A 142901-nucleotide genomic window follows, 5' to 3' on the forward strand; every position below is an offset into this window, starting at 1 on the left:
ACTCCCTCCTGTACCTTCTGTCAGGTACGTGTTCAAATATCACCTTCTCAGCAAGAAGCCCTTCCCGGACACCCTATAATCACAACCTTCCCCACTTCCTACCCCCGCCCTATTTTATTTCCTTTATTCTCTTATGTTTCTCTGTAGCAATTATCACCGCCCAGCAGGCTATATATTTTTCTTATCTGTCTGGTATATTGTCTCTTTACTCCCCTAAAACGGAAGCTTCATTACGGAAGGGATTTGAAACTGATTCATGATGTCTCCCCAGTTCCTAAAATAGGCTTGGCGTATAACAGGTGCACAGTGAATGTGCTTTGAATGAATGGTGGAAAGCCTGTGGGTTTGGGAGCTAGATTGACCTTGAAGTGTCAAGCCCCAGCTCCAGCTGGGGAACCAGAGAAAAACTGCTTAAACTGTATGTGTTTCAGGCTCTCCATTTGTAAAATGGGGACAATAAGTACTTAATCTAAATTGTGTTTGTGTGTGTGTGTGTGTATGATTAAATAATATAATTATATTCTTGATTAATTCCAGCAAACATTTACCATTTCCTTTCTCTGTGTGCTGTTCCAGGTGCCAGAGACACTGTGCTGAGCAAAAGAGGTGCTGTTCCCGCCCTCCTGAAGGGCGGCCTGGAGGGCAAGGGGCATAAAGCGGTTTGCAGCTGGGGTGACAGTCCCCTCAGAGGGACATCTTTGGGAGTGTCTGCCCTGTGCACGATGACCGCCTCCCCCCCAGAGATGAACCCCAGCAACGAGAATCACATTTTGTGACCCATCCCCCTGGCTGTAGCCGGGGGTGAGCCCCGGACTCAAGCAAGGCCCCAAGTAGTTCTCTTTTGGCATCTTGAAGTCAAACTAGAGATTCTGTTTCAGCTTTGGAGCGGGTACTAATGAGACGCCGAGGCACCATTTGCCAGCTGAGCTGGGGGTGGAAACTGGTCTGCAGAGACAGGTGAGGACAAGAGAGGGAGGGGTGGTTTCAGCTAGGCTCTGGTTCACGTTTGTCTTGAGGCCGGGTTGTATCTCTGCCTGGAGATTCCTGAGACCATCCCCACTCTCACCCCCTTGCCCAGCCCAGTGATAAACTTCCCCTTTTGCCTTAAACTGGCTGGAGCTGGGTTTTGTTACTTGGACCTAAAGAAGGGCTTCCATAGTTCTTCTGCTCAGAGCTAGACTCTCATAGTCCCAACTTGAATATACTTACTCCTCCAGAACACAGAGGCGGTGCTAGGTGAGTCCCAGTCGTGAGTCCCAGTCTACACGTGACACCCCTGCCAAATCCCAGTACGTGACACACCCTAGATGAGCAGTAAATGCCAATTCTTGTACAGGATTGGTCATCGTAAGTGATGGCAAGTGTTAGTTCTACCTGCTGCCTGGCACCCCATGGGGTTATGTCCTTGTGAGTTTGCTCTTTCATCCAGTTCATCTCAAAGCCTAAGTAGGCCCTTGAACCTCCAGTGGTCTATGGGAGCTTACCCTAGCAGAGCTCAGGAAGAATGACACAGCAGGGCCTGACACCCTTCTCTGTGACCTCTCACTCCACATCCAGAGCGATGATTGCAAGGGAGTCCTACCTGGACACGTGCATATTCCCAGGGCTCCAGCTGTCAAACCATAAATGAATGAGTCCCCAGAACTTAATAATGGATGGCGACCAGAGGAATGAGAGTGGGGTCTGTATGCCAAATGCCTGGCCACTTGGGGGACCAGTGGGGTCCTGCAGGAGGAGGGGACTGCCAGGCCCGCCCACTCTGTTAATGGGGGTTTCAACTGGCTGAAGGCCACTAGGAGGGAGGTTGTGAAGGCGGAGGTTGGCCAGTGGGTTGAGAAGCTCCCCATGGAGTCAGGATAGGCAAAATGGAGGGAGATCTCCTCTGTGGGAAGCTCAGTCAGTGGCACCCAGCAGCTGGAAGTAGGAACAACAGAGGAAAACGGAGAGGTGAACTGTGTTGCTAAGCCCTGACAGTGACTTTTTTTTTTTGTCACGCAAGTGCCTTACCTCTGTTTCAAAGAGGACTATCTCAGAAAACACATGGCCAGCCACCAAGACTTCTCTGTTTCCGAGATCTTGGTGGATTTCAGCAAATGACCAGCTGATACCCTCTCCTCCCGCTTCCTACCCTTCAAATTCCCATTCTTATATTTTAAATAATGATCCCAGAAACCATAGGCCCCCATGCTTGACCCCAATAGGGCAGAACCCCAGGCCTGTGGGATGGCTGTCTCTCCTCCCTCCCTCTCTCTCCCCCCGACCCTGACCTTGCTGTGTAGCCCAGGTGTTATTTCCACATCCCCTAAACGATAAGCCTTTCTTTCCTGATGGTGGTTGCTGAAGGGAGTCTGGAATCATAATCAGATCCACAAGAGCCAATCTGGCCATGACATTGGTTATGGAGAGGTGGAGGTTGGCACGGAACAACAAGACTGTACTTCGGGCTCCAGATTTGCCTGCAAGAAGAGGTCCCCCGCCCCCCTGGGCAGCTGAGCAAACACCCTGTCCCTTGCTGGCCCAAGTGCCAGGCACGGCTGGGACAGGGCTCTCCCTCTGCCTGAGCATCTGCCTCCACTTCCCTCCCAGCAGCTGCACTGTAGCCAGCCAGCAGCTTAGGTGAGCTGAGCTTGGGAGTCATCATCTCCCTCTACTTCTCGTCTAGACTTTCCTGGCGCCACACTCTTGTCACCTCTGCCACGTGGCCCAGGTTGTATGTGGCACTCCTCCAGGGCAGGCTTAAAGGGCTGGAACATGGAGGCTGCTGGCAGCCCGGGCCCACAATCCTGGCCTTGCCAGGATGAGCCTGGGCCAACAATTTCACCCTTCTCAGTCTGGATTTCCTTACCTGGAAACTGTGGCCCATCTTGTAGGTGAAATGTGAGGTCTTGATTCTCAGGCATTTTTAGGTCAAAAGCCCTGTTGCTTGAATGTCGCTGCACCCTAGTTCCAGTGAATTTCCTTCCGGCCGGCAGAGGAACCACAGGTTTGTTCTGCATGTCCCTTCTTCAAATCCTTCTCCCGCTCCCTGTATTGGGCTAACTCCCTCCATCCTGAAGTCAGAGGAATTCACGTCTCTGCATCTCCACTGCCACCATCCGGGTCGCGGAAGCTGTCTTCTTAGTCATGGTTGGCCACAGCATCCTCCCCACAGTCCCTAGCCTCCCCTGTTGGGTCAATGCTCCACCCGGACACGCAAGGGAACTTTAAAAACAGACCCAGCCCTTGCACCCACGGCACTGAGAGCCTAGTGGGAGAGGCAGCATCACACCATCAGATGGATGTGTTCTAGTGGGGGTTATGAAGGAAAACAATATGGCGCATGTAATCCAGATGGGGGAGGAAGGGATTGGGGACTGTCTTTCTGAGAAAGCAGCATTTCAACTACCATCTGAAGGAGGACGTTCACTGAGTGAGGCGTGAGGACAGAGCATTTCAGGCAGAGACAACAGGATGTGGAATGACCCGGAGGCGGGAAGAACTTGACCTTTTATAGGAACTGAGAGGAAGCCAGTGTGGCAAGAGCCTGGGAATGGAGGGCAGGGATGGCTCAGAGGCTTTGTGCTGGCCTCTGGATAGTGTCATCTCTGGCCTTCAAGACTCTGCAGCATCGGGCTCTGCTGACCTCCCTGACCCCCATTTCAAGCCAGTTATTTCTGCAAAAGTAAAGCCAAGAGACTAGTTCGGAGTGACGTCTGTTCTAGCCCACCTGCCGGGTACGATGATGTCACGGTTTGTTGTCTCTGTGGTTAAATCAGTCAGAGGGTGCCGGAATTTTCTCTTCCTTCCTGAGCCCAATCACCTAGAGGGCAGAGGACATACTGGGTACACACTAGTCTGAGGGGAATGAGCTGGCACCTGTGACAGGGTATAGGCAGCCGCACCCTGGACAGGGATAAGTAGCGATGGCTTTGGACAAGCTGGAGCCGCCCCCACAAGTCCTCAGGATCCCATCTTTCCCTCGCCCCTCCCTGGCTCCCTGGGTAAACAGAGAGTTGGACATGGTTGCTGGCAAATATCTTTATTCTGCCCATGTTTGAAGTTCCCCAGGGCAGGACAAAGAGGTTGGTGTGGCCAGTGCCACAGGGACTGGAGGGACAGCACAGGGTTGGCCTGAGGGCAGGGGCACAGGGGCACCAGCAGATGGCTCACCAGAGGGGATCAGTTAGTTTTTACCTCAATGTCCACTTCTGACTGGACAAGGGAAGGAAGCCGAATTCCAGCAAGGGGATGGAAGCCTGGCACCTGCTCTTGCTCTTGGATCTGGTCTCTGAGGCGCTGGATTTCTAGGCGTTGCATTTCGATGATTCTCCCGGTTTCTTCTTGCTCATTCAGTCTCATGGTGGGTGTGATTCCAGGCATGTCCTCGCTGGACACTGGAAGGCACAGAGCAGGACTGCTGTGGGCCTGTTACTGGACTGCTGTGAAGTCTTTGAAACCAGCTTATCCCTCTTCATCCCTACTGTCCCCTGATTTATTGAGCTCCTAGTAATCCCAGATGCTAGGGGTAGAGATAGGCCCTCTCACTGTCTGGCAGAGATGGAAGAATGAAGAGACACTTTCTCTAGAGTGAGAAAGGTGAGAAAGCTTGTGTCCTGAGCCCCCCAGTCTGCCTGCCCCAGGCCCCTCCAGCGGACTCTGCTCATTCCCCCGTGCCCCACTCCCCAAGCAGGGTGGTGTTCTCCTGCTGACCTAGGTCAGCTTCCAAAGCCCCCAGTCCTCCTCCTCACATAAGACCGCTGCTCCAGGAGGCAGACCCCTCTTTAACCCTCCTGGACTGGCAACTCACTCATGCCTTGAGGACCTTCCCCAGACTCCATTCTCCTGTCTCAGGAGCTGCCATCATCCCACGCAATGCCAGTGTCCACGACGATCCATGGCTCATCCCATTCCCTAGACCCTACAGGCTGAACTCTCACCATTTATGTTCTTGGCCTCCATGCCATGTTGGCACCCGTTCTGTGGGTTCCCCTCCCTCAGCAGGCCTAAGACCCCACACCTTTAAATCTCTACCGTAGTAACCCATCCTCCCATTCCCACCTCTCTCACTGCCTTCAAGATTTCTGTTCTTTGACTGAGCATAGATCTCTTCTTTCTGGACAGTTTCATTTTTTACCCACCAAATGGGTTCCTTTTAGATTCACTACCTTTTCTGTCCGGTTAGGCCCACTGTGGGTCTCTTCTGCCATTTTCTTGACAGCACCCTTGAGATTCTAGATGCCTTGTCCCCCTGCCCCGTGTGCTCCGCACAGCCTGAACCTGAGATCATCCAACCACCCATTCACATCTGGCCTGTTGTGTGCTACCTATGAGATTCAAATTCTCAGTTTCCAGCCCCAGACGGACTTCCTGCCTATAGTCAGCAAATTCTCATTGCCCCACTCTGGCTGTGCTTCTGAACTTTGACCTGTCCTCTAACTCCTCACCCTAACTCTTTAAAGAAAATTATGGTCAAATATAACATAAAATTTACCATCTCACCACTTTTAAGTATAGAGTTTAGTAGCATTGAGTTCATTTACATTGTTGTATAATCATTCTCCAGAACTCTCGCAAGCACTCTCATGCCACTGTTCTGCTTTCTGTGTCTAAGAACACAATGCTCTAGGAACTTCAGACAAGTAGTATCACACAGTGTATGTTTTTTTGTGTGTCTGGCTTATTTCACGTAGCCTGATGTCCTCAGGGTTCATCTGTGTTGCAACATGTGTCAAAATCATTTCTCTTTCAGGCTGAAGAATATTTTATTGCGTGTATATATTACATTTTGTTTATCCCTTCATCCAATGATAGACATTGGGTTGCTTCTGCCTTTTGGCCACTGCGAATAATGTTGCTATCACCATGGGGTTACAAATAACCTGCTGTCAGTTCTTTTGGATATATACCCAGAAGTGGTTTCTAGGTCATATGGTAATTCTGTTTTCAACGTTTTGAGAAACTGCCATGTTGTGTGGCTGCGCCATTTTACGTGCCCACCAACAGTGCGCTAAGGTTCCTGTTTCTCCAGATCCTCACCAATGCTTCTCCATTGGTTTGTTTTGAGAGCAGCTATCCTAAAACATGTGAGGTGGCATCTCATCATGGTTTTTTTTTTCTTTATTTGTAAGTTCAGGTTTTCTCTTCTTTTCTTTTTTTTTTTCCAAAGATTTTACCATTTATTTGACAGAGAGAGGGAGAGAGCATAAGCAGGGGGAGCAGTAGAAGGAGAGGGAGAAGCAGGCTCCCACTAAGCAAGGAGCCCAATGTGGGATTCCATCCCAGGACTCTGGGTTCATGACCTGAGTGGAAGGCAGCTGCTTAACCACCTGAGCCACCCAGGTGCTCATCATGGTTTTGATTTCATTTCCCTGATGATGAGTGATGTTGAGCATCTTTTCATGTGCTTCTTGGCTATTTGTGCATCTTCTGTGGAGAAATGTCTATTCAAGTCCTTTGCCCATGTTTCAACCTGGTTGTTTTGTTATTGCTGTTGAGTTGCAGGAGTTCGTTACATATTCTGGCCATAACCCCTTACCACATATGTGATTTGCAAATATTTTCTCCTATCCCAAGGGTGCCCTTTGACTCTGTTGATTGTGTCCATTGATACATGTGAGTTTAAATTTTTATGTAGTTATTTTTTCTTTTGTGGCTTGTGTTTTTGGAGTCACATCCAAGAAATTATTGCCAAATCCATCTTCTCCCCAACTCTTCACAGATGACATTGACATCTACTTCGCTGACAATCTGTGTCTCCAGCTCCCAGTCAAGCTCCTCTCAGCAGAAGAGTGGTCTCTTTCCTACCCACTGCCAACTCTTCCCTGTACCTCAGAAGTTAACTCTAGAAAAGAATCCATGTTGGAAGACAGTATTGCAAGGAACAAGTTGTCAGCAATGCCCAGAGGCCAGCCTTGCCTTACGCTTCTAACTGGTCTGAAGATGGAGCCAGCATTAAGAGTGCTTGATTCATCCCATTCTTCCTTAGAGAAATCTAGACCATTCTCTTCTTGCCTTTACTCCTCAACTCTTCTTCTTTTTTGGCAATATCTAGGCTCTTGATCTTTTAGTATTTCTTCTTTTTCTAGCTCTTCACGCTTCCTCCTCCTACTGCTACAGGTTGCCCCTGATAACCATCCTTTTGGTCAAGCTGTGGCCTGGCCCTGGGGAGAGCAGCACCCTTGGGGAGGTACAGAATACCCAAACCGACAAGCCCAAGCACCTGTGTCACTTGCCTCTGCCTAGTTTTGGTTTGTCTCTCCACCTGCTCCCTTAGCTACTTCCTCTTTCCTGGTTACCAGCATAGTCGTTGGACTAAACTTTGTGCCCTCCCCACTGGCTTTCATATTTAGTTATTGTCTCGTTGCCCAGGGAGATCCAACCTGCGTTTGTGAAGCCACAGTCCTGGAGATACGTACCAGACTGGGCCTGGAAATATTCCAGCACTTGGAATTTTCCCGACTCTGCCCTGCCACTGGCCATACCATCCTCTCTTTGTCTCAGTGCTTCACCAGGTGCTGTAAGGATCTTGATGCAGATTGTAGCTTTAAGCTCCTCTAGGTTCTGCAATCACTGGGTGATGTCAGTGAACCTCAGAGGTTTGGCAGTGAGAGGTAATGGATAAGGAGTATCCTAATTGGCATGGGGTAAATCAGACACTGCAGCGTTATAAGACAGCTCAGGGTTGACACAGCTGCTGGCTGGTAGCTGGCCTCCAGAAGCAGTTTTCTCCTGAAATATCCCTGGCCTGGGTGACATTGTCCATTAATGTTCCCAGGGGTGCAGCCCTGCCTCCTGAGAGCAGTTCATGTGGGCCCAATGTTTCCCCCTCTGTCTCCTTCCTTGGTCTGTGAGCTTCTTGAGGGCATGGGCTGGGCTTATCCTGTTTCTTCTCTTCACTCCCCAGTTCTCTCTCATTCTTTGATAGTGACCTGCCTGCTCATCAGAGTTTGGTTCAGTCTTACAGAGCCCCCCTTTGATGGTCCTTCTTCATGTGCCGTGGGTGTGTAAACCCTCCTGTCCTTTTCCTCCATGACTGGGCCAAGTCAGTGCTCTCCTCCTGGCCCCGTTCCCCACCTTGCTCCTCATATCCCCCATGTCCTCTTAGTCCATGCTCTGCTCTGATCCTGCCATCTACCAAGACCTGGGCAGTCTCCTCTCTGCACCCTGCCTGCAAGCTTCTTTTGGGAGATTAAGTTCTGATTTTAAATGATGGGAAATAAGAATGTGACTACAATACATTTGCATTTATTTCTACTGTTTTATTTGCATTTATGTTGGTGTCACTTTTTTGCTTTTCTTTCTTGGCCTTTTCAAAATTTAGGGGGTTTTCCCCTTTACTGGTTTATAAGGTATACATACTCTTTCTTTTTTAATAGTTATCCTCAAAAGTTTAAGAAGCACATTTAACTTAGAGTCCAAAACAAATCAATACCTTTACCTTCTTGCAAAACAATACAAGACTTAGAATGCTTTAGCTTTGATCCCCCTGGTTAAATGCTCAGTATTTTAGTTCTGTCTTGGTATTGTGATCCACAATTTAGACATTGTTAGTATTGTTTTATACAGTTGTCAGACTTCCCTCTGGAATAATTTTTCTTCCTGACATACATTCTGTGACAGTTCCTTTAATGAGGTTTTGTTGGTGACAAATTCTGGTTTTGTTTGTAAAAAAATTTTTTTCTTGTGTTTCACCAGTTACATAACTCCAGGGGACAGTTATTACCTCTTAGCACTTTGAAGACTCTATTTCAGAATTTCTACGTGGTTTACACTGCTGCTCTTGGGAAGTCAGATATCTGTTAAATTGTTACTCCTTTAAACGCAGTCTCTCTGTTCTCTGGCTGCTTTTAACATCTCTGTCTTTGGTTTGCTGCAGACTAGGTATAGATTTCTTTTTATTTATCCAGCTTGAGCTCCCCCGGGCTTCCTGGACCTCATGATTGGCATCTTTCATCAATTCAGAAAAACTTTCAGCTATTCTTTATCATAATGTCTCCTCTCCTCATTCTCTCTTTCTCAAATTTCAGTTAGACATAAGCTGGGTTATCCAATCCCATCTTCTTTGTTTCTTATTATAACTTGGTCCCTTTGGGCTACAGCCTGGGTAATTTCTTCATTCCTTCAGTTCACAAAGTCTCCTTTCAGAGACCTCTAACCCATTGTTCAGTCTGTCCATTGAGTCTAATTTGCAACCTATAGTTTTCATTTCTAGGAGTGTTTTTGGCTCTTTTTCCAAATCTACCTAGTCAATTTTGGAAAACTCTTATTTTGTCTTATTTCCAAGTTTCTATTTCTTTAAATATATTAAATATTCTTATTTTAATAATCCTACTATCCACGGTCTTTGTTGATTTTATTCTGTAGATTGATGTTTTTGCCATTTTTCACTCGTGGTGATTTATTTCCTCCTGTATTTAGTGATTTTTTGATTGTGAGTTCATGTTCCTCAAAAAGTTATCTATAGGAATTCTTTGACAACTGGGTTTAAAATGTATTCTTCCTTAGCAAATCTGCATTTGCTTCTGCTTGGGACCTGGACACACTGCCAGTGAAACGAAATCTTCAGGTTGCTTTGAGCCACAAATTAACTGTAAATTCTGGACTTAAACCTGCCCGAGTATGGACTTTTGGTTAGACGTTCTCAGGGAGAGATCTTTTCTCTTGTTTTTTCTTTCCTTCATCCAGAGCCAAGAATGACAGATACTTATCTCACCTATCTCCCTCTGTAAGGTAGGTTTCCTCCTCTAGTTAGCATATAGTTTTCCAATTCATTCTGTATTGATCTGACTCCATTTCTTCCTTCTTCATTCCTTCCCTTCCTTCCTTTTCCTATCTACATATTCACCAATACTTATAGGGTTTGTTGATGTTGTTGTTGTTATTTGATAATAGTGATCATAATGGGCATGAAGTAGTACCTCACTGTGGTTTCATTTTTTTTTTTTATATTTTATTTATTTATTTGACAGAGAGAGATCACAAGTAGGCAGAGAGGCAGACAGAGAGAGAGGAGAAAGCAGGCTCTCTGCTTGGCAGGGAGCCCGATGCGGGACTCGATCCCAGGACCCTGAGATCATGACCTGAGCCGAAGGCAGGGGCTTATTAACCCACTGAGCCACCCAGGAGCCCCCTCACTGTGGTTTCAATCTGCATATTTCTGTGGTGCCTGGGTGGCTCAGTTGGTTAAGCATCTGACTTGATTTCGGCTCCAGGTCATGATCGCAGGGTCATGAGATCGAGCCCTGTTCTGGACTCCGTGCTGGGCATAGAGTCTGCTTAAGATTCTCTCTCTCCCTCTGCTCCCCGCCTTCTGCTTGTGCACATGTGTGCACACGCATGTGCATTCTTTCTCAAAATAAACAAAACCCGCATATTTCTATTGAGTGCCTTTTCATATGCTTATTAGACATTTGTGTATTTTCTTTGGATAAGTGTCTGTGCAAGTCTTCTGTTCATCAAAAATTTCTTTTTGGTTGTTGGCGAGTTGTAGGATTTTTTTATTTATTCTGGATCTCAGTCGCTTATCAGATATATGACTTGCACATATTTTTCTCCCATTGTATGGATTATTTTTTCACTCTTACTGAAAGTGTTCTTTGATACATGAAAGTTTTAAATTTTGATGTAGTCCAGTTTATTTTCCTTTTGTTGCCTGTGCTTTTGATGTCATATCTAAGAAATCATTACCATATCCAAAGTCATAAAAGCTTTTTTCCTATATTTCTTCTATGAGTTTTATAGTTTTAGCTCTGACATTTAGGTCCTTGGTCTATTTTAAGGTAATTTTTGTATATGATGTAAGGTAAGGGTCCAACTTCATTCTTTTATATGTGGGTATAGTTTTCCCAGCACCATTTGCTGAAAATATTGTCCTTTCCCCATTGAATGATATTGGCACCTATGTTGAAAATCATTTGACTATATATGTGAAGGTTTATTTCTGGGCTCTCTACCCAATTCCATCGGTCTGTATGTCTGTCTTTATGCCAGTACCACACTGTTTTGATTACTATAGCTTTGCAGTAAGTTTTGAAATCAGTAAGTGTGTGAAATTAGAATGTGACACCTCTAATCTTGTTCTTCTTTTTCAAGATTGTTTTGGCTATTTGGGATATCTTGAGATTCCATGTGAATTTTGGAATAGATTTTCTATTTCTGTAAAAAAAATAATTGAATTGAGATTTTTGACAGGGATTGTACTGTTAGTACAAACATATTTTCCCATTTATTGATGTCTTAATTTTTTTCAACAACATTTTATAGTTTTCAATGTATGCGTTTTTTTTGCCGGCATAGTTAAGTTTATTCCCGAGTATTTGTTCTTTTTGATTTATTATAAATGCAATTATTTTCTTAATTCCATTTTTGCTCATTGTTAGTGTATAAAAATGCAACTGATTTTCTGTTGATTTTGTATCCTGCAATTGGGATTTTTGATCTTTTGCATGAAACCTCCCCCATGCTCTTTAGAAGTTTGTAGGATTTTTCCTTTGTTCTCTGGTCTTTGGGAATTTCATTCATGATCCATCTAATTTTAGCCATTGTATTGGCTACAACGTAGATTGAACAGCTTCTTAAAGACTTTCCCTTGTCTTTAGCCCCACCTTCACCCCTACCTCCTGATATACGTGCTTCCGCTAATTCCTGAACCTTGAGGGCGTTCTGTGATGTACATTAGGTTTCTTCTAGATTCCCCACTTCTGGCCTAGGAGTCTCTGAAGTCAGTTACCACTTATCTTTCCGTTTTCCAGCTTTCAATATTTTGTGTCTCTTTCTTTGTTTTCTTTGATCTGATGGTTTATTTGTGTCATTTTAGTAGGTTTCTAATTAGCCATCTTTATTTGGAAGTTCTAATTATATGGTTTTAATAAGTGAAAAACATGCAGGTGTGTCTATTAGACCTGTTAGTTAATTGTTTTGTGAATGAAAACTTAATATAAATGCTGCTAAATATAAAATAGTGGTTTGGGGATGGCAACCTGTCCTGTTCAGATGAAGGATTTAAGATTTATTTCTTTATTTTACAGGGCAGTGGGGGGCAGAGGGAGAAAATCTCAGGCTGAGCCTGGAGACCAACACAGGGCTCTATCTCATGACTCTGAGATCATGATCTGAGCTGAATCAAGAGTTGGATGCTTAACTGACTGTGCTACCCAGGCACCCCCAGATAAAAACTTTTTAAAAACCAACTGAATTGGTCAATCTTATACAACTTGAGGATATATATTTTGAGCTAACTTGTCTTGGTGGCCCCATGTTCAAAATTAGAAGTCAGACTTAGGTTCTTCATGATCAAAGCAGACAGTTGGAGTATCTGTCAACTGTTACAAATGAAATCTTCCTTGAGTAAAACTATAGCACACAAATGACCCGATGTTGGGTTTTTATATGTATATTATTTATATGTATATTATATGTATATTGTTTTTAAATAATCCATATTGATGGGAGAGGAAATAACTGGGGCTATGGATACTGATGAAGCAAGAGTGACAGGAACTGATACTCGTTGAAGTCAGGGAATAGATTCATGGGAATTCATTAGACTTTTCTTCCATTTTTTAAATATGCCTGACAGTTTGAACAATAGTAATAAGAAGAACTTGACTATACCATACAGTATCCTGAGGAGGTCTCAGCTGATTACTTGCTAGGACACTTGGGCATATTTGAAACATTTTTGAAAGGGAGGCTTTGCAGTTGTTCACAGGCACATCTACACTTCCCCTGCATCTCCAACAAGTCAGGTATCTCAATCTTTCTAACACTCACCGTGCTCTTTTAAAAAATTTTTTATTTTTATTTTTTTTAAGATTTTATTTATTTATTTGACAGACAGATCACAAGTAGGCAGAGAGAGGGGGGGTGGAAGCAGGCTCCCTGCTGAGCAGAGAGCCCGACATGGGGCTCGATCCCAGGACTCTGAGACCATGACCTGAGCCAAAGGCAGGGGCTTAACCCACTGAGCCACCCAGGCGCCCACACACTGTGCTCTTGTGTCAGTTCTTTAGACCTAATATTGTCACTACTTAGAGTTCCCTCTTGCATCAACTCCTTGACTCTAATGAAAAGGGTAAAATTATACATATAATTGTATTGTGTTGTCACAATTATATGTATAATTTTGTAATAGCTTAAGAGTCCCAACAAATTACAGAGACATCCTGTGTATACTTCAGTCACCTTCTCCCAATGATAACCTGTTAAGTGACCATAGCACATGAGACGACTGATACTGGAAAGACTCAATCCACGGCCAATGGCAGGTTTCCATTCATCGAGGCTTCTAAGCTCTATTCCTGAACGTAAACCACCAGAAAACAATATACTCAAACCACACTGACTTAATTTTCCATGGAAATGCATTATACTCTCCATCTTTATTGACTGTCCAGATAAGAAATGGACACCTGAAGAGTGTTTTTTAATAGTCTGAAGACATACAGTTAAAGGCTATCTACTGTGTTATTTAACAGCCCTTTCATAAGGATCCACGTGTTAAGTTTCTTACAAAATTTAGAACCAGGGAAAGGTTTGTTTCCCTAGGAAAAAAGCCTCCAAACCTTCTTTTTGCCATAAATGAGGACTATGTAAACTATCGTGTTTCTCTGTTTCTTTTTTTGCCTTGGCTGTCAGAAATTCAAAAGAACTGTAGGATATAATTGCAGTAACTAACTCATTTACTATTTCAATGTCATTCTTTCCCCTTTCCATTTGAATATTTCTAATCTTTCTTTTTGTCTTTATTTTAATTGCACGGGTCTACAATCCCTTATCCTCAATCCTAAAGTGCCAAAAGCTCTAAAAATGTAAAGTATTTTAAAATTTATGAAGTTCAGTGTGAATATTCATGTCTCACTACAGAAATACAAATGTGTTTGATTTCAGGACCCTGCCTCAGACTCCTCTAGGGATGTTATGTAATATGCAGTATATAGTACACTCTTTCTAAAATCAGAAAGATTCTGAATTCTAAAACTATAGCTAATGCCAAGGATTTTGGTCCCGCACATGTTTGCATGTGGCAAGTGCCTCATAGATCCTTTGGATAGCAGGTGTACAGCATGGAGAGGTTCCCAGAAGACCATGGGGTAGATGTGACCTGATGCAGGAAGAATCAGGAAAGGCAGCCTTAGAAGACAAAGGGAGACCTCCTTGTGGCTGCCATTGGTTCCTTGATCCTAGTGCTCATCCCCTTTGGCCACTGGTGATATTACCTGTCTCTGGAACGTCTTGTGGTCGAAGTTTCTTGGTCAGTTTCAGAGCTGCTTCAAGGTCATAGACTTGGGAGCGGGTGAACTTGAGCTCCCTGCGGAGCTCATTAATTTCCTTGATCAGGGAGACATTTTCCTGTAGAAAAGAAGAGAGAATGAGTATGGATGGATGCGTGATCAGTGGGCACAGGGCTAGGGCTGAGGGCGTGTGAAACAGACAGGATTGGGCCTGGACCCAGATTCCTCTACTGGGTACGAGTCCTTACCCTAGCTCATGCATCAGCCTCTCGAGGCACCAGCTGATTTGCCTTCAGGTGGACTCTGGCAACATAAGCTACAGATAGAGTGTACCAGTCCCAAGCATCCAGACCCTTTCCAGCATCAACAACAATGCTTTTCTAAGCATTCCATATGAATTGAATGTGTTATGTACTACAATAATCCTATGAGGAAATTCTATTTTAATCACAATTTTATAGTAGAGGAAACTGAGGCATAGAGGGGTTATGTCACTTGTCCAGATTACATAAACAGCAAGTGGCAGAATGACTGTGACAGTCTGGCTCCAGAGCTCCGAGCTCTTAAATACTGTGCTATATTTTATTCACTTTTCCCCATTTATTTGTTGAACCTACCTTTATATGGTATCTGGTATGGCCCTGGGATACAGACAGAAATGAGAAATGGTTTCTGCCCTCAGCAGCATGTTGTTTAGTGAGGAGCGCAGAAAATAAATGAATAAGGAACATTTGCTATACCCATTGACAGTTCACTTCTCTTATTTTTGTTTGACAAATATCCATCCATCCATTCACCCTTCCATCCATCCATCCGTCCATCCATCCATCCATCTATCCATCCATCCATCCAATACTTACTTGAGTACTTACTATGGACCAGGCACTGTGCTAATCCTGAGGAATATAGAAAGTAAGACCTGGCCTCTGCCCTTGAATAGGTGAGGGTTTAGTGGGGGATCTGGGTGTAACTGAGCGTGGTGGTCACCTTGCTGTCATGGAGGAGTGGGGCACAGAGGAAAGGCACTTAGCCCTGCCTGAATGACCAGGGTGGATTCCTAAGAACTGATCCCTGGGCTGAGGCTGCGAGGAGTTACGAAGGAAAGGGGAAACGGGTGTGTGTGGGGGGTCACACACAACTGGAACAGCAAGAGAAAGACACAGAAATAAGACATGGCTGGCTTGGGCAGGACTTGCAGCCGTTCTATATCGTCGGACACAAAGTGCAGGGGGCCCATGGTGGGGGCTCTGCACCTGGAACCAAGCAGTCACTTCTGTCTTCCCTTCCCACACCTCAAATCTCTGCCTTTCTTCTCACACTCAGCCTGAGGGCACTGAGGGTGCCTCCGTGGAAGTGTCCCTGTCACCATGGGTCCAGAGAGGGACTGGTTAGTGTATTTTGTGCTTGGCTTGTCCCCAAGCACATGAGACTGCTTCTCATGTGACAGTGCAAAGGAATCACCTAAGGATCCTGTTCAATGTGGCTTCTGACTCAGTCAGCCTGGGGCTGGTCCTGGGATTCTGCATTTTGAACTGGCTCCTCAGAGATGCTGCCGCCAGCATGAGGGCCAGACCTTCCATGGGGAGCAAAGTCCTTGAGGGTCAGAGTACCAAAGAAAGGGCAAATGCAGGCCGAATCTCCATAAAACAGATCTGTGCCAGGGACTGCCACCACTTGGGACACTTCCCATAGTGGAACAGAGAACAGGGTGACCCCAAGCACTATAGTCTGTGAGGCATGACAACCACTTCTCTGTTGGGGGGATATGCCCGCAGAGCCCAAGTGCCTGGAGACATCCTGACATATTCTTTCCCTCCGGAGCCTCTTTATCTGAGCCTGTCAGACATACTTTCAGGTTTTTAGTATATCACCTAATTTCAGCATTCATTAAAAAAAATTCTCTCGGACGCCATGCCCAATTATTGCTGATCCCTTGTTTTCAGGCTGGGCTTTGTGCTTTTTTCCCTACAAAGTCAGCAGATTTCTCCGGCTGATCTTTTACTCTTGCAAGCCACCCAGGCCTTAGTGATGAATCTCCCACATTTCCTTTCCAGATGCTCTCCAACAAAACTCGCTACCAGTTTCCTCCCCTGGAACCTTTCTCCACTGCTGACTTTCTATTGTGATGTGCTCAATTAAATATGTATGTGTTTGGTTCTAAGACCTTGGACTCTGCCTTGCGTGTAAGAGGCGCTCAATAAATATTTGTGGGATGGGTAGCAAAAGAATAACGAATGCAGCAGATATCAAGGTGAAGTCGAGATTCTTCCTAACAAGGAAATTACAAACTAGGGGGTAAAGGTTGGACCGGGGAGACCAGACAGAAGAGAGATTTAGGGGAGATTCAGGGAACTGGGGCCAACCTGCTCTGGCTCAGGGGCTCGTTCCACTCCCCTCTTCATGGGCGTCACTTAGCATCCCTTCGCTTGCCTCCTTCAATAAAGTAACAATAACCAGAATGAAGATTAGAGACTGCCGAAGGTACCATTTGGCCTGCCTTCTCCAGCTGTATCTTAAGGTACTCCTTGCTCATCTCCATCCATTCTGTCACTAAGTCCTATCAATTTTGTGCCTCCCCTGGATCTCGTGTTCACCTTCCTGCTGTGATTCGCAACCAGCTCTCAGCCTCTCTCCGCTTTACTACCGCGATGACCCCAGGCGGAGTACTTGCCCTGGTGTCTCCCCATCCCTCCGCCCTTGAAAACCCTGCTACCATGGTTGGGGCTTCTGGCTCCTGGTACTTTTTGATGTGATTGCCTGTTTCTAACCCCACTGCCTGCTTCAGACACCTCCATGACACCTGCCACCTAAATGGGCCTCCAGATGTGACCCAGTCCCTATTAGAGTGTGATCAAGACCCATGACTTGATGCGACCCAGTTCCCGGTTCTGTTCATTCATTTGTTCCTTCATTCATTCACTTACTCATGCATAAAAATCACCTAAGAACCAGTTCCTGGAAGCCTACTATGCACTGGTCATTGTGGCAATCACGGGAGGTCCAGCTTGGATCCAGTGCTTAGAGATGCCATGGGAGTCTGAAGAGCGACACTCACCCAGTGTGAGAAAGGCTCCCTGGGGAGGTGGGGGGCAGGGAAGAGTGTTTCAGGCCTGCAGGATTTGAGGCACGAAATGATGATGACGATGACGACAATAAGAGTAATCATAACTTCAGGCGACAATAAGAGTAATCATAACTTCAGGCGCTGCTTGGATCCCTGCAGCACATCAAACATTTTGTATACAGTAACTCATTTAAACCCCACAACCACCTTATGACATAAGAAGTTATTATTAGACTCATTTCCATTTGAGCAAACTGAGGCCATGGCAGCACACAGTGGTAGAGCTGGGATTTGAATCTAGCTGCATCGGCCTCTAGGACCACTGCCTCCCAGAGTCTACTTTCCATCTCTCATTGACGTCACCCCATTCTAACACCTCACATAGTATGTGGTCAGCCATGGAAGTCCCCTAAATGTACAAGTTTGGTTCCTTAAACAGTGCTTTCTGGTGTGGTCTGTGTTCTCAGGAGTCCAGAGGTCACACTGAGGTCAGCTGTATATGCTTTTGGATAGCTGTGTGAGCTTAACACGTGGACGCGACAGGTTTGCTGATCTTCCCTTCCTGGTCCCTCCTCAGTCAGCAGCAAGCACCACCTTCAAAAGCCCCTCCAGTCCTCCAGTACCCCCCACCCCCCCACCCCCCAGCTCCTCTGCTGCAGGAAAAAATGTGGCCTGGGGTCCATCAAGTGTCAGGTCTTGGGGTATGTATGACCGGCTGGGAGAATGCTAAAGTCCATTTCTATAGAAAACCTTCTAAACAAAGGGGCTACACTCAGCTGTCCAGGACTGCCTTTGGTGGAGGAGCGGGGACTGACCCATACAGAGCCTTCAGCCCAGAAGCGAGAAGGAAGGGAAGGCCTATAGCACCCCCTACCGGTCTTCCCTATGTTGACACCTTAAAGAATATGGCCGCGCCTGGCAGTGTGGGAAGTGCAGGCAGCATGCTGGGAGCCCTCCGTCCTTGGCGTCTCTCCAGAACCCACCATCGCTGGTGGGATCGCCATCGCCTAACTGCATGGACGAGGCATCTCTCAGCTCCTCTCTTAACCCTTCTCTCACATCCGACCTGACGTTTCATCATTTCTATGCTGAATTGTATTTTGATGTCACAACTTAGCCCCTTCCAAGGCCTTCTCCTCTCCCCTTAATAGGCAGCCATCTTCTCATGGGGGTTTCCGCCACCCGCCTTTCCCCCTCTGCCAACTGAGGTGATCGTTTCAACAGAAAACACCCCTCCCTGCTTCAACCTCGGGTGGCACCTGCTTCTAAGAGGAACATTATGCTTCTTGGTGTGGCCAGGAAAGCTCTGGCAAGGGACCCTAAGCTACTTGCTTTCCAGCGGGCTTTGTTCTCCTTGTCCCTGGAGCTCTCTGATGAAGGTCTGTGGACTCCTGGGCCCCCAAATACCACAGACACCTCGCTCTTCTCTGCGGGCCCGTTCTCAGGTGTTCTCTCTGCCCGAAAGTCTCTTCCTCCACTTGCTCCCTGACCACCTCTACTCCCTTTCTAGAGGCCCAGCTCGAGGGCCTCTTCCGGGCCCTGAAGGCCGCCCCTCCGACAGGCCCACGGCACTGGATACACTGTCCTGAGCAGGGATTGTCTGTATCTGGTTTAAGTTTCCTACCAGGAACTGTGGAGGGTAGGCATACTATCACATTCATCTCGGAATCTTCCACGGCCTGGCAAGGAGCTTGGCTTGCAAGAAGCCCTCAGAATTGTGTCCTGAATGAATAAAATGGGTGTCCTAGTTGTTTGTATTCAAAGCGGCTCTTACCTTCCTCTCTGCAAGCATGCCAGAGAGCCAGTGCAGAGGCCCTGAGCTCCTGTCTCAACATATAAATGAGACAGTGACCTCATTTTCTGGGGTTCTGCCCTGACCTTCCTTGCTTTTTTGGACTGAAGTGCCTGGGCCTTGGCACCCAAGGACGCAGAGCAAGGTGGCTGGCGGGGCAGGGGCGGGGGCCGGGGGGTGGTGGTGGTGGGAGGAGGGAGAAGGTCTGGCCACCTGCTGGGGAGTCTGGGACATGTCTGGTTACCTTCCCCCCCCCACCTCAATCACGTCCACAGTCCACAGGCAGCCCTAGTCCTTGCTGGGATGGCCTTCCGAGCTCTCCTATTGACTTTTGCCTTGGTTGCTGAGTAGGTCTTTTGGTGAGAGGACCAGAAGGGAGACGGCATTTGGGAGCACCTGTCCTGGTCCAGCCATGGCCTCGTGCTTTATGGTGCTTAATCTCATTCAGTTTCCATGGTAACTCGCTGAGGTAGATACTTTCTTCCCCATCTTACAGAAAGAGAAGAAGTCCCCTGGAGAAGAGAAGGAATTTCCCCCAGTTCTCCCAGGAAACGTGGCTGGGGCAGGATAACCCAGGTTTAGACAGACTCTCATTTCTGCTGCCCTGACACCTTGCCAGGTCCTAGCCTGTTCCCTCTCCTTCAGCTGAATAGCAAAGAAGGAAACCACTTTTATAACTGAAAACAGTGGCTTTAAAAGTTTTTCTTCCTTTTTCTCTCACTTCCTTTCTTTTCTCTTCTTTCCCTCTCCCTCCCTCCTTTCCTTTCTTCCAAACGAAATCTGATACCTGAGCCTACTGTAAGCAAGGCATTTCCCAGGTGAAGGGGTAGGGCCCCAGAACCCTGCCTCTCGGCTCCACTCTGAGGAAACATCTATGGATCCACTGGGTGCCCCAGCACACAGATTTACAAAGCTGCTCGAGAAAGCACTGTTCCAGGGATTTCCCCTGGATGACATCTCCCTCTGCCAGCCATCAGGCAGGGGCAGGGCAGGGCTGGGCAGGAGCCCTGCTTGTGTCTCCTTGCTCCCTCCACCCTCTCACCCTGCCCAGCAGACGTGGCCAGGAGCCCTCTGGGGTCCCAGGGAGCAAAAGAAGACTTGTGCCTGTCCTGAGTGGCCTCATGCTGATGCTTGTACCATCGGGCTAACCTGTGGTCTTTCCGTTCCCTTTCCTTCTTCTCCTAGGACTGACATTTGCTTTCGCCAAATCCATTTGGCATGGAGAGGGGCACCCCAACCCTGGAGGATCCTTCAGACCTGTGCACTGGTGGCAGGACACAGGTGAAGGCTCAGCAACATCCCCAGCCGCCAACTGCTCCTATAGTGGTCCTGGTCCCACCGCCCAGCCCACTGTATTCCAGAACCCAGTGGGGGCTCGGTGTCTGGGGGCCTTGAGATCTTAGCGGGGCTCTGTGTCTCTGCTGCTGATACCTAAACAGTCCCATCAATGGAATGCACTCCTCTCTCTGGGCTTCGACTGCTTTGGTGGCCCAGGAGAAAGGCAGTGGTTTGACAGGGTGGGGTGCTTTGAGGCAGGGGCCCTGCTGTAGGATGGTGCGAGAGACCCGCCACGCCTGGCTCTGTCCTGAATCGGGATGCGCTCTGCTCACCCAGGCAGAGACTGGCTGAGCTGGGAACTGGTTTGTTTCAATCCAGCTGCAGCCCCTCCCCATCCTAGTATTTCAATTATGGCGTTAAAGAAATATAAATATAAAAAGGTATGCACCTTATAAATATGATGTTCTCTTTTGATATTAAATCATGTTAATTGCCTCAGACGATACTGATACTCAGGCAGAAATCTGGCAGCAGAATCCTGCCTAGCAGTCCTGATAATGTGTGTAAGTGGAGGCGTCGGGAATGGGGTCAGCACTTTCTGCACAGCCGGGTGAGGGATCGGGAGGTGGGTGTGGACAGCTCATTAAATCTGAGTAGGGCCAGCACTATCGTGGGTGTGGTTGGCTCTGGACCCGAGAGATAAGGGAAGGGACCTGAGGCACCAGAAAAGGCAGATGAAGCGGGTGGAGAAGGGGTGTGTTCAGAGGGAACCTGCTACTGGGTATCACGTGATTCAGGTAGCAGAATGAAAAGCAGCAAAACGAATTAAGGTGAAATAAGAGTGGGAAACCAGAGAAAAGAGGAGAGCGTGACGTGGGGGAGCTAAAATCCTGTGGCTGCAGGGCCAGAGGCGGGCGAGGAGACGGGGAGGCGGGACCCTGGAGGGCCTTGGATAAAGAAGGGCAGAAACAGGGAAGGCTGCCTGTGGAGTAGGGCTGGGGGTAGAAAGGAATGGGCGCGGACGGGGCCAGAGTGGTCAAGGGAACACCTACAAAAACCTGGAGGGGCTCTGGGCCTCGGCCTCAGCCAGGTCAAGCTTGGGGAAGGTAGAGGAGAGGAGTCAAAGAGAAAGCGGTAGAGAGAGATGGTGGCCCCCGGCCATTTGAGAAGCGGCCGTACCTGCATGATGCGGACGTAATCTGTGCGGTGCAGCTCGCTCTCCTTGACCACCTTCTTCTTGAGAGTGGCCAGGTTTCTCTCCAGGTGCTCCCGCTGACGGGCATACTCCTGCTGCAGGTCTGTGTTCAGCCCCGCGATCTCCACCTGTTGGGGTGGGGGGCAGAAGGGCTTCTCAGGGAGGCAGCGGGGAGCCGGGAGAGCAGGTGAGCATGGGAAAGGGGAGCAGGGCTCACCATGTCCGCCCGCTGCACGTACTTCTCAAAGAGAGCTCGGACCTTCTCCTTCAGGAGCCGGGGTTCCTGGATGTACGCCACGCAGTTGTGAAGGTCTGTCTTAAACCTTCTGACCAGCGCCTCCAAGTCACGCTCCTGCAACCATAGGCATGTACTTCTGGCACCCCCAGGGGCTCTCCAGGGGAAAGGCAGATGGCAGCCGGAGGACGAGACACACCGCCTCTGGGGCTCATGGTTGGCTGCCGGGACACAGAGACCTAGCGGGGCTCACAGCCCAGAGGCAGAGAGAGGTACTAACACTCATGGGCACCTGCCCGAAGAGCTTCAGCTTTAAAAGTCCACCCAGAAGATTCCTTCATTGGCTCTAGACTCCCTTCAGGACCACACACCTTAAAAGATGAAAGGAAGCCCGAGTGGTCCCACTACTCCTTTCTGAGCCAAAATGGATAGTATCGCTTCTCCCTTGCAGGTCTCTGGACCATTGCTTCCCTGTCCCCTCCTCTGAGCTCGCCCAGGGAGCATCCTTCTGACAGGAGCACTGTTGTGAGAGGGTAGCAAAAACATGACCAAACTGGGCAGATTGGTTGCGTCTGCACACTTGGGCCAGAGGCTTGCTCTTCCATCCTGCCTTCTCTGATACCCAGCCTCCCGTTCCCCTGACCTGGAGGGTCTCTCCTGCCTCCTGCTCCTGTAGCCCTTTGTTCATCTATCAGAACCTTTCACCTTGCATCAGGATTGCTCTGCACACATCACAGATCACCTAGCCACCTGGCGGGATCTGCGTCCTTTCACGGTGGTGGCTCGCAGCTTCTCTTCTGACCCAGTACAGAGTCAGTGCTTAATGTGGGGAATGGAAAAAGTCAGTCCAATGAACCAAACATGGGGGGCCCTGTGCTAGGGGGTGGGGGTGCAGCCAAGTCCTGGCCCAGGAGCAGAAGACGTGGTTCCCAGTGCTGGCTCTGGGTACATTGCCTGGTTATGGGTGCCTTAACCTTCTAATCCCTCTGGCCTTACGTAATTACCTAAAGAGACCGGAATAAACAATTTCTGAGGCTCTCTTTGCTTCAGGATGTTTTCGTTTTGTTTTTGATAGTCAAAACCTTTTCCCACTGCCTACAGATGACCTCTCTGAGCATATTCCTTCCCAGGCCAAACAAGCCAATGCCGCAAGTGCCCTTATGATGCTTGGCTTCCCATCCCTTTGAGCACTTTACCCAAAGTCCTCCTAGTCTCAGATGGATGCAGTCACGTGCATTTGCATGGGCATGAAACCAGGCAGGGCTGTGAGCAAGGGGAGAGCGAGTTAAAATGGGAATGTATCTTAGCAATGGGCTGGCACTGTCTCTTGGAAGCCAGCTGCCCGCTGCAGACAGGTGCCAGATTCTAAAGCCCAGATCTGCCAGACTCTGAAATCCTCACACCTTCTGTCTCTCTCTGTGCATCTCCTGATCGGTGGCTCTTAGTTTCTGCCACAGTTCTGCGATGTTCAGCTCCAGCTGCGTGTTCTGCTTATGGAAACGCTCCAGTTCTGCTTCCATCTACAGAGAACAAGGAGGGAAAGTCAAGAAATAAGAAAGGCTACCAGGGCATCTCTTTTCTAGCTCCCACCTTTGTCCTCTGCAATGAAACCTTTCTTCTCCACTGCCCGCACCCCGACTTTTTTTTTTTTTTAAGAGAGAGAGAGAGACAGAGCAGGCACACACAGGACAGTGTTGGTGGGAGGGGAAGAGGGAGAGGGAGAGAGAGAGAGAGAGAGAATCTCAAGGGGGTTCCATGCCTGGTGCAGAGCCTGATGAGGGACTGGATCCCAAGACCTTGAGATCAAGACCTGAGTTGAAATCTAGAGTCAGATGCTTAACTAACTGAACCACCCAGGCACCCCCAAAACCTTTCTTCTTAACTCCTTGCCACCCCCAAAGCCCCCGCCCCTTGGCGGATATGTTGAGGCAGACCATGTGTTTTTATAACCAGGCTCTGAATTTTTCTGTCTTCATTTCCCCGTTCCTTCAGCCATGCTAATTAACCTTCTTTTCTTGAATTCTCTATTACTTGGTGGCTTTCAAGTGCTGGAACTTGGAACCTGAGGCAGGGTTCTGCAGAGAAGCACTCTCCTTGCCTACTTTGTGAAATCGTGTGAGTGGATCCTGACGCTTTGTGGCCCCAAGACATCAGAGTCGATCCCAAAGCAGAAAGTTGTAAGGGACCAGCAGGTAGGTATTCCCCAGTTGAAGGAACCTCCACCTGTCAATCTGTTAAAAAGTACAACTGAGGGCGCCTGGGTGGCTCAGTGGGTTAAGCCTCTGCCTTCGGCTCAGGTCATGATCTCAGGGTCCCGGGATCGAGTCCCACATCGGGCTCTCTGCTCAGCGGGGAGCCTGCTTCCTCCTCTCTCTCTGTGCTTGCCTCTCTGTCTACTTGTGATCTCTCTCTGTCAAATAAATAAATAAAATCTTTTAAAAAAAAAAGTACAACTGAGGAGAATGTCTCGTCTTTGAAAGAAAAGGAGGAAACTACTAATGAGCTTCTGCAAGATTTTTTTTTTTTTACTCATTATTGCGTTTGTATTAACCAGGGACATGAGAATGACAATTGGAACTTGTTTAGGATGAGACCAGGTGTATGCAAGCTCTCATTTGATCTAATCTCTGCCAAAAGCAAAGGGGTGATGTTTGATTGATGCCCCAAATCTGGTGGACACTAGTATTCCTATTAATAGAGAGGTTCGCTATTTTGGGGAGATGGGTTGGTTCACTGGGTCTTTTTTTTATGGCTGGATGGAGTAGCTCTTCTAGTCTATCCCAGGGCCTTTGGTCAGATTTGAAAGCTCCTGACCATATTCTGGGGTACCAGGAAGCCCGAGTGAGCCACATCTGTGTTCTGGACACAAAGGGGCAGCTTGTAGAACATTCTCGTCAGGACTGGAAGCAGTCTGTATAGACAGAAGAGCCCTCTGACCCAGTGTCTGGCAGGAAGGCAGCACTCAGTAGACACGCATCTGAATGAATGAGTGCATGGCAAATGTCCAAGGCAAAGGGGACCCCCCCGTGAGGGAGGAGAGGGGTGCTTGAAGCAACCTGCCTTCCAGGAGAGGAGTGGAAAGATAAACGTGCGGTGTTGGCGGGGCTCTGTCCGCCTATCTGTGGAGGACACAGCAGGTGTGGGGCTGTGCGCAGCTCAAGAAAGGATGTGTCCACCAGAGAGCGGTGGCCAGTCATGCCAGGCCTGGGGAGACAGAACCGATGAAGAGGGAGTTTTCAAGAGGCTGCAGGTCTAGAGGGCTAGAAGGGCAGGTCCAGGGAGAAAGCGCCCTCTGCATGAACAGGGAGGCTCAATCAGGGTTTGTGAGACAAATAGGTATGGGAGGTCAGAGTGGAGAAGAAGAACTCCAGGCAGAGAGGGAGGACCGGAGGCGTGCATCTCTGCAGGCTACAGGTGTTGGGGTGTGGTGTGGAGGTGAGGGGGCCGCAGGAGGGGTGCAGGTGAGGAAGGGCTATGGGGCCGGAGAGGTCAGCTGAGCTGGGTCACATGGGCCCCATGTAGAAGTCCTACTGGAGAGAGCAAGACTGGAGCCAGGTGGACCAGTCAGGAGGCAACACGAGGGTGCCCAGACCAAGGGAACAGTGGCTGGAAGAGAGAACGGGGCTTCCCCAAGGTCATGTCGGTGTGCCTACAGCGGGCTCTGCCTCTTTCTCTGTAGTCTTGAAGCCAGTAATGACAGATTAGGTTAGAGAGGAAGTAATAAAGGCAAAGCATCAAAACCTGCTGAGAACAGAAATAACCTATTTCATAGAGAAATTGTGAAATATGCTGAATTTGAATCGCTGGCTGGACAGCTAGGATACTAGCCAGTATGTGGGAACAAGCACCCTCTTCCTGGGGAGGAAATCCCATCTACTTTTCCATGTGTTACTCCTCACATTCAGTGACTCTCAGTTGGGGGGAAGGGGCAGGAAAGAGGCATTTTACCCCCTGGGGGACATCTGGCAACATCTGGAGACATTTTTGGTTGTCCCATCTGGGGGTAGGGGAGGGTGGCCACTGGCATCTAGTAGGTAGGCCCCAGGGATGTTGCTAAGTGCCTTAGTGTGGGGCAGCTCCCCATAACAAAAGATTAGCTACCCTAAAACATGAAAATGCTGAGGTTTAGAAACCCCCACAGTCGCACTCGATGGGTGAACAAGAGTGTGAAGTACAACCACAAGGGTCTGGACACTCTCTCCCTAGGATCGTCAAAGAGAAGCTGGAGAAGTCTCTATGCCAGGAGAGACCTCCATCAAGGAAGTATGAGGTTTTCATTCACAGAGGTCTCAGCTCCACAAACAAGCCTGAGTTGCTTACAGCGTCCTTCTCGTAGGAAAAGGAACTTCACCGGAGACGCGCAGTGGATGGGCCCAAGAGGTCTGTGGCCCCCCAGAGGGAGGCCCCCAAATCAGAGTCCCCACCCCCCTGTCTCCAGGTGGCGGAATCGGGCCCAAACATCAGTCCTGGTGGCAGCTGGCACTGGGGGTCGGGGTAGGAGGGGCCCTGCTGGGATCACCCTCAGGGTGCAGAGATACCGTGCTGGGAATCAATGCGTGGGTAGCCCAGTTACCAAAGGCAAAGGGAATAATCCTTCCAGTGTGCTGGGGTGGAAAGTAAGTGACCCCGCTGTAAGTCTCCCTGAGAATGAGAAGAGGAAACGGGACAGTGATTTTGGGGGGTTGCAGTACACTCACTTTCCAGGCAAGTGGGGCATCCGCTCTTTTTCGGACTGCCATTTCTGCACCTGGAAGTCACTCAAGAATGGCAGGAGGCCCAGATGAGGCAGCTCTGTGGTCAGCTGGGGACATCCTCCCCTTTCCCAGAGGCCAGGGAGAAAGTCCCTGCCACGAGGACATACCCTCTCCAAACACTCTAGCCCTGGACTGATCCCACCACCCGACTTCTTTCCTGGGTCTCCTGCAGACCCACCATAGCTCTTGGATCCAGTTCCACTGAGGCTATGGACACTCTCTGACACACTCGCATCCTTGCTCAGCACAATCCTCGAAAATGGGTGGGGAGCAGAACTGTCAGAGACTTTGGGCTGGCGATGGAGAGGGGTGGCACCTGGATCGCGCAGGGCCCCACTGGAGAGTATGGGTTCTATTCTAGGTGGAAGGGGACACCACTGGGGGTTTGCTGTGGCCTCTGTGTGGAGACCAGACTGGAGGCTGGAGTCAAGTCCAGATGAGAGATGACAGAGGCCTGAACCCACGTGAGGCAGCAGAGAGGAAGGAGGCGTGGGTTGGAGCTGTCTCTGGTGACTGTTTGGATACAGCAGTTAGGGGAAGGGAAGAATCGACAAGACTCTATGCTTATACCTTAAGCACCTGGGGGGATTGTGGTACCATTTACTAAGAGGAAACAGGAGGAAGGCCAAGTCAGGAATTCAGGCTTTTAAAAAAAATTTTTTTTAAGATTTTATTTATTTAGTTGAGAGAGACAGACACAGGGAGAGAGGGAACACAAGCAGGGGGAGTGGGAAAGGGAGAAGCAGGCTTCCCACTGAGCAGGGAGCCTGATGTGGGGCTCGATCCCAGGACCCTGAGATCACAAACCGAGCCAAAGGCAGATACCTAACGACTGAACCACCCAGGTACCCCTCAGGGTCGGTTTTTTTTTTTAAAGATTTATTTATTTAGGGGTGCCTGGGTGGCTCAGTAGATTAAGTCTCTGCCTTCAGCTCAGGTCATGATCTCAGGGTCCTGGGACCAAGCCCTGCAGGCTCCCTGTTCAGCAGGGAGCCTGCTTCCTCCTTTCTCTCTCTGACTGCCTACTTGTAATCTCTGTCTGTCTCTGTCAAATAAATAAAATCTTTAAGAAAAGAAAGATTTATTTATTTATTTGAGAGAGAGGGGGGGAGAGAAAGCGCACACATGAGTGGGGGAGGGTCATGGGGGACGGAGAGAGAGACAGAAAGAGAGAGAAAAGAGAGAATCCCTCCTCCCCAGTAGATTCCCTGCTGAGCACAGAGCCTGACCCTGAGATCATGACCCTGAGATCATGACCTCAGCCAAAATCAGAAATCAAGAGGTGGATGCTTAACCAACTGGGCCACCCAGGCGCCACAGGAATTCGATTTGAGATCAACCGTGGACCCTACTGTCAGCCACAATCTGTTTAAGGAGATGCTATGTCCGGGGGCGGAGGGGTGGAAAGGGGACACTGGTCCCTCACTGGACTCTCGGGAGCCCTTGTCCTGTTGATCTTGCTTTTAATCTCTCCTCTCTACCTTCATCCTGTCTGCTTCCCAGAACACACACTTGAAGCTGCTACTCTCCTCTCAAGAGCCTTCATGACTTCCCGTTTCTCCTCAGACGAAGTCCAAACACAGCAGTGCTCCTGCCCCCACCAACATTTCCAGATGGGAAAAAGATGTCGAAGGGGAGGGGTGCGCTTTCCCTGGCGACAGGTTGGTGGCTGAGTACGCACCGCCCCCTGGTGGCCGAAGACCCCACAGAGTGAGCGCACTGCGGCTCCGGCAGGTCCCAGGCCCACCCCAGCCTCCGGCCACAAGCCAAATCGGAAAGTCTTTCACTTCTGCACCACTGACCTCCCAGCGGGACCTTTTCTGGAGCTTCCCCTGCAGTGTGGGGACACACACCCTTGGGGAGTGGGCAGGGCTTGTGACGAGAGCTTTGTCTCCTTGCCCCTGGGCAGTGTCGGGAAGAGTAGGGGAGGAGAGAGGGGCCCACCGCCCAAACGGCCAGAGTGTCGCAGATGGCTCTCACCTCCTGAATCTGTTCCTTCATCACCTTGATCTCATTCTCTCGCGGTTCTATTTGCTTCTTTAGCTCCTTGATTTTGTAGTCAAGTACAAACTTGAATTTCTCTAGTTCTTGGTTTTTCTTTTTCAGATCATAGATGCGCTTCTCCTGTGGTGGGATGAGAGAGAAGTGAGAGAAAGAGTAGGAGAGAGAGAGAGAGAGAGAGAGAGAGAGAGAGAGAGAGAGAGAGATGGCACCTCCTTCAGGCAAAGGCCATCAGTCCTGTGCCCTGACTGAGGAGGCCACAGACCGCTCTCCCAGCCGGGGATACGAAGGCTGGCTTCTCTGCTAGGCTGCAGCCCTGACTCTGTGGCTTCTGTGCTAGGACTGCCTTCATTTGTTCATTCATTCACTCATTCAAATACAGCTTGGAGAGGACTGTATTTTCCAGAATCTCTCATCCCACATGCTCTTCTATCTCCAATGGGACTGTACGATCTTCTGTCAGGAGCTAAGATCTAATTCTGTTGTCTTGCATCTGGCTTGACCTATGGTTTGCTTGCAACCCAAAGAACACAGCTCGAGTGATGCTGTGTGGCTTCCCACGCTGGCTCAGAAAAGGCCAAGCAACTCCCACCTGGTTCTCTGGGGACTTGTGCTCTGAGGGAGGTCATCTGCTCTGGAAAAAGTCCTACTACACCAAGCCCATCAGACTGAGGAGCATGATGGTACTCTGGTGGCCAGTCCCAGCTGAGCCCAGCCTCCTAGTGCCCCCCGGCCAAGGGACTGGACAGGTGCATGAAGAAGCCACGTTGAATACTGGTCTTCCAGCCCCCAGCTGTTTGCGTCACCCCTGGTTGAGGCTCAGGAAGGTCCCTGCCACTGGGGACAAAGACAGGCCATTGTGTTGTAGCCTGTCCAAATGCCAGACCCACAGAACCGGAGAGCATAATCAAGCAGTGGCTGTTTGGCACCACCAGGTGTTGGGATAATTTGTTTCACAGCAATAGTAACTGCAAAGCAGATCTGTCCATCCATCGAACAGTTACTGAATGAGGACCTTGTGCTGAGATGCCAGAAATAGGACACCGTCCCTGTCCTTACGGGAGAAGGCACTGGCTGGGAAAGCAGATGTGTCAACAAGAGCAGCCCTGCCCTGTCATGGGTGTAAAAGAGGACGGCTCAGAAGGTGCAGTATATACAGAGGCCATCGAGAATAACCAGGGGACATATAAAGCAGTGCTTCATGGGACCAGAGGGGAGGAGGTGAGGGGACTGTGGGACGGCCTGCTGGGTTAAAGGGGGTTCAGAAGGTGTCCAGGAGGCTAGAGTTGGCCAACTATGGCCCTTGGGTCAAATCTGACCTGTTTACAATAAAGTTTTATTGGAACGCGGCCAAGCCCACTCATTTATGTGTGGTCTGTGGCTGATTTTACAATACAGCGGCAGAATTGAGTAGTGTGACAGAGGCGACACTGTATGCAAAGACGAAATATTTACTACCTAGCCCTTTAAAGAAAAATCCTGCTGCCCAAGCTGCAGTGAGGAGCTACGGCAGAATTTTAGGTGGCAGAGTGACATAGTTACAGAGGATGGTGGCAGGAGCCGGGGTAGGAGGTGGGAAGGAAGGCTGTTGAGCTGGATAGGAGACTGTTGCAATTCCAGGTCAGGAGGCCTTACCCTCTTTATTCCCCTTTGAGAATCTGAAGAGAGCTTTGGACCTTCCCTACCCCAAGGCCCAGACACATACACAAACACTCATGTGCAGAAATTTCATGCAGGCACCATCCCATTCCCCTTAACAGACCCCCTGAGGGACTCTACTTTACAGGTGAGGCTCAGAGACACTGCACAAGGTCCTGTGGCCAGTAAATGACAAAACCTGTGCCAGAACCCAATTAACCAGGGCTGAAGCCCAGGGTCTCAACCACCAGAGAATTCTGCCTGCCTGAGGCAGGAATGGTGAGGGGGTGGGCAAGAGGGCCCACAGCCTGGATTTGCTGGGGAGGAGGAGCCAAAACTTTGGTAAGCCTCACAAAATGTGATGTGTCTGTCTTCTAAGTGTTTTGTAAGAAAGGCATCCTAAAAAGGGATACCGGCTTTTTGGGGCACACAGTGGTTGTAGGCCAACTACAGGGAGAGGGCAGCAGGGTGGGTGAGCTGCCCCCCATCCATGGGCACGGTCACCCGAGGATGCCTGGAGCAGTGGAGAGCAGGGGTGCTGCTGTCGGCTGACTTAGGTTCTTAGCCCAAATCTGTCGCCTATAGACTATATGACCTTGGGCAAGATACCAAACGCCTGGAACTCAGTTTCCTGAGCTCTACAGTTGGGTCCCTCGCGGCCCTTGGGGTCGCTGGGAGAATAGAGTGTGGTGTGTTTACAGTAATCAGTCCAGTGCCAAGGGCACTACAGGTACTTTGCAGACCACTCATCCCCCATCAGGTTCCACAAATGTGTTTAAAGCATCCAGGGGCCCTCTCTCCTGAGCTCTGTCCTCATCCCCTGGGTCCATCCAGCTGGCGGTTAAGGGAGGACAGAGAGGAGCCTTCACCTTGTCTTGAATTGTCTCATCTCTTTCCTGGATTTCCCGCTTGAGGCCCAGGATGTCCTTCTCCAGGGACTTGATGACCCCCTGTAGCTTCACTTGCTCCCCCTTCAGGACCTCAATGTCATTGGTTCGCTCCTCGATCTCCTTCTGCAGGCTGCTGAACTGCAGGTACAAGTGGCAACAACAGAGACCACCAAAGTCTTTGCACTCCCCTCTCTGCCTCCCCAATGCCTGCCCGCACACAGAGCTCCCCCTCACCAACCTGTGACCCGAACTCCCCACCTTTGTGAGCTGAAAATCACATCTAACGCTCAACATTCCTGGGCCTTTAGGAGTGAATTTTTGGAGATTTTGGACAGGTCAGGGATGTCTTGGGCCCCATAAGTGATGTAGCATTCTGTCTGGGAAGATCTAGTCCCAGTCCCCTCTGCGAGGATGGACTGTTGGGGCAAGAAGCTCGGAGACCAGCTCTCCAGGTGGACCCAGAGTTTTCCATGACCACACTAACCTTGGTAGGTGGGGAACTGTGCCCCATCAAGGTCATAGATATTGTAATGGATGAGCCACCTTGGCCATGTCTAAGAAGGGAAGGCGACATCGTCCCTGGATTGACATGCCATGGAATTTCTAACGGGAAGGAACATGAGTTTGCTTTGAAGTTGATTTCTCTAAGGCTAAACATTCTACAAGGATCTCTGAACTCTTTGCCCTGCCTTGTAGACTAAGCATCAGTCCTTCTCCTGCCCAGAGCTCCCCACACCGAGTACCTAAGGACACCTCCAGGACTTGACCTCACCTCCAGAAGGTCTCATCTCCATTTCTACCAGAGGTTTAACTCTGAAAACTGACTAAATCCTACTGGACCATAAATGAAAGCTGGGGATGTCCATCAGTGTCAGGGCAAACATCACTAAGTCACTAACCCTGTGAAAAGGACGGAGAAGAGAGAGCCCCAAGGAGGGGTGGGAAGGATGTGCCTGCCTGGTGGGTTGGAATTATTCTGGGCAATGCAGCCCAGGTCTGTCTAGAACAGCATCATACCTTTTTCCTCATGATGCCCGTTTCTCCTTTGAGCCGCAGGTTTGATTCCTTCTCATCCCGAAGCTTTTTCTCGTACTTGGTTTTGATATCTTGGATTTCTCGGTCCTCATCTTCTTCAATCTGTTTCTTGGTCTCTTCGAACTCCCGCAGCTGTTGCCTGACATCCTCCTGTGCCTGGGTCAGAGAAGGGAGAGTGTACTCTCAGGGAGAAGGGACACACGACCCTTTTGCCCTGACAGTGCCCGGGATGAGAGGAGCATATGGTGCCTCTCATGGGGAACGGGAAGGTGGGTGTTATTACAGACATGGGAACAAAGGCCTTGGGTCCCCGGACCTTCCACTGTCCTCCTGTCTGTCCCGTCTTCTCTTCTCTACCTCCAGATGAGGCCGCCACTTCCATCACTTCAACAACCACCTTCCCGACATCCTCGCGCCTGCCCCAATGCTGGTCTTCACCCTGACACTCACGTTTCCTCTATCTTTTCCTCAATGAATTTGTGACAGTTGGAACTATATTTGTAAAACAACTTGACTGCCTTTCCCATTAGATGGGAGCTCCTCGAGGGCAGAAACCCGGTCTATCGTGCCCACCACTGCATTCCCAGAGTACAGCCCCCACGGGCACACAGTAGGTCCTTAATCACCACCTGAAGGAGTGCATCTTGAACTCTGCCCTCCAGCTCCTTAATCTAGTCCCAACCATCCCCCAGCACTTTACATTACATTGTCATTGTCTGTTTGTCTGGATCCTCCCCTAGCAAGGAAGCTCCTCACTGGCTGGTGGGGTCACATCCCTTTGCTCCCCATGGGGGACCCCCTGCCCTGCTCCTGGTACACAGAGAGTGAAATCGTGGAGCCTGGATGCTGGAAAAGTTAACTCCGCCCACCTGGTGGAGTCTGAGAGGTGACTGGGGCGTGCCTCCTCTTTGCTTACTGCCCCCGGGGGGGGGGGCTGCGGCTGCGAGTTCTAGAAGAAGTCAAAGGCCACCTGTTTCCCTTCCCAAGGCCCCTGGCATGCTCCGAGCAATACGATCCCTGCAGTGAGTGCTTTGGGGGCTCAGAGAGACAAGATGGTTTTAAGACTGGGCTCCAGAGGAAGGCTGCTCTCTTTCCCCATCACATGTCACCAGACTCTTGCTAGACAGAAGCCTGGCCCCGAGCACTCCATCTGCAGCCCAGAGTCGCCCGCCAGCCACCGCTCCAGCTCTGGTAGGTGTCGTTAAGAAGGAAAGTAAGCCAGCCAGGTTGTCAAGGCCTGCCAGGTGGGAGCTCCCTAGGGAAGTTCTGAGTGGAAATCTTGGACTCAAAAGAAGAAATGGGTTGTCATCCCTGTGGGGGTCCTGGCAGGAAGGCCAGCCTCTCTCCCCTCAGGGCAGATTCATCCCTGGCCCAACCCTGGAGCCCCCAAAGGCAAAGCTCAGACCAGTTTACTGGAGGTGGACTAACGTTTCTGGGGCTTCTAGGACACCCTCCTCCCCCCATTCCTTGAAGGTTTTGAAAATCACTGATGGGTGAGACACAGTCCCTGCCCTTGAGAAGCACTTCCCCCGCGACAGGGGGAAAGAGAAGTAAAGGCAGGATGCTACTGGATAGGCCAGTAAGAGCAAGGGGTCTGGGGGCCCTGAGGATGCAGAGGAAGACTGCTTGGCCCCATGGGAGGGGAGATGGGGGTAGCGAAGAACCCTTTAGGAGCTGGTTCTCCTCCCGAGTCTGTGTGGGGATGGACCAGTGGCCAGGGCAAGAGGGATCATCCAGAGCAGAGGCTCAGAGGCTGTGTGGGGATCTTGGCTACTCCAAGTAGTGGGGTGGGAGGGAGCTGGACAGCGGCAGTGAGGACCCGGCAGGGAACATTCCCAGTGCGGCTGTCAGAGCTCAACCTGCTCTGTGAAGAGACCTCTACCCTCCACCTCTCACCTCCTTTATCCCCCACTGCCTGCTCCCTTCCCCGCTCACTGAAGACTTTTGGGTGCCCACTCAGTTCTTGTGCTGGAACTGGGGGTGGTGACAGAGGGCCCTGTCATGTCCCAGGGTGCTTTGACCTTCGTCTCACCTCAGCCTCAGCCACCCACACTCAGGTCCACCGCCGGAATGGGGTCATGCCTGCAGCCTGAAAACGCAGGCCCTGCTCTCGGCACTGGTGATCTCCCTGGGGGACCCCGGGTACCTGGCACAGTTCTCCAGCTCACCACGTCCCTCCCCACACCAACAACCCTGTCCGGATTCCTCCACTGTCTTCCAGGCTCTCTGGCCCGGACCTGCTGGCTGCTCACCAGAGGACCAGGCAGGCAGCAGCATGGCTCCCCGTCTTCCTCACTCCCATTCCTGCTCTCTGAGCCCTGCTGTGGGTGAATGCCGCCCGAATTCAGCTGGAATTCAGGTAAACACCTCAGCTGCATGCTCAGCTACACACAGTCCTCTTCTCCGTCCCTCCCTCCCTCCTTCCCTTCAAAACTCCTTTCACACCTTTCTGACTCCCTTGCCCCCTCACTTACACGGTGCCATCTGCTGCAATTTCATGAGGAAAAGGCGGCCATCTGGCTCTTCTCCGTTTTCTCTCCATCTTGGGAAACTAGATATTTTGGCAAACCAAACTGCTTGAACATTCTCTGACTTGGCTCTGCCTGTGTGCCTTTGCCTCCTGCATTTCCCTGTCTCCTGTTCATTCTAGCTTCCACTCCCCCAGGTGCCACCTTAGCTCCTGCAAGTCTCCTCTGATCCCTCCAGAAGGTCTGCGTCCCCCTGCTCTCTCCTGGGCACACCTCTCCGAGGATCCTTCTGTGGGACTGACTCTTTTACTTGTCTGAAAAACAGGCCCGGGTCTTTATTTCTCTTGGTCACCCAGCACTCAAGCTGGTAAACCAGTAAGATACCATCTGGGTTTGTGAAATCAGTGAAGGAATGATTTCATCTCGAAAGACACAGAAGCGGCTAAAGGGATTCAGGCAACCGCCCGTCCCATTGTTCAGAGCCCTGTTCCTCTCTTTCTCCTACCGGCGTCTCCTAAAAAGGTCTTGCTGGTCCTTAGGGCTTGAAGGTACAATTAGGATAGAACAGCAGACATGAACTTAGTCTGTCCACAGAATTTCAGTCGCTAAAGCTGGGCACGTCCCAGGTCCTTAGGTCCCCTGGTCTAGAGGGCAAGAAATGGTAAAAGAGCAGAACCCAACGTCAAACGCATGTGTGCTGAAAGTGGGGGACAGAAGGGAAAGGGGGTGAGGCCAGCCCTCCCATGGCTATCTGGGCTGGTCACAGGCCAGGCCTGCAGGATGCACTGTGAAAGGGAGACGCAGGTCAGCTTCTGGTGAGTACCTCTTCTAGAAGGGTGGTCTTTTCCTGCAGTTTGGCCTCATAAAACTCAGTCAGCTCCTCTAGGGCCTGGCTCTTGGTCTCATCGTTATCCCGAAGCTGTTTTTCATACTCTTCCTGCATCCTCTGGGACTTGAGCTGCAATTCCTGGTACTTCTCATATTCTAGAAGCAACTTTTGGTTGTTGCAACATTCTGGAGGGAAGCAAGGATGGTTATTTCACGTGGGACAGGAGCACGACCTCAGGGTCCCCTGGGAGCCTCTGAGATCTCCCACCTGCTGGCATTAGCAGCTAAGGGCAGGTACCACCAAAGCCGTGATGCCAGTGCTGGCCCAGCTGCCTCACCTGCCCACACCCCATCAGCTCGTCGGGCAACCAAACTCCGCTGCCATGTCGGCTAGGCAGAAGGTTTCCAGGAAGGGGTAGAGGGCTGTTTGGGGACTCAGGGCCAAGAAGAATGTCTTGAATATGCAAAAGAGTTATCAGCACCCCTGTTATACAGAAGAGTAAACTGAGGCTCAGTGAGGTTAGGTGACTCCCCAGAGCACCCAATGTGTTTGGTGAGTCTGGGACCCATGGCAGCCTCTCAGGCTCCAGACCTGCACTCTTCTGTATCTCCTGCAGGCATGCAGTAAGTGCTTAATACATGTTTAACGAATGAGCAAATACACGGGAGTAAAAACCACCGTGAGGTCCAGGGCATAAATGCAGCCTGTGGACAGATAAAGCCAGATTACCTGGGACTTCTCTGGGGCTCCGGGGGACTCTCAGACTTTTGTCCCCACCAGAGCCCATGGCCTCTACCTGGGGACTCACCCAGGTCCTGCAACTCTCGGCTCTGTTTGTCTAGCAGGTCCTCAATGCGTTCCCGATGGGACACATCCTGCTTTTCTTTTTCTGTTCTTAAAACCTAAAACACAGAGTCCACTGTTCTCATTCCCACACATCTGCTGAAAGCAGCCCTAAGGCAAGAACACATTTTATAAGCGTTCGCTCACAAACATTCCTCAAGCCCTTATTTTTGCACCAGGCTTTCTTCCATGAGCAACAAACAAGCTATCCCTTTTTATTTATATTATATTCTGCTCTGAAAGTTCTAGACTTTCTCTATTTATATCCTGTCTACTAAATGGGTCTTGTCAATGATGAGTTCAGTTTTGGACATGTAGCAGATGGATTTTGGGGTGGAAGAAAGTAAAGATTCATTTGAATTCCCTGTTGTCTGCACGTTGCTGTCAACTAAATTCTTGGATGTGCTAATGTGTCAGTTTCTAAGGAGTGTTTTCTTTAATAGGGCAGGAAAGCTCCTTGCAGGCAGAGGGGCCGCCCCCAGGAATACCTTTGTGCTTAGCTTATGGAGGGCCCCACAGCAATGTCTGTCGACTAAAGGAACAAAATAATAAAACTAACAGCCAGGGGCTTTTATTTATTCATTTTTTTCCTGGTTGGTCAAATTCTCTGACCCGTGGAAATAACATAAAAGCACAAATACCCTCTGAGCCAAAATTTGGGGGTTTTGGATAAAGGGCAAGACCAATTTATGGAGAATAAGGGAATTATTCTGGAGAGTCCTGGATCAAATCTTACTACAGGAGGACCATTTAGACTAATTTTGTTCAATCTACCAACAATCCTGAAATCAGTGTTCTGGTAGCTCTTCTCTTCCTATCCTCTGTTTTTCTTATGACCTTATCATTCTGTTTTTAAGTAAGTTTCTCTTGATCATAACGATGATATAGTCTCATTGTAGGGAATTTGCAAAAATACAAAAAAGCATAGAGAACAAAATTTAAATGATCCATAATCCCAACTTCCAGAGGAAATCCCGTTGCTAGCTGTTTTCTTACTAACTGATCTATGTGTATTTATTTTACTTGATTAATACCGGTTTGCTATAGAGAGTTATAAATTCTGCTTTATTCCATCTGGCACTTTGCTGGAAGCATTTCTGATGTTAGCGGCTCTGCTGAAAAACCACACATTATCAGATGGTTCACCTTCCGAGCGTAGCTTGGATAGCCTATGCCAGTTCCATCTTGAGTAAATTGAAAACGTCTTGTTATTTGTGGTTGTTGGCTGAGTCTCTCAAACACACCTGGTTTTTCGTTTTCAAGGACTCCATTTCCTGGAGGAACTTATCGGTTAGCTCCTTAATCTTCTCAGAGTAGTTCATGTCTTTCAGTCGAAGCTGATACTCGTTCTCCATTTTTAATTCTTCCACACGAGTCTTCAGCTCCAACATAATCTGAGCCTTTGGGGGAAGGACACCAGAATCAAGAACATTCACAGTGGGGGGCGAATCAGAAGAGTTAACCTGGTGGCCTTGAGCTCTCTTGAGATCTGCAGCTCTGCCCAACCTCAAACTCATGAGTCTCTACTGCACCTTGTCATCTTTTCCCCGCAAGACACCAGGGCTAAAAACTAGAAGACATAGGAGTTTCTTCCTCTGCCTTCACAACATCCATACGGTGAGCCCCACTGGGCACCAGTCATGACACTAACAACTCTCTCATCTTCAGATATGCGTAAATGCCACCTGCTCGGTGAGGTCTACTGGGACCACACTGGGTAATCTTGTGGCCCTTCCCTTCCCATTCCTGGCACTCATGACCCTCTGCTCTACGTTACTATTTTCTTAGATCTAGGCACTTTCCAATGCAATTTAGGTTTGATTTTGTCTATTGTCTTTTGTCTTCTTCCCCCATTAGAATTTAAGCTTGAGGAAGGCTCAGCTCCTTGCTGGCTTGGCATACTGATATACACAAGTATGCCTAACACACAGTAGGGACCTAAAGAACATGTGTTGAACTCGGATGACTGCCCCATGGAACTTACTACTGAGGAAGCCAAATAACATCATTACAAATTCCGATAGGTGCCCAGAGCCGGGTGGTTCCCCAGGACTGTCAGTGTGCCCCTCTCAACATCTATCATGCCTCTTCTGGCCTCACTATCCTTACTTTAACTGAGGTCCTAACTCTTCCTGCCTTGCTGGTTCCTATGTCTAGTGACTTCTTCTTTCAATCTGTTGTATTCACTGATGCCAAAGTTTTCTAAAAATACTGAGACAGACACCCTTCATTTCCTGAAAAAGGTAACGCTAACGACAGAGAGAGTGAGAACACAGGTGTTTTCCTCTCACTCATCCATGATCACCCCCCACTCCCACCCGTGCGTCTCTATCTCATCTATTTTGGTTCATCTCCCCTCCACCCCCCCCACGGCAGACCACTAGAGAAGAAGGAATGTGTTATGCGCATTTACGCAATCCCTGCCAGTGGACAAGTGTGGACCTGGCACACAGGAGAGACTGACTGAGATGAGGGGTGGAAACAAATTGCTTGGGCAAAGTTGGGGATGAGAGTGTGGATGTCTGGTCAGGGCACTGCATGTGATGTGGGATGGGTGGGAGGCAGAGGGACAGGAGGCCTAGACCGGGTCAGACCATCAAGGTCCTTGCCAGCCATGATAAGCATTTAGGATTTTCTCCTATAGGGCCTCTGAAGGTCCTGCCCAACCTGATTAAGTTGATTAGGTCTCAGAAAGGTCTCTCTGGTGGCAGTGTGTAGCTCGGGCTAGATTCAAACATGAAGTCAGAGGGATTAGGTGTGTGTGTGTGTGGGGGGTATTTCACAGTCTAGTGGAATAAAGAGATTCAAGAGCAAGATTTTAGCGGCCTCTGGGTGGCTCAGTTGGCTAAGTGGCTGCCTTTGGCTCAGGTCATGATCCCAGGGTCCTGGGATTGAGTCCCACATTGGGCTCCCTGCTCTTTGGGGAGCCTGCTTCTCCCTCTCCAACACCCCTTCCCCCCCGCCGCCACTTGTTCTCTCTCTCTCTCTCTCTCATTATCTCTCTCTCTCAGATAAAGAAATAAAATCTTTTAAAAAAAGAGCAAGATTTTAGGGAATGTGGTGTCTGACTGGGTGTGGGGTGGAGGGGACAGGGCTGTGGATGAAGACCAACTCCTTGGAAGAGCGCCCCCTGCAGGTTGCACTTGGACTCTCTTGCTTCACGGCTTTATCCTGGGTGCCTAGCCCAGGACCAGCAACATACCGCTAAATGAATGTTTATCAGATGAGGCGGTCTCCCTGGGGTCTGCCTTGGACTGGTGGGATACATTTGTTGATGGGAGTGCTGGCTTTGGGCTCACGCTCATCGCCCTTCCTCAGTCTGTTCTCCCCCTGGCTGCAGAGGCGGCTTTCTTTGATGCAAATCTCATCAAGTCATTCCCTAACTTAGATCTCTCAGTGGGTCCTTAGGAACAATGTCCAAAGTCTAAACTATGGTGTAAAAGGCCCCCACTATCCTCTTCCAGCTCCAGCTCCACACACCCTCTCTTCTCTGGCCCCACCTAGCCAGGAGCGTCTTCCCCAGAGCACCTCTCTCATCCTCCTGCACACACATCCCTTGGTGTGGAGGACCCTTTTCCATCTGTTCCTGAAGGCTCCATCCAAGGCTCACTTCCTCTGGCACCACCTGGCCTGGGTCAGGGTCCCTTCCCCTGTAACCCCAGAGCATCGTTCCTTCATAACACCTGTAACACACTTAATTTTCCTTTTTCATTTTACCTGTACCTCTTCCCAGGCTACAAGCTAAAGGCCCCTGCGTATCTTTCACTTCTGGCACCCCAGACCTTAGTACAGTGTCTGCTATGTAACAGACCCCTCTGTGAGTACTAGTTGGATGGTTGGATGAATGAATGAATGACAGAATGAGTAGGTAAATCATGTCCTGAGAGACAGTTACATAGAAAATCATAGAATATAAAGAGAAAAAGAGAGCTGGGAATTCTGGAAAATGTGACTTTTAATTTTAATTTTAATTTTATTTTATCTTATTTTTTAAAAAAGATTTTATTTATTTATTTGACAGAGAGAGACACAGCGAGAGAGGGAACACAAGAAGGGGGAGTGGGAGAGGGAGAAGCAGGCTCCCCATGGAACAGGGACCCTAGGGTCATGACCTGAACTGAAGGCAGACGCTTAACGACTGAGCCACCCAGGTGTCCCTAATTTTTACTTCTTAAACAAGAGTTATTTATTTGAGAGAGAGAAAGAGTAAGCATACGCAAGTGTGGGGGAGGGGCAGGGGGAGAGAACATCTAAGCAGACTCCCACTGAGTGTGCCCGGCATGGGGCTCGATCTCACAACACTGAGATCATGACCTGAGCCCAAATCAAGAGTTGGATGCTTAACTGACCAAACCATGCAGGCACCCCCAGAAATCTGAGAGGGAGTTGGGAGGGAGCTAGGAAGGACAGAGAGGCTCACAGGGAATAAGAGTGCAGTCTCACAGATACAGAGAGAAAAGGGGCTCCAGGAAGTGAGCAGAACATACACTAGTCACTTCCGGCTTGGCAGCAGCTCGGCCAGACCCAGCTGGGGGTTGGGTCCGGAGTCAGCCCAGACACCTCAGGCTTTTGGCTCAGCCTAGAGTCTCCCAGTTGCTCTTTTCCTCTACTCTCTGGGAGGAATGGGGGAGAAAACAGAGAAGAAGGAAGAGGAGGAGACACACTTCCCTGCCTGCCGTAGGTCAGACCCTGACTCTCATAGGCTCTCCCTCGTCCTTTCCTCCCACTTTGCCTTTCCTGCAGAAAGTTCTAGGGAGCTCTAGCAGGGATCTCTGGAAATGTCTGGGTCTTATCATCTCCTGTTTTGGGGCCATTTCTGCATGGTTGTTCTGATGGTTTTACTCATCTCTACTTGACTGAGTTTCCTGATCACAGGGCCCAGGCCTGTCTTTTACACATGCATCCCCAGTACCTAGCAAACAGCAGGTATTCAATAAATGTCCTTGAGATTCTGGATGAACAGCAATGAATGCATAGCTCTGCATTCTCTGTAAGCCTTGTGAGTTTCCCATCCCTTTGGTGTCTCCCTTAGGGAGCATGGTGCAGAGCTAGCTGTCCACTCAAGACTCTCAAAACATGGGGCGCTTGGGTGGCTCAGTGGGTTAAGCCGCTGCCTTCAGCTCAGGTCATGATCTCAGGGTCCTGGGATCGAGTCCCGCATCGGGCTCTCTGCTCAGCAGGGAGCCTGCTTCCCTCTCTCTCTCTCTCTCTGCCTGTCTCTCCGTCTAATTGTGATCTCTCTCTGTCAAATAAATAAATAAAATCTTAAAAAAAAAAAAAAGACTCTCAAAACACGTCTTCCCAGAGTGTTTAATGCATTCCCAGCAGGGAAGGGACTTTGGGGTAGGGATTAAGAGAGTAGGCTTGAAATTAAATATGGAGCAGAACTCTAATCCTTCTATATGTCACTTAATTTCTCCAAAGTCACCTCTTGAAACATGGGGAGAATAGGATCTTTCTCACAGAGATGATGTAACATTTAAACAAGAAAACACTTGTAATTAGTACAGTGCCTGGTTCATGGAAAATCTAAAAAAAAAAATGCTGGTTATCATTACTTTTATTGTTTTATTATTAAGAAGCCTGGGTTTCAGGGCTGTTTTATAAATACTTCATTTTTTTTTAAATAAAGAAGGCTCCCCTAAGGAGTTATTAAGTTTCACAGATACAACTGGCACATTTAGCATGTCAGTTCAATTCTGCAAATATTTACGACCCTCTTCCACATGTCTAGCAAGGGCCAGAAACTAATGGTCACACAAGAGAACGGCTTGTCATGGTTCCCGCTCTCCAAGAGTGGGAGGAGGAAAGCTAGTTCACAGGCTTAAAGTAGAGCAGAGTGGAGTCAGGATGACCAGGGGGCAGGATGGCACGCAGGGGTGAGGGTGGAAAGAGATCCAGCCACAGGGAGGAGAGAGGCATGGCTCTCGGTGTGGGCTGGAAATACGCAGGGAGCAGGGAGTGTGGGACTCAGCACGGGGCACTGGGTGCAGCCAAGTGTGCGGGGCCTTGAATGCCGATCCCAGGGGTTTGGACACAGACTGCTAAGGAACTTCCACATCCCTCTTCATTCGATCTGGTTCTTACCTTCTCTTCCATGTCTGTTTTAGTAACAAGCACCTCTTCGGCAAAGCCTACTTCCCTCTCACGCTTGATTCCCCGACCATCCTTATCAAAGACCTTCCAGGTAAACAGGCAGCCATCCTCGGCAACGGTCAGCAGGAATTGGTCATCAAACGTGAGTGACATCTGAGGAGAAAAAGAACTTAGAGAAGAAGCTTTCAGAGGCCATGGATGACCAGAACTGACCTGGTTATTTGCATGGTAACTGTTCAGGCAACCCTGAGTGGGCACAGCTTCACGGGCAGGAAGACTGGATCCTGGGTAAGAAGAAGACACGGAGCTCTCACAAGCTTCTGTTAACAAAGAGAGGAAGCAAGACTGTGTTTATGTCCTCTGTGGATTTGGAATCTTAAGAGTTAACTATTACCTGGATTATAAAAAGAACCCTCAAAACAGTAAAAAACCCAAACAACCCAACTAGAAGGTGGGCCAAAAATATGGGGACATTTTACCAAAGAGGGTATACAGACGGCAAAGAAGCACATGAAAAGATGTTCAACATTATTAGCCACTAGAGAAATGCATATTAAAACTAGGGGGAGATATGACTACACGCCTGTTAGAACAGCTGAAATAAAAAATAGTGACAACGCTAAATGCTGGCATTGATGCGGAGAAACTGGATCTTGCATGCATTGCTGGTGGGAGTGGAAGAAACTTGGCAGTTTCTTAAAAAATGAAACATAAACATATCCTATGATCCAGCAATCGTTCCCCCAGGCATTTATCTCCGAGAAATGACGGTTCACCCAAAAGCTTGTTTATGATGGGTCATAGCAGCTTTATTTGTAATAGCCCAAAACTAGGAAAAAATGAACTATCCTACAACAGGTAGATGGTTAAACAAATTATGGTGCATCCAGGCCATGGAATGCTACTCAGGAGTAAGGAGAAATGAAATAGTGATACATGAAATAACTCAATGGAGCTCGGGGGTATTGCGCTGGGCGAGAAAAGCCACTGTCAAAAGGTCACATACTGTATGATCCCATTTATATAAAATTCTCAAAATGACAAATGATGGAAATGGAGAACCAATGAGTATTTGCGAAGGACTGGGGGGGGCACCTGAGGGGGGTGGGGGTCACTTGCAAGGGCAGCACGAGGGGTTTCTCTGTGGCCACGGAAAGTACTTGTGTATCCTGACTGCAGTGCTGGAGACAGGAATCTAGGCACGTGATAAAATGACATGGAAACACACACGCATATTGTACCGATGTCAGTGGTATGATACCATTCTTCTTCTGTCGTGTGATACACTTCCACCATATCGCACCAATAGGTATGACAGATGCACTTACTTGGGGGAAACTGGGAGGGGGTGCCCAGGACCTCTATGCTCTCTTTAAATTTCCTGTGACTCCATAATTATCCCCAAATAAAAAGTGAAGGCCAAAGAATCAACAATGAAAAAGGCCTTTTCAACAATCAGCGAATGTGTTGAGAACCTTACAAATGGCAATGCTCTTCTACTCATCACCTCTGTCTACCAGCTCAGCCTTTGGGATGATCAGAGACACCCACAGGACCCTGTGGAGCAGGATAGTGGGTAGAGTTCATAAGATCATTAAATGCCCAGTTGTAAGAAAAGAATTAAATAAGTTATATCCATCATTTGACAGGATATATGTGTAGTTACTAACATCATGTCTTTCAGGAACATTTAATTATATGAAAAAATGCTTATAATAGCATTAAGTAAAAAAAAAAAGCAGGCTACAAAAGTGTATAAACAGTATAGCCTCAATGTATGTAAAATACACAGAAATGTAACAAAAGAGTAAGAGAAAATGCATCAAAATATTAATGATGATATTATTAAGAGGATTTTTCTTTTTTTAGAGAGAAAAAGAGCATGTGAACATGTGAGAGAGGGTGAGGGACTGGCAGAGGGAAAGAAAGAATCTCAAGCAGGCTCCACACCCAGCATGGAGCCCCTCGGGGGCCTGACATCATGATCTGAGCTGACATCCAGAGTCAGATGTCCAACCACCTGAGCCATGCAGGCGCCTCAGGAGGAATTTTATTTCTAAAATAAACATGCATTATTTTTATAACAGCAAAATAAATACCTTACCCACAAAACTTCATACTTATGAAGAGAAGAGGGGGATTTTTAAATTTACTTTGAGTGCAAGACTCAAGCTCAGTACAAGAATGTTCCAGTTGATAATGAAAAATCCTTTCTTTAAGTCAATCAGAGAAAGATGATTATCATATGATCTCATTGATATGAGGAATTTGAGAAACAGGACAGAGGATCATAAGGGAAGGGAGGGAAAAATGAAACAGGATGAAACTGGAGAGGGAGACAAACCAAGAGACTCTTAATCTCAGGAAACAAACTGAGGGCTGCTGGAGTGGAGGGGGGTGGGAGGGATGGAGTGGCTGGGTGATGGACACTGGGGAGGGTATGTGCTATGGTGAGTGCTGTGAATTGTGTAAGACTGATGAATCATAGACCTGTACCCCTGAAGCAAATAATACATTATATGTTAATTTTTAAAAATCCTTTCTTAATAAGGACATTATCTGCAGGCAAGCCAGTATAGAGTTTGGGACAAACTTCAAAGCCTTGGGTGTTGGAGTTGTTGGAGCGACAATTTACAAATATGTGCTCACAGTATTGCCCCAGGAAAGGTCTTTTGTACCTTCAGGCAGTGGCAGGGGCTCATCTCCTGGGCTTTGGCTCTTTTTAAGTCCAAGGCACTTCCTTGGAGGAGGAAAGCTGTGTGCCACGACCAGCACTCAGCAGATGGGAGATCTGGGTGGCATGCCTACAGCATCTCTTAAATGGCCCATTATCAGGCATAATATTATGAGGAGCAACGTTGTATAAGATTCTTTAGGTCTCTTTCTGATTATTTCCTAGAATATATTCCTGGGAGTAGTTTAAATAAAGAATATTAGTAGCCAATCAATGTTCACGGAATGGGTGGTTGGATGAATAAAGAGGGAGAGAGGAATAAGGGGAGAAAAGCCACCGGGGAGGTGGAAGGGATGAAGAAGGTATGTGGAGGGCAGGATCAGATGGATCCAGCAAGGGCTAGTTCTGGGCATGGGCCCCTGAGCAGAGGAACCCTTCTTACCTTGGTGATGGGACCGGCATGGGCCTGGTACTCATTGAATTCTTTCTGCAGAGGCAGTGGGTACTTCATTGCGCGAATAGTCCCCACCGAGGTGCCCACAAAAATCATCCGCCCGGAGTGTGAGATGACAATGGCCGTGTAGATGACGTCAATTGCTGAAATCTCTCGAAGGACCTGCGGGGACACAGACGGCTCTGCTCAGGGTGAGGGGCTGAGCCATACCCTCAGGGTGTCCCTCCCTCCTCACCTCCTCACTAGCACCATTTGATGGTTTTCACATTTTGTAAATCATTCAATCCTCCCCCAAACCCTTTGAGGTAGTTACTGTAGCCTGAGCCCCAGGGCCCACGAGTAATTTGCCTCAACTTACCCACCGAGCCTGTGGTAGTCAGGCCCCAGGACAGTCCGGCCCCAGCGTCTCTGCTCTTGACTGCTGGGCCACCTTGCATCTCAAATTCAGAACGGGGTGTGGGTCCTACAGTTACTCAGCAATTATCAGTGTCCCTTACATAAAGGAAACCCTACCAGCAGGGAACTCATTCAATTCTTCACTTGCTCATTCACTCACCTCCCCATCTAGCCACCCAACTGCCCATCCCCCCTCCCACCAAACACTTGTTGAATGTTTGCATGGATCAAACAGCTAGCAGGGATCCCAAGAGGCGGGAACAGTGGGCCTGCCCTGCAGGGGCTTTGCTCTGGTTCAGCATTGGAAAAGCCACCACACAATTAGGACTAAGCTACCCAGGGGCACAATGGAGAGAACCCCTCCTCTCAGCTGTGTTCTAGTCATGGGGGAACCCATTTCAGGTCAGTTTGCTGCCATGGTATCTGTGCACTTGCCCAGGCACTAGCACCGGGATGGGGACAAGCATTGGAGAGAAGCTGGAGAAGCCAACAAAGGTCAGCTGTCGCTGGACGCCCAGAGAAGTACACAGCCACACTTGTAGGCAGAAGTGTTCTTGTTGAGCTCCTCTCTCCCCCCTCAACTCTTTGGAGCCAAATGAGGTAGTTCCTAAAATTCAGAGTTTGAGGGTTTCAAACAAATAGGGTGGCAAGCTGAGGTGACAGCAGGAACTATAGTTCTGTTTCTACCCCAGGGTAAGCATGTAGTTTAGAGATGCTGCTGACCTGTAGGCTTGGATGGTGGAAGATACCTTAATGGCCAGGCAGCAAAACAGAAGTGGAAAGAGGCCCCACAGTTTCACCCAGTCGGGTAGGGCGCTGGACAGGAAATGCCAGGAGTAACAGTGACTGAGCTGACCCAAAAGGCATGAGGGGCTGGGCATTATAAGGAGAAGGGGCCCTGTTCTCATGAGCCCTCTTCCCATCACTCTTCCTGCAGCCCACACAGAGGCTACCTTCTGCAGACCAAGCCAGCAGCCGGGAGGGAGGCCCAGGCCAACTCACCGAAGAGTCTGCAATCTCCTTGAGGGTCTGGTCTGATCCAACCGCAAAGATAATTTTGGAATCAGGGGAGACAGTAACACAGTTGTAGCTGCAGGACTTCAGCACACATTCTGTCTCTCTCTTTCCAGAGGACAGATTCCATTCATATACGGCACCATCTGTGCCGCAGGAAATCAGTTTGCTGTCATCCGCATTCCACACAATTGAACGAACCTACAGGGATGAAGACAAACCCAGTTAAAAATCTGCATGCACGCGCACACGCACGCGAGCACACACACAGACACACACACCCCTCCTTTGGGAAAGGAGGATGCATGCCTCACGTGTTCCACTAGACTGAGGCAGCGTGTCCTTTCCTGGTGCGTGCCCTTCAGCAAGCACAAAACTGACTTTATTTGGAACACAGCAGAAAGAAGTCCACCCTCTTGGCATTGTCTAAAATCATGGAGATATTGGTGGAGAGCAATTAAGAGAAGGCTGGTCAGTCCACGATATAAGCAAAATAGCAGAGCATAAGAATTATTTTATAGAACAAGGGAAAGAGACGGAGAGGAAGAGCCCTTCTGCAATCACAGAGACAACTCTGGGGGTCAGGAGGGCTGTGTGCATGGGCTAAGCCACACCAGCTCAAGAGTTGTCAGGGCAGGATGTGGGGAAAACCGGAAAGCATCTTCTAAGCTGCACGGGGACCCATTAACACAGGGCAGAAGCCTCACTGGCACAAGGGGTTTAAACATAACATTTGACCTAACGCTAACTGAATAATAATCTCCTCTGGTCCACGGGCATCTCCCAGGAAGCCAGGCTTAGAGATAAAAATCACACTTATTCCTTGCAGCCTGGAAGACTGTATGCATGACTAAGGCTGCACTCTCTTGGGTGCAATCACAGAGAGAACCTCCAAACAACTAGCCAGTCTCTGGCTGACCAAGGAACAAAAAATGTGAACTCCGTGCACTGTGACAGCAGCTCCTGGTCACACAAATCCAACAGTAAAGGGTAAAAAGCTAACTGGCTCAGGGGGCTAAGCCTAGTCTGCGACTCGTAAGTGGCTCAGGTCAACCCAGGAGCAGTCCCTAGGTAGCCAGAAGGAATGATAAAGAAGGAAAAAATCTGAGCAGAGACATCAAGGCTGCACACTGCAGAGGAAAGAAAGACTTTTCAGAATTAGTTCAGCCAGGTCACTAAACAAAGACACATCTTTCTAGGCTTTCCCTGTTGTCATATTTGTAACTCCCTTCTCCAGTAGTGAGAGACGTGCCTCCCATTATCTTCAGTATGTTTGCTTATTTTCTCAATCTCCTCCTAAGTAACCTACATCATGACCCACTGGCCACTTCTTTTGGTATTTCCAGGACTCCTACCCTGTCAGGCACATCCTTGACCACTTCTTCAGCTCCCTCTCCACCTTTGAAATTGCATTCTGTTTGTTACTATTATGTAAAAATACACTTGAAAAAATATAGTGACATGATTTCCAACAGTATTCCTAGATTCACTAATTTTAATAGTTTATCTGAAAATTCTTTGAGCTTCCTACATACTCAATCATGTCATCTGTGATGATTTATTTATTTCTTTCCAATTTTTACGCCTTTTATTTTGCTATGGTCTGGATATTTGTGTCTCTTACCTCCCATCCCACCTCCCCCATGGTTCATATGTTGATGAGTGCACTTATGAAAGAGGCCCGAAAGGGCTAGGTCACCCCTTCCACCCTGTGAGGACATGAGAAATCTATAGCCAGGAAGCGAGCCCTCACCTACCCATGCTGGCACCTGGATTTTGGACTTCCCACCCTCCAAACAGTGAGAGAAATTTTCTGTTGTTTATGAGATACCAGTCTGTGCTATTTTGTTATAGCAGCCTCATGGACTAACACATATTTCCTTTTCTTGCCTTATTGCATTGGTTAGGACTCAGTACAAGGCTAACTGAAGGCATCATGTTTTGTTCTCTATCTCAGAAGGAATGCTTTCATAATTTTATAATTAAGTGGGCTGTTTGTTGTAGGTTTTCTTAAATATCTTGCATAAAATTTTTAAGGATTTAAAAAAAGATTTTATTTATTTCTTTGACAGAGAGAGAGAGCGAGAGCGTGCATAAGCAGGGGGAATAGCAGAGGGAGAGCGAAAAGCAGGGTTCCTGCTGAGCAGGGAGCCCGATGAAAGGCTCGATCCCAGGACCCTGGAATCACGACCTGAACCAAAGGCAGACGTTTAACTGACTGAGCCACCCAGGTGCCCCTTGTATAAGATTTTTAATAAGTAAAATGAGACGTTCCATTATTTTTTATTTTTTAAGTGTTGTTTTTAAAAATCATAAATGGATATTAAATGTTATCAATTTTTATTGTATCTGGACTTATGGAGATAATAAGGATGAAAAATCATGTTTATGTCAATGTGGTATAGTATATTAATTGATTTCAAATTGTAAAACAACCTTGTATTCCTGGAATAAATCCAACTTGGTCATTCTATATTATCCTTTTTATATGTTGATGGATTGGTTTGATAATATTTTGTTTAGGATGTTTTTATGTTCATGAAAAAGACTGGCTGATCATTCTCCTTTCTTGTGATGTCTTTGGCAGGTTTTGGTATCGTGATTATGCAGGCCTCATAAAACAATATTGGGAAGTATTTGCTCTTTTTTCTGTTCTTGATAAGAGTTTCTTCAATATTAGCATCATTCTTCATGAACAGACATTTCACTAAAGAAGACATACAAATGGCTAACAGACACATGAAAAAATGTTCATATATCATTAGCCATCAAGGAGATTCAAATCAAAACCATATTGAGATACCAGTTAGAATGGCCAAAATTAACAAGATAGTAAATAACAAGCGTTGTTTCCACTGTTGGTGGGAATGCAAGTTGGTGCAGCCACTTTGGAAAACAGTGTGGAGATTCCTTAAGAAATTAAAAACAGAGCCACCCTATGACCCTGCAATTGCACTACTGGGTATTACCCCAAAGATACAAATGTAGTGAAAAGAAGGACCGTCTGTACCCCAGTGTTCATAGCAGCAATGGCCACAGTCGCCAACTGTGGAAAGAACCAAGATGCCGTTTAACAGACGAATGGATAAAAAAGATATGGTCCATATATACAATGGAATATTACTCAGCCATCAGAAAGGATGAACACCCAACTTTTGTATCAACATGGATGGGACCAGAGGAGATTATGCTGAGTGAAATAAGTCAAACAGAGACAGTCAATTATCATGTGGTTTCACTTATTTGTGGAGCATGAGAATAACGCGGAGGACATTGGGAGGAGGACAGGAAAGGGAGTTGGGGGAAATTGGAGGGGGAGACAAACCATGAGAGACTGTGGACTCTGAGAAACAAACTGAGGATCTTGGGGGGGAGGGTGGTTGGGGGTTAGGATGAATCTGGTGGGTATTAAGGAGGGCACATATTGCATGGAGCACTGGGTGTGATGCATAAACAATGAATCTTAGAACACTGAAAAAATAAAGTTAAGAAAAAAAGATTAGGGTCATTCTTTTCCTAACAAGTTGATATAATTCTCTAATGATATGCTCTGGGCCTAGTTTTCCTTATAAATTCTCTACAGACTCAATTTTTCTTGGAATTTGTTGGTTTCATCTATATATTCAATTTATATAAAGTTGTTCAAAATAGCCTCTTTTGATCTTTTTTATTATATATAGGATTTGTAATGATATCCCCTTTTCATTTCTCATACTGGTTATTTACCTTTCCTCTTTTTTTTCCTCCCTTGATCAGTCATGTCAAGGGCTTGTCCATTTTACATTTTCAAAAAACTAAGTTTTGGTTGCACCTGGCTGGCTCAGTTGGTACAGCATGCAACTCTTGATCTCACGACTGTGAGTTCAAGCCCCATGTTGAGGGTAAAGATTACTTAAAAAAAAAAAAAAATCCAAAGCAGGTTTTGGCTTTGATTGTCTTTTATTGTGTTTGTTTTTTATTTCGTTAACTTTTGCTCTTAGCCTTATTATTTCTTTCCTCTTATCTTCTTTGAATTTACTTTCTGTTCATTTCCTAATTTCTTGAGGTGGATGATTATATCACTGACTTTTAATCTTTTTTTATATTTCTAATATATACATTCAAGGTTATAAATTTTCCTTTAAGTATGGCTTTATTGCATCCTCCATCTGTTTTTTTTTTTTTTTTTTATTGCAGATGTAAGTCCAACATATATCCCTGGTTAGACACCGGTGTTATAAATATTTGCAAAGTTGTGAAACTAATGGCTGCTTTCCTGGACTGGTGAGGGAGGGCCTCCCGTGGAGGACGCATAGTTCTAGAAAGAGCATCAGAATTACCTGGTGTGATTTCATCTGCATCTCCATAGTCGCTTGAAGACCAATCACACTGTTGAAACTGAAGAAGGTCAGTAACTCAATAATACTTGTGTTTTCATAGCACCTGCACCGATGCACCTGTGACTTGCTAAACTTAATGGTCAGTTTACAGGATTTCTCTCTGACCTTTATTTTTAATTTTTTTTAAAGTTTTTTTTTTTGAGAGAGAGAGAGAGAGAGAGAAAGAGCACATGTGTGCATGTGTGCAAGTGGAGAACATGGCAGAGAGAGAAAATCTCAAGCAAACTCCCCTCTGAGCATGGAGCCCAACATGGGGCTTGATCTCACAACCCATGAGATCATGACGTGAGCCAAAACCAAGAGTCAGATGTTTGACCAACTGAGCCCCCCAGGGCCCCTCTCTGACCTTAAATGCCCCCAACTTCTATATCCTTTTGGGAATGAGTTCCTTAGCTTCTGTGATACAATTCCTTGATTCCCAGTTCTTCTGTGCCTTCCTTCACAGGCTTTCTCTACTTAACCAGTTCCTTAAATGTTGGTCAACTGTCTCCTACCCAAGATTCTTCTCAGATTCCACACAGGCCCTCGGTGATATAATTCATGCCTTTGACTTTCACTACCACCTAATCCCCTGAATCTTCATTTCCAGCCTTCTTTCCTGATCTCCACTCTCATGTGTCATACTTCTTGGACACATCAACATAACAAGTACAAAATAGAACTAATATCATGTTTCTCTCTGTCCCTACTACAAAAGCTGCGGTTTACTTCCTGACTCATCTTTTACCCTCACTTCTTAGCTGGTCTCCATCCCTCCAGCTTCCCTCCCCTCTAATCCATCCTCAATACTGTTTGGAGGAGTTCATTTCTTTGTTTGTTCCTTAGCTTCTTTTTTTCTTTCTTTCTTTCTTTCTTTCTAAGATTTTACTTACTTATTTGAGATAGTGAGAGAGAAAGTGGCAGAGGGAGAAGGAGAAGCAGGCTCCCCGCTGAGCAGGGAGCCTGATGTGGGGCTGCATTCCAGGACCCAGGCATCATGACCTGAGCTGAAGGCAACTGAGCCGCCCAGGCGCCCCTGGAGAAGTACCTTTCTAATCCCACTACTTCCTTTCTTAAATCCTTTCAGTAGCTTCTCATCGCCTACGTCCAATTTCTTGGCATAGTACACACACTATGATGCAGCCAACCTTTCCAGCTCCTTCTACCACTTCTGGAATGTGCTCAGTGTTCCAGCCATGTATATCCCAAACCACTATCCTATTTTATACTCCCATTCCATCATCTTTAACAGGTCCTTCTGCATATAATGCCTTTCTTAAGTGCTTTTCCTTTCCAAATTCTTTCACCTTTCTTCTTGGCCTTTCAACTTTTGGGCCCTCCCTTCTCTTCATACCCCACCTCCACTCTATCTAAAAACTGTTGGTTTTGCTTCCTAAATGTCTTTTGAAACCACCTACTTCTCCCTATCTGTCCCACCTCCATCGTGGACCAAAATAGTGTAGATATCTACAATATTCTCTTTACCATTTCCACCCTGTCCTTTTCAATATATTCTTCTCTCTGCAGCCAAAGTAATCTAAAATGCAAACCTGGTCATATTATTCCCTGCCCTGAATGTCTACAATGGTTTAAAGGAACAAGGAGGACAAACCCTTTTTATCATTTTTATCCTTAAAAGGCCTGGAAGGTTCCATGTACTTGGGGCCCTGCTAACCTCACCAATCTCGGCTCATTCCTGAGTTTCATCCTGATGTGTACATTCCAGCCCCACAGACTTTTCAGTTCCTCTGACAGCCATGCAATCTCTCTTCCCAGGGTCTTTGGATTCCTCTCTGTAATGATGATCACCAGCTGTGCCTGGTTAATTCCTTCCTACTCGCTTAGGACCCAGCCTTTGTAAACACCCCCATCTAAATTATGCCAACTCTTTGATTATTTACTCTCATAACACCCCATGTTTTTCTTTCACTGCATTTATTGTAATTAGTAATTAGCCTGTGCTTTTGTTTTACTGTCTCCTTCCCCCACGTAAACAGTGAAATCCAAGAAGAAAGGGCTCATTTCTCTTTTGTTCACTCAGTGAGTGTAATGCTTGACTCTGTGCCCCTCATTTCCCTGGACTCTGCTCACTCACTTACCTTCCCTGTGTGTCCTTTCAGGTTCGAGACATTCTCCAGGCTTGTGGTGGTAAAAATGTGAATCACATTTCCATTGACTGCAGCGAACAGGTGACCCCCATTGCTAAAGGAACACTGCGAAGAGATAAAGCAAGACATCAAGAATGAAAGAAAGAAATGAGCAGTCCGGAGGTTATAGCTGAGAGCTCCTTTTCCTGAAGAGCTCTGGCTAAAACATTTGTGGAAGTGGGAATTGGTGGAAGGCACAACTAGGACTGAGGAAGGGCTGACATCTTTGCTATTGCCATAGCCATACTGGCCAAGATTGCGGCCACTGCCCTGTGCACTGACCGTGAAGCTGCTTGGATCATAGTGCACAGCACCCAATCCGTCTCTACAAGTTTCAGAGTGGGGAAGCAATTCCCTCAGTCACTATCTGGTTTCTGCAGTCATCTCAGGGGGAAGTGCGATGGGCTGCTTCCTGCCTCTCTCTGTTAACGTGCATATTCCCTGGCCCCGCTCAGTCTCCAACCTCACCTTTCCAGTTGGGACTCTGAGTCTGGTATAACTTTGCTTTTTGATGTTTTTTGTTCCTCTGCAATCACAGAGAGGATTAATCACACCTGGGATCTCACGAGGTTTGGGGTTCCATGAAATATCTTGATGAGCATGAGAAAAATGAGATGGAACCTATACGTTCAAGAAGTGTGGTGAGAGAAGAACTAGATTTCTTCCTTTTTCTTCTTTTAAAGTCACTGAAGTTCTTTAAGACAGGCTTTGGTCTCACCTCACAAGAGCGTGCTTCTCCAAGGGGAGTCCGCTCACTTCACGTATCTGATGATACTCGAAGAACAAGAGTTCTTGATATTTCAACCCCAGTTTTCTACAAAACTGGACCATTATCTCCAGCATCTTACCTCTCTGCATCCTCTGACAGAATATTCTTTGAAGGAACGTATATCATCAATGAGTAGATTCATAAGGCGTAGTTTGTCAGCAAACCCTACTACAATGAAGTGTCCAGACGGGTGAAGGCTGATTGTATATGCCTCTTCTTGGTATTCCTTAAATAGCTCCAGTGTGCTGTGAGAAAGACCAACTACTGAATTAGAAGTCCAGCCCGCTAATGCCCTTGAGCCCTCCACTGTATCTGCCAAATACTTTTATCATAGCATTTGAGATACTTTGTTGCTTAAAATGATTGGTTCCTCTTTTTTCTAGATTTTGGTTCTTTGGGGAGTGTCCCCAGCAATGAGTATGGAAATTAGGGGACGTGATCAATGAGCTGTCTAGTGATGCTGAGGGCACAGCTCCATTTAGAGTCCTCAGATCAGAGGGATCACACAGTTTCTTCCCAGCAGCCCAGCGGCTATACACAAAGACCCAAGATATTCCAGTGTGGGGCCAAATGTCAGGAGGGTAAATTTACTAGGGAGTTAAGGGTGACGGGGTCAGGGATAAGGAGAAAGAGATGGAATGAGTGATCCTGAGAGCTCTATGTGGCAAAAAGTACATCAAATGGGAGTGAGGGGATAGGAAAACTGGAAGAACATAGGAAGTTATACAAGAAGGTGAGATACTGGTGTGCTATCTTTATGTCCCTAGTGTCCAGCATGGTGTCTGGTATGTGGTAAGTACTTAATGAACACAAAGCAATCTTCTAGGTCAAGCACAAACAAAAACAGAAGGGAAGCAGGTACGTTGCCTGATTTGCTAAAAAAAAAAAAAAAAATCTTTTCCAGGGTGCCCATGTGGTTCAGTCAAGCAGCTGCTTTGTGCTCAGATCATGATCCCAGGGTCCGGGGATCAAGCCCTGTGTCGGCCTCCCTGCTCGGTGTGGAGCCTGCTTTTCCCTCCTTCTCTGCCCCTCCTCCCTGCATGTGCTCTCTCACTCAAATAAATGAATAAAATCTTAAAAAAAATTCTTTTCCAACTGAAAGCTTCTAAGTAATTACATTTTAAAATTTTCTAATTAAAACAATTCACATGAACAAATTTAACAACTGAAATCTTGCACACTACAATAGCAATGCCTTTCATCCTTACTTTGATTCGTAATTCCAGATGCGAACGGATCGATCCAGAGAACAGGTGGCAATGAGGGGTTTGCGGATGCACGTGGCTAGACCAGTGATGGATGCCGAGTGCAAGGGGTACATCAGATACTCGAAGTGAGCGGGCTCCCCCTGGAAAAATCACAGAGTGAGATCTGGCAGAGTGAGCGAGAGGCTGGCTGTGCAGGTCACCTCTCAGTACTACCAGGAACATCAGTTAGCCTGGCTGCCCAGGAATCAGGCTGTAGGAAGACCGCTTTGGTATCATGCATCTTATTTTATTTTATTTTATTTTATTTATTTATTTTTTAAAGATTTTATTTATTTATTTGACAGAGAGATCACAAGCAGGCAGAGAGGCAGGCAGAGAGAGAGGAGGAAGCAGGCTCCCCACCGAGCAGAGAGCCCGATGTGGGGCTCGATCCCAGGACTCTGAGATCATGACCTGAGCCGAAGGCAGCGGCTTAACCCACTGAGCCACCCAGGCGCCCCCATGCATCTTATTTAAAAACATTATCTTAATGGCGATACAATATTTTATTCTATAGCTATGCCAGAATTTAATATAGATATACCATTCCTCTACTGTGGGAACACTTCAGTGGATTCCATTTTTTTGTTGTTGTTGTTATTTAGGAGTAACTAGACTAAACATGCTTGCATGTATGTCTGTGTACCTCTGTGATTACCTCCTTAGATCCTGCAGTGTGAGTGTCCAACACTAAGCTTTTGAATATGTAGGCTTCCATTTCCAAATACCTCCACCTTGAATAGACTTATTGCCAGTTGCTGGCAAAACCACCAGGTAAGGAAGTAGAGCGCCCCTACCCACGGAGGTCCCTTTTTCAGAATGCCCTGGATAACTTAGACACTGACTGCTCGATTGATCCCACTTCTCCCTTCCTGTGCTCTCAATCCTGCCCTTAAGCCTTAAATTAGCCCATAAAGAGTGAACACTTATAATCCTAGACATCCCACCCTTACTGCCTCATATAGGCAAAGTCCCGTCTCTCTCTTTTTCTCTCTCTCCATGACCTCACCGTGTGGCCCTCATGTGTGCTCTGTACCCTCCAGAGCCTGTAATAAATCATGTTCCCCAAAGTTCCCTGAGGGTTTTTGCTGAAGTGCCTCCTGCAATCTTAGTGAGAAACAAAAGGTCTGGTCCAGCCACATCTCTGTCCCTGGTGGAAGAAACGTCTGGGAGTTTGCTAGGAGTACTATGGGCCTGATCAAGTGTCTCAGGCATTCCTAGCCAATAGCATCACTATCAGCAGGCTGGGACTGACACAACGGATACTTTTCTAGAAATAGAATATCGGGGGGAAAATGTCATTCGAAATTCTAAAGACCTTGATAGGTACCGCCAAATTCCTCTCCAGAGAAACGGTGCTGTTCTGCCACGGGCAGCAGTGGGAACTGGGTGAATATTTGACATGAAAATGTATTCTATTACACTGGCTGTGTAGGCCCCACGTGTTCTGTAACCGGGAGCTTTATCACTGGGACACCTGAAGGAGGAGTGATGGCTGGGGAGCTCAATCAGGTGCACCTATTTTAGGCCATTCGCAAGCAAGACAAAGGCTGGGATGGGGGTTCCGTCAAATCCTGGCCCTTTCCCACTTATCAGCTTACCTCTCTCCACTCGGCCTTCCCTACCACCTTGGAGGAAAAGGTGCTGTGCTGGGGTCAACGAGCTGGCATAATTATTATCATTCTTTTCCGTGTCTTACCCCTGTTTTCTCCAATATCTTCAACCTCCCTGTCTCTACTGGTACATTCCTACCAGCTTTTAAACACACTTAAGTCTCTCTTATCTTAAGAACAGCAGTAGTTCTTTCTTTTGTGTGGTTTTATTTTTCTCCACCTTTGCCCGAGAAGCTGTACAATGATGGAGAATCAGGCGAGCAGGCTTACTGGTTTCACTTAGAATTCAAGACCTCAACCCTCAAACGGACCCAGTAACTCTGCCAGGTTTCTCAGTAAGTTCACTTCCTGAATCTATAAGAGATACCAATTTCATGGTATTTATTCTCTTTCTAGGCCCTTCAAATGCTCTTCCTCTTCCCCCATTCCCAAAGCTCATCTGATGACCTGGCTTCCTATTTCCTTGATTTGGTATCTTGATTCTCTTTATTTTATATCCCAGGGGCAGAGCTGTAGACCATCATAATCAATTCATGTATGGTCATTCTTTATTTTATGTTTATTTCTTTTCTCTGTTCTTTAATTTTTGCTCTTATTCCTCCCTCTCAAAGGCACCAATCAATGTGTTTCATTTCTGTCCTTGGATATTTCTATAAATGGCATGTGCTTCAGATTGCATTCTGTAGTTTTACCTTTTTCTCTCAACCATCTGTGTTGTCATGTGTATAATCATCGCTTCTAACTTAGGTTTGGTATTCTGTAGAATGAATCCAGCTACTTCACTTTTCTATCACTCCTAGGAATGGACATCTGGGTTGTCTTCAACTCTCCATTCCTACGAACATCAAGGTGAAGGTCTTTGGGCATGTTCTTTAGCAGACCAGCATGATGTAGCTCCCGGTATGCATCTAGGGCCAGACCACTGGGTAACAAGATGTATGCATTCTCTATTTGACCAAGAACTACCAGATTGCTCTCTGGAATACCTGTGCCAGTTTACATCCCCATCACCATCACATTAGGATCCCCCTTCTCCCTTGTTCTCAGAAGTCTCTGGTGAGATCTGACTTTCTAATTTTTGGTAATATATTAAAAATAATTCTTATAAAGAAACCTCTCAGTTGTGACGTGCAGGAAACCATTACCCCACCACTCGGGCCATGCTCTCTGGCTGCTGTGGCCACCCCTGCCCTTGCCTCTGGCTCCATTTAAAGATCCTAAACCATGCTAGGTGAAATAAGTCAATCAGAGAAAGACGATTACCACACGATCTCACTCATATGCAGAATTTAAGAAAAAAAAACAGAGGATCATAGGAGAAGGGGAGGAAAAATAAAACAAGATGAAATCAGAGAGGGAGACAACCACAAGAGACTTAATCATAGGAAACAAACTGAGGGTTGCTGGAGGGGAGGGAGTTGAGGTGATGGGCATTAAGGAGGGCATGTGATGTAATGAGCACTGGATATTATCTAAGACTGAAGAATCACTGATCTTTACCTCTGAAACTAATAATACACTCTATGTTAACTGAACTTAAATTTAAAAATATCCCAAACCATAACTGACTCCAAGCATTTCACAATCAATGAAAAAGGAGAAATCTTTGAATTGCAGGCTGAACTCAATAAGGAAAAAAAAGAAAAGAGAGGGAGGCTGTGAAGAAAGTGATTGTTGCTATGACTGTGGGGGAGGATGTCAGCTCTCTCTTTCCATATGTAGTGAACCGTATGCAAACCAGTCTGGAATTAAAGAAGCTTGTGTATCTCTATTTGATGAACTACTCCAAGAGTCAGCCAGACATGGCCATCATGGCTGTCAACAGCTTTGTGTAGGACTGTGAAGATCCCTATCCTCTAATTATGACCTTGGCAGTCAGGACCATAGGGTGCATCTGGGTGGACAAGATTACACAAGATCTCTGTGAGCCCCTTTGTACGTGCTTGAAGGATGATCCCTATGTTGGAAAACAGCAGCAGCAATTTTGTGTGGCAAAAGTCCATGATATCAATGCTCAGATGGTGGAAGATCAGGGATTTCTGGATTCTCTGTGGGATCTCATAGCAGATTCAAATCCAGTGGTGGTAGCATTATCTGAAATCAGTGAATCTCACCTAAACAGCAACCTGCTCGATCTGAATCCACAGAACGTCAATAAGCTGCTGACATCCCCAAATGAGTGCAATGAATAGGGCCAGATTTTCATCTTGGACTATTTAATAACAGCCCTAACGATGACAGGAGTTTAGAGCATCTGTGAGCACATAACTCCCTGGCTATCTCCTGCCAACTCAGTATTGGTGCTTTCAGCTAATAAAGTTTCTAGAGTTATTACCTAAGGACTCTGATGACTAGAATATGCTACTGAAAAAGTTGGCCCTTCCACTTGTCACTTTGCTGTCTGGGGAATCAGAGGGGTAGTACATCACCATGACGCTACTTCAGCTGCCTCATCCCACTCAATGTGCTTTCTGTAGAAGATGGCAAATGAAGTGCCAGGTCTTCTTTGCAACAAGGAAGGATGTTCCCAATGAAAACAAAGCTCAGTTTTAGATTAAGGAATGTTATTTAAATGTCAACACTTTCCAGCAAATTCAAAACAACAACGTTTATACTACTGCCAAGAGGATTGTGGAAGGGCAGAACATGCTGTACTAATCCCTGAAGCTCATTGATGGCATTTGGATTTTGCTTGAGCTATGTATCTAGCCAGGAAACCCAAGTTACATGCTGTCACTGAAGCATAGAGCTCCTGAAGTCTCTTAGTACATCAATGACAACATTCTGAAAAATCAATAGACTAGATTGGTCTAGTGCCATCTGGCCACCCTGTGACTTGTGCAAGCCAAGGACTCTTAACTGGAAGGAACTGTATTGCCATGTAGAATCTGAACCCAAACACTCTGAGGCTACCCACCAAGGCAGTGGAGACTCAAGTTTGTGCTAACTTTAGGGTACAGGATAGTTTTAGCTTCCTGTGAATATTTGTAACCACTGCTTCAATCACTTTCCACCTCCTGCCACCTGCCACTGCTATCTGTCCTTAGCTGTGAGCCTCTCCTTACTACGCCAATAGCTGGCATTTTTGAGTGTAGTTTGATATTTTGTAATTGAAAGTTCATTTCAAAAGCAGAAAAAGATAAAAAAATATTAAAGCAAGGAAAAGTGTCATTGAAAAAAAAAAGAAGAAAGATCTCAGACTTGTTTTAATTTGCATTTTTGTACACATAGGCACCAGAAATTGCTTGTGAGAGTGACCAGGTATTGGATTCAAAGTACGAAGATTTCACAGTGGCCATTATAGATCTGTTCAGAGAACTAAAGAAAACCATAATTAAAGAAGTAAAGAAACTTTTGATAACAATGTCACATCAAATAGGGAATATCAAAAAGGGATAAAAATTATTTAAAAAATAGAAATTCATTGTTTGTAGCAGCAATGTCCACAATAGCCAAACTATGGAAAGAACCTAGATGTCCATCAACAGATGAATGGATAAAGAAGATGTGGTATATATATACAATGGAATACTATGCAGCCATCAAAAGAAATGAAATCTTGCCATTTGCAACAATGTGGATGGAACTAGAGGGTATTATGCTGAGCGAAATAAGTCAATCAGAGAAAGACAATTGTCACATGATCTCCCTGATATGAGGAATTTAAGAAGCAAAGTGGGGGGTTTGGGGGGTAGGGAAGGAAAAAATGAAACAAGATGGGATCAGGAGGAAAACAACCATAAAAGACTCTTAATCTCACAAAACAAACTGAGGGTTGCTGGGGGGAGGAGGGGTATGGAGAGGGTGGTTGGGTTATGGACATTGGGGAGGGTATGTGCTATGGTGAGTGCTGTGAAGTGTGTAAGCCTGACAATTCACAGACCTGTACCCCTGGGGCAAATAATACATTATATGTTAATTAAAAAATAAAATAAAATAAAACTAATAAAAAAATGGAAATTCATGGGGGTGCCTTGGTGGCTCAGGTCAGTTAAGCTTTTGACTCTTGATTTCAGTTTAGGTTATGATCTCAGGGTTGTGAGATTGAGCCCTACATCAGGTTCCACATTGGGCATGGAGCCTCCTTAAGATTCTCTCCCTCTCCCTTTGCCCACACCCCACCCCTGCTTGTGTATATGCTCTCTCTCTCTCTCAAAAAAAAAAAAAAAAAGAAAAGAAAGAAAAAAATTCTGGGGGTGAAAAATAAAATTAACCGGAGTAAAAAATCTACTAGAGGGACTCAAAAGAGATCTGAACTAGCAGAAGAAAGAACTAGTGAAGTTAAAGACAGATCAATAAAGATTACACAATCTGAAAAACAGAAAAAAGAATGAAGAATAATGAACTGAACTGCAGGTCAATGTGGAACACCATTAAACACACACCAACATATGTACAATGGGAATACCAGAGAGGAGGAGAAAGAGAAAGGAGCAGAAAAATATTTGAATAAATAATGGCTGAAAACTTCCCAAACTTATTGAAAAATATTAATGTACACATCCAGGAAGCTGGATGAACTCCAAGAAAGATAAACATGAAGAGATCCACAGACATGTGATAGTAAAAATATCAAAAACTGAAGACAAAAAAAAAAAAACACCTTGAAAAAACCAAGATCAAAATGATTGATCAGTTACAAGGGAATTCCAACAAGATAACAGCAGATTTCCCAGCAAAAATAATAGAAGCCAAAAGGGAGTAGAATAACACATTCAAAGTACTCAAAGGAAAAACTGTCTATCAAGAATTCTATATCGGGCAAAGCTCTGTCTTAAAAATGAAAGGGAAATAAAAACATCCCCAACAAGCACAAAAAGAGTTTACTGCTTGCAGACTTGCCTTATAGGAAACACTAAAGGAGATTCTTCACGTTGAAAACAAGTGACTCCAGAGAGTAGTTTGAATCCATCAAAAAATACAACACCAGTAAAGGTAGCATGTCATTATAAAAGATAATATAAACACATATTTCCTCTCCACTCTTCTTTAACTTCAGTGGAAAACCCACTATATAAAAAAATACATATATTATGCTTTGTTGGGTGCATGGAAATATATCTGCCAATAACAACAAAAAGAAGGTAGGTGGGAGCAAATCTGCACTGGGCTAAGGAAGTGACTTCAGATGGTACTTCAAATCCACAGGGACAAGCAAAAAAGAACCAGAAGCAATGACAATGCTCTAAAATTGACTCTGGTAATGGCTGCATGACTGTAAATACACTCAAGACCACTGAATTGTACACTTTAAATATGTGAATTGTATAGTATGTGAATAAATACCAATAAATACTCAATAAAACTATTATTTAAGAAAAAACACCACTGCTGAGAAAGATAGGTTAAAATCTCCTACTCTGATTGTAGATGGTCTATTTTCCTTGTTGTTCTGTCAAATTTTGCTTTATGTATTTTGAGTGCATGCTATCAGGTGCATACAGTTTTAAAATTATCTTCTCAGTGAAGTGAACCTTTTGGTAGTTCAGAGTGATTCTCTTTAACAGTACTTTTTTGTCCTGCAGTGTCTGCAGTGTCTTTATGCTAGCTTTCTTTGTTATTTAAAGCCAAAAAAGGAAAAATAAACTTCTTTATATATGTACATCTTTGTGTCCATGAGCAGCTATAGGAGTACATTGAATTCTCTTAAGTGCATCCACAGGGTTAAAGGAAATGTACAATTTAAACCTGACAGACAACTCCAATGTGTCCTCCAAGAAGGCTGCAAGCAATCACAATCCCACTGAGAGTGGAGTATGTCTACAGCGAAATTTTAAGATTAGAGTTTCTTTTGCTCTTATGAAGAGGCTGAATGAGCCAGGCTCAGCAAATCTGGATTAAAAGCTGCCCACATGGTCACCAGTCCTTGGGCTGGAGGGAAGCGTTGCTGGGGAAGACTCACCTTGCTGATCTCTGTCAGGGACATGGTGATGCTATAGAGTTGGTTCTTGCTGGTACTGGCAACCAGGGTCTCCTCTGAGGGACTGAAGCACAGGCAGAGGATGTCTTGCTTGTCAGACTGACTTGGCTCATTGCTCTGTGCGTCCACAGGAATCTGCCCAAGATGCAAGACAACTGTTAGGAATGTTCCCATATCATCAATCAGTGTGCCCCTGGACTTCCAGTGTTCTCTCAGAGACTTTTAGCTCCCAGACTCCCAGACCAGGATGCTTCCCAGGACCCTCCTCAGATGTGGAAAAGGGAGGGCTTCAGTCACTTTGGTTTCTGTGGGGTTTGTATTCACCCTTATGTGATGACTGGCTGACTAAGGGACAGCAGCATGTATGAAAATGATCTCTCTACATCTCAGTTTGAGATCGCCTCTGAAAACAAGTTTGTTTAAATCCCACCCTTGCCCATCTGTCGGAAGCCCAGTGTGGGTGTCACCTCATCAAGCACACTTTGTGCATCTCAGGGCAGCAGAGGGGAAGGTGACGGCCCTTCTTCCATGTGGGGCAGGTGACAGGGCAGAGAAAGGACAAGGGGTCACACAGCAGCCCAGCCAGCAGTCCCTGAGAGGGCCGGGAGTTGCCAAGTTGACATTGTAACATTAGATATCCTTTTCCCCTGCCATTGCTTTTTGTCTGCTAACAAACTTCTTGAAAGGTTGGCTTGCACATACGGTCTCCACATCCTTACCTCCCACTCAGTTCTCCCTTCCTTCTACTGTATCATTTATTGAGTGTCCTCATCAACCGTAGAAATTTCCTTCTCACCAGAGCCAGAGGCTCCTGCTCAGTCCTCATCTTCTTGACTTTTCTAGATCCTGCTGCAGTGATGGCAGCACCTGCCTCCTCAGGGGCCAGGACGCCAGGTTCTCCTGCTTCCCTCCCTCTGTCTGGAGTTCTTGTATCCCCTCTATTCCTTCTTCCCATAGTCAATGCCCCCTGTTCTGCCAGGACACTGAGGGCTCTGGGAGGGAGAAGCAGCCTGCCCTGTCCTGTCCTGTCCTGGGCTGGGTGGGCCCTAACATCCCCTCAGTGTGCTCACCAGGGAGCCATCCTCTGCTGTCACATTTATGACACTGTGTAAAGCAGAATAGGAACCCACAGACTGAGGACCTTGTCTGTGTCCCAGTGCCTGGCATAGTACCTAGTGCACAGCAGTGCTCAGGGAAAGAGTGTGTGCTGCCTTGCTGTTCTCCTCCGGAGACAGTGAGGTCCTTGGGAGAAGCAGCCATGACTGACACATCCAGCTCGGGCATCAAGCCTGGAGCCTGGGCCATGGCAGGTACGCAGCAGCCATCTGTTAGATGAGTGAGTGAATGGCCACCACTTCTCAGGTGGGTTCTTCACCACTCTGCTGGGTTCTTCTTCGGTCTCAGACTCCAAATTAGGAAATGCTAAGTTTTGTCCTCAGTCCTCTTTTTCTCCATCTCTATGTTTTATCTGTCAGTGATTTTACCCAATATGAGGGTTTTAATGAAAGCAACGGTAGTGAAATTAATCACGATGATACATTCTTAAAATAGTGCACATAAAGCATCAGCTCTGTGCCAGACACAACCTAAGCACTCCGTGTGTTGTGTGTATGTGCATGCGCGCGCGTGTGCTTCTGTGTGTACATATTGATCTCGTTCCCAAAGTCCTACCCACATTGCCAACCGATGAGTTACTTTATTCTGGGGTCCGGTAAAATGTTAACTTCCTCAGCAAGGCCTCCCCAAGCTACTCTTGGGGAGTATAATAAATCCTTTTCCTGGCTTTATTTGCTTCACAGTGTTGATCCCCATGTGACAATCAGTTCATATCTGTTTGCCTGTTGACTGTGCTCTCTGGACAGGCTCTTAGAGTGCTTGCTTCCTTCCTGCCCCCAGCCCTGAGCACAGAGCCTGGCTCGTGGTAAACCCTCAATATACATTCGTGAATAGAACAAGCAAACAAAAGCATGAATTGCTTTGAAAGTAGGTAACTCAGACTCCTAGGAATTCCCCCTTGGTTCCCACTCATCTAACTCATATCCCCCATTTTCCTACCACTGGCAACTTTTCCTAGGCATCTAGTCTCCAAGCCGAGGCTTCATCTGCGGGAGCTCCTTATCTCTGGCTGTCCACGTCCACTCAGGGAAAGTTCTACACACTTAACCTGCACAAAGGCTCTTCTCCCTCCCACTTTTCTATTCACTGCTGTGACTAGACCTCACTACTGCTTGGCTGGACTAACACGGCCTCTTCACGGATTCTGAGGCATGGCAGTGGTGATGGGTATCATCTAAGGAGCACCAAGCACTGGTCACATCATTTACACAGGCGTTGCTTCCTCCTTTTGGTAACCACCAGGGATGGGCTGCTTTCTCAGGGAAGAAACAGAGGTTTTGCTGGAGTCAACAGCTCGTCTCAAGTCACTCCGCCAATAAGGTCAGAGTCAAGGCTGGCTCCTTCAGTTTGTGTCTGTAGCCACAGCACATCCAGTGCCTCCAAGTGCCCCCGCCCCTCACTACACACCACGGATGGACTGGTTTTCTTAAGTGTAATGCTTCCGCTGAATCGCACACACTCCTTCGGCTGGCGCTTGAGATCTTTCACCAGCCTCAGCTCCCATCTTTTCCTTGCGAGTGATTTCAGTTCCTCCCCACGGGAAGCAGAGCATCTCCCAGACACGCCACCTGCTCGCTGTCCATGGTGCCTCTGACTCACCTGTTCCTTCCACCTGCAATTCCTAACCTGTTCCCTCCCATCACTTGTTATCCTTCCTCGAGGACCCCTCCCCAGAGATTCCCACCAGACACCCAGAGCCTTCCTGGATCTTCCCCAAGCACAGACGATCTCTCTCGATAGCGGTTTGTATCACTTATTCCACAAACATTTACTGAACGCTTCCTGTGTGCCAGACGTTAAATATCAGTATCTATCATAATACGATTTTATTGGAACACTAAGCTTCAGAGAGAAAACATAACTTGCCAAGGTTCTCTTCCAGAATTCAAATCCAGATCCTCCCAATTTTCAACCCCACTCTGTGCCCCCCATCCTAAAACTACCAACAGGGACTAAGGGCTCAAGTCCCCATTTCCACTCAGCACTATAGCCCTTTCCTCCCGGCAAAATCCCTGTCAGCGCTCTACTCAAGGAGAACAGGTGCCAAGAGAACCCCAGTTCTGCTCTTCCTCCCCTCCTTACCCGGATTTCCCTACTCTCCCGGTAAAAATCCTTCTCCTCCATCTTCTCAAACAGTAAAACTCTGCCTGGACCAGCAGAACAAGCAAATCCCTTTGAATAGGCTGCAATGGCGAACACCTGGGGCATGGTCAGCTGGCTGAGGCTCCTGGCCAATGTGACCTGTTCGTAGGAAGGGACCGGGGAGCTGATGGTTGGAAATTCAATCAGGCTAGAAAAAGAAAATAGCATATAAGGTTTACAGAGACGATTCCAACAAGGCGAGTTCAGCTAGGGATGAGAAGGAAGGGCTGTCTTTGGGTGTGGGAGAAATCACCCATTGTGAGTCCCATAACCTAAATGCTACCCTTTGGCCTCGGACTGCTACACAAACTCCAAAGACTGGAAGGTCACCCATTTATTTGCTAGTCTCACCCAGCCTGTGTGGTCACTATTATTACTACAGTCGTTCCATCCATTATTGTCCTCCTTTTTAGGAAAAAGTGGCTCAGGGAGTTTTCTAGGATACACAACTAATAAGTGGGAGGGCTGAGATTTGAATCCAGGGTTCCATTTTCTCCTTCCCTCCCTATTTCCTTCCTCCTTCTCTCCCTCCCGTTCTTCTCTCCCTCCTTCCTTCCACATAACAAATATTTATTGGAATTATACTGTGTTAACAACTCTGTGAAACAATGGTAAGTAAGATGGCATAGTTCCTGCCCTCAGAAGCATAGAGTCTAGGGGACAACGCCCAAGGACCATTAGGGAACAGCTGCGTGGGATGGGAGCAGCCAGTCGGCAAGCAGCAAGGATTTTCTGAGGTCATTTACAGAAGAGATACACGAAACCTGAGATGAGCAGAGACCGAGAACTCCCAGCTGATCTGAGGAACGGACAGGAGTATGTCACTGTGTGAATGTGTCTGGAGGACGGGGGTAGGGGTAACTACACATGACCGAGGCCAGAAGCAAGAATGCATGAGACATGCATGGTAGATAGAGGCAGGAGTGCATGCTCCAGGTGTAAAGATGGGTCAGAGCAGCAGGGAGACACGTGGGCCAGGTTCAGGAGTCTGGGCTTTATTCTTAGAGCACCAGACCACAGCAGGATTAGGAACACGGCAAACTGGAGGGCAGGGGACTTATTAGGAAGCTCTTAATAAAATCACGACAGAAAAAGGAGAGGTCCTATGTGAGGGGATGGTGGACTGAAAATTACACAGGGAGAAGACATTATCATATGTCGTGCTGGAGGGCTCAGTCTCCAGAGCCGGGCAGACAGTATTATGATCTTGGGGTTTATGTATTATGATCTCTGAGGCTCTGTTTGAGCCTCATTGTCCTTTATAAAATGGGCATGATAATAGTATGCACTACGTAGGGTAAGACTCAAATGAGAATACACAAAGTCACAAAGTGCTTAACACAGTGTCTAGTACATGCAATGGTACATCCTAATATGTTTGAGATATGACTATTATTGGCTGTAGTAAAGGTAAACTTGACCTGAGCCCCGCTTTACCCCATATGCTTTTGTCAGATTTACCAACAACTTCCCTGTAATTCTTTGTGGGTCTGCTGGCTCCTTTCAAATTGTGAGGTCCTTGAGCACCCTTGTCCCTAGCACAGAGCAATGTGTTGCATACTACAAGGGCTCAGTGGCCAGTCACTGAGTTGAATCAGAAAATTAGGGAGCCACTAGAAAATGTCCGTTTGAAAATCTGTGGTTTTGAAGACTAATCATGCTGAAATGGTTATAAAATGAGAGTAGGTATAAAAATAAAAAGAATTGTATCTAGGCTGTGGTCGTAACTGTTAAATTTGTGCGTGAATACAGACGAACACGAGAAAGGCAGAGGGAAGATGAAAAGAGTTGATTTTAAGGTGGGAGGGGGTTCTGAGTAACTTTAAAAGAAAGCTATTTTTGGTGTAAGGCTATTAGGACGACGAGCATATTTTCACAGGAGCACCAGCCCAGAGGGGCACCATTACCTCTCGGATTCCTGGATCTTCCCCACGTTCTTGGTCTCACTGGAGAGCTCCTTGACCATGATACTTGTCTCCCAGCGTTGATCTCCAGATTCAAAGAGGAAGAGCTTGCCTGTATCGGTGCCAACGATGATCTTGTCCTCAGACACCCAGGCGTGGGCTAGATAGTTTTGGGACTCTCCCCTCTGAAAATTGGTTTGCTTCAGCGTTCCCTCAGCAAAACGGAGGAGCTTAAACATCCCATTTCCAGTGACACAAACCTGAGTGTTATCCTGGGGATTGAAGCTTACCTGTAAAATGGGAAAGGATCAAACTTACTTTGATGGAATTACCTCTCATTTCACGAATATTTATTCCCGGTAGCCCAGAGTAGCCTTTAAACATCACGAAATCATGGTAAGTTTTGATACCGTATTTGACAAGAGCACAGTTTCATCATATTTGTAGAGCCCAGCATCTTAAACTAGGAAACCTACAGAGATCATTTACCAAGGCCAAAAAGGAGATAAGCAGGTCTTGACAAAATGGAACAAAGCCTCAGCTGGAAAAGGGGGGCTCTGGTGGGTTTACGTGCCCTGCCCAGGGGGAAAGGGACCATGTCAGTGATAGCTACACAGTCTCCCACCAAATGGGATGTATTGTAGTAGCAGTCAACCTGCATCCCTACTACAACTGATGGGCTGTAATTTATTCAACCCTGTATTCCCAGTGCTGGGTTCATAGCGGGCGTCCCATAAATGTTCACTGAATCTAGCGGATCTAGAATCTACATTCTAGAAGATGTACTCTACTCTGTTTAGAGAGGCTGGGTCCGACCTCACCAAGACCTATACGAAATAATCTTCCAGCTCTCTCGCCTTTGGTCTGATTCTGTGGTCACCAAGTAACCTCTGATTACTCATTTCACCTCCCGAGTTCTCTGTTGCTAGGGAGGAACTGCACCAGGTAAATGATGGGAGCATTCTCGTTGTCACATGCTGGGGTTGCCATCAGCCTCTCATGAGAATAATGCAGTCCATTCCTGAGACACTGACTGGCTCCTATCTCTGAACAGGAGCAGATCTGAGTTCTTGAATTGTAAAGCTGAGTACCAGATCCTAGCCTGGGGTGACAGCACCAAGATAAAACCTCCTTGGGGCCCCTTGCTTAAGCAATCAATCAGCCTTTGCAAGGATCCTCTTTGCTTTACCCTCAAACCATAATGGCAAGTTCCACTCCCCACATAATTGCAATTTCATGGACAGGTTCCTCAAGGTGTACCACTTCGCATTACATTCTTAAAATCTTCCCACTGCCGGAAGAGGCCAGGACCAGCAAGAAAAAGTGAGTTCTCAATCCATCTCGGGGCCCAATCTGGGAAAGCAGTTCTGGGCCACAGGAAAGAAGACAGGCACTGCGGACAGGGACTCCAGCCCCCACCACCCTACTTCCTGTGTGATCTTAGGTGAGAGGCTTAACCTCTAGGAGCCTCAGTCCTCTCATGTATAAGAGGACGATAATAATCATACAGACCACGTGTGGTTTTTGAGAGACTAAATTTAGAAATGCAAATGAAATCAGCACTGTTGCCGGCACACAGAAAGCATTCCATCAAGCTTATACTATTTTTCATAACTTGCATGATACTTGTTATGCGGGAAAGTACCTGGTAGGCAGCATTGTTCTGAGAGTCAGTTCTAATCATAGCCATTACTTTCTGTTTTTCCCACAGCCAATAGACAAGGTTTGACTCTGGAGGTGATGTCTGAGTCAACAGGTATTTGGAGTCTGGAGAAAAAGCCATGCTAATAAACCTCTGAACGGGGAAGTCAAAATTGTTAAGGATTTTGCGCTTCCGACAAGGGATGGATGACAGTTCATAAATGGTGATGATGGGTTTTTCTTGCACAGTCTCGGAGATAGCAAGATATCGCCGATTGGGACTGATGGACAAGGCCAGCATGCCCTGACTCTTGTCTGAGCCTGTGAACAGAGGTAAAGGCGGATAATGAGGGCACATGGTGCTTTCACCATGACTTGACATGAACCAAGCACAGTGGTGGCAGTTTTGCAACATGGGAGAAAGGCACAGAAAGAGTACCTGTCAATCCCTGTAGCTCCTTGGTACCACTATGGGGTATTAGGAAAATGACGAGGATGAGAACCCGACTGAGGCTGAGGTAGAAGGAGAAGTTATGGAAGGATGCCAGGAGGACCGGGGGGGGGGCAGGTGGCAGGAAAAGCTAAGGTGTGGATGTGAGAAAGGGTACAGATGGTGGAGAACTAAGAACAGTGGGGTGTGGTTGGAGAATCACATGTGAGCCAGGGGAAACCAAAGGTGGGTCTGGAGGGGTGGAATAGGGTGGGCCTTGATGCTTAGAGCCACCAGCACTCAATATTCCTCTACTTTTGAGGCAGAGAGGCCAAATACTGGGGTCCCCAGGCTCTCTCGCAGTTAGGTCATCTATGTGATGTTCCGACCATGAGACAGTCACAGAAATCTGCTGGACTGGCTTTATAGCAAAGCTTGTGCATTCTCAAAAACCAGAGATGGATGCATTCTACCCCTAATTTTCCTGGAACATGTCGGTGCCATCTGGAGATAGAGCAGTCATCTTGCAACCATGAGGTACCAGGCACGAGAATAGAAGTTGTGGTCTAGAAAGCAGAGGCTGAGGCAAAGGTGAAGTGCCAAATACTTTATCTGGGAGATGAAATGGCCCGTGTTATGATGTTCATGGATCCCTTCTTCCATTAATGGTAACAATTAGTAAAATGGTTTAAAAAATAAAATGGTAAAAATTGCATTTTATGATCACATTGGTATAAAGAAGAATGTAATGCAGATTGGATTTATTATTATTATATTCATTTTCTTGAGTGTCTAAAAGTATTAGCAGCCCAAGCCTCTGTGCCTCCCGCGCTGTATGGAGAAGCTGGCGGGGATTCAAGCCCAGGGCAGGGAGGGTGAGTGAGGCAGGGGACAGGCGCTAACCCTGATGCCCTGGGCCCCCTCTGTTGTGCTTTACAATGAGCTGCGGCAAGTCCGGCCATTAGTAGGACCTCTCTGGAAGGGCTGCAGAGAGTCACTGCGCCTCAGCAAAGAAGCCAGGTTTTAGGTCACTGGCAGCCTTGTATGAGAGTTTGAACTTCACCACGGAGGCAAATGAAATGCCACAGAGGAATTTTTGGAAGGGTCAGATGTGTGTCATAGAAAGATCCCTCTGGCAACTGTGTGAGAGACAGTCGTGGAGGAAGGGAAGCCGGGGAAGGGGGAAGATTATTTAAAAAAGGGAATGGTAGTGACAAGCGATATGAAGGTTGGGACAGGTGATGAGAGAAATGCTAAGTCAGACCCAGTGGTTGCCTGGGTGAGGCCCGGGAAGGTGAGAAACGAGCAATGACTGACATCTGGTGATGGGAAGTAGGGGAGACAGCTGGGAAGGAACACAGGTAGGGGGCAGTTAGGGGTCATGGTGAAGATGACATCTACTGTTTTTTGCTGAAAACATCCCGTCCAAGGATTGTGTGTGTGTGTGTGTGTTTAAGATTTTATTTATTTATTTATTTGACAGAGAGAGAGAGAGAGAGAGAGAGCACAAGTAGGCAGAGTGGCAGGCAGAGGAAGAGGGAGAAGCCCGATGCAGGACTCCATCCCAGGACCCTGGGATCATGACCTGAGCCAAAGGCAGATGCTTAACCAACTGAGCCACCCAGGTGCCCCAAGAATTTTGTTTTTATTCATGTTTATTTGGTTCTAGTTTTTTTCTGATTTCTTTTTTTTTTAACCCTAAAGTCTTTAATTCATCTTGGGTTCAGGATGGTTAAAGGCATGAAGTGAGGGATTTAAGTTGATTCCCATTTTCCAAATACCTCACTAGTTGTCCCAGCAAAGATTCCTTTTTTAAAATAGTTTTTTAAAAGATGTTATAAATTTGACAGAGAGGGGGAGAGAGAGAGAGAGGAAGAGAAAGAGAGAGCATAAGTGGGCAGAGCGGCTGGCAGAGGGAGAGGGAGAAGCAGGCTCCCCACTGAGCAGGGAGCCCAAGGCAGGGCTCCATCCCAGGATGCCGGGATCATCGGACCTGAGCCGAAGCCAGATGCTTAACTGACTGAGTCACCCAGGCACCCGCAGCATAGATTCCTAATGCCACCTTAATGATAAATCAAATTCATTTACATATATAAATATATACACTGGGTTTCTGGGATATTTATACCAGCACTACATTATTTTTGTAATCATAGCTTTATCATGTATTTGACAATCTGGCAAAGGAGGGTCTTAAGGGAAGAGAGGGAGCAAAAAAGAAAGGATAAATTCAGTTCTGGATATACTGCGTGGGAGCTACACATGGCAGGACATTTAGGTAAGGAGGTCTAGCCAAGAGCTGTGTATGATTCTATAGCTCAGGGACGGGCTGGGGCTGAAAATGCAGATTTGGGGTAAGAGTCATGTGAGAAGCTGAAACTGTAAAAGCATATATGAGACTGCCTGGAGGAGGCAAAGGAAAATTTCTCCCTCCTTCCTTTTGTGCTCTCACGCCAGGGCCATCCCTGGCATAGCATTTGTCCTGCTCATTTCCAAGTCCTGCTCCTTGGAACACATACCTGTCTGCACAACAACAGTGAGAGCCCCTAGAGGGTAGGGGCCGTGGCTTTCTTGCTCATCCATCCACCCACCCACCCATCCAATCACCAGTGCCTGACACCAAATGGGTTCTTGATACATGTTGGCTGATTGCAGAGCTTGTAAAATGCTTTTGCGCTGTTTTAACCCAGTCGACGACAGACTCCTCCTTGAAACATTTTCATCTCTTGCATGGATCTCCTCCAATCTTTTTGCTTACTCCTTCAAAGACTCTTCAGCTGGCTCTTCCTCGGTTCCCCAGCACCAAATGTAGGAGTGTCCCAGAGGGTACTCTACTGTTTTATAAATACCTTCACCCTTAAGAGGATCTCTGACATTTGAATGATTTTATATTTCATCTCTGTGTGGATGACCTTCAAATTTCTATCACCAGCCTGAACCTCTCTTCCTTGTATCCAGACCCCAAATCAAACTGCTCACTTAATATCTGCATTGCCTCACTAGTGGGCATCTCAATCTTACCATGTCAAGAAATAACCTCCCCCTACTCTCCACAAAACCTGATCTTTCTTCAGTCTTTTCTATCACTGTCCCAACTGCCTGCCACCACCCCACTCCAAGCCAGTGTCTCCTCTTACCTGGTCTCCTGCTTCCTTCCTTGCCCTTCCTTAAATCTGTTCTCTATATAGTAGCCACAGAGTCTATTGAGACATAAGTTAGATCCTGTTACTCTGCTCAGAAGGCCCCCATGGCTTCCTACTTTATCAGAGTAAGAGCCTTTAACCTACAAAGCGCTAGTACTTCTCCAACTGGCCTCCCCCTCCCTACTCCTCCATTGACTCCATTCCAGCCACACCGGCCTCCTTGCTATTCCCCTAACACACTAAGCACCCTCCTAACTCAGAGCCTAAAAGGTGAAAGGAAAAAGTATAAAGTATAAGAGAGACAATATAGGAGGATATATTAATAATCTTGAGGTAGGGAAGAATTCTTGAACAAGTCAAAAGAAAAAGGCTGATAAATTTTACTTCATTAAAACTAAGGATGTCTTAAGTCAATCAGAGAAAGACAATTATCCTATGATCTCCCTGATATGAGGAAGCTGGGAGGCAACGTGGGGGGTTTGGGAAGTAGGAAAGGAATAAATGAAACAAGATGGGATTGGGAGGGAGACAAACCATAAGAGACTCTTAATCTCACAAAACAAACTGAGGGTTGCCGGGGGGAGGGGTTAGGGAGAGGGTGGCTGGGTGATGGACATTGGGGAAGGTATATGCTATGGTGAGTGCTGTGAAGTGTAAACCTGGTGATTCACAGACCTGTAACCCTGGGGCAAATAATACATTATATGTTAATCAAAAAATTTAAAAATTTTGGGGTGCCTGGTGGCTCAGTGGGTTAAGCCTCTGCCTTCGGCTCAGGTCATGATCTCAGGGTCCTGGGATAGAGTCCCACATCCGGTTCTCTGCTCAGCAGGGAGCCTGCTTCCCTCTCTCTCTCTCTCTCTCTGCCTGCCTCTCTGCCTACTTGTGATCTCTCTCTGTCAAATAAACAAATAAAATCTTTAAAAAAAGGAAATTGTTTAAAAAATTTAAAAATTAAAAAAAAGAAAAAAACTAAGGATTTCTGTTCATCAAGATACCATACAAAAGGAGAAAACACAAGCCCCAAAGTGGGAGAAATTCTATAGAGTATATAAAATGTGCCCATAAATTAATAAGAAAATTACCAAAAAGAGAGAGAGAGAGAGAGAGAGAGAGATGGGTAAAAGAGTTGAACAGGACATTCACACAAGACTAAAAGGAATGGCCCATAAACATGTGACAAGCGATTCATCCTCATTAGTAGCAGAGAAATGCACACTAAAACTACAACAAGATACTCTTTCTCAACCACTAGCTTAGCAAAGAATTAGGAAGTTGGACAATACCAAAGGTTGGAGGCCAGGAAGGAATGGCAACTCTCATGCCCCCTGGTGGAAGTGTGAATTGGTACTAGCGTATTACCCAGTAATTTTAGTCCTGGCTGCTTGCCCTGCATAATCTGCACAAGCGGAGGAGCATGCACAAAAGAAGAAACTTTACAGTGGCACGCTTTGTAATAGCAAAAAACTATTGTTTCCCAAGTGTCCATCCACACTAGAATGGATAAACATATTTGAGACATTCGATTCATATGATGGAACACGTATATTTAAGTTGGCCGAAAACCTTTCCTTTCAGTACTCTCGTTGGGTTTATGGGGTCATATCTGGCACCTACGGTTAATGTATGTGTCAGGATGGAAAGGGTTTTTACCTGGAATGAATTTTTGCCACTTCTGGTCCACATTGTATTTCACACAGTGATTTCCTGAAGGAAATATAATGATCTGCTCATCGAAGAAGAAGATATTGTTGGCCACGTGGGATCGAAGACCAAAAACATGCAGCGACTGAGCCACCACGGTCGACATGGTACCCCACAAAGTTCTGCTGAACATCCCGCGCGCTGGTAAGGGCGGAGACCCGCCCCGCCCCTCCGTCCGGCCCCTGGCCCCGCCCCGCCAAGGCCCCGCCCCAACCCCGCCCCCAACCCCGCCCCGGAGCCCTCCTCCGCTCCCCCAGCCCCTTCAGCGCACTCCTCACGCCCTTTTGCCCGGGGCTTCTTTTTCTCCCTCTCCTTCGCTCCTCCTGGCCGCCTGCTTCTCCACACGACCCCCAGCTACGCGGTCCCACCTTTCCCTCTTTCGCTCCGGATCACCAGACTACTCGTGTATCCAGCGGTAGAACTCCTACGGGTCCCAAACAATCCTGTCTCTCTTAGACGCTGGGGTGGTTCCTATAGCAACGGCAAGCCGGAAGTGTGATTCTGCAGCCGGAAGCGGAAGTCCCTGTCGAAAAGATCAGCCGCTGCGGAGAACAGTGGTTGCCGGTGCGCTCTGGTCCACGTGGGCCGCGGTGTGAGAGCACCGGGTGGGCGCAGGCAGTCGCGGCTAGAGGCGCCACTTGCCGGCCGAGCGGGCCTCGGGCCGTCCGGCGAGTTAGAGTAGCGTGGACGCGCGCACTCGCTGGGACATGGACACTCCCCCGCTGTCAGGTTCGGACTCGGATTCTGATGATTCTCTGGTCACAGACCGAGGGTAGGTGTCAGCCAGGCTCGCGGGGCTGGGCGCGGGAGAAGGTCCTCACTCCCCCGGTGCTGACTGCCCACCGTGTTCTGCAGTTGCAGGATGCGTTTTCCCGGGGACTCCTGAAGCCAGGCCTCAATATCGTGCTAGAGGGGCCGAAGAAGGCTGTGAACGACGTGGTGAGCTCGGGCTCCTGGCCGGGGTCCTGGGACACTGGATGCCCCCAAGACACTGTTGTGCTTCTCAGGCGGAGTTCTTGTCCCAGAGAAGACTCAGCCTGCGCAGTGCCAGGGGGGTCAATTCCCGACCCGGTTGTTGGGGGTTAGGGCTTTGTCCGTTGGCCTATATCCTTGATGCTGGCTCTGTGTCTGGATTTCCTAGAGTGGCCTGAAGCAGTGTTTGGCTGAATTCAAGCGGGATCTGGAGTGGGTTGAAAGGCTTGATGTGACCCTGGGTCCCGTGCCGGAAGTCAGTGGACCTCAGCCAACACCTCAGAATAAGGATCAGAAAGCTGTTGATCCAGAAGATGACTTCCAGCGGGAGATGAGCTTGTATGTTTGTTTTCAGGTGTGGGAGTTATGGGTCCCTGTGCTAGAGGGAGGGGGGTGGGGGGGAAAGTAGTGTACCTGTACTCCTCGGAAGTTGTCATAAGCCTGAGAGTAAGAAAGAGGGCTTCTTTATATTCAAAAGAACTAAGGAGATTGTGCGTGGTTGAGACAAGAGCCTGCTTGGTCCATCAGTTATACTCCAAAGTCCAGTTTATTTTTAAATTTATTTCGATGTATTTAGTTTTAGAGTTACTTTAGAGTTACTACTTTCAGTTATTTTAACAAAAACTTGCTTCTGGAAGGTTCTTATGTGAACTTTTCCAGTGACTACATAAGAATTCATAATTGATATTAGTTTGTAAGTTGATGGGTACTTTTATTTTTTTTTAAACCACATTGTTTTTTTTTTTTAATTTTTATTTATTTATTTATTTGACAGAGAGAGAGAGAGATCACAAGTAGGCAGAGAGTGGGGGGAAGCAGGCTCCCTGTGGAGCAGAGAGCCGGATGCGGGGCTCCATCCTAGGACCCTGAGACCATGACCTGAGCTGAATGCAAAGGCTTAACCCACTGAGCCACCCAGGCACCCCTTAATGGGTACTTTTAGTGCGGTCACTCTCTCTCTCTCTTTTTTTTTTTTAAATTTTATTTATTTATTTGACAGAGAAGAAATCACAAGTAGGCAGAGAGGCAGGCAGAGAGAGAGGGAGAAGCAAGCTCCCCGCTGAGCAAAGTGCCCGATGCAGGGCTCAGTCCCAGGACCCTGAGGTCATGACCTGAGCTGAAGGCAGAGGCTTTAACCCACTGAGCCACCCAGGTGCCCCAAGTGCGGTCACTCTTTTAAATGAAATTTTTTTTTTTTTTTTTTTTAAGCAGAATTCCCCTTCCTCTTTAAAGAGTGCATGGCTAAATTTCTCCTAGATACCAAGTAAAAGAGGTTTTATTGCATTTTGTGTGTGTTCTTGCTGGTGGAAGTCAGATGTTGAGAATTTTTCTGATCATGGATAACTCTGAGGTTATCCTTGTCAGGTAGGCAAGTGAGAAGGAATAGAAGGTCTCTCTCTCTTAGCTTATTGCCCAGTTTGTCCCATATCACACTGTCCTCCATCCTCAGCTACCGGCAGGCCCAGGCTGCAGTGTTGGCGGTATTACCCCGCCTCCATCAGCTCAAAGTCCCTACGAAGAGGCCCACTGACTATTTTGCAGAGATGGCCAAGTCTGATCAACAGATGCAGAAGGTAAGAAACAAAGGTTTCCTCTGGAAAGCGAAGACTTTATACTTAAGTGTGGTTAGCTGACTTATCTCTTGTAACTTTTTTTTTTTTTTCAAGATTTTATTTATTTATTTGACAGGGAGGGAGAGAGAGTGAGCATAAGCAGGGGGAGCGGCAGGCAGGAGGAGAGGGAGAAGCAGGCTCCCCACTGAGCAGGGGGCTCAGTGGGGCTCAATCCCAGGACTCTGGGATTATGACTTGAGCTGGAGGCTGACGGTTAATTGACTGAGCCACCCAGGCACCTCATCTCCTACAACATTTATTTATTTATTTTTTAATTTTTTAAGATTTTATTTATTTATTTATTTGGAAGACAGAAAGAGTGAGCGAGGGAGAGAGAGCACAAGCCAGGCGGAAAGGCAGAGGGAGAAGCAGACTCCCTGTGAAGCAGGGAGCCAGGTGCAGGGCTCAATCCCAGAACCCTGGCATCATGACCTGAGCTGAAGGCAGACGTTCAACCAACTGAGCCACCCAGGTGCCCCTCCTACTACATTTAAAAAGACTAAGCCCAATAATAGGGAAGTGGTTGTCAGAGGACAATTACTATAACTGTCTACTTCAGACTCATGCCAGTCACCACCAATTAGAAAAATATAAAGATGATTTTTTCCCCTAATTTAAACATTTAAGGGGAAGAGAAGTACTATAAGAACTGTGGTTTCAGAGATAAAGATGGCCTTTTGCATTTCCTAGCTGGTGTGGTCATGGCATGGTGTGTAGAATAAACACACTTCTTGTTCTGCCATTGTCAAGGGACTATAACTTGTAAACAGTTCCTTTTTCTCTGGGCCTCAGTATTCTCTAAGATGAGGGACTAATTAATATCAGATGTAATATAATTTCCAGTTAGATAGAACTTGGACCTCATTTAACTTTGGGAGGAAGAGAATTGCCAGAATTTAATCCAAGATCTCTTCCAATAATTGGGTCTCTGGATTTTAGGGAACTCTTGTCTCAGTGGTACTTGGGGAAGCTAACCTAGAGATGAGCTCAGACACATCTCTGTACACTTATCCTGACAAGTGCTTACCCTTTGACTAAAATGGCTGATCTGATGGAAGAGGCTGGGTACAGGATACTGGTTTGAGTTTTTAACGTGTATCTCGTATATTGGAGAAGGGAACTGAGGCTGCATGCTGGTTTCACGAGTCTGCAGACAGTAGGGTTGGGGAGAAGTTCGTTTCTCCTGGCAGAGTGTAAGCCGGCAGCTTTGCGTAACAGAACAAACAGCACACTGAGATTGGGAAGGTCCCTTGCAGGTTCTACCACTGATGCTTTCGGTATCTTGGACAAAGTGCTCAGCCTTTGGGCCTCTTGTCCAAGTTTCCTTTGAGCCCTAGTTTGCAGAACTGGGAAGATCTGGTCCCGCTCCAGTGCACCCTAAATGGTGGTCAGGCCAGACTCAAATAACGTAAGCTGACAACATTTTGTGTTTTAGATTCGACAGAAGCTGCAGGCTAAACAGGCGGCCATGGAGAAGTCTGAAAAGGCGAAGCAACTGCGGGCGCTTAGGAAATACGGGAAGAAGGTGAGAAGGAAAGTATGCGGGCTTAGAATGAGGCCGAGTATCCATCAGGCTGGAGCCGGGGTCAGATCTGGTTCCGTGCCGTATGTGTGTTCCGTCTTGTGTTGATTATCTCTCCTCAAAGAGGCCATCTGTGCTTGGATATAAACACCATCTTTCCTTGACACCAGGGTCTCAAGGGAGGGGCGGTTGGGGGGGTGGTGGTGGCGGGACATGGTCACTGCTGGGAAATAATTCATTTTGCTGGGCTTCATTGGCACGTCTGTGCAGTGAAGGGGTGGGTCCAGACCAGTGGGGTCCAAACCTGACCTCACAGCACAATCACCAGGAGAAGTCTTTCAAAACAGATTTCTAGGCTTCAGAATGTCTGGGAATCTGTGTGTATTGTCTTCCCTTCCCCCCAAAACTTCTCATGTGATTCTGAAATGCATCCAGCTTTGGAGAATCACTGGTCTGGATGACTGAAAAGCCTTTCAAAGAACCATATTATTGATTGTCATCCAACTGAGGGGAAAAATGGCTCTTGTGTGCTTGATCAATGGATGTCTGAGTTCTACTGTAAAATCTAGGGAAACCCTTCTTGGTTTTTTGCCTTTATTTCATGGCCATTTAGGAAAGAAGATGACAGGAGTTAAAGTCAGGGTTGTAGGAAGAAGTGAGTGTGGGGAGGATCAGCGCGAGTGTTCAGACTTTGTCAACATTTTGGACATAAACGTTCATGGTCTGGGGTGCTGAGCTGCTGTCCATATTGGAGTCACTTCATTGACGGGTCCTCCACGGAGTAAGAGTAGATCAGCATCCTATTCTCTGCAGAAGAGCAGCTGTGCATGTATTGGATCGATTTGGTGGTTGACGGCTGAGGTCAACTCAAAGACCTGGGTAGTTGGCAGTAACAGAACCCAACTGATCAAAGGCAAAGACAACTTTTACTTGGGCCTATTAACTCATCATTTGTAATTCAAAGAAATGTCATGGCAGTGGTTCTCAACTGGGGATAATTTTGCCTTACCAGGGAACATTCAGCAATGCCTGGAGACATCGTTGGTGTCATGTCTCGATGGGGAGGGTGCTGCTTGCATCTAGTGGGTAGACGGCAGGGAAGCTGCTAGGTGTCCTACAGTGCCCAGGACAGGCCATCCACCACCCAGTAAAGAGTGATCCTGTCCAAGCGGTCAGTAGAATTGATATTGAGAAACCCTGCTTTCAAGTGGAATCATCTGCTTTTGTCCTTACGGCTAGTTTTCTTTTTGTTTTTTTTTTTGTTTTTTTTTTTTTTTTTTTTGCGAGATTGTTTCTGTTGATACTTTCTTGCTTACTTACTAACTAAGGGGCTAGATACTTAATCTGAGAATTGGATGTAGGCCTAGATCTAGATGTAAAACTAGACCTAGTTCTGCCGGTAGGATTGTGAAATGGGGTAAGAGTGCAGACTCTGGGGTGTGAATTCAGCTGTGCACTTTCTCACTGTGTGACTCACACAAGTGACTCTCTGTGCTTCATTTTCGGGGGGGGGTGATAGGAATTTCTACTTCACAGGGTAGTTGAGGAGATAAACTAAGAATATACTTAGAGCCTTAACATAGTTCTGGCACACAGTAAAATTTCAGTGGTGATGGTAGCACAGCATTGTTACCCAGACGATGGAGACACTCACGGGGATGATGGTCTGGAGTGGGTGTGACAGCCCTGTGTTCATGTCCCAGGTGCAAACAGAGGTTCTTCAGAAGAGACAGCGAGAGAAAACACATATGATGAATGCCATTAAGAAATATCAGAAAGGTCAGTATACCTCCCATCTAAGGATATAGGAGAGTGGGGACAGCTGCTAATTTTAACACCTGTTGCTGTAAAGCCTTGATTGATTTCGAACCGTTGGACCTAAAGTTTGGGATGGCATGGGGAGCAGAATGTGCCTCTTAAAATTGATTTAGCAAGTAACAACCTTCTTTGGAAGCTTCAGCTTTTCTTAAAATGTTTTGGTGCTGGGGTGCCTGGGTGGCTCAGTCGGCTTAGTGTCTGCTGCTTAGGTCATGATCCCGGGGTCCTTGGATCGAGCCCTGCATTGGGCTCCCTGCTCAGCGGGGAGTCTACTTCTCTCTCTCACTTTGCCACTCCCTGTGGTATGCTTGTTCTCTCTCTCTTATTTATTTAAATAAATAAAATCTTCAAAAAAAAAATAAAATGTGTTGGTGCTGATCAAAGTACCTGTTCACCCCTAGGCTTTTCTGATAAACTGGATTTCCTTGAGGGGGATCAGAAGCCTGTTGCACGGAGAACGAAGGAAGGAGCAAAAGGCCAGCAGATGAAGAAGGGGTATGAGGGGTTTTGCTTTGGCTTTGTGGTGGGTACTGGGCACGCAGTGTGTGAGCACAGTGGGGAACTCCCCAGGAGTGGCCTCAGAGCTGAGAGAGCACAGTGCTGCCTGCGGCCAAGGCTCATAGGCCTTTGGGATGGGTCCTTTTAGCCCTATCAGTCTTGGAAGGTTAAAGTAGGGTGACTTAGGGGGCGCTTGGGTGGCTCAGTCAGTAGAGCATTTGACTCTTGATCTTGGGGTCATGAGTTTAAGTCCCACGTTGGACATAGAGCTTACTTTAAAAAATAACTAACAACACAACAACAACAACAAAACCCTGACATAGGGTGATCTAAGGACTTGGCACATTTTAAGTGAATACTCAGTAAAAGTTGATTCCACATCTCACGGTACGATGGTTTGGAGTGTAGACCTAGGGTTTGGGTCTAGAGTTTGCCATTTTGGGTAGCTTTGAGCAAGTTACTTGACCTTCCTAAATATTAATTGCCTCATCTGTGAAAATGAGAAAATAGTATGCCCTCATAGCACTATGCAGATTTAAAAGGGCTAATGGCGGATATTATTATTTTCTTCTTAGTTTACCTTTATGCATCCCTGGACACCAGGCCTGGGGGAAATGATAATTTCTGTAGACTATATTAATACCATGATAAAGGCATTTAAGACATAGTGCAGAAGCACATTTTAGAAATAGCTGACCTGGTCTGGAGATCAGGGTGTGAGGATGGCTCTCTGGAGGAGGGTCCCACCTGAGCCTAGTCTGAAGGATAAGCAAGAAGAATTAACCAGAATAGGAGAGACACAGGTTTCAGCTTCAAGAATGAAGAACGCAAATGAGCAGAAGCATAGAGATGAGAGCAGCAGGTTTGTGTATGAGGAATTGCAAGCATTTGGTACTGCGGGGAGTGCAGTGTGGGGCAGTCTCGGAGAGGTGAGATGTAGCTGGAGGGGCGCCTGGGCTGAGTCGCAATGTTTGCCTTGTTCCAAAGCTTGGGTTTTATCCAGTAGGCAGTGAGTGAGACATTGATGGCTTTACTCAAAATAATGAACAGGCCATAGTCATGTGTTTGAAAACCTGTAGTGGTACTTGTGTAAAGGATGGACTTGAGGGAGGCAGGGAAACTGACTAGGGGGCTACTACAGAGTCCAGAGAGCAATGATAATGAGCTGAAGGTGGTAACAGGCAGAGAAGAGAAAACGGGTTGAAATGTTCAAGGAGTTAAATTAGCGGCACTCGGTAATTGTGTTGGGTGTAGAGAGTGAAAGAGGGAAGAATCAAGGCTGGCGCCCAGGTTTCTAGCCTGGGAGGCTGGAATAGTGGGAGGACCGCCAACCTTGAGTCAGTGTTCATATACAGGAGGTGAAACCAGTCTAGGAAGGGAGACGGCATGTGATCTTGGATATGCTGAATTTGAGCTTCCTACGGGATGACCGGTTTTAAAATATATTACATTTGAATGTTAACTGTATATACTATCCTTGAAAGGAGTAGAAACATCTGAGAATGATCTAGCAATAGTTAAAATAGAAGACGCGTTCCAGAGATAAATGTTGAGCCACAAGATACATATGGATCCTTTCTTGGTTCTTGTTTTGTTTTCGTGCTCTAGTAGTTAAAACCATAAGTAGATGGGCTTGCCTGGGGAGTTTTTAGAGTTAAGCATGTAGGGCCAGGGATGAGATTCTGGGTAACAGTAACATCTAAGAGCTTTTGCTTATAGACTGGAAACTAAGGGTATTGGTGGGCCATGGGAATCATCAGGATTTACAGTGCCATGGGTGACCGGTAAGCCTGCTTTTTTTCCAGGCCCAACGCTAAGCGGCGGTATAAAAACCAGAAGTTTGGTTTTGGTGGAAAGAAGAAAGGTTCCAAGTGGAACACGCGCGAGAGCTATGATGATGTATCCAGCTTCCGCGCCAAGACGGCTCATGGCAAGGGCCTCAAGAGACCTGGGAAGAAAGGATCAAGTGTAAGTGAGCCATGGGTCCCATCCCACACCTACCTGCACCCTTCCCTTTCTTAGGGCAGAAGGCCAAGTTGCTGTGTGATCACCTGTGGTATTTCTTTTTCTGTAGAAGAGGCCTGGAAAACGGACAAGAGAGAAAATGAAGAGCAGAGCACACTAAACAGCATCTTCGTACTCGAAGAACTAGGAGAAAGGGGTTGTAGACTTGGGATTTCACCAGACAGTTGGATTTCTTCTGTTGGGATCTTTTTGTAAAAAGTTCTTTCAATAAACTAAAAGATTTTCAAAGAAACATAGAATCTTGGTTAAAAACTCAGGAATAAAAGGTGAAAAAGTTACTTTTACATATTAAGTAAGATTGCTATTTATTGATAATTTAGGCTTTGAGTCCAAATTGCCTTTCCTTTATGACAGATGAAGATTTAACTTACACCTTCCTCATCCTTCTAATTAACTGTATCATGATTTTAGATAAATCAGGAGTCAGTGGTTATATCATTGTGACTGTTTAAATACCTTCATTGTCAGCCAGATGTACTAGGATAAAATTTCTTTCGTGGTACAGCTTTTGGGTTTTCCTTGAGTTAATTATTACTTTGTATTTTTTCTGGGTGCCTAATTTTCCTTGTAGATCCTTATTTTTCCCTAGACACATGTCATTTTATCCACTTTATAATTTCCTGCTCCAACCTAGGTCTGTCATATAGCTCTCACCCTGTCTCTTCTAGACCATTTAGATTGGTCTATTTCCTGGATCCCATCCCCATCTTAGCTTATGCCTTCTTTTTCTATGTACCGTCTTTTAGTATCTTCCTAGGAAAGAGAACTTGGGGACTCCTACCTTTCTGCAGTTGCCTTAAGTTTGGTTGGTGGGAGTTGCCCTGAGATTGTTGCATACTGCCTCCTCTCCCCACTGAGAAGTTGCTGCCATTCCTTCTCTTCTCTCTGGAATCTTTTCTTCTCCTGTGATCTGAAATTCCATGAGGACATGTCTTGGCATGGACCTGTTTTTATTTTTTGGAAGGATGCTAGATCTTCAGTTCTAGCAAATTTTATTTGATAGCCTCTCCCCATTTTCTTTGTTCTAATTCTGGAGTTTCTTTCTTTCTTTCTTTTTTTAAAGATTTTATTTATTTGTTTGTCAGAGAGATAGAGTACAGGCAGGCAGAGTGGCAGGCAGGGGCAGAGGGAGAAGCAGGTTCCCTATGGAGCAAGGAGCCCGATGTGGGACTCAATCCCAGGATGCTGGGATCATGACCTGAGCCGAAGGCAGCCGATTAACCGACTGAGCCACCCAGGCATCCCAATTCTGGAGTTTCTATTGGTCATATTTTGAACCCCTTCTGATGATCTTCTAAGTTTGTATTTTAGTTCCACTTTAGAGAAAAGATTTCTTTGGTTTTTTTTTTCTAATCATTTAGTGAATATTTATTTTAGCTTTCGTTTTCCATTTTGTCCCCCAGTTCTTTATTCTCTTATCTCAGAATGTGAATTTTGATTTTGGTTTTTTAAGAGTTTTCCTCTGTTCCTTTCATTCTGTTTCCTTGGGTTTCCCCCAGCCCCTCCCTGTTCATTATGATCCCCCCTTTTCATGTCGAGCTGTATGGAAGTCAAGAGCATGGACTGCTGGGTTTAACACCTGTTTCTACTGCTTACCTGCTGTTTGACCCTGGGCATGTTAATTTCTCTGTGCTATGTCATTTCTGTATAGACATGAAAAGAATATCTACCAAATATAGTTTCTGTCAACTTTAAGTGAGTTAGTATATGTAAAATGCTTAGAACATTGCCTGCCATATGGTAAGAGTTTATACCTGCTTGGAATTATTTTGCTGGGGGGCTTTCCATAATGTCTGAGCCTTCAGTGGTACATACTTAAGAGGCACTCAGATGCTGGCTGGAGGTGAGACATAGGTCAGACATGGGTAGGAAAGCCACATTGCATGTTGGGTTTTACTCTGTGTTGAGAGGGTAGGAAGTTTGTTTACCTGTCTTCCCTTTCTCCATTCCAGTTTAGAAAGCATACATTAAGGCAGCGGGAAATACCTGAGAACTGTATATTTTTAAGCAGAAAAAATAATGTATTTTCACATTGTTTCCTTTTTTGTAGCATCTTTGGTATATAAAAAAGGACATTTCTGGTTCCATATGATTCTTTCTGGTACAAAAAGAATGAACTTAGTGTTCATAAACACATTTCAGTTAACAGCATTCTGAGCAAACAGGTCATGTGTTCAGAAGACCAAAATGTTTTACCCTGACCTGTTTTTGATAAGCTACACTATTAGTGGCCGGGGTAATGCATAGTAATTCAAATAATTGAATTATAAATCAAATAATTGAAAAAGAATTCAGAATTGGTTCAAGACTTTGGATTATGTGTGGAACATACTGAGAGTTTTAAGAAAGGAGAGCACATGTTAACAGTTAATACTGGTAAGGTCAAAAGTAAGTCATTACTTTTAGTACTTTTAAAGAAAGAATTGAAAACTGTGTACCTACCTTTCTTCCTTTTTTTTTTCTTGGATAACAAATAGAATCACTGTCCTTAACTTCGGAGATATATTTCATAGAAGTCATCATGTCACCTCTACCATGTCAGCCTGCGAAGTATCACTGGGGTGCAGGCCGTATCAGCCTCCCGTTGTGTTCCATTACAGTCCCAGGCATTGAGGCTGATGACGTGGTGGAACCAACTCCAAACTTAGGAGGAAGACAGTTTACCAAAGCATGGAGAGGAAGCTTGCTCTGTGTTCTGTACACGTTAAAACAGGCAAACACTTGTTTTGTTTTGTTTTTTATAAAGAAAACACTTGATTCTCAATGTGTTTAATGTTTTAAATTCTAGTCCACCAAATAACTAGTTTTACTGTTTTCTTTGCATGTTTAACAGGAGTTTTTTTTTTTTTTTTTAATTTCTTTTCAGTGTTCCAGAATTCATTGTTAGGCACCACACCCAGTGCTCCATGTAATCTGTGCCCTCCATAATACCCGCCACCAGGCTCACCCACCCTCCCATCCCCTGCCCCTCCAAAACCCTGGGATTGTTTTTCAGAGTCCACAGTCTCTCATGGTTCATCTTCCCCTCTGATTTCCCCCAACTCCTCCTCTCCATCTCCCCATGTCCTCTGTGTTATTCCTTATGCTCCACAAATAAGGAAAACCATATGATAGTTGATTCTCTCTGCTTGACTTGTTTCACTCAACAGAATCTTTTCCAGTCCCGTCCATGTTGATACAAAAGTTGGGTATTCATCCTTTCTGATGGAGGCATAATACTCCAGTATATGTGGACCACATCTTCCTCATCTATTCATCCATTGAAGGGCATCTTGGTTCTTTCCACAGTTTGGCGACTGTGGCCATTGCTGCTATGAACATTGGGATACAGGTGGCCCTCCTTTTCACTACATCTGTACCTTTGGGGTAAATACCCAGTAGTGCAAGGGTCATAGGGAAGCTCTATTTTTAATTTCTTAAGGAATCTCCACACTGTTTTCCAAAGTGGCTGTACCAACTTGCATTCCCACCAACAGTGTAAGAGGGTTCCTCTTTCTCCACATCCTCTCCAACACACATTATTTACTGTCTTGTTAATTTTGGCCATTCTAACTGGTGTAGGGTGGTATCTCAATGTGGTTTTGATTTGAATCTCCCTGATGGCTAGTGATGATGAACATTTTTTCATTTGTCTGTTAGCCATTTGTATGTCTTCATTGGAGAAGTGTCTGTTCATGTCTTCTGCCCATTTTTTGACATGATTATCTGTTTTGTGGAGTTTTTAGTACTTTGATGAACTTTTAAAAATCCCTTCTTCATCTTGGAGATTGTATTTTGAGGAGAGTGTAAAAGGCAGACAGTTGATAGGCAGAGATGTGAGTCTAACTCTGATCCTGTGTAAATTATAAAGTAGATCAGATCCCTGGTTCTTTCTCATCACCGAGTTGTTGGCTCTGAAAGCCGTCCCTGCTCCTGCAGGTCTGTTCCTTGAAATACAGTACATTCACTTCTTCAACATAAGAAAAGAGAGAGAGAGGAAGCTGTATACACAGGCTGTCCTCGCTTTGCACAGTAGTGTGGGACCAGAAAAATGAGCTGCTTGCCAAAATCAGACAAGGGGATCTTAATAAATTTTAACAAAATGTTCTAAAGGTATGGAGGTAGGGAGGGTGCTCAGCATTTCCATGCCTTTTTTGGGCAGGACACCTTCCCACCCAGCCCTTGATGTGTTCACCAGCCTTGAAGCTCTCCAACCCTGAGTTTAGGGCTTTTCATGGCAGTTTCACTATGTAGGCATGATTGATTAAGTCACCGGCCATTGGTGATGGTCCATCTTCTGTCCCTCTTCCCTCCCTAGAGATGGAGTGGGGCTAAAATTCCAAGTTTCTAACCAAGGTTTGGTCTTTCTGGTGAGTGGGCCCCCATTCTGAAGCTACGTAGAGGCTGCTAAGGGTTGCCTCATTAGAATAAAAGGTTATCTATCTCCTCTCAGGAAATGACATGGGATTTAGAGCTTTGTGTCAGGAAACAGGGACAGGTCTATCATAGATCTATGATAGCACAGGTCCCTCATAGCAGAAGGGCACATTTCTAGATGCCCAAGTAGTCATTAATGATTAGTCCTCACCATATTTTATGAAAAGGTCTCCCAAGGCAAGTCCACTCAGATTTGCAGACTTCCATTCGATGTTGTCAGGTGTGATCTCATCGATCTATAGCTTCACCCTTTCAGGCATAACACAGAACAGCCAAAGGCGAGAGCTACATGGAGCTACAAAGTGGGGGCGGGCATGGGGCTTGTGTGCGCTCTGGGGTGCCCCTCCCCCCATCTCCGTGCGCTCAGCAGCCTAGAGTTCTCTGCCTCTTTCTCCTCAGGACCTTCAAATGGTAGTACATGGGGGGGGGGGGGATTTCTTTAGAGCCATTTCGTTTCTCCAGAGAAGAACCTTTCAGCTTCAATCCCAAGGTAAAAATGCAATATATGTGTGGCCTACCGGGGTCAAGCTTCCTTTCACAGATTTTCATTGTTTGTAGCCTCACACCTCACTCCTACCCTGTGTTTCATGCACTGTCCCTGAGCCCTGGGCTTTCCCCATTTCTCCAAGAGTAGGCCTCCAGTGTGGGAGATGCTCCATGCCTGGCTGGTGTGTGGGGAGACGCTCTTCATTTCAATGTCCATTTTTGGTTCCGTGCTTCACACCCCCTTCTCTCCAAGTCCTGCACCTCTCTCCAGGGCTCTGCTCCGAGGTGTTCCATTCAGTGTGTCCTATGTGTGGTTTCCTCACCTTCTTCCGTCAGCTTTCCATCTCTGAAATATGTCTTCAGTCTTCTTGGATGCTAATGTTCCTCTCCCAGTCTCACATTCATACATTTTTGTCTCTTCATTGTCCTTTACTGGGGTCTGAGGAGGCAGAGGGAATATTGTGTGCATCTTAACCTGGAATTCTGCCGCTGGTTTATAAGATCAAGGATTTGAAGCAGTGGACGTGGGCAGAAAGGAGAAATGTGAGACTCGGGAAAAGCCAGACCGAGGCTTGAAAGTAGTCTTTATTCATCCGAGCCGCACACACGTTCGGTATGGAAGACAGGGCTGCCGTCACCGCTGGAAGACTACTTGTGGCGATCATCTTCTCCCAAGCTCCACATTTTAGCTTTGTACAGCGTGATATCGTTGTAGACCCTGAAGTGGTTCAGCCTGCGGTCATCACGTTCCGGGTTGACCTAGATAAGAGGACGCAGGCATCAAAAGGAAGCCTCTGTGGGGAAGGGACCACTGGGATTTGTCATTGTGAGGACCTGGGCTCCAGTGTGTGGCCTCCAGGTCTCCTGGCGCAACCTTGTTTGGGAATGGAAATGACAGCATTTACATCAAAACAGTTATAACCTAGGCCGAGTTGCTGCACTATCCTTCCCACACCTGCGACGGAGGCCACACCTCTGGACTCTTGGTCCTCTGGAACGTGAGCCCCAGGAGGGCGGCTGCTGTACCTGTTTCAGTCACTGCTTATCCCCAACACCTAGAACAGTGTCCAGCACACACTAGAGGTTCAGGACACATTTGTCTCTGAAAGAATGGATGTTGTTGATATGGTTACACAGGGGACTAAGAGTGAGCACTCGGACACATAAATCTGATAGAAGCTCTAAGATGAACTCAGGCAATTAAAGGATACATTTCCATCAAATGTTACTAGGAGAGCAGAAGCTGAGAGGTGTTTGAGTGTGGCTTCTCCAGTGTCCCAGTATTGGGACGGGGGTTGTCTGTCCAGGGTGAGGTTCTGCTAGGGGGCAGGGAGCCCTAAGTTAAATTTGGGCTGATCAAGCCTCTTCGGCCCCCAGTCGTATCACTCTGAATCTCTGGCTTAATTCCTTTTTATGGTTGCACAACACCTGTATCTAACTTTTGGGGCCTGTACTTTCTTACTCTGACACCAGCGCCATCCGACAGCACAGTCCCTATGTTTGTGACGAACAGGCGTGGCGTGTTTGTAGACCCAACACAACTCACAGCGATGGCTGATGGCTGGCACACACAGTCACTTATCGGCCAGGCCTGGGAGGGCTGGAGCGGGGCAGGGCTGGCCGGGGCACCCCCACTGCCCTGCCCTGAGACATGTGGGTCAAAGATGCATTCCCACATGCCCACTCTGTACCCATGGGGGCCAGCCTTTCCTCTTTAAGAAAATGAAGAACAGTGAATTAAATTATTTGTGTTTTGTAGTAATTTTTAAAGTTGGTTGAATATCTAACTCAGATAATTTGTCTTTCCCTTCACAATCCTCCAGCACCCCCCCCCAATTCACTCTTAAGTCAGTCCCCCACCCATCCTCCTCCTCTGTCTGTTTGAGCACTGCTCTTTTGGGACTCAGTCCCCCTGGGAAGGTGGGGTGCTCCCGCTGGACCCAATTCCTATCTCCCAGTGTCCTCTCTTCAGGGTGAGTCCCACATCTGAAGAGGAGCTGTTGTAAAGGAGAAGCTTTTTACTTAATCAATCCTTCCCTCCCTCCCTTCCTTCCTCCTTTTCTCCCCTTCCTTCCCTCCTTCCTCCCTCTCTCACCTTCCTTCCCTCCTTCCTTCCTTCTTTTCTTCCATCCTTCCTCCCTCCCTTCCCCCCTTCTTCCCGAGCTATTTATTCCAATTTCCCTGCAGCAGCCCTGCGGCAGACCCACATGCCCCAGACTGGAGCCATATAAATGGGAGAGAAGGCAAGGCCCCAGAGTAGAAAGGTAAGAACCACAGGATGTGGCAGTCTTGGGAAGGGTGCACGCTCAGTAGAGGAGGACAACCAGGCATTGCCCTAAGCAGTTTAGACACAGTGTCTCTGTTAATCCCCACAATACACCTTCAAGGACCAGTATTATTATTCCCATTTTAAGGTAGGTAACTGGGAGTTGAGAGGTTCAGGTCCCACAGCTAGAAAGTGGAGCTGGGATTTGAACTCCGCTGTCTGGCTCTAGAGCCACCATGTTACACTGATACACAGAATTGAGCTGACTGGTGCGGAAGCTGGAGGCACGCGGTGCCCCAGGAGCAGGAGGGAAAGGTGCCCAAATCTGCCTGGTGGGGAACACCAGGTGCACATCCCTTACTGGGGCTTTATAAAGAGGTGACTCCTTAGCAGTCCTGAAGGACGAGGAGGACCTCCGGGAGGAGTATAGGTTTGTGGTCAGGAGGCAGGCTGCGGGAGGCATCCGCTAAGGAGACAGGGTGTACGAGATCCTGGTGCCTTTGAGGGACCGCAGGACGTTCTGCCGAAGCTGAGGAAGAGCGTCTCCAGCTTCACATCAGGCACCAAATACAGAGATGGACTAAAAGCCAAGTGTTAAAAAGAACACAACAACTTGGGGAAAAATCTGAAAGGAAAGCCAGTCACCTGGCTACTCTGAATATTGAAGGCTTTCCTAAACAAGGCACAAATCCCAGAAACAGTGACGGAAAAGGCTGGTGCATTTAACTTAAAAATTAAGACAGTCTATGTGATCAAAGACGTGGGAAAGTTAAAAGACAAATGTGGCAGGAAGTTCAAACTGTCCTCCTACCGAAGCCCTATCTCATTGCAGGATGACAACACGCTGATGATCACATTTCCCAGGCTCTTGGCAGCTCCCGGGCCTTTCCGATCCAACAAGGGGCATGTTACCAGCGTTCCCATTTTACAGATAAAGGAATAGAACTCTGTGAGGTCACGGTATGTGCCCAACCACCCTGCTAGTCACTGGCAGAGCAGACCCAGGCAGTCACCAGCAAGCTTTGTCTGGTCCACACCTAGATGATGTCTGCTATGTGTCGGGCACTGCTCTAAGCACCTTACAAATTAACTAGCGCATTCTGTAATATCTCTGCTATCTCCATATTACGCTGAGGACATGGAGTCATGGAAGAGCTTTGTGACTTACCCAAGGTCACACAGCTAGTAAGTGGCAGCCAGAGTTCAGATCCAGGCAGTCTGGCCTCATCTATTATTCTCTTAACCAATGGCCTCTGTTGCCTCTTGCTTCCTAGGTAAAGGAGCCACACTTACCAAGGGCTCTGAGTCCCATCCGATTTCTTGGCTTTCGGTCTGTGTCTCTGTGTATTTCTTCCTTGGCCCGAGGGCAGCGTGGTGGATGAGATTTAGAAACCTGGCTGGGAAAGTAGGCATGAGTTATGGAGGAGGCAGGCTTTGGGGCCGAGAGTTCCTGTGCCCTTTACTCAAGCCACAGGCTTCCCTAGAGACACAGTGCCCAGACTTGGGGGCCCTGCCAAGGCCTTGCAAGGCTCATCTTTCCACAAATATTTGTTGAGCACAAACTTGTACCAGGCACTCTTCTGGACCCCAGAGGCAGAGCAGAGTGTGATGAACATGGTCCCTGCTCTCCTGAAGTGTGTGGTCTCGGTGGGGCACAGGGTACACAATGCCCAAGGGGACAAACAAATCTGAGGGTGATGCCAGCTGTGAGGCAGGAGGAAGCTAAGGGGCATGCAGAGGTGGAGACCAGGGTCTGGATGCCAAGCAGGAGCCATTCCTGAGACAGAGGCAGAGGAAAAGCACAGTACAGGCAGCAAGAACAAAGGCCCTGAGGCACAAGAAAGCTGGGCCAAAGTGGCTATGGCAGAGTGAGGAGGAGGGCTGTAAACCGGCCAAATCCTCCATATGGCTATAGGAATGACTGCCAACCCCACGCTGATCTCTAACTCCACAGTTTGCGGGCTTACAAAGATTTCATTTCCAATTTCCACCCTATCAAGTCTCAATTTGAGAGGCAATTTGACATGGGAAGAACCTGTGCTTTGTAGTCAGACAGTCCTGGCCCTTCCGCTACCAGCCTGACGGGTGGTTTAACTTCTCTGGTCCTCACTCTGCTCATCTGGAAAATGGGGAGGCCAATATCTACCTTAGCAAGATGACTGAGCATGAAGACCTGGCCCCAGGCTGAGCTTATCTGTGATATAAATAGTTCGCAGTACACTCCTGGCTCACTTTCAGGTCCCTCGCTGACTGTTACTCTCTCTGCCACTGCCCAGCCCCAGCTCCTCTCCTTTCCTCTAGCTGGGCTGGTCTCTTCACCACAGATAACGTCCCACTTCCTCTGACAAGCTCTAGGAGTCTATCTGCTTGGCTGTCTCCGCTATGCTCTGAGATCCTCCCTCCTCCAGCCCACCCCACCTTCTTACCCTGTCCTCCTAGAGAAACTTTACCTCTTCGCTCCATCAAATTCTACTCTAAATGCGGAGGGAGGCGAGCTTGCCAGGAAGGATTGGGCTTTCCATCAAATACCTCTCCCATCATTCCTGAGCGTGGTCCCGCCCACTTGGAGACCACAGCCATGCCCAGCTACCCGCCTCCTTGGGCTGTGCTGCTCTCTTTCATTTCTGCGCCTTTCCATGTAACTCAGAGCGTCCTACTGGTCTTCTCTACCTGACCTACTCCACCTCAGCCTGTTACCACCTCCTCCAAGACAACTTCTCAGAACTCCACAACCTGTCTAGGGCACCTGTTTTCTCCGTTGTTGCCATCCCAATTTTATTCTCTATTTACTCATCCGTCTCCTTCACTGTGGTGTAAGGTCTCCACCTCCCCACCCCCTGCCCCATCAGAGTGACTGTCACATGGTAATAATGAAAGTAATAGCATTTCTTGATCACCATGTACTATACTGTTCTATGCTCTCAGTACTTGGCTTATTCTGTTGAATCCTCACAACAATGTGAGAGATAGGCTCAGGGAGGGCAAAAAAACACAGTTAATGAGTGGCTGAACCAGGATTTGAACTCCATTAAAATGACTTCAGAACCTCTGCTTGTCACAATGAAATGTTTGATGAATGAATATATAAATGCATTGCTAAGACCATTAGGAGCATTTTTCTTGGCCTGACAGTCAATGAACTGGCCATATGGTTGAATATATTGGTCTCCTGTGAGCTTCATGAGTGTGAGTCCAGTGTTTAGATGATCAAAATGTTGCCCCAAGTTAACACTACCCTGAAGTTCTCTCCAGCCAGCTGCCTATCGGGCTCTATTGGTGGTGTTCACAAAGCCCAGGACTTACCATCTGCAGGTTCCTCCAGGTTATCATGCCAAGACATGGGCTTTCTGGTGATTGTGTGAACTAGAGAAAAACAGCATCACAGGTTCACGTTACAACATGAACATCCCGCCCTCTTGACGACTCATCCGAGCCAGACACCTGCTAAGCATTTTTCCAAGTGTCTGCCACATGTCAGGTATTGTGCTGGGCGCTAGGGAATGAGGCTCTCAGGGACTTCACAGTCCAGAGTGGCACTATCCAGGACAGTGGCCACCAGTCACATGTGGCTACTTGCATTTCAATGGTTAAAATTAAATACACTTAGAAATCCATTCCGCAGGCACACTAGCTACATTTCAAGGGCTCCGTTGCCACATGGGGCTAATGGCTCCCATTCCGGGCAGCACAGCTATGAAACGTTTCATCGTTGCTGAATATTCTCTCAAACAGTGCTAGTCTACAGGGATGCAGACACACCAGGTAGCCAAACAAGGTTAGACCCATGGTGATATATCTCCTGGAGGCTGTGTGACAGCAGAGGTGCAGAATCCACAGACATCCATTCAACTCATAATTACCGATGCCCAGGAGACAGGGCTGTGAATGGAGGCGGTTCCTGTACTTCCTGAGCTTCTTATTTGCGGTGACAGACAATAAACAAATAAATACCTGGGCAAAATAAGTGAGCTGTAGAACAGTAAAGCCCATTACATGGGTAGAGTGTGGATGGTCAGGTGGGGGTGACAGGTCTCTAAGGAAATGTGCCATGTGAGCAGAGCTCCGGATAAAGTGAGGGAATCCAAGAGTGAGCTTGGTGAGTTTGAGAAACATCAAGAAGACCAGAGTAATTCTGTGGCATGAGCTAAGTTGAGGGTAGTAGGAAATGAGCAGAAGCCAGAAGAAACCAGTGGTCTCCAAAATTATTTTTTACCTCAGACTCCTACCAGTAAAAAAACTCTGAGCACACACCTAATACATGTGTATTTATATGTCTCTATGTACTATGAGCAGTATAATTTCTTTCTTTATATCTAAAAGTAAACATAAATACAAATTCTAGCAGACATATGAGTATTAATTCTAGTATTTCCTCACTTTATTCCAATGGATCGCACTAATCATGTACCCAAGGGACATGAGCTTGGAGACCTAGAAAGACTGAACGTTACCCAAAGAGATAATTTAAATTGTAGAAATGCATCAAGTTTAAACAGAATTGCACTGCTGATTTGTTTTCCTGAAATTGGCTGGGAGTTCCAGGGGAAAACCAGGTGAGTTCTGTGTAAAATGAAGACATTACATTTTCTGTGCTCTCCCCTCAAGCCCAACACACAGGGTAACTCTGTGAGACGGTATGCTACTTAGCTTGACTGTTGTAATCATTTCACTGTATATGTATATCAAAACATCATGTTCTAGAACTTAAATATATACAAGTTTTATCTAGAAAATGACCTTACATTTTCTCTGCATAGCTGAGCTGCAGTGGACTACAGTTAATTGGGCCCAGAATTTGGGAGAGAAGTTCTGGAAGAAGAAACAATGATTACGAAGGTAACAAGACGGGGAAAGGTGTGATGTATTTAGGAAATCCATTTATTGAGACGTGGTGGGAGAGAAGGGAGCATGTGCCTGGTGCAGAATAGGCACTAAAATATTTATTAAAGGAGCAGCATGTGGCTGGGGAGAGGAGTCCCGAGGAGGCTGGGTGGGCAGCAGAGCTGGATCCACAGGGGTCTTACGCACTGACAGGTTTAAACCTTGTTTCAGAAGCTGGGGGCCCCTGAGGGTCTTAAAGAGGGACCGATGGGATCGAACTCATTTTTAGCATAGCTCCAGCCGGAAGTGGTGTGGGCGACAGTGAGTTTGGAGGAAGAGGGTAGTTAAGAACCCATCCCATCACTGCGGACAGAAGTGAGAAGGGTCCCGCTGAGGCTTGGCGGGGAGGCTGGAGAGAGGGATGGACTCAGGCCCTAATTAGAGGGGGGAAGCAAGTGAGGGGAGGTGGAGAGGTCTCCACGAACACCACAGTCTTTCACTGAGGTCAGAACACTGGAAGGGTCGGTCAGGTGAGAGAAATGTTAAGGAATAGCCAGGACTGCGACCACTTCGATGTGTGCAGTGAGGGAGAGACTGAGGATGACTTCCAGCCTGGGACAGAAAACGACTGCAGTACCTTCTCCTCAAACAAGATACTCTGGAGTAGCGGCAGGTGGGGGACATGGGCAGGATGCCCCCAGTTTTACAACTGGTGAGTTTAAGGGACCCATGGCCTGTCCAGGGGAAGAGAGCTGGGTGGTAGTTGGGGGCGTGGGTCTGGGTTTCCATCTGAGATCCAGGGGCATTCAGGGGCACTGCTCAAGGAATGTGCCAGGTGAGGAGTGGGGGCAGAGCTGGTTTATCAGAGGGGCACTGTGGGCCCTGAGCCCAGCACCACCACCCTCCCTCCGGAAGTTTCCCAACATTTAAGACAATATGAAAAGCCTGGAAAAACAAACTAGCTTATTTACAACACAAACACAACTAGCTTATTAACGACAAACCGAAACACAACAACAAAACAGAACATAAAACCCTACAGGATGTAATTATTTAGAAAGCAAAATTTCAAAAAGTCTTTCAAACTTGACCACGAAAATACTATTTAATCGTGATGTGTGTGCATTTTTTCTTTAAGATTATTTATTTATTTGACAGACAGAGATCACAAGTAGGCAGAGAGGCAGACAGAGAGAGAGGAGGAAGCAGGCTCCCTGCCACGCAGAGAGCCCGATGCGGGGTTCGATCCCAGGACTCTGGGATCATGACCTGAGCGGAAGGCAGAGGCTTTAAGCCACTGAGCCACCCAGGCGCCCCGAGGTGTGTGCATTTTAATACATTAAAGTATTTGGTGGGATGTGGAGCGAAACCCTCCCCTATTCTCCCACCTCCTGAAATCTAGGGAGAGGGGCGAGGTCAGAGAAGGCGTCTTCTACTGTGCTCAGCCCCGCATCCCCACCCCACACCCCCGCCCCGCACCCCCACGGCCCCTCCTTCCTGGGAAAGCTCACCCAGTCCTCTACCTCCGCCCCGGGGCGCCCCTCACCTTTGCGGAGGGGATTCACGTGGTACTGTGTGTAGAGTTTCTGGGTTCGAAGCTCTTTGAGGTATAATTCCCGCAGGATCTGGTTCTGATGGACCTCATCTAGGAGCACTTTCTCTTTTTGGCGTCCGGCCATGGCTTTGGCGGTGCTGGGTGCGCTCTTACCCCTTTCTCCCTGCGCTCCAGACGCCCGCCTGGGAGCAGGGCGGAGCGCCGTCTCCAGGTAACCGCGTCCCACACTGTCTCCCGGCAACAGCGTCCGGGATTACAGCCTCCCTTTGACAACCACCCCCCAAAACACCCTCCCGGGGGCCGCCCATCCCCCCTACCCCGCCCGCACCTTCCAGAACCTTATTTCTGAGCCCGCTTGCTTCCTAAGCCCAAAGCCTGACTGACAACTCACCTTGCCCAGCCTCTCAAGATCCAGTCTGGTTCCTAGGACCAACCCCACATACGGCCAGGAGAGAACACAGGTCCAGCAGCAGACCCAGGAGGTAATGGACTTGATTGGACCTCACCTTGGACAGTCATTTCCTAAAAAAGTTTTGGGAAGGAGTCAGAAACCTCTCCCTTCTTAAAGCAGATGACTAGAAAGGAAACTCTCAATGTCTGTCTCACAAAACAGAGGAGGTTTCAAATTTGACAAGTTATTCTGGCCCTTATCATCCGTGGGATAATATAGACAGAAGAACCCTTTACTTTTGGGAGGGGGTGTTTTAAAGATTTTATTTATTTATTAGTCAGGGAGAGAGAGAGAGAGAGTGAGTGTGAGTACACACTGGGGAACGACAGGCAGAGGGAGAAGCAGGCTCCTCGGGAGCTAGGACCCTCAGGTGGAACTCGATTCCAGGACCCTGGGATCATGACCTGAGCTGAAGGCTGCTGCTTAACCTACAGAGCCACTCAGGTGTCCCAAGAAGAGCACTTTCCTGATGTAAGGGACTTGGGGACTTTATAGTTTATTTATTTAAAAAATTCAACTGTGGTAAAATACATAACGTAAAATTTACCATTAGAATCATTTTTAAGGATATAATTCAGTGGTGTTAAGTATATTCACATTGTGTGAAACCAATTTCCAGAATTTTTTGATACTCAGTAAACAACTTCCCATGGCCCGCTCCCCCATAGCCTCTGGAAATTGCCATTGCACTTTCTGTATGAATTTGACTACTCTAGATACCTCATATAATACAGTTTGACTCCAAAGCCCATGCTCTTTTCCATTAAGTACTTCGCTGATTCATCTATCCATGCATTCATTCAGGGACACAGCATATTCAAGGATGTGTGTAGGTCTGGGGCAAGCCTGAACTCAGCTAGCTCCTTAAAGGCTCCTTGTTTTAGCTCCTGCTACTCCTTCTCCTTGGCCTGGAAGGCTCTTTCCCCTGTGTGTGTCTGGGGAGCACCTGTATATAACGAGCTCATGTACAGTGAGCTTCTTTCAAAAAGCTACTGAACTCCATAGCCCCTACTCCAGCTTTTCTCTGTGACATGCTCTGCTCCAAATCTGTAGTTACCAGACTATTTTACTAAAATTCTTTGTTTACATGTAAGTTACTTGAGAATGAGAAATTATATTGGGTCCATCTCTCCATGACGAGTACCTGGCCTACTATGGGCAGATATGGGTGTTTGGTAAAGGTTTGCTGGCTGTTTGGATGTCTGCTCAGTTAGTACTGGGATTTTCTTCTGCTTACATCATTACATAAACCCTCGCATGATTCAGAAACGCAAACAGATTCTATTACACCAGGACTGAACTAGAGAAGCCCTTTGTTATTTATTGTGAGCCATACCTGGGTCCCTTTTTCTAGCAAGGCTCAAACGGCCTCTGAAGTCTTCACTGTCTTCCTAAGCCTAAGTAGGAATGAATCATCATTCTGCTCAGGAGCTGCCTTGCTAACTCTGGGACAACTAGCAAAGGCTGTATCGGTCCCCAGCTAAACTGACCTTTCTTCAGCCCCGGCTTTGTGGTCCAGCAACCCTCCCTCCATACAGGAAGGACTATGACTAGGAGGAGGCTCAGAAGGAAGGGAGTCACTGCAGCTTCATCTTCCCTCCACTCCAGCCCCGCATTATTATATTTCCCAGGTGCCTTTGAACACCTCATAGCCCAGCCCAGTGGAGGCCAGTCCAATGACTCTCTGGGGCTAGCTTCTGCTTACCTGGGGATATTCTAGGCCATCCTTCTAAACTCTGAGACTATTTATTGAAAAACACAGGGGAGTTGAAAAACACGATGGTCTTCTCCTCTAGCTTCTCAGTTGTTGTCTGAGGGTTCAGATTTTTCTTGAAATCTGTGTTACCTCTCCATTAGGAGCAGATGCAGAGACTCAGCTAACAGGGAAATCAACTAGAAAAATATAATAGAAAATGTCATTCACATTAACAAAAAACGGCTATCTAGGAATTAACCTAATAAAGAATGAATGAACATTTTATGAAGAAAAAAAAATTGAAACTATCCATATCATACAAAAGGTCCTAACTAATAATCAGCATCGTATGCCGGTGAGCCGCTGTGCAACACTTAGAGCCACAAACGAGACGCGCTACAGCCATGAGGGCAGATCTTAAAACAGCAGCGATTGAAAAAAAGTTATAAAAGGCTAAGGTTTATAATATAATACTATGCCCTAAAACTACAAACAGACCAATTCTATATGGTACAAGATTGATTCTGCATGGTACAGAGTGAGTGTGTATTGGGGTAAGGAGATCAGAGAGCCACCCAGGCTTGTAAATAAAACAAGATTTTTTTTCCTTCTGGGCTTCCCCAACTGCTACAGACATTTAAATGCAGGGCCTGGGTATGGAGCAGTGCTGGACTGTGATTCTTTGAGAGAAGGGAGACAAAGGAGATGAGCCCTATAGTTGTTCCAAATTTCTGCCTGGAGACATTTTCTCAAAAATGCAGGGAAGGCGAACCCAAGCTAAGCAGGTGATAATGGCCTAGTTGAGGAGATACAGACTAATGTTCAGGAGTGTGAGGCAGCTGAAAATTTGTGGAGCCGATAACTGGAGGGAGGGGTGAGGGAGAGAGCGAGAGAGAGCCAGAAATGTGCATGGAAACCCTTTGAGTCTTTCCTGATACTAAAAAGGGAGAAACTCGGTGAAGGAATGACTGGGAAGCTGTGAGCCGAGCAACAACCAGAATTCATACAGGACTGAGAAAAAACTGAGTTCTGACCAGACAAGGTAGAGAGTCCTCAGTGAGGGTGTTGGGTGGAGACCCCCAAAAGTTAACACCTTAGTAAAAAGACTAAGCTAGGCTTAGAGAAAAGGTTGCTCTAGGCTTTCCCTAACAAAGCTTCAAAACAAGGCTCTGAAAGTATCAGATAGATCCACAGAAGGGGCCAGTCTGTCTCCAGGAAAAATTTCCAACACATCTTAAAGAAAGACAACAAAGGGGCACCTGGGTGGCTCACTTGTTAAGCATCTGCCTTCAGCTCAGGTCATGATCCCAGGGTCCTGGGATCAAGCCCCGCATTGGGCTCTCTGCTCAGTGGGGAGCCTGCTTCTCCCTCTCCCACTCCCCCGGCTTGTGTTTCCCTCTCTCGCTCACTGTATCTCTCTCTGTCAAATAATAAATAAAATCTTTAAAAAAAAAAAAAGAAAGAAAGAAAGACAACAAAACCCAGCACTCAGCAATATAACATTCACAAAGGACAGCATCAATTGAAAATTATTAGCAAAGCAGACAGTTTTAGTAAGGAAATGTGACCCATAGCCAGGAAAAAAAGCAACATAGGAATTTGAAAACTTAAACAAAATGGATAACTTCTGTGAAGGCATAGATTTCCAGAACTGACAAAAAAAGAAAAAAAAAAGGAAATGGAAAATCTACATAGCTTTATATCTATTTTTTAAAATTCAATTTTTTAAAGATTTTATTTATTTATTTGACAGAGAGATCACAAGTAGGCAGAGAGGCAGACAGAGAGAGAGGAGGAAGCAGGCTTCCCGTTGAGCAGAGAGCCTGATGTGGGGCTCGATTCCAGGACCCTGAGATCATGACCTGAGCCGAAGGCAGCGGCTTAACCCACTGAGCCACCCAGGTGCCCCTAAAATTCAATTTTTGATTGAAAACTTCCCCTAATATACCCTCCAGGCCCAGATGGATTCTCTGGTCAATCTGTCAAGCATATAATGATGAAAATTCTACTCCTACCCAAATGCTTTCAGAAAACAGGAGTGGAAAAAGTATTTCCCAACTAATTTTTTTGTCATTTTAATTTTTTAATTAAAAAAATTTCTTTTAAAGTAAGCTGTACACCCATCAATGTGGGGGCTTGAACTCACGACCCTAAGACCAAGAGTCACATGCTTTACTGAATGAGCTAGCCAGATGCCCCATTTCCTAACTCATTTTGAGGTCAACATTACATCAGCACTAAAACCAGCCAATTATTACAAAAAAAAAAAACAAACTAAAATACGCCTTGCAAACATAGGTAAAATATTGTAAAAGATGTAAAAATTCTTAACTAAGTATTAGAAAATTATATCCAGCAATATACAAAAAGATTAATATACCATAGTCAGATGGGTTTGTTCAAGGGATGTAAGGCTGGTTTAGTATTTGGAAATATCAATTCACCATATTAACAAATAAAAGAGAAAGACCATATGGTAGTCTCTACGTTTGGTAGATGCTAAGGAAATGTACAAGGGGAGAGCTGCCGGGTCCTTTGTGGGAGCCCTGGGCACCCTAACCTGTGACAACTCACAGTTACAAGTTAGGGATTCCTGATAAGCACATGTTTAAAAATCATAAGAGAAACTTTTTAATTGTGAAACATCACACATACACAGAAAAGTGCTTTCCTGCAGAACGGGTAGCTCATACTTATTTATCACAAGTACATACGTGTAACCATCACAGAAGCAGACAATAGAACATTAAGAGCACCCCAAGAAGCCTCTCTCACACCCCCACCTAAACCGTCTTCCGCTTTCTCCTCAAAGGTACCCCCTATCCTGACTCTTAACACCATAGATCACTTTGCCCATGTTTTCACTTTGTGTAAATGGACTCATACAATGTGCATGCTTTTGTGTTTGACTTCTTTTGCTCAAATTATGTTTGTGAAATTCATCTGTGCTGTTGTGTGGGGTTGCGGTTTCATTCCTGTGTACTGTTCACTTTTGTGACTATAACACAGTTTATTTATTCATTTTGCTACTAATGGACATGGGGCTGTTTCAATATGGACCATTACAAGTCACACACATTTTTGGTAGATGTCTCTTGATGCCCATGTGCAAACATTTTGTTGGCTGTATACTTGGGAGTGCATCTCATTATGGCTTTAATTTGTGTTCTTCTATTGACTAATGAGGTTGGCCAACTTTTCTGGTATGCTTATTGGTCATTTGAAGTTTTTTTTTGTGAAGTTCCTATTAAAAATCTTTTTCTATTTTTCTTTTGTATTGTTTGTCTTTTCCTTATTAATTTATTGGAGTTCTTTATAGAGTATTGATATACTAAGCCCTTTGGGAGCTGTATGTTCTGTAAATTTATTTTCTCACTGTATGGTTTTCCTTTTTAGACTCTTAGTGTTATTGTTTAGATAACTTAAAAGACACTTTATAGTATCTTCTTAAAATTTAAATGTGGTCGAATATATCAGTTTTTCCCTTTATGCTTTCTAAATGACACTGAAGACATTTTTTTCTAATTGATGTTGTGACAATATTTTCTTATATTACCTTCAAATCAGTACCGTTGAATAAAAATATGAAGCAAGCCACACAAGCAATTAAAAATTTTCTAGTATCTAATCAAAAGAGCAAAAAGAAGCAGATTCAACTAATTTAAAAGATGTTTTATTTAATACAATATCCAAATTATCATTTCAACATTTCAATATAAATACTGTTGAGATATTTTATTGTTTTTTTCATACTGTGTTTAAAATCCAGTGCAAATTTTATACTAGATAGTGTGTGTCAAGTGCTCAATAGCCAGGGGTGACCAGAGCAATTCTACATGATTTGTTTTTACTCTTTCACATTTATGTGTGTTTTACCTGAAGTTGATTTTTTAGTGTAGTTACATGGTAAGAATTGAGCTTAATTTTTTTCCATAGGAGTACTCAATGGACCAAGAACCAATTTATTGAAAAGTCCACCCATCCCCATGGTTCTACTATGATACTTTTGTCTTAAATCAAGTGTCCACATGTGTAGGAACCTGTGTCTGGACACTTCTATGCCACTTACCTATTTGTCCATGTTGGCACTACTACTATACTAACTTAATCAATATAATTTTTGTGACAAGTCCTGGTATCTGGTAGGAAAATTGTCCCTACCAGTTCTTAAGAGAGTCTTGGCTAATCTTGGCCCTTTTGCCTGTCCACCCAAATTATAATCAGCTTGTCAAGTTTCCTAAAAATTTTCTTGGTTTTTGATTGAGATTCCACTGAACCTATGTATCAATTTGAGGAAAGCACTTAAAAAAAAAAGTGTATCATCTATTCATCTGATGCTATCATCTGAGTAGGATCTGGATGTCTTTGCCTTCTAGGCTCTACTACCTGCCATTTTCTGGGGTACAGAGGTTCAACTTTCAGAGCTTTGATGATAAAATAATGGAGGGCCCCCCATCTTTTTGCAGGAGACATTTCTCCAAGTCAGAAAGTCCCTGGTAAGTTTCTACAATCCTAGGATGCAGAAAAATAGAGTCTTGGAGGAGCCAGACCATAACACCTTGAATCCCCATATGTCTATAATAGAGAACTTATGCTTTGTGTGTAATTTTTTAGGGGTCACCCATTCTTGCACTCAATTTAATCTAGGGCATATCAATAAGACTTAACTGCATAGAGATCAGATTAGAAGTTTTCCACTCACTCTTCTCTACTTTGTGTCACTGGTCTTGCTGTTTGTTCTGTGGTCACAGACCAAGTTCCACCGAGAAGCCAGTTAAAAATGTAGAAGCTCATTCAGGCTGGCTAATGGGGGAAGAGAGGAAAGAAACAGATTCTCTACAAAGCGGATCTTGTTAAAGGTGTCTCTGGCACCTTTAACAAGATGGATGTTGTTAAGGATGTTAAGGATGGAGACAAAATTCAGATAATAGTAAGATAATCAGGTTACTGCTGAAAACTCCATCATGGAAAAGGGATTCTGTAAGTAACAGAGCTTACCTTCCAACCTGAATGCTGGTCGGCAGTCTCTTGAATTCCCAGTGCTCACCAGGTCAGGCTCCTGGAGATCCACGGTCTTGGTAATTCTGGATGGCATCAGAACTGTCCCACTCCCAAGGAAATCATCTCTCCAAGATAAGATTTATGAATCACAGAAGTCTGGATGGGTTTGGACCAGACTTCAAAGATCTAGAAAGAAGGGCTGGAAGGGGGAGTAGGGGCAAAGACAAAGGAGTAAAAGGAAAGAGGAGCAAGATTACTAGAGCGGCGAGTGGATGGTTTGGAAGGAACAGTGGAAGATTTGGACCGGGAAACCTGTGAGGTAGGGTGGCAAGAAGGGATGGTTCTAGTCAGAGGAGGTAAAGTGGTAGAGTAGTAAGCTGAGAGAGGTAGATGGCGCTGGGGAGCAGTCTGAAAGTCACAAGAGTTAGATAGGAGAGGAAAGTGGGTTGGAAAACGAGAGCATAAGGGGGCAGAGTGGGCAGGAGTCTGGGGCTGAGATGAGGAAATCTGGGGCAGCTTTCTCATCATTTTTCCACATGACATTTCTCTAGTTACTCATCTTGGCAAAAAGGAGTAATTGGACATAAGCTCAAACACACCCCAGCATTTATCTCCACACAAGCCCTCACATACATCCCATGGCTGAATGCCCATTATGAGATGTATGTGCCCCGCCCTTCTGGGCACGTTAGCTGGCCCAGCAGCCAGGGAAATGGCACCAGGTGCTAGGTTGGAGGGTGATCACAGGAAATAGCAGAGAGAAGAAATGGGGCTGTAATATTAGTCCTTATTTCTTGGGATAACATGTAGTTTTGCCCCTTATTAGGCAAAGATCTATCCGAGGGCTGCGGTACAGTTAGAGGCTTGGGACCAAGAGAATGGATCTGAAGCAGGCGTGGGCAAAGTAAGGAGAAGTCTGTGCCTCCAGCTATTTGACGACATTTTTCAAAGCCCTTATACATCACTTACATCACTCCATGAATATTAGGTGATCAGAGATACTATGTCCATTTTACCAAAAAGGAACTAGATAAGCAGGCAGCAGGTGACAAAGCAGGTGTGACTGAAACTTGAGCCAAAACTTGGGGGATGGGGGCATGCAGGAGAGTACACCAAATGATACAGAGCACTGTCAGCATGACCTTCTCCCGTGTTTCTGGACACGATCTGGTAGGGGTGCTTCAGAACAGGGCTTTACAGTGTAACTGTATTCATGTATTCAGACATTCCATATTCTGACCACTACTTCCTGAACTTACTGTGTAATTACTCAGTTGTTCCCATGTCACTGGGGCTTACAACCATGGACTCTTTCTTCTTTTTAATTCTGATTCCCTTTTATCTTTATTTCTCTCTTTACCCACTTCAGAATCTATGATTCAGAATTTCACTGATTTTCTCATCATGGTTCTAAACTCTCTTGCCATATCCTTTTATTGTGCTTTCCTTGGGGAAAAACCCTAATATGGGTGATTCCAAAAATTTGGCTTGCTTGTTTGTTGAATGCTTCTGGAAAAAAATTTTTTCATACAATGTGGAAGATTAATACTAAATAATACACATCATATTCAATACCTATGAGAATGTTCATGGTGATATTGTTTATTAGAGTAAAAGAAAAATGGAAAACAACCTCAATGTTTACAAATAAGGACTTAGGTAAATTATGGTGCAGCCACGCCATAGAATATGAAAAGGAAATGTCCAGATGTAAAAAATAAGGAGAGGTAAGTACTTGAGGTGACATTGATGGGAGTTTAGGAAGGGGTGGGGTATGGATTATTGAAATTGTTAACGGCTAGGGGCTTGGGTTTTGCTGCTTATCTAGATGGAACTAAAACAATTATCCATCACCACAAAGAAATGGCAAGGTCTCTGACTAGGATCCAAGTTAAAAAAAAAAAAAAGAAGAAGTTTCTCTTGAGATATTGAAATCCTGTGCCTACCACTTGCCCTGGTTTTGAGTCTAAAATATGAACTATGTGATGTAGAAACAATTAAACTGGTTTCAGGGCAATGTTACCTCTGAGGTGTTAGATACAAAATTTATCACTCTGTAGGAATACTGCCATAGCCCAGGCGACAAGGAAAGCCCCACTGAAGATGAGTTCACAATCCAAAATTACAAAACTCATGAGCAAACTGTTCACATGAGGAATGATCAGTGGGTATAACAAAGGGCGTATTTACACAAACGCTTCACCAATAATTTATGTAATTAAAGGCATAAAATAAGGACTTGAAATTCTATAAAAAAGTACAAGATATGAAAGAACTGATGGCAAAACAAGGAAACAACAAAACCAACCCCAGAATGAAAAAATAGAGTCATTGAGTGAAACTGTAAACATTAAAGATAAAGAGATCCTAAAAGCAGTAAAAGAGGGGTGCCTGGGTGCCTCAGTTGGTTAAGCAACTGCCTTCAGCTCAGGTCATGATCCTGGAGTCCTGGGATTGAGTCCTGCATCGGGCTTCCAGCTCTGTGGGGAGTCTGCTTCTCCCTCTGACCCTCTCCCCTCTCATGCTCTCTCTCTTTCTTACTCTCTCTCTCTCAAATAAATAAATAAAATCTTTTTTAAAAAAAGCAGTAAGAGAGCATAGATAAATTACCCATAAAGGAATTAAACTCAAAGAGAAATCTTAATGAAAATGGAAGACAGTGCAATGTTATTTTCTAAGTGCCAAGAGGAAGTAACTATTAATCTAGAATTTCATACACAGTCAAATTATCATTCAAGACTGAGTGCTAAATAAAGACATGTCCATCATTTAAGACCAAGTGACAAACGAAGAGAATTTACCACTAATAAACTCTTATTTAAGAAAAAAACCAAAAGATAAGAAATTTTGATCCCAAGAAGTAGGAAACGCAAGAAGTAAGGCCAAAGCAGGGGACCATAAATTAGGATTGGTAAGTAGGAAGCCTTCCACTAGTGACTACAAAACTTGTTGCAAAATGCTTGCACATTGCTGGCAGTCCCCCTGGCTGTAGGTGTTAGAAGAATAGGAGCACACTAAAAACAAAGAAAAGCCCCTTCCTCCTGAGGGACCTTCTGCTGCTGTCTACTGACACTGTCTAATGACACTTTAACATTACAGTGTGTCAGCAGATAAAGGAAAAATGTTCCTGGGTCCAGCTCCAGGAGCACACAATGCCCCGTGAGTTTGAGTCTTGTCCAACAGGCAATACATTGGTAACTGGCATGGCAATGAACAAAGAAACTGGTAAACATAGACAAATCTAACAACTGAGCTACCCAGGTGTCCCTAACATAGACAAATCTAAACAAGCATGATGTGACTAAAATAATAACAGCAATAACAAATTTGGGAGATGCAGAGGAAGTCTGGCAGGCTGGTCTAGGTGTGCTCCTAACTGCACATAAGAAGGTCTTCAGCACCCTGGCTCTCCCTCAAAGCTATTGATTTTGGGGTAGGGGTAGGGGTGGTTGATGGTGAGGTTGCTCTGGGAGGGGCCTAGGAAAGTGATCCTGGTAAAAAGAACTTCACCATAAGTGAAGCAAAATCAGAGGTCTGCAAGGGGAATGGAGAAATCTACAGTTATTTTTGGAAATCTCAATCATCAATCATCAGTAAGACAAATAGATACAAAATCCAGAGATACAGCAGACTTCAACAACACTAACAAACAACTTGAGCTAATTGACATTTATAAAACACTCCATCCAACAACAGCAGAATAAACATTTCTTTCAAACACATAGGGGATATTTGGCCAATACAGTGCATATTCTGGGCTATTAAGCAAGTCTCAGTAAACTGAAAAGTATTCAAGTCATAGAGAGTGTGTTCTCTGGCCACAGTGAAATTAAATGAGGAATCCAGTAACAAAGATTTCTAGAGAATCTACAAATACCTGGAAATTAAATAACAGACTTCTAAATAACCCATGGACCGAAGAAGAAATCAACAAGGAAAATTAGAATTATTTTGAACTGGATAAAAATGAAAACACAACATACCAATATTTTCTCTTTTATGGAGGAAAGCTTCGGGGCAGTATCAGTAGAAGCAATGAGAACAGATACTGGCCAGAAAAATCAGATGACAAGCATACTCTATGACACCCGTTTTAGCAATCACTCCTAAGGAATCAGTCCAAGAATGAAGAATTCTACATGTGTAAAGATGTTCATTTCAGAATTGTTTATAAAAGGAAGTTTTGTTATTGTGTATGTTATGTTATTATTCACCTAAGATATGTTAGATGTGGCAGAACTCGGAGCAATGCATGTGGTATATACCATGAAGTGGGGAAAAAAAGATCTACAAAAGAACCAGCATAAAATAAATACAGATTTAGACAAAAACTTGTACTTGATAAGATAATGGAAGAAAAAACACGAAAAAGAAGATGCCATTGATTTTAGAGAAGTGGGATTATGACTGATTCCTATTCTCTATCTCCCCAACTTTCAGCGGGTGTAGTCATAACAGGATGTTGACTGGGGCTTTTCCTGTTGTATCAAAAGTTTGGCTAAAGCTCCACTTTCTCAAAAAGCCTCAATGAGCTGCTAGACACAAAGCAGTCCTGTGATTGTCACTCATCATCATGCGCTGGTACATTGCATGGAAAGACTTGAAACACGAAAGGGAGATTCATTGCATAGGAGAGTATGTGTAGGCTTTGTGCTAGGGGAGAGTAATGTGCTCTTCCACTCCCCTTTCATCGAGGGAGGGGAGTGGGTACTCCCTGGCCCCTCACCAGTCATGTGGGGAAAACTCTTAAGAGACTAGTCAGAGAGGCCACAGAGAGAGATCTGTGCTAAGCTGCATCTCTAGGCCTCCTCCCTACCCTGGACTCAGGATGCAGTTGGATAGGTGCACCATGAGGGACTGGGAGATTGACATGTGTCCCTGGAGTTTTAGGGATGAGTGAGACTGGTGCCTCCTTCCCACCTGGGGAGTACTTAAGGCAAAAGGCAGACCAGAGAGGCCCTGAAGGCAGGGAGGGGGGCCAGCAGCTGTAATGCCTGCACTCCCATTTGGTGTTGCAAGGATGTGTGTGTTTACCACAGGCCAGTTGGATGCTGTGTGTACATCCTGCCATTTTAGATAATGCTATGAAACTTGACTTTGCTCCTTGGTCTCTGCCTTTGTGGATGTTATAGTCTGAGGGACATGTAGATAGCAATCGAAGAATCATACACATAAATATAAATCTAGTTGTTAGAAGTACTAACGTGGAAGGTACATGGCATTACAAAAACATTTAATGGGTACATTAGTTAGAGAGGTCTGGGAAGGTTTCCTCAAGGAAGTGATGTATGAGATCCCAAAGAAGGAGTTAACTAGTGGAACTTTATGGGGAGGGTTGAGAGCATTTCCAGGGGGAGAGAACAACATACACCAATTTCCTAATGCCAGCAGGAGCATGGTGTGTTCGAGCAACAGAAAGAAGGCCAGTTAGGCAGAAAGAAAAGGAGAAGCTTATGGAGAGATGCAGAGCCAAACCATGGGCCTTGGAATTTGTTCTTTATCTTAAGAGCCCTGGAAAGTTATTAAGCTATTTAAACTGGGAATGATCCTCTAAGACTCATATTTTGAATGTGATCCTTCTGGCTACAGTGTGGAAAACCAATTGCCAGGTGTATATGCGCAGGTGTAGACCTCTTTCATTAATTTTCCCTGGAATATGTGGGGCATTTTTAATCTTCAGAGTATTTCTTTTGAGATTCAGCAAGGTTTCTGATATTATACTTTTAGACATTGCCTCTGATACATGTAGTGGTTCTTTAGAAATTCTTCAATCTGTAATCATCATAATTTTGTTTCTTTCTCCCTGTATTCTGTGAATATTTATATTTGTATGCAAAGTCCCTTGCTCCATTTACTGTCTCCAATTCAGGCTATTTTTGATTACTGTGTTCAATTCATTTTATTGGACTTAAGGCCTTCTTATCTTAGTCTGTTTTCTTCACATGGCCTGCTTTGTCCTCTTGTACTTGACTAAAATCACAGAACAAGTATTTTATTTTATTTTTTTTAATTTAATTTTATTTTTTTCAGTATTCCAAGATTCACTGTTTATGCACCACACCCAGTGCTCCCTGTAGTATGTGTCCTCCTTAACACCCACCACCAGGCTCACCCAACTCCCCATCCCTGCTCCCCTCCAAAACCCCCAGTTTGTTTCCCAAAGACTGTGGACTCTGAGAAACAGTACAGGTATTTTAAAATATTTCTCTTTTTTCTTTTTTCAAATAAAGGCGTTTTTTCCCGAAGCTCCAGCACGCTGCTCTCTTTTCACAAGCTGCGGGTGCCTATCACAACTCTGGCCCCGGGAGTGACGGCATTGACGTTGATGGACTGACGGACCGGTGGAGCTGGTGAGGGTGTTTGCGTGATAACGGGATGATGATGATACCGATGCTGGTGGTGGAGAGCTGCTGAGTTGGGTGATAATACTGAGGGCAGTAATGTACTAGGGGAAGGGTGATAATTTGGGACCAATGGCAAATGCAAGGTGGACACTAATGGGGTGATGTGGTTGTGGTGATGTAATGTCTGATGGAAATGACAGATGATGGTAGTGGTGAAGGTGAAGGCAGAGGTGCAAACACATGCTAGTGTATGCTCTTGGGATGAAGTCAGGTAAAAGAAAACAAGTTTCTTCAGGGGTTCCTGAGGGACACTGGGTCACTTGTGATCTTTCTGCATAGCTGCTGCTGTTTGTCCAGCTGTCTAACGAGCTGAAGTTCTTAATGATGCTCCTTCCATATTCGTAGACTCGGAATTTAACAATCCCCCACAGGACTTCTCACTTTAGAGCAACTCCATTGTGGCTTAGTTGGGCCACAGCCAGCCAGGACCTCCTGGGGCAGAGGGACTCCGGGGTGCTCCCCATAACTGGGGAACAAACTTGGAGACTCACGGCAGGAGGAGGGAGGAGGAAGAGTGAGCAAGCATTTATTTCTGTCTTAATTGAGCTGAGAAAAGTGTAGTTCTGTGTAACAGACAGTTCTTGGATCCTCCTGGGAAGCGTCAGCTACTGCAGAGCTGGCGGGAAATTCTCAGTAGCTCAAAGCCTGGGGCGGGGAATAACACTTGAGAAGCCCCATGCACAGTCCCAGGGCGAGCCCCAGATTCAGCTGGCAGATGGTGCTGAGAAGTTTCTCTCCTCTTTGAACTAGCCTTGACACATAAGTCAGTCACCAAAGATCAGTGCTATTAAGAGACTTGAAGCTGATAGTGATGGTCCAATTACACCAGAAATCCCGAAAGTGCTTTTACTGCCATTTGTAACATCCCTTTTTTTTCTCTAATTATACAAATGACCATTAATACAGTCATTATAAACATTGAAACAATACAGATAAGTAGAAGTCCCCTTTGATTTTATCTTCAATGCTAGTCCCCTTAAATATGCAAAAATCAAAACACACAGTAAAGATATATCCTTAACAGTTTTATTACAATAATTTTGACAATTTTGGTGAACTGGATAAGTGAACTAAAGAAGAAAAAAGGAAGAAAGGAAAAAAGAAGAAAAAAAAAAGACCACCTGCATAGTTGCAGAAAAAACATTCACTAAAAGCTAATACTTGTTTTCTCCCAGCTTTATGGAAGTGTGATTGACAAATAAACATTGTATAGATTTATTTTTTAGGATTTTATTTATTTATTTGACACAGCGAGCAAGAGAGAGAACACAATCAGTGGGAGCAGCAGAGGGAGAGGGAGAAGCAGGCTCCCTGCGAAGCAATGAGCCCAATGCGGGGCTTGATCCCAGGACTCTGGGATCATGACCTGAGCCGAAGGCAGATGCCTAATGACTGAGCCACAGAGGTGCCCCAAACATTGTATAGATTTAAATGGTACCATGTGATGTTCTGATAATATACATATATTGTAAAATGATCACCATAGTTGAGCTAGTTTCTAGTTCAATCAAGCACTTCTAGTTTCTTACAGTGAATGATGAGGTGAATTACCTCTTATTTTTATTTTTATTTTTTTTTTTAATTTTTAAAATTTTTTATTTTTTATAAACATATATTTTTATCCCCAGGGGAACAGGTCTGTGAATCACCAGGTTTACACACTTCACAGCACTCACCATAGCACATACCCTCCCCAATGTCCATAACCCCACCCCCCCTCCCAACCCCCCTCCCCCCAGCAACCCTCAGTTTGTTTTGTGAGATTAAGAGTCACTTATGGTTTATCTCCCTCCCAATCCCATCTTGTTTCATTAAATCTTCTCCTACCCCCTTAACCCCCCATGTTGCATCTCCACTCCCTCATATTAGGGAGATCATATGGTAGTTGTCTTTCTCTGATTGACTTATTTCGCTAAGCGTGATACCCTCTAGTTCCATCCACGTCGTCGCAAATGGCAAGATTTCATTTCTTTTGATGGCTGCATAGTATTCCATTGTGTATATATACCACATCTTCTTTATCGATTCATCTGTTGATGGACATCTAGGTTCTTTCCATAGTTTGGCTATTGTAGACATTGCTGCTATAAACATTCGGGTGCATGTGTCCCTTCGGATCACTACGTTTGTATCTTTAGGGTAAATACCCAGTAGTGCAATTGCTGGGTCATAGGGTAGCTCTATTTTCAACATTTTGAGGAACCTCCATGCTGTTTTCCAAAGTGGTTGCACCAGCTTACATTCCCACCAACAGTGTAGGAGGGTTCCCCTTTCTCCGCATCCTCGCCAGCATCTGTCATTTCCTGACTTGTTAATTTTAGCCATTCTGACTGGTGTGAGGTGATATCTCATTGTGGTTTTGATTTGTATTTCCCTAATGCCGAGTGATATGGAGCACTTTTTCATGTGTCTGTTGGCCATCTGGATGTCTTCTTTGCAGAAATGTCTGTTCATGTCCTCTGCCCATTTCTTGATTGGATTATTTGTTCTTTGGGTGTTGAGTTTGCTAAGTTCTTTATAGATTTTGGACACTAGCCCTTTATCTGGTATGTCGTTTGCAAATATCTTCTCCCATTCTGTCAGTTGTCTTTTGGTTTTGTTAACTGTTTCCTTTGCTGTGCAAATGCTTTTGATCTTGATGAAATCCCAATAGTTCATTTTTGCCCTTGCTTCCCTTGCCTTTGGCAATGTTCCCAGGAAGAAGTTGCTGCGGCTGAGGTCGAAGAGGTTGCTGCCTGTGTTCTCCTCAAGGATTTTGACGGATTCCTTTCTCACATTGAGGTCCTTCATCCATTTTGAGTCTATTTTCGTGTGTGGTGTAAGGAAATGGTCCAATTTCATTTTTCTGCATGTGGCTGTCCAATTGTCCCAATACCATTTATTGAAGAGGCTGTCTTTTTTCCATTGGACATTCTTTCCTGCTTTGTCAAAGATTAGTTGACCATAGAGTTGAGGGTCTATTTCTGGGCTCTCTATTCTGTTCCATTGATCTATATGTCTGTTTTTGTGCCAGTACTATGCTATCTTGATGATGACAGCTTTGTAATAGAGCTTGAAATCCGGAATTGTGATGCCACCAACCTTGGCTTTCTTTTTCAATATTCCTTTAGCTATTCGAGGTCTTTTCTGGTTCCATATAAATTTTAGGATTATTTGTTCCATTTTTTTTGAAAAAAATGGATGGTATTTTGATAGGAATTGCATTAAATGTGTAGATTGCTTTAGGTAGCATAGACATTTTCACAATATTTATTCTTCCAATCCAGGAGCATGGAACATTTTTCCATTTCTTTGTGTCTTCCTCAATTTCTTTCATGAGTACTTTATAGTTTTCTGTGTATAGACTTTTAGTCTCTTTGTTTAGGTTTATTCCTAGGTATCTTATAGTTTTGGGTGCAATTGTAAATGGGATGTAAATGGGATGGACTCCTTAATTTCTCTTTCTTCTGTCTTGTTGTTGGTGTAGAGAAATGCAACTGATTTCTGTGCATTGATTTTTATATCCTGACACTTTACTGAATTCCTGTACAAGTTCTAGCAGTTTTGGAGTGGAGTCTTTTGGGTTTTCCACATATAGTATCATATCATCTGCGAAGAGTGATAGTTTGACTTCTTCTTTGCTGATTTGGATGCCTTTAATTTCCTTTTGTTGTCTGATTGCTGAGGCTAGGACTTCTAGTACTATGTTGAATAGCAGTGGTGATAACGGACATCCCTGCCGTGTTCCTGACCTTAGCGGAAAAGCTTTCAGTTTTTCTCCATTGAGAGTGATATTTGTGGTGGGTTTTTCAAAGATGGCTTTGATAATATTGAGGTATGTGCCCTCTATGCCTACACTTTGAAGAGTTTTGATCAGGAAGGGATGCTGTACTTTGTCAAATGCTTTTTCAGCATCTATGGAGAGTATCATATGGTTCTTGTTCTTTCTTTTATTAATGTGTTGTATCACATTGATTGATTTGTGGATGTTGAACCAACCTTGCAGCCCTGGAATAAATCCCACTTGGTCGTGGTGAATAATCCTTTTAAATGTACTGTTGAATCCTATTGGCTAGTATTTTGGCGAGAATTTTTGCATCTGTGTTCATCAAGGATATTGGTCTGTAGTTCTCTTTTTTGATGGGATCCTTGTCTGGTTTTGGGATCAAGGTGATGCTGGCCTCATAAAATGAGTTTGGAAGTTTTCCTTCCATTTCTATTTTTTGGAACAGTTTCAGGAGAATAGGAATTAGTTCTTTAAATGTTTGGTAGAATTCCCCTGGGAAGCCATCTGGCCCTGGGCTTTTGTTTGTTTGGAGATTTTTGATGACTGTTTCAATCTCCTTACTGGTTACGGGTCTGTTCAGGCTTTCTATTTCTTCCTGGTTCAGTTGTGGTAGTTTATATGTCTCTAGGAATGCATCTATTGCTTCCAGATTGCCAAATTTGTTGGCATAGAGTTGCTCATAGTATGTTCTTATCATTGTCTGTATTTCTTTGGTGTTAGTTGTGATCTCTCCTCTTTCATTCATGATTTTATTTATTTGGGTCCTTTCTCTTTTCTTTTTGATAAGTCTGGCCAGGGATTTATCAATCTTATTAATTCTTTCAAAGAACCAGCTCCTAGTTTCGTTGATTTGTTCTATTGTTTTTTTGGTTTCTATTTCATTGATTTCTGCTCTGATCTTTATGATTTCTCTTCTCCTGCTGGGTTTAGGCTTTCTTTCTTGTTCTTTCTCCAGCTCTGTTAGGTGTAGGGTTAGGTTGTGTACCTGAGATCTTTCTTGTTTCTTGAGAAAGGCTTGTACCGCTATATATTTTCCTCTCAGGATTGCCTTTGCTGTGTCCCACAGATTTTGAACCATTGTGTTTTCATTATCATTTGTTTTCATGAATTTTTTCAATTCTTCTTTAATTTCCTGGTTGACCCGTTCATTCTTTAGAAGGATGCTATTTAGTCTCCATGTATTTGGGTTCTTTCCAAATTTCCTCTTGTGACTGAGTTCTAGCTTCAGAGCATTGTGGTCTGAAAATATGCAAGGAATGATTCCAATTTTTTGATAATGGTTGAGACCTGATTTAGGACCAAGGATGTGATCTATTCTGGAGAATGTTCCATGTGCACTAGAGAAGAATGTGTATTCTGTTGCTTTGGGATGAAATGTTCTGAATATATCTGTGATGTCCATCTGGTCCGGTGTGTCATTTAAGGCCTTTATTTCCTTGTTGATCTTTTGCTTGGATGATCTGTCCATTTCAGTGAGGGGAGTGTTAAAGTCCCCTACTATTATTGTATTATTGTCAATGTGTTTCTTTGATTTTGTTATTAATTGGTTTATATAGTTGGCTGCTCCCACATTAGGGGCATAGATATTTAAAATTGTTAGATCTTCTTGTTGGACAGTTCCTTTGAGTATGATATAGTGTCCTTCCTCATCTCTTATTATAATCTTTGGCTTAAAATCTAATTGATCTGATATAAGGATTGCCACTCCTGCTTTCTTCCGATGTCCATTAGCATGGTAAATTCTTTTCCACCCCCTCACTTAAAATCTGGAGGTGTCTTCGGGTTTAAGATGAGTTTCTTGTAGGCAACATATAGATGGGTTTTGTTTTTTTATCCATTCTGATACCCTGTGTCTTTTGATTGGGGCATTTAGCCCATTAACATTCAGGGTAAGTATTGAGAGATATGAATTTAGTGCCATTGTATTGCCTGTAAGGTGACTGTTATTGTATATTGTCTCTGTTTCTTTCTGATCTACTACTTTTACGGTCTCTCTTTGCTTAGAGAACCCCTTTCAATATTTCCTGTAGAGCTGGTTTGGTGTTTGCAAATTCTTTCAGTTTTTGTTTGTCCTGGAAGCTTTTAATCTCTCCGTCTATTTTCAATGATAGCCTAGCTGGGTATAGTATTCTTGGCTGCATGTTTTTCTCGTTTAGTGCTCTGAATATATCATGCCAGTTCTTTCTGGCCTGCCAGGTCTCTGTGGATAAGTCTGCTGCCAATCTAATATTTTTACCATTGTATGTTACAGACTTCTTTTCTTGGGCTGCTTTCAGGATTTTCTCTTTGTCACTAAGACTTGTAAATTTTACTATTAGGTGACGGGGTGTGGACCTATTCTTATTGATTTTGAGGGGGTTCTCTGAACCTCCTGGATTTTAATGCTTGTTCCCTTTGCCATATTGGGGAAACTCTCTCCAATAATTCTCTCCAATATACCTTCTGCTCCCCTCTCTGTTTCCTCTTCTTCTGGAACCCCAATTATTCTAATGTTGTTTCGTCTTATGGTGTCACTTATCTCTCAAATTCTCCACTCATGGTCCAGTAGCTGTTTGTCCCTCTTTTGCTCAGCTTCTTTATTCTCTGTCATTTGGTCTTCTATATCGCTAATTCTCTCTTCTGCCTCATTTATTTTAGCAGTGAGAGCCTCCATTTTTGATTGCACCTCATTAATAGCTTTTTTTATTTCAACTTGGTTAGATTTTAGTTCTTTTATTTCTCCAGAAAGGGCTTTTATCTCTCCGGAGAGGGTTTCTCTAATATCTTCCATGCCTTTTTCAAGCCCAGCTAGAACCTTGAGAATCGTCATTCTGAACTCTATATCTGACATATTACCAATGTCTGTATTGATTAGGTCCCTAGCCTTCAGTACTGCCTCTTGTTCTTTTTTTTGTGGTGAATTTTTCCGCCTTGTCATTTTGTCCAGATAAGAGTATATGAAGGAGCAAGTAAAATACTAAAAGGGTGGCAACAACTCCAGGAAAATATGCTTTAACCAAATCAGAAGAGATCCCAAATCGTGAGAGGGGAGAAAGGGGATAAAAAGAGGTTCAGAAAGAAAAAAAAAAAAAAGAAAAGAAACAATTAAAAAAAGAAAACAAATAAAGAAAAAATATAAAAAACAAAAAATATATTATATTAGATAAACTAGTTAAAAACGTTAAAAAAGAAAAGGGTAAAAGTTAAAAAAATTAGCAGAAGAAGAGAAAAAAAAATTGAAAAAGAAAAAAAAATTAAATTAACTGCAAGGCTAAAGAATCATGGGGAGAAGGCCATGAGTTCCGTGCTTTGCTTTCTCCTCCTCTGGAATTCCGCTGCTCTCCTTGGTATTGAAACTGCACTCCTTGGTAGGTGAACTTGGTTCTGGCTGGGTTTCTTGTTGATCTTCTGGGGAAGGGGCCTGTTGTAGTGATTCTCAAGTGTCTTTGCCCCAGGCAGATTTGCACCGCCCTTACCAGGGGCCGGTCTGAGTAATCCGCTCGGGTTTGCTTTCGGGAGCTTTTGTTCCCTGAGCGCTTTCCGTAGAGTTCCGGAGGGCGGGAATGAAGATGGCGGCCTCCCGGTCTCCGGCCCAGAGGAGCCGAGAGCCTGGGGCCCCACTCCTCAGTGCGCCCTCAGAGAACAGCGCCCAATTACTCCCGTCACCCTGGCCTCCGGCCGCGCTCCGAGCTGACCAAGCCCGCGACAGATTCAAGGTAACCCCGAGCTTAGAGCTCACTCCTCAGCTCTGTCTCTGTAGCCGGCTTCCCAATTCTAATACCTGTAAGCTCTGCGACACTCAGACACCCCCGATCCTTCTGTGACCCTGCGGGACCTGAGGCCACGCTGACCCCACGTGGGCTTCACCCCGGTTAAGCCTCTGGAGTGATGTCCCTCAGTGGAACAGACTTTTTTAAAAGTCCTGATTTTGTGCTCCGTTGCTCCGTTGCTCCGCCGCTTGCCGGGAGCCGGCCCCTCCCCCCACGGTCTATCTTCCCGTCGCTTTAGATTCACTTCTCCGCCAGTCCTGCCTTTCAGAAAGTGGTTGATTTTCTGTTTCTAGGATTGCTGTTCTTCTCTTCGATCTCTCATTGGATTTGTAGGTGTTTGCAATCTTTAGATAAGCTATCTAGCTGATCTCCTGCTACCTGAAGTAGTCTTAGCCTGCTACTTCTCCGTCATCTTGACTCCTCCCCCTACCTCTTATTTTTAAATAAGCACTGTTTTTTTGGTCTTTTTTTTTTTTTTTTTTTTTTTTGCACTCTATGAATTTTGGTATGTTGTGTATTTGTTTTCATTTACATCAGATATCTTCTTCTTTCCCCTGTGATTTCCCCTGTGATTCCTCCCCTGACCTATTGGTTATCTAAGAGTGAGTTATTGAATCTCCACATACTGAAACTGAATCCCAATAATATACAAAAACTTCACACCTCTGTGTCCCCGTACCGTCCTCAGAGCCCTCATCGGCACACATCAGGCTGCCTTTCTGAGGGAGGTGGACCTGAAATTTAGGGCAGACTTGAAGACATAAGGGGAGAGGATCTTCATAAGTTGCAAATGAGGGAGAATAGTAAATGTACAGATGACTTCCTATACACCAGGCACCGTCTTCAAAGTTTTACATTTGTTGACTCATTTTATCTTCCTTACAGTCTTCCCTATGGAGCAGGTTCTCGTTTACTGATAAAAGGCCTGGAGGCCTGGAAAGGTTTTTGAAACTTGTCCAAAGTCACAGCTGGTAACTATGAAACCAGAGATCCAACCCATGTATTCTGGTGCTAACCCAGAGAAAATATGCAGCCTGGGAGGGCCTAGACCTCTGAGGAGCAGTCAGAGCTCAGGTCAGGGGAGGGTCTTACTGTTCACTGTCCCCAGCCTTGAGTCCCAGGCATTAGAGTTCAGACTTGATGCTTGGTTCCTGGGGGATTCAAAGGCCGAGGGAGTTCATTGGAAGTCATCGGATTTGTCCCCCTGGGAACCAGGGCCCTTAGGAGCCCAGTTTCAAAGGAGAGCTCCTTAGACCCCTACCCCATCTCTCACACAGAACCCGACAATAGGTAAGGAGTGGTGGGAGTGGGGACAGTGGTCCATGGCTTGTGTGTCTTCTCCTCCGAGTCATCCTTTCTTGGCCTGCTCTGGTTCTGTCTACTGTCTACAAATCTGCATATCTGCAAGTTCCTTCATGCCTGTGCTCTTTGCTCTGTCCTTTCCTTTGTCCACATCTTCTTCCCCAACTCTCTGACTTGCTCTCTACCCAGCTACCTTTCTTTTCCCTCTGTCTCTATCTGACTTAGTGTGCACAATTCCCTTAAGACATCTGGCTTTCAGTTGCCAATGAAGACAAAGAGAAGAGGAGGGACTGCTGCTGGGGAGGCTGAGGCAGCTGGGCTCTCCCATGTCCCTGTCCTAATCAGGGGGAGCCTTTAAAAGTGGGCAAGACAAAGGATGCAGATGGGAGGTGAGGAAGGCTGATAGGACAGCACTAGGATATGGGAGAGAAGGAGGCGACGCTGCAAAGAGATCTCAGGGAGGCAGGGATTTGGAAGTTCACATTGGAAGCTGCTCTAAAAATCCCTTATTGAAGGGGGAGCAAGGCATATGCCTCCCACCAAGATACCTATAGTTCAGCGATGCTCCCTGTCATAGTCACCAGGAAGTGTGGGGGCTGAGTGTGCTTCTGGAGCCTATCTCTCACTCACATTCCCTCTGTTTCTCTTCTGTGTGCCCAGTGCTCTTTCCCACATACATTCTGTACCAGTAGAATGAGCAGACAAAGGCCATGGTGAAAATGCTCTTTATTTAGATTGTTCCTATAAAATGCTGTAGGATGAGTGAGTGGTTGGGACTGGGGGATGGGAATCACAGTGAGAGGCTGCTACAGTGCTCTGCAGAAAAAAGATGAAGTTAGATAATAAAGAGGACAGAGAAGATGTGAAAGTCCTTAACTTCTCCAGGGAGAATGGACCTCAGCAGCTGTTCTGCTCCACGTCTCTCTCAGTCTAGGCTGACCCTACTGTGTGTCTGACGTATGGTCAGCTAGATTGAGCCTGAAGCTCTCAACAAAAACAGGGAGCTCATTTCTTCTCAGGACAGTCCTTTCTGTCTATGAACATCTCTGACATCCTCTAGTCAATCTGTGCTTGGCATTCTGGTAAAATTTATACTAATTTTATTTTATTTTTTTTATTATATTCGGTTAGCCACTATATAGTACACAATTAGTCCTTGATGCAGTGTTCAGTGATTCATTAGATAAGTATAACACCCAATGTTCATCACAGCACATGCCCTTCTAAATACCCATCACCCTGTTACTGCCTTCCCCCCACTCTGCTCCCTTCTGAAATCCCCAGATTGTTTCTCAGGGTCCATAGTTTCTCACAGTTCATCTCCCTCTCTGATTTCTCCCCCTTTGGATTTCCTTACCCTCCCCTATGGTCCTCCGTGCTATTACTTATGTTCCATATATGAGTGAAGCCATTATAATAATTGTCTTTCTCTGTTTCACTTACTTCACTTAATATAATCCCTTCTAGTTCCATCCACATCGATGCAAATGGTGAGTATTCATCGTTTCTGATGGCTGAGTAATATTCCATTGTGTATATGTACCACATCTTCTTCTTCGATTCATCTGTTGAAGAGCATCTTGGCTCCTTCCACAGTTTGGCTTTTGTGGACATCACTGCTATGAACACTGGGGTGCATGTGCCCCTTCTTTTCATCTGTATCTTTGGGATAAATACCCAGTAGTGTGATTGCTGGGTCATAGGGTAGCTCTGTTCTTAACATCTTGAGGATGTTTTCCAGAGTGGCTGCACCAGCTTGCATTCCCACCAACAGTGCAAGAGAGTTCCCCTTTTTCCACATCCTCACCAACATTTGTTGTTTCTTGTTTTAATTTTTGCCATTCTAACTGGTGTAAGGAGGTATCTCATTGTGGTTTTGATTTGTATTTCCCTGATGGCTAGTGATGTTGAACATTTTTTCATGTGTCTCTTGGCCATTTGTATGTCTTTTTTAGAGAAGTATTTGTTCTTGCCCTCTGACCATTTTTTGACCATTCCCTTATATGATTCACAAAGATAAACTCAAAATGGATGAAATACCTCAATGTGAGATAGGAAGCCATCAAAATCCTAGAGGAGAACATAGGCAGTTACCTCTTCGACGTCAGCCACAGTAACTTCTTTCAAGACATGTCTCCAAAAGCAAGTGAAACAAAAGTGAAAACGAACTTCACTTTTGGGACTTCATCAAGATAAAAATAATACAATATTTTAATTTTATATATATTTTGTTTTAAAATATATAATAATAAATATAAAATAAAATGATATGGAATAATATAATAAAAATAAAATATATTTTATTTTAAATTTAAATTTACTTTTAATATAAAAGTCTTCTGCACAGCAAAGGAAAGAGTCAACAAAACTAAGAGGCAAGCCATGGAATGGGAGAAGATATTTGCAGATGACATTACAGATAAAGGGCTGATAGTCAAGATCTATAAAGAACTTCTCAAACTCAACACTCAAAAAACTATTAACCCAGTCAAAATTTATACTAATTTTAAATTTGGGGCTCTTCTTCCTTAATACAGCCCTTTATAAACTTCTGTAGACAGTCCTCAGCATTCTCCCTAACTTCAGTTTCTGCAGGGAAAATACTACCAGTTGCTCAGATTTATTTCTGTACCTTTACAATAGATCTTCCCACAAGCCACAACTTGTTCACACACCTCCTTAAGGCATGGGTCACAGGTATAAATTCTACATTCCAAAGAAAGTTTGAAATTTGCCCCACTGGAGAGGATAGGCATCAATCATCTCTATTTAACCTGCCAACATAGCTTCTAGGATGGAGTCGAAGACCGGCATCCCTGCTTTAAGAATTTAATGAATATTAACTGAGTTCCTACCAAATGCTTGGCACAATGATTTATGCTGGATCTATACTAGTGGACAAAATAAAAAAGTCTGCTCTTACAGACTACCTGGGGTAACAGACAATCATCAGGTAAGTAGATAAGTGTTTTTGAGAAGTGAGAAATACAATAAAGAAAAGTAGAGCCGACTAAGGAGTCCCTGAAGAATGGCTGCATTTCAGACAGGATGGTGAAGAAGGAGTTTTCTGATGAGTGACAGTTGGGCAGAGATGTGAAGGAAGAAAAAGAAATCACCCTAAAGAGATATGGCAATGGAGAGCATAAGTTCTGGATGTTGTGGCAAAGGTCTTTAACTGAAAGTCTAGTTGGCCATTGTTGGACTAGAAGAGATGATAGTGTGGTTTTTGTGGAGTGAGCCAAGGAGACAGTAATGGGAGATGAGATTCAAGAGTTAGAGCATGTAATGAAAAATTCAGAGTTCAGTTTTGGACATGAGAAGTTTGAGGAGCCTATTAAATATCCATGGGCAGAGTTCAAGTAGGCATTTGGACACATAGAATGCAAGTGGACCATCTGGGCAGGAGATATAAATATGGAGATGTACTTAAGCCAGAAGACGGGCTGGTTTCAGACACTTCTGGTTCTTGTCTCACTTGATATCTATGCATATTTGGCCACAAAGACTACCCTCTCCTTGCAGACCTTGTCTCTCCTTGGGTTTCTGTGTCACATGTCATCCATCTTTGGCCCTCAATACCTTCTCCTCTGGATTCTGTCCTTGAAGCCAGCTCCTAAATGTTGTGGCTTTTCAGAGTTCTGCTGTCAGCTGTCTTCTTGCTCTCTACATGCTCTCCCTGGGTGGTCTCTTCTGATGGCTTCAGTTCCTACAGAAGTGCTGAGGACACTCAGATTCCTGTCCTCAGAACTTTCTCTTCAGCTCTCAACCATCAGCCCAATGATCCTAGGAGTCTCCCCAGTTCCCTGAGTCCAAAACTAGACTCATCATGTTTCCTCTTCACCTGCTTCCCAAACTTCCCACTCCTATGCTCCCAACCTCAGTGAATGGCACCATCACTCACCCACTTACCCAAACCTGGAACTCATTCTTGACCCATCTTTCTTTCTCACCACTCCCTAATCACTTACCTACTTCTGTAGATCCCACTTCCTAAAGACTCTTGTCTAATACTGACCTTTCATGTCAATAGTCACTGCCATGCTCATCCTTTCCTCCCTGAATAACTGCAGTCTTCACACTGCAGCCAGAGTGATTGTCTGATGTCAGAAATAAGCCTGATGTCACGTCTTTTTGGCGTATCCTTATCTTAACCAACTGAGCCACCCAGGCATCCCTTCCTTATCTTATTCTCTGTAAAATCCACCCTTGTTAGCCTGTTTTGCAGGGCTTGATAGGTCCTCTGTGGTCTGCCCTTGCCTACCTCTTATCACTCTCTGGCTAGCTTATGCTGCATGACTTCACACAGATGACTCTCTCTGTCTGGCATATCCTTTTCTGCACTTCCCCTGTGTTTAGTTAGGATCTACCCACTCTTCAAAGACCAGCTTGACTCTTACCTCCTGTAGGATGCCTTCCATAATTCTCCAGATTGAGTTAGGCTCGTTGTGGCAAGCTGCCTGCTGTCAAAAGAAGGAAGTATGGTATGTTTCTCCATGCTTTAGTTTGTCAGTTCCTCATCCAAAATCCCAGTGGCTTCAGCCACTGCCAGGCTTGCAGTAAGAGAGAGATGAAGCGAGGGGCAAGATAGTCCTGAGTTGACTGGTATTGTCTTGATAATCTAAAAATTGTGCTTCCAGTTCTTCTCTGGTATTTTTTTCTCTAGAGAGGAAGAAGGTTTGGGGAAGGGGAGAGGGAGAGAGGAAATCCCAAGCAGACTCTACACCCTGCGCAGAGCTTGGGCTCGATCTCACAATCCGAGATCATGAACTGAGTGGAAATCAAGAGTCAGACGCCTAACCAACTGAGCCACCCACGCGCCCTCTTCACTGGTATTTAAAGATAATTCCTTTCCTTATGGAATTCTTTCATTGCTACTGGTTTTAAAAATCCTGTCTGATAATCTTTGACTTTCAGTGGGCTTGCTTAGTAAAATACATATAATGTGGTTACTATTGTAATTATTTTTGGGTCTGTCATCTTACTACTTGTTTCCTATTTGTTCCAAGTGTTCTTCATTTCTTCATTCCACTTTTCCTGTTTTTTTTTTTCAAATTAATCAAAAACTTTTAATTATTCCCCTTATATTCTGTATTGTATTTTGAGTTTTACTATTTTTAAAAGAATTATTGTTTTGTTATTCTAGAACAGGGATTGGTAAACCTTACATTTTTAAAAAGGTTTTAAAAATACAAAAAAATATGCTGCAGTGTATTTTGCACAGACTGTATTCTGTACAAAGCCCAAAATATTTATTCTCTGGCTCCTTACAGAAAAAGGGTCCTGACATCTGATCTAGAGACTAAAATATGGATATTTGATTAGCATAACCTCACCTAAATTGCCATTTCCCAAACAATGTAAAATCTAACAAGGGTTTCCATCCATGTTCTCTTCCTACTCTTTGGACAATTTTTGTCATATATTCAACTTCTACGTGTATATGTAAGCTCCAATAATGTGTTGCCATTTTTGTTGCTTTAAGCAATATCCTATAATATTTACCCACACACTTATGATTCCTGGTGTTCATTTTTTTTCTCTCAATTGCACACTTCCATCAGGGATCATTTTCCTTTAACCTAAAGAAGCTCTTTAATATTTCTTTTACTGTGAGTCTTTTAATAATTAATTATCTGGGTTTTTTTTTTTTTTTTGGTGTGGGGAGAACAAACAGTTTTCATTTCTTAAGGAAATATTTATTGAGTATAGTATCTTAGCATGGTAGTTTTTTTTCCCTCCCTCCCTCCCTTCCTCATTCCCTCCTTCTTTTCCCTTCCTTTTCTTTGTCTCTGTCTCTGTCTTTGTCTCATGTATTATCCACTGCTGGTCCATGGAAACACAAGACTTTCACTTTTCATGGAGTATAATTTCTTTTCAAATAATACTTATTTTCTGGATTGAGTCAGATATCTAATAACTATGTTTCTAAATTTCTAGAGTACCTATCAAGCTATTCAGGTAGTCCCACTGAAGCCCATTTGATAAGAGCTTCAAACAAGGGGCAGAAATCTTCATTTGGTATGAAACTCACAACAGGTGCTAGATCCTCAAATGTCTGATTAGTTTTTTGACCACTTAGAAATCCTTTATGAGCCACATGAATTGTGCAAGTTCATGAAGTGCAGAAGACAGTTTTGAACCCTCCTTTTAAAAGTTCTACATTTTGAAATGTGAAATTATTATCTGTGATCTCAGAATAAACTGGGATTAAGTAATACAATATTAACATGCTCTTTCATATAAAATGGAAGTTCTTTAAAAATTTTTGGTCCTCGGTTTTGTGGGTGTCCTAATATGCACTTATTTTGCTACTGATATTTGCCACTTCTTCTTTTTAAAGATTTTTAAATTTATTTTAGGGAGAGAGAGAGAGAGTGTGTGTGTGTGAGCAGGGGTTGAGGGAGCAGAGTGAGAAGGAGAGAGAATCTTAAGTGGATTCCCTGCTGAGCGTGGAGCCCAATGCAGGGCTTGATATCAAGACCCTTAGATCATGACCTGAGCTGAAACCAAGAGTTGGACACCTGACCAACTGAGACACCCAGGCACCCTGGTACTTGACATTTCTAATAAAAGAGTAGCATCAGGGTTTGAATCTGGAAACTTTATTTTATGAATGATTATGGCTCTATTCTTTCTCTATACCAGGAGAAGGATGCAAGACTTGCTCAGGGGAAACCATAGCTCTCTTACTGAGTTTATTCTTTTAGGATTTTCTCATAACAAAGAGATAAATGTTATTCTATTCAGCATCTTCCTCTTCCTCTACCTCATCACCCTTTTGGGCAATGGGCTCATTATCACCTTGATACGCATGGACTTCCGCCTCCACACACCTATGTACTTTTTCCTCAGTGTCCTATCCATTATGGATATGGGCTATGTCACCACCACAGTGCCCCAGATGCTGGTACACCTGGTTTGCAAGAAGAAGACCATCTCTTACATTGGATGTGTGGCCCAAATGTACATCTTCTTGATGCTAGGAATCACTGAGTCTTGGCTCTTCGCAGTCATGGCTTATGACAGGTATGTGGCCATTTGCCATCCCCTGAGGTATAAAGTCATCATGAGCCCTTTGCTGTGTGGGTCAATGGTGGCCTTCTGTGGATTCTGGGGTATCAGCTGTGCCCTGATATACACTGTCTCTGCTATGATTCTTCCCTATTGTGGTCCCAATGAGATCAATCACTTCTTCTGTGAAGTACCTGCAGTCTTAAAGTTAGCCTGTGCAGACACATCTCTCAATGATCAGGTGGACTTCATCTTGGGCTTCATCCTTCTCTTGGTTCCACTCTCCCTCATCATCATTGTCTATATCAATATTTTTGCTGCCATCTTGAGGATTCACTCAGCCCAAGGGCGGCTCAAGGCCTTTTCCACCTGTGCCTCCCACATCACTGTGGTCACCATGTTCTCCATACCATGTATGGTTATGTACATGAGACCTGGTTCTGAGTCTTCCCCAGAAGAGGACAAGAAGTTGGCTCTATTCTACAACATCATCTCTGCTTTCCTCAACCCCATCATCTATAGTCTTAGGAACAAAGATGTGAAGAGGGCTTTCCTCAAAGTGACTGGCTGGGGCAAAGCACCAGAATGAAGTCACAGAAGCATGGGCACCAGCACCAAACCTGGGACACAACCTACTGACTTCTCCATCCAAATTCTTTCCAACATCCAGTAGGCACATATGATATATTAATGGATTAGACCCAGTAAGATCATAACATGAGAAAACCCAGAAGGTTATGGCAGTAGGTTTCCCTCAAGCATGAAGACCTCAGACAGGGGACTCCATGAAGGCACACCTATATTTGATTCATTTCTGTATGACCAGTTTACAAGACTTGGCATAAAATTGGCACTAATATTCATGTTTTCTGTCACTGAATGAACATGAACATGAGTGCTTGAGCTCTGGACTCATGAAATAAATTGAAATTGATGGTTATAAGTGACTTCTAGCCTTCTAAGTTAGTGACACCATTGTAGCTCAGAAGGGATTTGACAAGTTTTGGAGACAGAATAGTTTAAGAAAGTCAATGATGATCATATAAAATAGGGTTCAGGAAAGTAATACAGGTCACTTTTCATTCAATACTATTAGAAGAGTATGAATTTAGGTCACATAAGCCCTCATGTCACTAAAAGAAGGAACTCTATCTCAGTGAAGTGATATTTGAAGGGGAAAGTAGGATCTCCTAACAATTGGGAAAATCTCCCACTCAGACACTTTCATAATGTATTCTCAACTTTACTGAAGTACATTGACATATAGTGAACTGTAGATATTGAAAGTATACAATTTGATGAGTTGTGAAATACATATATACTTGTGAAAACATCACCATGATCAAGATCATTATCATCAACATCCCCTAAAATTTCCTCGTGACTCTTTGCAGTTCCTTTGTATTAGTTACCTATCAGTGTGTAAAAAATTACCCCCATTTTTTGTGGTTTAAAACAACAATCATTTATTTTTTGTAGTTTCTTTGGGTTAAGAATCTGAGTGAAGTTAGATGGATCCTTTGGATTAGGGGGTTCTCACAAGGCTGCAATCAAGTTACCAGCTACAGAAATCCTAACACTTAACTGGGGAAGGATCTTCTTCCAAACTCCCCTGATTGTCACCAGGATTTAGTTCCTGGCTCTTGGACTGAGAGTCTCATTTTCTTCCTGACAGTTGTACAGAGCATTCATTAGTTTCTTCCATGTGGGCCTCTCCTTGGAGCAGCTTACCACCTGGCAGCTGGCTTCATCAGGGAGGTCATGAGCAGGAGTGAGCAAGGATCTTTTGTAACCTAAATTTGAACATGATTTCCCATCACTTTCAGGGTATTTATGAGAAGCTCACTACTAGGTCCAGCCCAAACCCAAGGGCATGGGATTACCCAAAGGCATGACTACCTGAGTGCTGGGGATATTGATTCAATCACTGCTTCTCTTTTGAGATTTAGACTCTTGCTAATCAAGGAAGGGTCTGGGGATTAGCATCACCAGCATCACTCAGGAGTTAAGAAATGCAGAAGCCATTCCTCCTCCCACTTGGTTTAGCAAAAGTGGCCAGGAGGCGATCTCAGCTTCTAATTAATCAGAACCATAGATCTCCTCCCTGATGAATGAATTCCTTCTTTGAACACAACTTCAAAGTTGTAGGGACAGGAAGCAAAAATTTCTATGGGAAGCTTTTTATATTGGTGAGAGGGACAACTCCTGTTACATCTCCTTGCTCCTGGATCTGTGCCTTCTCTTTCTCACCATAGAGTGACTACTGGTGTTAGTCATAAAGTGCATTCTGTAAGATAGCACTACAACCTTACAAAATGTTGTCCCCCAAATGGCATGATAATCGAAACTTAAATCAGTAATTCCATAATCCTCTTATGCCCAGGAGTTTCTGAGTGTTTGGGCACAATGGGAGTCCACTGAATTCTGTGAGTGAGTTGACTGTCACATTTCTTACACTTGATCTTAGCCAAAAGGCCAAGAAGCAATTAGCAGTCACACATTTTGAGATAAAGTGCATATCTTGTTCAGAGAGGATGCTGCATGGGTACTATGGCAATGGATACAGATGCCGTCAGACCATTAATGGTGAATCGTCAAAGAGATGCGTCAGGTAGGAAACCTGAATATGCGTCTATCTCTGGGAGGACAGACTGCAGCCCCTTCGTGATGGAAAGTATCTAATGTAATTTATGTGTCACCAGGTTAAGTGGAAGCTCTCTCAGGGAATGGCGCCACATCAAAGGCTCAGCATCTGTCTCTGCTGCTGGAGTGTGGCACACAGCAGTGGCAGTGGCCATCTCAGCCTTGGTGAGGCTGACTCCATGCAGCTGAGTCCACACATAGTCTCTGTTATGCTGCAATGGCTGGAGCAAGCACTTATGTGGTTCAGGAAAGAGGCTGGCCAATCTACAGGTGGATCATCTAGTCTATCTGATTATTGAGAGACACTCCCCACAGTAGATGCTCAGTTTGCATATGTATGTATCACACAATTATGTTCATATTCAGGGTCATGGAGAGGCACATCCACATGACTTCCTCTAGATCCCACATCATTAATCCTCCAATCTTCTTCTTTCTAAGTTTCTGGCCACCCTTCCATCCCGTTAGCAACTGCCCATGAAATAGTGTATAGCCACACTGAGGGGCCTCTCTCATTCCCTGTAAAGTAGACAGTCATATATACCATCTAAAATTCTACTCATGGAAACAATTTTCTTTTACCATACTCAGTGCTGCCTTAAACTAGGCCTTTCCGTCCTCTGTTAAGTAGCTATAGGGCATTTCCAATGGGGCTGAGGGAGAGGCAGTAAAGTAGGAGCAAGAACCATGGGATACTTGGTGAATACTTATGAAGCTCACCACCTAGATCTCAGATTGTATATAAAATTTCCATTTTAGAATAGAATTCTTCTGTGTGTGTCCAGTTGGATGATTCCATGGATATGATAACACAGTTTATAATGGGCCGTTTTGTTTGTCTTGTCATGTGATGACCCATAGTTAGGTTTTCAGTTTCTACCAGAACATTGGAGCTATTAAAAAAATTTTTTTATTTTGAAATAATTTACAATTCACAAGAAGTTGCAAAAAATAATAAATTGAGCTCTTGGGTACGCTTTATCCAGCTGTCCCATAATAATGACATCTATGACTGTAGTACATTATCACATCCAGTAAGCGGACATCAGCATAATGTTAATAACTAAACTATAGACATTATTAGAATTTTACCATTTATTACCTGTACTCATTTTTGGGGATATATGGTCTTATGAATTTTATTAAATTCATAGCTTCATATAACCACAATAAGGATACAAAACTGTTCCATTACCACAGAGAAATCTGGCACGGATGGTCACTGATCTGTTTTTCTGTCACTTTAATTTTGAGACTGTTACACAAATGGAATCATGAAGTCTGTAACTTTTTAAGGCTAATTATTTTTAAAACCCAGCCTGATGCCTTTGAGATCCATTTGGATTGTTGCGCATATCAGTAGTTTGATCCTTTATATTGCTGAGTAGTATTCTCTTGTACGGAGGTACCAGAGTTTATCCATTCACCTGTTGGAGCACATTTGCATTGTTTTTAGTTCTGGGCTATTATGATTAAATTTGCTATGAATATTTGTGTAAAGTTAAAAATAGTAAGTTATTTTTCCCTAGAATAAATTCCCAGGAATGGGATTGCTGGAGTCATATGATATGTGTATGCTTATCACAATATTCTAACCCAAACCACAATGACATACCATTACATACCTACTGGGATGACTACAATTTAAAAAACTACATTAACAAGTACTGACGAGGATGTAGAGAAATTGAAACTCTTACACATTACTGGTAAGAATGCAAAATGGTACTGCTGCTTTGGGAAATAGTATGATAGTTCTTTAAAACGTTAAACATAGAGTTATCATAGGATCTGTCAATTCCACTCCTAGATGTATATCTAAGAGAAATGAAACATATATGTTTAACAAAAACTGGTATATGAATATTCCTGGCAGCATTATTCATAGTAGCCAAAAAGTGGAATCAACTCAAATGTCTATCAACTGAATGGGTAGATAAAATGTGGTTTATCCATACAATGAAATACTACTTTGCAATAAAAAGGGATGAACAGTTGATAAATGCTAAATGGATGATTCTTGAAATCAGTGAGAAAAGCCAGTCAGAAAAGTCTGTGTATTATTCAGTTCCACTTATATAAAATGTCTAGGACAAGCAAATCTATAGACAGAAAGTAAATTAGTAGTCATTGGGCAGACCTAGGGATAAGAGCAGGGTGATAAGGAGTGATTGCTAATGGGTATGGAGTTTCTTTTGGGGGTGATGAAGATGTTCCTAAATTGCATTGTGGTGATAGTTACACAATCCTGTGACTATAATAAAAACCACTGAATTAACAAAGTTCAAGTACATGAGTTTTATGGTATGTAAATTATATCTCAATACAGCTAGGGATTTTTTTGTTTTCTTAATTGTTTTTATTGTGTTATGTTAGTCACCATATAGTACCTCAATACAGCTATTTTTTTTTAAAAAAAGCATATACCAAACTGTTTTACAGAGATGCTGTACAGTTTTACATTCCCACTAGCTTTGTAGGAGAGATCCCTTTACTCTGCATTCTTTCCATCACTGTGGTCAGTATTTTTTATGTAAGTCAATATACCAGACTAAATAGTGTAATAGTGGAGTGACACCTCTCCGTGGCTGTAACTTGCATGTGATTAATAGCTCGTGATGTTGGGGAGTGTTTGGGTGGCTCAGTCTGTTAAGTGTCTACCCACGGCTCAGTTCACGATCTCAGGGTCCTGGGATGGGCCCTGCACTCAGTAGGGAGTATGCTTCTCCCTTGCCCTCTGCCCCTCCCCCTGCTTGTGCTCTCTCTGTCTCTCTCAAATAAATAAAGAAAATCGTAAAAAAAAAAAAAAAGCAAACCCTGGAATATGGCTGGTTGAAGATAATTTTTTTTTTCCTGCAATGCTCTAGCCATACCATGGACTTAGGGAAAATTCTGGCTGACATACAGTCAGGATCTGGACTAATGACTAGTACTGGGTTGTGTAAAATGTGAATGTGTTTGGGGGAAAAAAGTGGGTATGAACCAATGAGAGTCACTTAAAATGACATTATTCCTGTATTTATTGGTTGACTTGAGCTAATTCTAGTGATGATAATGAACATTGTAGCAGAACAGACCAAGATTAGGACTGAGTGGCAACCACCACATTTTAAACTTTGTAGGAAGTGATGAAGAGGTCTTTGGGTGGACATTTACAGCTCTACAGGTATTTACTACAAAATGAGAGGGCGCCTGGGTGGCTCAGTGGGTTAGGCATAACCATTCTGGCTTAGGTCATAATCCCGGGATCCCAGGATGGAATCCGTCTTTGGGCTCCTTGCTCAGCGGGGATTCTGCTTCTCCCTCTGACCCTCCTCCCTCTTGTGCTATCTCTCTCTCTGCCACTCTCTCTCTCTCAAATAAATAAATAAAACCTTTATAAAAAGTGAGAAAGACAGAAATTACTGAGGTAGTCATTCCACTCAAAAGGATAGGCTAGAGTAAACAGAAAGCAAGCAGGAGGGAAATCATATAGACAAAAGCGAAAATCAATGTGTAGAAGGTTAATTAACAAAGCCATAATCTGTTTCTTTGAAAATACAAATCAGGGGTGCCTGGGTGGCTCAGTGGGTGAAGCCTCTGCCTTCAGCTCAGGTCATGATCTCAGGGTCCTGGGATGGAGCCCCACATTAGGCTCTCTGCTCAGCGGGGGGCCTGCTTCACCCTCTCTCTCTCTCTGCCTGCCTCTCTGCCTACTCTGCCTACTCTGCTTTTTCTGGTGAATGAGCTTTTTCATTGGTGTTCATTAATTAGGTCATTCATCCAACAAATTTTTACCAAATGCTTACTCGTTGTCTTCCAAAATGTGAGGGATATTTTATAGTCAAAGAAAGATCATGGGTATAGTCCCATAGACAATTTTTAGAGTTAGAAAAATAAAAAGAATAACCCCAGCTTGTCAACTCCAGCACATCATGCAAAGAGGATATAATTTTAATGATGTGTATATTGTACATTTAATCTTCATTTATCATACCTTCTTAATGAGAAGCTCTTCAAAGACTCCCTCCTTCACACTGTCCATATGATGTCAATAAGCTGGTTTTGCTTTGTTGGAGGCCATGAACATACTGAGGTTTAAAAATTTTCCCTGTGTCTGGTCCACCTTTTATACTCATTGCCTTTCTGGTCTTATGATTCAGAAAAATTTATATTTTGTTCTGAGCATATTAAAAATTCTAGTGACTACAGGAAACTATGCAGAAGTAAATCCAAAAACCCCAGAGTTTTGTGAAAGGGAAATTCATGGAGAGCAGTTACAATTTGTCAGGAAGGGTTTCCTAAACTCATGCACTCTGTCCAGGTGGTTACCCCAGCCTACCTCCTTAACCATTGCTGACTTGTACACCCTTTGTTCCCATGGCTTTATAGATTGCTCTCAACTTTCTGGTTTGTGAACTCTCACAGACACATTTAATATCGCATCTCCAAAAACTTTTGATATCGTAAAGAGTATCTCTTCCAAACGAAGAGCCAGTATCATGCTTAAAGCTATAACATAGAGGTCACTTAATGGCTGTCCGCAGGCCAAATATAACCCATAGATATATTTTGTATAGTTTTAAAAAATTAAATTTATTGCCAGTGTTTTTAAAAGTGGAGCTTACACATAAAAAACTAGATTTTCAGCATCACAAACTACAGTGGGCAAATGGGCCCTATTCCTCCAGCCAGCAGGAGGTGAATGGATGATTCTTCTTTGGATGAAGTGTGAACTCCCCAATTCATGATATTCCTTGTGGTCCCTTATTTTTCGTAGACTACTTTTACTCATTTAAACTGCCTATGCTTGCCCCCTACCCCATGCATTTAAATTTATGATCCCTGGTCTAATGGTGTGCACTCAAAGTGAGAGCTACTCTTACTGCTGGCATATCATATTATTCAGAAAGCTGTAGCCAAAGAAATAGTTGAAGGCAAGGAAAAAAAATTATAAAGATCAGAAAATTATAATGATTTGCAAATGTCATATTTATCATATCTGGAAATCCAAGAGAATCAACTGATACAGCTCTAGAACTAATGGAAGAGTTTGTTTAAATTGGCCTAATATAAAAATACTGGGGGCCCGGGAGTGCGTGTGACACCCACATCTGGGCCCTGACGCCTGCCCTGCTGCCCAGCGCATCTCCCCTAGCCTGGTTCCTTGAGATGTCCCTGATTCCGCTTAGCCCCATGCAACCAAATTAAATTTGAGAAAAAAAAGGGAAGGGGGAGAGTCAAAGAATAATACACATAGTAAGATCCCACGTGTACAGAAATGTATATGCATACAAATTTTCAAAAATGTATTTTACATCACATTTTAGATGCATGGAAAATGCCTGCGAGTGTTCCCAGAATTGTCAGCATTTATTATTATTGAGGACTGAGGTTTGTGACAGTGGTGAGGGAGCCTCTAGGGATGGAAAGAGGCACTTTTCCTTTTTCTTTTTACATTTCAGGCCTCTTTGCTTTTTATCTACAATGAGTATGTATATTTATGAATCATTAAAAAACTAAGAAGTACCCAAAAGGTAGAAATGTTCTGTCTTAGACAAAAAGTTAGAAATGTATTGGGAAAAAAAAGATTTATAAAAGCAGCAAATAAACAAAAATACATAAATACCTAGGGATGAACCTCATAAGAAGTGTTCACGACCTATGAGAGCCATACAAATGAAAACAAAACAAACAGAAGATTCTGCAGAACTTTCTTGAAAGACATAAAGGAAACTTCAGTTAAGTTCAGGGATGCACCTTGTCCATGTTTCTGGAAAGAGAGACTAAAATTGGCAAACCAAAAACAACAAACAAACCACACCAAAAACCCCATGAAAATCAAAACAAACCCCAAACATCTCTAAACTTATATTTTTAATGCAATCTAATTAAAACTCAATAAAATGATTTTGCAAGAAATGATAATGTGATTCAAGCACTCATTACAAAAAGTGCATAGGAATAGTCAAGGAAATACTTATGGGAAAGAAAAGAACAATGAAATGGAAGTAGAGTTGTCAGATTTAGCAAATAAAAATGATACTGAAATTCAAATTTAACCGGGCATCCTGTGTTTTATCCTGGAAAACACTCTTCCAAAGGAGCAAACTTAATACTATAATATTATAATGTACTGTAATACCATAGAAATGTAGTGTGAGCTCATTGATAGACACACAGATTGATGGGACAGAACAGAGAGCTTGGAAATGGACCCTAGCCCATGATGAAAAGCCTATTATAAGTCAGAGGGCAGGAAGCTATTTAACAAATGTTGCCAATTAGTTAATGATCTGGACAGAAAAAGTTCTTATGCCACCTACCGAGATACATTCTAACTATGCTAAACAGGTAAATGCAAAAAGTAAAAACGATAAAGCAACCTAGGGGAAAATATATGGGTGAATGTTTATTTTTATGATGAGACAAGAAAGACCTTTGAAGCATTACCTGAATGTTGGGAGTCTTTCAGCCTCATGGTGATGAACCTTAATATGGACACAAGGCAACATACCTCCTCAGCCCATCTGCTGGGAGAAGTCTGATTATTTTCCCTCTTTTTAGATTTGTAGTAGTTTTAGGGGTTCCTTGTGTATCCCTGGTTACTTCTCAAATTTTCTGCTCTCACTGAACTCTTGGGTGCATACTGACCTCCTTCATGGCTCATCCCCATTCTCTTTTTCCTTTACGCCCCAAACTTCCCTACACAATGCTGTTGCAAACCTTGTCCTGAAGGTGTGTTAAGAGAAAGATGTCTCTTTGGGGTAAAAACCCAGTAGTGCTATTGCTGGGTTATAGGGTAGCTCTATTTTTAACTTTTTGAGGAGCCGCCATATTGTTTTCCAAAATGGCTGCACCACCTTGCATTCTCACCAACAGTGTAAGAGGGTTTCCCTTTCTGCACATCTTCATCAACATTTGTTGTTTCTTGTCTTGTTAATTTTGGCCATTCTAGCTGGTGTAAGGTGGTATCTCATTGTGGTTTGGACTGGAATTTCCCTGTTGGCCAATGATGTATATTTTTTCATGTATGATGATTAACATAATAATATAATATAATATAATATGATATAAATAAGGGAGAGAAAGATGTCTCTAAGGACACCTGGGTGGCTCAATCAGCTTAGCATCTGCCTTCAGCTAGGGTCATGATCCGGGAGTCCTGGGATCGAGCACCGCTGGGGCTCTCTGCTCAGTGGGGAGCCTGATCCTTGTCCCTCCCCCTGCTTGTGCTCTCTCACTCCCTCTAAAATAAATAAATAAAAAATCTTAAAAAAAAAAAAAAGAGGCAAAGATTCTTATAATGAAGCACCATTTGAAATTGAATATTTAATTCCAAAAAGTCCCTAAGCCATCCCTGCAGCAGTTTTTTTCTCTCTAGTCCCAAGATGACTGTTACGTCGTACTGGGGTCTGGTCTCCCTCCTGGAGCCTTGTCCCCTCTCCCCTTGTCTCACCATTCTAGGACTCCTTCCTCCTGCCGCCTAAGCAGCCAGCCACAGACTCCACCCTCCTATCTCCTCGCCTCGTGCATCAGAACCACCTGGAAGGCTTGTCACACGCTGTTGTGCTTCACACCCAGGAATTCTGGATTCGGGAGGTCTGGAGTGGAGCCTGAGAATCTGCATTTGTAAGAAGTTCTCAGGTAATGCACATGCTGCCTGCTGGTGGGACCACACTTTGAGAACCACTGATCTACTTTCTTGTGCCAAGAAAGTCGGCTCTCTTTCTTTCAATTTCTCTGTGTCCATATTTTCCCTCGCCTAAATGCCAATTTTTTGCCTTTCATAGAAACATAAAAACAAAACAGTAAAGGGAAAGTTGAAAATTTGGGCAAAATAATTTTCTCTAAGTTTAAAAAAAAAAACAAACCTAATGATGTTTGTGATATATGTTACCGTGTAACCCGGGCAGATTACCCCACGTCTCTGAATCTTAGCAACCTCGTCTGTACCGTGGGAACTCTGCGGTGTGGCTGAAGGTCGGATGAAGATAGTCCTGGGTTCATGCCAGTGAACAAAGTAAGTGGCAGAAAAACACATGAGGGGCTGGTGTCTTGGACTTGGTGTCCCTGCCTGAGTCAGCACGGGCAGAGGGACATAAAACACAGACACATCTCTGCCTCCTAAACCACCAGAGAAGGCTCCAGCCGCTGAGAGGAGGAAGCCCACTGTCCTTGGGGAGGCTGCTGGGCTCTGGCCACTCACTCCCCGCAAGTACCTAAGGGCTCCCTCCTCAGAGGCCAGCCCCCAGACGCAGCTCTTCAGCAGATGGACCCAAGACCAGAATGAGTCTGCCCACTCCTCGCAGCCTACATCCTGCCCTGTTCCCTCATCCCCTGCCTGCCATCCAGCTAGGGCCGGGAGGCCATTGTTCATCATTAATAATATAAGAGACCAGAATTCTTAACATGCACACAGGCCTTCACATTAGGGCCCAGCCAACTTCCCTGGTCATTGCCCCCCTGTGTCCTATAAGAGTCCAGTTCTCCTGCTCCCTGGAGTGCTAGTTGGCCGCATAGCTCTGGGGAGTCACCCACCTGCCTGGCCCTCGTGATCTCATCTGTAAAAGAGGGTGGCAGGCAATTTGTAACATCTCCAGGACAGATACGCAATGCTTTTCTACTTATTCCTAGATTTGGAGGCGACTGGAGGCAACATGGGGTGGGGCTGGCGAGCTAGAGTGGGTACCAGCGTCCTACAGGTAGGAGCCTAGGCTGCACTGTGCTTAATGTCTCCACGGAGGACACTCAAGGCTGAGCCAGGAGGGGAGGCATGTGTGACTGCAGGGACACCGTCCTCTAGATGGGCCGCTCTCGAGAACAGAATTGAAAATGAATATTGGATCGTTGGGCTCTTGGGAAGCAGGACATGGGGTTATGCATTTTCAGCTTTTGTCAAAGACAGACTTCTGCAGGTGCTCAGAACCCACTCCATCCACACCCTCCTCACCCAAACACACACGGCTCCTGGTAGCTCCCCTTAATAGTTACAGATCTGAAGCTCAATTTGAAAACAACTAGTATAATCCATTCATTTTACCAAAGCTCAGAGAGGGAAAGCAACTGGCCTAAGGTCACCCAGCAAGTCTCAAGAATAAATTACACCCACATAGCTTGATCCTTAGTTGGGGTTCTTACCCTGCCCAGTGCTGCTCTCAGAAATGACCCATGAACCAGGAATGGGACTTAGGGACAGAGGGAACCTGTTGTTGCAAACTACATTCTCTCCCAGCTCCTGGGACATGGAGGTTTTTAGGCAAGGGCCACAGCAATGAGAGGCTGCCTGGGTCTTACCTCCAGCTTGTGCCTGCCAACTGAGGACAGAGGAAACAGAAATGTGAGTGACAGGCTTCTGCCCTCCAGGACTCCTTGGCCTTTGAAGAATTTGTCTCTCTGTCCAGAATGCAGCCTGGGGACTGGTTTCTTCTCTCACTTTCCTCGGCTGGTTTGCTGTGTGTCTCGGGGTCCGTTGCTTGGCCTCTCTGAGCCTCTGGTTCTGACCCTCCCACAGCCAGGTTTGATGATGACTTGTTGCTGGTGAGAAGACAGAATGGGCGGTGTGATTGCAAGGCCCTGGTATGGGTTGAGCCACTAGTCGCCACGTTGTCCGAGGCTTGAGGCTGGGAGTGCTGGCCTTGCTCCCTTGTTAGGATCTAAGAGAAATCAGAGGGAAGTTGCTCCTCTTTTCATGTGGGCCCTTATATTGATCTCCTCCTCTCCTATCTGCTTTCCTGAAGCACAGTTAGGAGATGAAAGACTCAAGAGGTTTGCATTTTCACTGTTAGGATTTGCTGCCATAAATCAGAGCTGGCAATTGTTTCTTATCAGCAAAAATGGTGGTTGATTACAGTAATATTTAATTCTGAAATGTAAGTTCTGAAGACATGTATGATTTCTCCTCCCTTTTTCTTTTTCCAGTCCTTTCCCCATCTCTCTCTCTCTCTCTCTCTCACACACACACACACACACACACACACATGCCCTCCCCCAGGATCAACACTGACCTGCCAAGGCTAAGAATGGCCCAGAGAAACTTGACCCAGAGAGCAACAAAATCCAAGAAAATGATGGAGAAAAGAGGCCCTGGAAGGGGAAAAAACGTCCAAAACAAGCGACAAGGAGGCCGAGAGGCACAGACACCCAGAATGCGAGGGGCATGGGCCAGAGAGGGAAAAAGGGAGGAAGAAGGTGAAAGAAGGGTCATTCTTCCCATTGTGCTGGAAGAGGAGAAAGGACTCAAGGAAAGAGCCATGGAGCCATGGAGCCCAGTGGGAGAGGGTCATGGGGACAGAATATGGCAAGACACTGAAGGGGAAGGAGGCGGGAGCTGGAGGAGGAGACAGGCCCAGGTCTATCTCTGGTGCTGGGGAGGTGGGGTGGCATCCACAGGACGGCTGCCCAGGGCCACTGCACGCCCAAGAGCCGGCCGAGGCCAGGCAGGGAAGGAAAGGGACAGAGGCCATAGGACAGGGGCATGGAGAGAGGAGAGAGAAGGAGCTGGAAGAGGAGAGCCAGCAGGTGGCGAACTGCAGACCAGACAGAGTGGACAGAGGGATGGAGGCTGAGGAGGTGGGAAGGGGGAGGAGGGATGGGCCGAGGGCCAGGATCTGCAGGGAGACGCAGGGAGATACAGCAAAGTGGGGAATCCATGTGAATCACAGAGACAGTGGAGGCGAGAAGAGGAGAACCAGGGACGGTAGAGAGCGGCCTCGCCACAGGCTCATGCAGAGGCCCAGTGAGCAATCCACGGCGGAGTCAAGAAGGCAGGAGAGGCAGAGCGAGCGGCAGACCCAGTCTGAACAGCAGAACTGGAGCTGCACAGGCAGGCGGAGGAGAGAGACAGAAACTTAGAGGCAGAGAAGCAGGCCAGCAAGCAGGAACAGAGCCACAGAGAGCCAGTGGACAGGGAGGGAAAGCCAGAAAGAGAAAGGCAGGGACAGGCGGTCGGGCGCACACTCACATAGACATGAGGAGAGAGACAGGTGGCCGGTGAGCAGGACTGTGGCCCACACTGGGCTCCTCCTTGACCTCCCTGCGTGCTCGGGGACATTGGTGTCCCGAGCTTATAACCCTGCAGGGAAGGAGGTTGTGGGCAGGGCTCTCTAAGACTCAGGAGGCCACTCCTGAGTGGCATGTGGGCCCAGGACCCTAGTCAGGACAGTCCCTGCAGCCTCTGGCCCAGGTTCCCATGAGGAGCCTCACTCCCCAAGGACCTCAGGCAGTGCCGGCCTGGACTCCAACGTCCAGTGGGGGTCTGTGGGGGGCGGGGGAGATGAAATTCAGCTAGGGGAGGCATTGCGGTTGCTGGGGAGAAGTTGTGTGGGGCTCAGACAGGGCGCTGAGGACAGGTCTTTCCTCAGCTGTTCCTCCTTCCCCAGGAAAAAAAAAAATGAGGTACCATGGGAGGTCTAGGTTGACGAAGGCCAAGAAATTGTCCTCTCCTCTGTCAAGTGGTGTCCCCAGGGCTGTATCACTCTTTAGATACATCAGGCAAAGTGCCTAGGGTCCTTGGGCTTTCATAACCTACAAACACGCTGTAGACCCTAAAGAAAAGGATACTGGTCGAAAAATAAGAATCTCACAGAATAAAAATTAGCAAATATTTAAGTGACCTTTAACATAACATTTTATCAGTTGGTCAGGGGAAACTCATTCAGCTTTTTCATGGGTATACAGTGACACATTAATTATGCTTAATGTGAGACATGGGTATACTTTCCTGTGTCTTATAAACGGCCATGCCCATGGAGGTCTTAAGCTGCCCAGTGGCTCTCAGGTCTCCGCCCTTCGAGGGTATGTTCTGTCATTTAAGATCACTTGTGAGAAACCTTCCTCTTGGTGGAGAGAAAAGCAAGAGAGAAAGGGTCCGAACTGTAGCAACAAGGACTAAAGACAGGTAACAGGAAGAACTTACACCTTGCAACTTTGAGGTAGCAGCAAAGACCTCGGAGCCTTCTCTTTTGGTGTTTCTGGCCAAAGGGTGGGGAGATCAGTTCTGCCTGGAGGGCAAAAGAAACATCAGGTCCATTCTTTCTGGGCATGAGAAGACCCGTTGCTCACAGATGGCCCCAGGGGCTGCCATAGCATTTGGAACTTGGCCCAATACGTCCCCCAGGAGCCAGACTAGGGTTTGACTTCATTACCCAGGTATGGTTTAGTTGGGAGCTCCATGAAGGAGAAGCCACTGCGAGCTGAGCCCTGGAACTGGGCTTCTGGGACAGGAGGCCTCCTCAGGCTGGGCCACTTGGCTCATACTAGCCTGCGTCATGGTTGTGGTTGTGGTAGGGTGTGGGAAGCCAGGGATGGAATCCCTGGAGCCTCACTGTACCCTGTACTTCTCAGGAAGTCCCTTCCCTCTCCTACTGATGCCACAGTATAGGGCTGGGTGCTTCCTCCTCAGTGACAGGACTGTAGGTGTGTGATTCACCTCCTTCCTCATGTGGCCAGGTGGTGATGTGGACACCAAATCCCAGTGTGGGTTTTTTTTTCCCATATCACCCAGCAGATCTTCCATACCAGTTGGTGTGTCCTACAATTCACATGAATTCTGACATAATCTGCCTGGATCCCACAAATAAAGGGCTCAGCCCTGCAAGACTCTCCCCCACTCTCCTACTTCAGACACCAAATGGAAGTCCAAGCTGTCATCAGTGCATGTGACCACTCCCTGGGTTCAATTAATTAGTTAAGTGGCTTTTAGAATTCAGAGAAATATTTACTTACTAGATGACTAGTTCATTGTAAAAGTATATACCTCAGGAGTAGCCAGATGGCAGAGACCCACAGGATGAAGTATGTGGGAGGGAGCATGGGGTGTCCCAGCATATCTGGTGGTCACCAACTCAGGGGCTCTCCAAACTCATCTTTTTGGGGTTTACAGGAGGCCTCATTACATGAGTATGATTGATTAAATCACTGGCCGTTAGTGACTCAACTCCATCTCCAGTCCCTCTCATCTTCCCAGAAGTTAAGAGTGGGACTGAAACTTCTTTAATCCCATGGTTGGCTCCATTGGCTGCCCAAAAGTCACCTCACTGACACAACAAAAGACAACAAAAGAGCCTTTATGGTTCTCACCACTTAGGAAATTCTAAGGTTCTTAGGACCTCTGTGCCAGGAACCAGAAGACTAAATACATATCCTTTCTTATAAATCACAATATCACCCAGGGTCCATAGGCAATAAGCGTTCACACAGCTTCTAAAGTCGTCTTTCTGCCCTTCATCTCTGACTTGGTTCCTCCCCTGCTCAAGAACCTTCATTGGTTCTCATCTGTGGGAAAAGTCATGCAAGATGACCAACTGCTCTTTCCTGTCTGATCTCCATTCATGTGCCTCCAGGTAGGCAGCTCTCTAAAAGAGCCCCCAGGGATCCCTACCTCCTGCTAATAACCCCTCTGTGTAATCCCCAGCACTGGAGGGTGGGTGGGACTTGGCATTTTCCTTTGAATGAGTAAAACAGGGCAAAAGCAATGAGATATTACTTCTGAGATTTGGTAATAAAAGACTTGACTTCCGTGTTGTTTTAACTCTCTCTGTCTCTCCAACTCTTCTCAATTTCTTGCTCTGATGAAGTAAGTTGGCTTGTCATGAGCTGCCCTATGGAGAAGTCCCTGTGGCAAGGAACAGAGGGTGGTCAAGCTGGCCAACAGACAACAGGGAACCGAGGCCATCAGAGCAACATCCAGGGAGGAACTGATGCCTGCCAACAATCATGGGACTCTGTGATGGTAGCTGCTGGCCCCAGGTTCAACAGAGCAAGAGTACTCCCACAAAGCTGAATAAACCAATGAGGTTATTTGGATCATTGTTGCTATTGTTTTTAATGTTCTGGGGTTTTTGGACATATGAGAAAACTCTCATTCCCTTCAAGCTGTCTCTAACACTTGATTTTAGTAGATCAAA

The 142901-nt window shown here is 45.4% G+C and overlaps 4 protein-coding genes across 8 annotated transcripts; 2 read left to right on the forward strand and 2 right to left on the reverse strand.

Annotated features, from left to right (window-relative positions):
• Positions 1-4008: 4008 nt before the first annotated feature.
• Positions 4009-75456, reverse strand: CFAP57 (cilia and flagella associated protein 57). Of its 5 annotated transcripts, none has more exons than XM_047727711.1 (23): positions 75369-75456; positions 74950-75122; positions 69728-70044; positions 68086-68372; positions 66119-66326; positions 62903-63055; positions 55349-55488; positions 54220-54385; positions 53324-53437; positions 46855-47067; positions 45445-45618; positions 42320-42481; positions 37477-37632; positions 36198-36291; positions 35384-35574; positions 32075-32248; positions 31037-31195; positions 28509-28652; positions 23178-23294; positions 21757-21891; positions 21524-21667; positions 14196-14328; positions 4009-4373 (listed from the first exon to the last, which is right to left on the reverse strand). In XM_047727711.1, the coding sequence occupies exons 2-23, from the start codon at positions 75104-75106 to the stop codon at positions 4159-4161; spliced, it is 3753 nt and encodes a 1250-aa protein (XP_047583667.1). In that variant the 5' UTR covers positions 75107-75122; positions 75369-75456; the 3' UTR covers positions 4009-4158. The 5 variants fall into 5 exon arrangements, with proteins under 5 accessions (XP_047583667.1, XP_047583670.1, XP_047583668.1 ...); XM_047727714.1 differs by having other exon boundaries at positions 74950-75125; positions 75369-75449; XM_047727712.1 differs by having other exon boundaries at positions 75279-75376.
• An 86-nt stretch (positions 75457-75542) lies between these two features.
• Positions 75543-83740, forward strand: EBNA1BP2 (EBNA1 binding protein 2). The gene is made up of 9 exons (XM_047727717.1): positions 75543-75771; positions 75854-75939; positions 76142-76311; positions 77423-77546; positions 79021-79110; positions 80811-80886; positions 81327-81420; positions 83229-83391; positions 83498-83740. The coding sequence occupies exons 1-9, from the start codon at positions 75708-75710 to the stop codon at positions 83546-83548; spliced, it is 918 nt and encodes a 305-aa protein (XP_047583673.1). The 5' UTR covers positions 75543-75707; the 3' UTR covers positions 83549-83740.
• Positions 83741-88881: 5141 nt separating this feature from the next.
• On the reverse strand, positions 88882-104691 carry CFAP144 (cilia and flagella associated protein 144). Its single transcript, XM_047726655.1, has 8 exons — positions 104138-104691; positions 99290-99336; positions 99149-99185; positions 97384-97514; positions 96984-97169; positions 93920-93979; positions 91910-92013; positions 88882-89109 (listed from the first exon to the last, which is right to left on the reverse strand). Exons 5-8 carry the CDS (start codon positions 97114-97116, stop codon positions 88999-89001), a joined length of 408 nt encoding a protein of 135 aa, XP_047582611.1. The 5' UTR covers positions 97117-97169; positions 97384-97514; positions 99149-99185; positions 99290-99336; positions 104138-104691; the 3' UTR covers positions 88882-88998.
• A 21322-nt stretch (positions 104692-126013) lies between these two features.
• Positions 126014-126961, forward strand: LOC125098156 (olfactory receptor 2A12-like). The gene has a single exon (XM_047726654.1). The coding sequence runs from the start codon at positions 126014-126016 to the stop codon at positions 126959-126961; it is 948 nt and encodes a 315-aa protein (XP_047582610.1).
• The last annotated feature ends 15940 nt before the right edge of the window (positions 126962-142901 follow it).

This window comes from Lutra lutra, chromosome 4 (assembly GCF_902655055.1).
Source record: "Lutra lutra chromosome 4, mLutLut1.2, whole genome shotgun sequence".
Classification (NCBI taxonomy): Eukaryota; Metazoa; Chordata; class Mammalia; order Carnivora; family Mustelidae; genus Lutra; species Lutra lutra.

What these genes read in the sequence shown, in the direction of transcription:
- CFAP57 (XM_047727711.1), bottom strand. Translation starts at nt 75,106, where the DNA reads ATGTCGACCGTGGTGGCTCAGTCGCTGCATGTTTTTGGTCTTCGATCC. An exon ending in CCGAGAGTTGCAGGACCTGG is followed by an intron (nt 35,575 to 36,197) that starts GTGAGTCCCCAG and finishes GCTTCCCTCCAG; the next exon opens with AATGTTGCAACAACCAAAAG. An exon ending in TGAAGGAACAGATTCAGGAG is followed by an intron (nt 23,295 to 28,508) that starts GTGAGAGCCATC and finishes TGTTCTCTGTAG; the next exon opens with ATGGAAGCAGAACTGGAGCG.
- EBNA1BP2 (XM_047727717.1), top strand. Translation starts at nt 75,708, where the DNA reads ATGGACACTCCCCCGCTGTCAGGTTCGGACTCGGATTCTGATGATTCT. An exon ending in AGAAGGCTGTGAACGACGTG is followed by an intron (nt 75,940 to 76,141) that starts GTGAGCTCGGGC and finishes TGGATTTCCTAG; the next exon opens with AGTGGCCTGAAGCAGTGTTT. An exon ending in GGCCAGCAGATGAAGAAGGG is followed by an intron (nt 81,421 to 83,228) that starts GTATGAGGGGTT and finishes CTTTTTTTCCAG; the next exon opens with GCCCAACGCTAAGCGGCGGT.
- CFAP144 (XM_047726655.1), bottom strand. Translation starts at nt 97,116, where the DNA reads ATGGCCGGACGCCAAAAAGAGAAAGTGCTCCTAGATGAGGTCCATCAG. An exon ending in CGTGAATCCCCTCCGCAAAG is followed by an intron (nt 93,980 to 96,983) that starts GTGAGGGGCGCC and finishes GTTTTTCTCTAG; the next exon opens with TTCACACAATCACCAGAAAG. An exon ending in GATGGGACTCAGAGCCCTTG is followed by an intron (nt 89,110 to 91,909) that starts GTAAGTGTGGCT and finishes CCTCTTATCTAG; the next exon opens with GTCAACCCGGAACGTGATGA.
- LOC125098156 (XM_047726654.1), top strand. Translation starts at nt 126,014, where the DNA reads ATGCAAGACTTGCTCAGGGGAAACCATAGCTCTCTTACTGAGTTTATT.